The following is a 143,418-nucleotide window of genomic DNA, read 5'->3' as shown; positions in this document are numbered from 1 at the left end:
AGGCTGCAAAACCTCAGTAATTCACTGAAGGCTCCTTGCTCAGTGCCAGAAAGCCTCACTCCTTTGCCATCCACTTTGGAGAATGAATAAATTCAGGCAAATCAGGAGCAGGGCAAATCTGGAGAAATTACAAAGGGGAGGAGTTCACCTTCCTGCTATGGCTTTCAGGTCTGTCCTGGACTACTTACTCCAGTATAAAACTGAGAGCAGAAATATGATCACATGCTGAGGAGTCTAATCAATTCTGGTTTCAACACTGAGCCTATTTAAACTAGAGAATGGAATTGCTGCTCCTTGCTGTGCTCTGCCTGCACATTCTCAAGACAGAGGCACTAGGTAAGTCCTTCCCTGCTCTTTCTAACCCCACCTTAGGGTTACTCTTATTTCTGATTTGTTTCTGACTATCAGGACATGCACTGCAGGCTCTCTGATTCTTCTCTCTGGCAAATGAAGGGTGATTGATTTATTTATTTCTCTGCCTTTTATTATTTGTGTTAAAATATCAAGGACAGGCTTTTCTCATGAATGAATGAGTGCTTTGGGGCTTTCTTTTCACCTTTAGAGATTCTATCTGCCTTCCTCCTCCAAGAAAAATCAATGAGCTTTGACTTGATCTCTGTATTTTATTATGTACGTGCATTTAAAATACCAAAACTTAATTTTTTTTTAATCTTTTTAAACTCGAAAGAAATTGTTTGTTTGAAATTTCTACTGCCTTTGCTTTGCTGTGTATGATCCAAGATGAAATTCTGCTGAGGGAGAAAGAACAATATGTCTTTGCTGCATCAGCCCCATCTATTTTTGCTCCCTGGGCACTATAAGTACACTGTGCACTTAGGATGGCTCAATTAAAGAGTGATCTATAATTAGTATTGAAAAATGCAGGAGGTATTTCCCCCCCCTGCTTCTGTTCAATCAGCAGCACTGAATAGATCCCTTTTCCCATGCAAATCCCAACGCGGAGCCTCCTCGGAATTAAACCCTGCAGCTCTGACAGTGCCGGAGGGTTTGCATTGTTTGCACGAAAATGGAGCAGAGTGCAGCCAGGAGAGAGGGGACCCAGCTTCGTCGGGGGAAATGCTGCCCTGAGAGCTGTGAAGGGAGATGGTGTTAGAGCAGATCAAGGTTCAGAGCTGCCCACAAAGTCCTGCAGGGTTTCCCTGCCTTTATTTCCCTGTTCCCAACGGATTCCCCGTCCCTCAGCACTTGGCTTTCCCAGGTTCCCAGCTGACATTCCAAACCCTTCTCCCTGCAGGGGCTGCCACACCTGGGGCAGGTAAACACAAACATCAGGAGCTTTTGCTTTTCCAAAGTCTGCCCCTGACTGATCCCTGCCTATCAACGCTGTGCTGCATCTACTGCCCCATTAGGGGCCTTATTGGGCAATCCTAATCTGGAAAACCCTTGTGGCTCGATTAGATTGGTGTCAATAATTAGGGTTTACCTCTCTATCAGAAGGAAGTAACACAGGGAATACCTCAATGATAATTTGTAGGTGGTTTTTGCCCCCTCCCCCAGTTATTTGTATGTTTTCCCTTGAGTGTGGACCAAAGTGCAGCAATTAATACACAAGAACCTTGCTCTCTGCTCCTTCTTCTCCAGACTTTCCTCGGGCAGCAGCTCCACAGGATTTCATTAAGTTAGAGGCTACACATTTCAAGAAACTCCACTTTTGAGATTTGGCTGAAATTCCTTCTTGTCACATCCCTTCTTGTTATCTATTTCTCTTTTAGCAAAGAAACTTTTCCTTCCTTTCTTGCCACTTGTCAGAACCAGCCTGGCTCTGATCAGCTCATTGAGCCCAGCTCCACCTGGGCAGCTGAGAACTCACCACCCTGAAACAGCCAAACGACTGATTGCTAATCTGGAATTGCTGCTGCCAGCCTTGTCTGAGCAGCAGAGCACCTGTGGCTTAAAACCACTATTAACAGTCCTTAGGGGAGGAAGGAAGGAAGGAAGGGGCATTATCCCTGCTGTAGGAGAGGGAAACTGAGGCACGCTGGTGCAGGCACCTGCCCAGGGATGAAACCATCAGCCCCAAACCTCTGCCCAGCCCCTCATCCTCACCCAGGTGTCTTCCATTTACAGCTGCTCTGATCCTCCTCAGGTTTCTTGTCTGGTTCCTTTGAGAGCTCAGGGACCCTCTGGCGCTGTTTTGGGGGAAAAGAAATACAAAAGTGTCTGCAATTTCCAGCAGGAATGCTCCAAACCTCGTTAGAGTGAGGGATATCCATCATCCCTCCATCCATCCATCCATCCATCCCTCCATCCATCCATCCCTCCATCCATCCATCCATCCATCCATCCATCCATCCATCCCTCCATCCCTCCATCCATCCCTCCAGCAGCTCTGGGGTGGGGTTACAGCAAAGTCACTGAAAATTAATTTTCTGCAGGGGGAATGGAATGAACCCCAGCACGTTTTAACCTTTTGCTTTATCACAGAGCAGGACTCAGCCATGAGGAGACAAATCTCCCACAGTCCATGCTCTGCTGCTCCAAGAGATTGATGCCTGATAGGACATTCCTCCAATTTAGATGAGATTAGATCCCTCTAATTTTCTATATTTCTGCTCACATGCTTTTATGTCACAAACATTAAATTTACATAACCATGCGGACATTGGCGTCAGTTCTCACTCTGGGGTTTCCTCAGGGCCGTTCAGGTACAAAATACCCCTGAGAGCTCCATCAGCAGCTTAAAAAATAATAAAAGATGCTGTGACTTCTTCCCTTTCCAGTTCTAATGGTGTGGACTGCACACAGATTTATGGTTGGGCTCCAAATCCATTTTAGGGCTGGCAAAGTTGGGATGCTGGAGCACTTGGACACACTCTGGGGGGAAAAGCTGCATTTTCAGCTGATTAAAGAAAGGATAATAAACACAATGTCAGACCTGGAATGCAGAATAAAGGCAGTGAGCCACAGGAATTGTGGAATTACCCATGTGAGGGGTTTAGGGCACCTCTGGAGTCTCCATCAGGTCCAAGCTGCCCCTTCCCCAGGGATGGGGATGATCCTGCTCAGTTTTATCCATGATTTCCCCACGGATCCTCCAGGCTCTTCCTCTGGGATGCTGGAAGCAGAAAAGCCTTTGGCACTTTGAAAAAACCAGCTCAAACCTTGAGCTCTCCTAGAAAAGCTGCCAAGTCCAGAGTCTGTCCCTGGGCAGGCTCTTTTCCCTGCTTGTGGCGTTGCAGGAGAAGCTTTGTTGTGTTCCAGCATCTATCCAATGGCCTGTTATTAGATTTTTAGTCATATTTTTAGCCACAGGATCAGCCATCAAAAGCTCAGCATAAAAGGCTGCAAAAGGCCAGCACAGCTACCAAGTGATTTGCTTGAATTAAATTTTAAAAGTACTTTAAAATAAATAAATCTGAATTGCATTTTTATTACAGAAAGCAAGGCAAAACCTCTCACAGGAGGAAATCACCTTAGCCCTGGATACTCATTTTTTGTCCCAGCCCCTGCCTTTGACACAGGACATTTCTGAGGGCACATTATCTGCAGCAGGGTACCACAGGTCACAGCTGGAATCCTCCCCCTGCTCTCTGACACGGAGGAAGTCGTTTGCAGATGTTAACAGGGCAAACCCAGAATCCCTGAGCCCGTTTGGATTTTCCCTGCAGTTTGTGTCTGCTCCAAGGGCCTCACCCAGCTTGTGATTTATGTGTGCAGATGATAAACATCGGGTGTGCTGCCCTGCAAGGCTTCAGCACCACACTAAAGCTGATTTTCAGGGCTAACTCCCCATCATCTCCTGCATGAAGATGAGTGTCCCTGGGGAAAATCAAATTAAGGTTAAAAGTGAAGAGCAGTGAATGGCCAGGAACGCTTGCAGAGCCACAGAAATCTGGAGGTGAACTTTTGGAACTGGTTCTGTCTGTCCAAGGGGTGACTGGGGCTTCCTGAGGATGTGTAATGCTTCAGGAGGGATAAATACTCTCATGCCTATATGCTCAGCAATCCCATTAATTAGAAAGACAGGCTTAGATAACAATTGCTTTTGTTTTGTCTTTTGCACTAAAAATAGAAAGTTTCACAAAGCCAGCTAAAAATAAGATGAGCCCAGCACAAGCCAAACCTAAAAATAAACCCCATGCAAACCCAGCTTTTGGCATTTTTGTGGAACAGGATGGAGAGGTGAGAGCAGATTTTGGGGATGGATTTGAGGACTGAGGACAGCAGAGCATGGAGAGCCCTGGGGGCACCGGGAGAACAGGGAATGACCAGGCAGGATGGCTGGAAGGGGGACAGGAGGCTAAAGGGACAAACAGAGGACTCAGGTGAAAGAGAGAAAGGATTTGAATCAAAAATCAGCACAGGACATTCCTGGTGTCCCGGGCAAAAAGGTCACTGACACTCTCAGAGGGTCAATACTGTGAATAAAACCAGCAAAAATAACAATAGAAATTAAAAAATAATAATAACATTTCAATAATAATAATAACAATAACAACAACAACAACAACAACAATAATAATAATAATAATAATAATAATAATAATAATAATAATAATAATAATAATAATAATAATAATAATAATAATAATAAGGCAAAATAGAAGCTGAATAAACCACAGCCACCGTATCAGAAGCAGGAACTGAGGCAGTTGAGTGTTTTAGTGAGTGCACAGGTTAAATGGCATTCCCAGCACACCCAGCAGCTCCAAGTAGGGCAGCAAGCAGAGCACAGTGGGACAGAGCAGATTTGGGAGCTTTCATGGAATTCAGACAATGTGAGCGTGGTCCAAAGAGCCGAAGGGTCTTTTCCCAGCTCTCACAATAGCACCTTGGCAGGGCTGCTCCAGCCTGGCCCCCGGCCAGCAGCACCTCCTGCCTCCCTGGGCAGCAGAGGGAGGTCTCAAATGCAGCAAGATTTTATTATTTTTATTTTTATTTTTTTTTGCCTAGAGTTCCAAACGAGGCTTGATGGCTAAAACAATTGAAGACGTTTGCAATAAAACGAAAACAATACGTAATTTGTATTGTTTTTTCGGCCATCCCCGTGCCAAGAAGCAGCTTTGGCAGGAAGCAGTTGTAAATTCCAGGAGGAAGAGGCAGAGATAAGTGGGGCTGCTCACGTGCCAAGAGAGACTCCCTAAATTTAACTGTCCTAAGCTCTGTGGAGGAAGAGCCAGCCCTGTCCAGCCCTACTCTAAATTAAACCAAATAAAGTCAAGGTGACACCTGTGGGATGGTACAGAACCACTGAAATCAAGGATAAATCCGTAATAAAACGTAAGAGAAAGATATAATTGATAAGTAAGTCCAGGTGTGCATATCTCTATCTATATATTTTTAAAATATATATCTAGATCTGTATCTATTTATCTACATTTATATATCTACATATCACAGCAATGATTTCAGCACCTCAAGCACAAAAACCAACCCAAAAAACCCTCCCTAAAACACCAAAAACCCCATTTTCTGACGTGTTTTTCCAGCAATAAAATGAGCTCCAGGGAAGGGAATGTGGGAGCTGAGGTTTGATAGGAAGGGCAGAGCAGGGGGGATCTGAGGGGTCCCAGAGCCCATAAAAAAAAGGGTTCAGAGGGAGATTTTGAAGGGGAAACAGGGGGAAGGTGAAGGGCAGCCTTGTCAGAGGGGACCGAAGATGAATGAAGCCAGGACAGGAATTCCAGATGAAGAGGGAACTGTTTGGATGCTGTAAACACCAGGGAGGGAAAAGAATTGTTTAGGGTGGTTCGGTGATATTTCTAGGAGTGATGGGACGCAGATAAGGAAGTGGAAAATGTAAGCTATTAAATAGGAAACATTTCCTGCCAGCGTGGGCTAATGCACTGTGCAAAAGTCTTCCAAGGGAAGTGGCAGGAGCCTCTGGACAATTAAAAGTGGCCTGGAGAACGTGCCTGAGGGCATCATCCTGCCTGAAAGCGGGGAGGGATGCCTGGATGTGACAGGGATCTTCCCTTCTTGCGTGGCAAAGAAAGCCCCAAAGCTCAGGGGAAGAAAGAGCCATTGTGGTGCAAGGTTCCTCTCGGGAGGGAGGCTCACATCCCGCTCAGGTCACATCCAAAGGCAAATTCTCCTCCTCAAGGACACTGTGGTTCCTCCTGAGCAGCACCCACACAAAGGCTCCTGTTCCCCAGTGTTCCACTGCTGCCAATCAAAAGGAAAAAAAAGAAGCCAAAGAAACCAAAGAAACCAAAAAAACCAGCCCTGATTCACACTAAATATGAATCCACTGTTTGCTCGGGCATTCTGTAATGTTTAATCAGCTCGTGCTTTGGGGTTTAACAGCTTCAAGGACACTTTTCTGATGAAATGCTGGATTTATGTGCAGTTCTACTTCACTGATATCACCCAACCACAAGTGTGGTAAGGACTTGGCAGAAAACACAAACCTTACCTTGTTCAGAGACATTGGGAATTTGGTGGAAAGATGCAAAAATCAGGCAATAGTTATTAAACACTCCTGAGTGCTGGAACTGAGGGCTGGATTTTCCAAATTAAATTTTATTTTATTCAACTTTTTCCTCCCCATCATTTTGATGCCCAGGCTGGAAGATCTGTGGTGTGCTCAAGTGTCAGTTTGCTTAGAGGTGATTGAAACCCACAAGTTTATTTGACACAACTTCCCAAGCACCTGTTCAGGGGGTAAAAACTCGGTGATTTCTGTGTTTGAGAAGGAACAGAACCCATTTCCATCCCCCTGGCACACAGAGCCTGGCTCGGCACAATCTGGGGATAATTCCCCTCTCCCCCTTGGCTCTGTTTGAATTTGGTGGTTCCACTGCAGAGGTTTAAAATCTCCAGAGCCCTGAACCTGCTGCCCTGGCTCCCAGCTGTGCTCAGAGCGCCTGGAAAATCGGATTTTCAGTGCAGAAATGCTTTGATGTTGGAGCCATGCTCCCTCTCCACTGTGGAACCTCCTGGAACTGCCCAGCCCGGAGCTGTCCCCTTCCCCCTCTGCTTTCCACGCCAAAGATTTGGCAGCGAATCCTTCCAGGTTATTCCTGCTGGTGTTTTCACACCTGGAGGTTCCTGGGTGTGTAAATTGCCAAGAGACTCCCAGTCCCAGGCTGGGATTGTTAAAAGTTCACAGCGACCCCAGGGAGCTGCCAGAACCACACCTGGAGCCTCTGACCCGTGTGAAAACCCACGTGGAGGCAGCGTGGAGAGCAGCTCAGCTGGCATTCCGCACTAAATTCAGATTAATCATTTTAATTCATTGGTTAAAATATCGATTAAGGCACTCGGGGACATCCTGTGCTAGGAACTCTGCACTTCCCGGTGGGGATGAGGAGGAATTGGTGCCACTGTCCTGGAAAAGTAAAAAAAAGCAACAGTCAGTGCTGGAAAGTGAAGTTTTGTGTGTGTGTGTTAAAAATCTGCCAAAAGGATAAAACCTTGTCAAACTCAGCTTTTGGGTAACAACATAGAAATTCCTGCAGTTCTTGCCACACAGAAAAAGCAAAGTTTGCTTTTCTTCCCAGACTTGCTAAACTACAAAGTGAGGCAACACTGTTTGTAGTTTTCAGCAGAAATTTCGTTTTTGTGAAAGAAAAACCGAAACTGTCATTTTTTACAGGTTATATTAATTGCCACGAGGGCTCCCTCTGTGCCACAGCTGCTCAGGTTCTCCAACAATTCTCTATTTATAACTTCTAAATCCTTAATAGATGGATGCATTGTTATGCCACGATATCAAGATAAAGGTGTTAAAAGCCTTCCAGCAGGTGTGTTATAAATTACAAATTAAGGTAATTACCAGTCAAGTGACAGGACTCCTCCATAACCATCCTTAAAACTGATTAGCCATTTCTTAAAATGTCTATAATTTACTAATCACAAGCAAACAGAAGGTATGGTATTAATCATCATTATAAGAGGGTTTGAATTGTTATGGACTGAAGTTAAATAGCCAAAGAGAACTACCCCTGTCAAAGTCGATTTAAAGTTTAGAATAAATAAAGAGCCACTGAAGCAACTTGGGATAAACAAAACAATCCTGCTGCCCTAGCTTGGAAAACACATAAAGTTAAATCAGCTCTCGTCCTCTGAATTTTATATTTCTTTTGACAATGAAAAAGTAAAATTCAGGGGTTCTGCTGAAGAATTTTGCATCCATCCCTGTGGGATGGACCCAGCTGAGTTAGCCCAGAGCTCCTGCAGGTCCTGCAGGAAGTGAGATCCTTCATTTCTCAGAATTCTTCCCCAGAAAACCTTCAAAGGAGTTCCTGGAACAGGCTGAGATAAGTCCTCTTGCATAAGTGAATTTACAAGTCTGTGAGAGGCTGGCAAGTGCAGAGCTGATAAAAGGAAATTTACTTTAACACTGCATATATTCAAATGTGGAACTTTTGCCTCAAGAAGTTGAGGAAGCCAAGGTTTGAAAATCAAATTCTTCAGGACTGCAACCCATTCAGAATTCTGGTGTCCTAAAGATTCCTGCCAGCACAGGTTTGGGGTGATTTAATGGCTATGAAGTGGTTTATGAGAGATCAGGAGGAGCTCTAGAGAGGGCAGAGCTGCCAATCCATTCCCCTGCTGCTTTTGGGGGGCATCATTTGTACAGATTTTCATTCACCTGTTTTATTTATTGTTTTTTAGTGGGCCACTGGTGCTATCAGTCCCAGAAGTGTGAGCTGCCACAGTGTGAAGGTACTGCCAAGCAATTTCTTTTTCCAATCACATTGGTGATTCTTCTGCTTTGCAAAAGGGCTGCTGAGAGAAATAATGCAAAAATTCACAGCACTCAGCCTTTAATGCCTCGTGCTCACATTATTTGTGACCATTTCAGTGCCAAACAGGGTATTTTGAAGCCCTTGGTGTTTGTGGTAACTGCTCATTTTGTGTTGACCAAGGCTAATGTAGAAATGTACAAATAAATGTAAAAATGTAAACACACAAGTGTAAAAAATCAAATACGCAAGTGTAAAAATCAAATAGACAAAGGTAAAAATCAAATACATAAATGTAAAACTCACCCCAGAAGTTGGGGTGATGCCTCAGATGCCCCGTTTTGGTTGCGCGGTTCGGCTTCCTCGAGGTTTTGCTGCCTACAGGGGAAAAAAAATAACCAAAAACCATTTTCTTCATCCCTGAGCAGGTCCTGCACAATGGCATCATTCATACCAGGACTGCAAGGGGAACAGGCAGTCCCCTGTCAACATTGTCACCCGAAATGTGGTGTATGAGAAGAGCCTGCAGCCCCTGAGCTTTGAGGGGTACGCTGAGCAGGGCTCTGCCCTGTGGGACCTGCAGAACAACGGGCACACAGGCAAGTACTGCTCCCGGGTGGGTTTGGGCCTTCCCCAGCTCCTGCCAGGGAGGCACTGCTGGGATCCCACCCCTCTGCTCCAGAGGTGAAGCTCCCAGAACCTTTTTGGCACCAATATTTTCCTGGGAGGTTTGTGGCAATGAGGAATGTTTGGGTTGTGGATGCGGTTCATGAACATCTCAGCAGGAATCTCTGTGCAGGAATTTCTGTACAGGAGCTCTAAAGCAAAACCCTCCAACCCAAACAGAGTCCAGGGCTGAGGGCAGGTGGGCAGGACAACAATTTGGGCAGAATTTTGTCATTTCCTGCTGAAGCCACTTCATTCCTGGGCTGGCCCTTTCCAACTCCTGCCTCTGCTCAAAGAATCCTGCTGGAGAAAAGCCTGGTGTGGGAAAGTCATTCTCAGTGCTGGGTGTTATTAGTTCTTTAAATAATGAGCTATATTCTTCTCAGATTTAGATCTGTTTTCTCTGCACACAGAAGTTATCTGATGTTGATCAGCTACTTAGTGAATCAGTAAACCTTGAATCAATTAACAGTAATTTAGAACTGTTCCACTTCCTCCACCTTCCTTCACAATACTGAGGATGCTGCTCCAAAAAAAAATATGTTCAATTACTTCGACTTTAAAAATAAACCTGTAGTCTAATTTATTTTTTTAAAGTTACATGTAGGTGTTTGTAAAGTCTTCGATGGGTTGTTTTGACTGCCAAATCCTCAAAGCAGAAAGCAGCAAATGGCAAATATTTCCTGATTTAAAAGGGAAAGGTGGGAAGGCAGCTGGGGAGATTTTAACAGCCAGAAATTCTCACGTCGTGGCAGACCACAAGAAAAAAGAATGTTTAGACTTTTCATTAATATATGGATTAATGACTTTCCCATTAGAGGGTGATACTCCAGAATGTCCAATTACAGTCCCTTTTACATCAGAATTAATATTTATAAAGATTGCTCCTCATCTTCCCCAGCCATGCATAAGGATTAGGGGTTCAATCTGGGTTTTTAAAAGTTCTTCCTTCTGAGAGCAACCGATTCCTGTGCTAAATGAGGAGGTTATTGCTTAAATTACAGCTGCAATTAGAGGCTGCAGGTGAGATTAGACCCTCATTATGTTCTTTGATGGACACATAGCAAAGGTCACTGTCTCAACGGTCTTAAGCTAAATAAACAAAGCCCACAAAGACATCTGACTCATCCATTTACAGATTAAAAAGCAAAGGAACTAAATGACTCATGCACTCTCCAAGTTCATTTGGAATTCAGAACAGAAATGAAATCTCTGGGGCTGCAATCCAGAATTTTCCTCTGGGGCTGCAATCCAGAATTTTCCTATGCAAAGAGAAGTGCTGTGCTTAACGTGGGGGTCGCAAAAAGCAAAAAAAATTAAAGTATATCTCAAATATGTATGATTTAGGCTTAAATTGCAGCGCTACACTAAATTAAAACAGAATATCTTTAAACCCTGCCCAAAGGAAACGCTACAGTGCAGAAAACTGGAGGTTAAAATGATGGTTAAAACCCAAATAAACTGGGATCCAATTTACTCTGATAGAGGTTTTTTTTTTTAGGAAAAAAACTGAAGGAATATCGGGTCTTCTGAGAGGTATAAGAAGCTCTGACTCCAGAGGTCATAATGGTTAGAATTAATCTCAAATTAAACTCAGCCATGGTTTTATAAGAGCTCAGTTTCTGCAGAGCAGAATTTCTGGAACACTCGGTCTGAAAAGCCAAGCAAGAACTTGAAGATAAATTTGAATCTCAAGAACATCTCTGCTCTCACATTCTGTTAATGCAGGACCTGCTCTTCTTTAAAACAATTCATGCTTTTTCCCCAGTTAAAGTGGCACTAGACATGTCCCCTAAAATCGGAGGAGGAGGCCTGGAGAGGAAATACAAGGCAGTAGAATTCCATTTTCACTGGGGAGTCCTGACCGAGCAACAAATCCTGAGTCCTGGCTCAGAGCACAGCATAGATGGAGAGAAATACCCCATGGAGGTAGGTGGGACTGCGTGTGGAGCATGGGTTTCACTCCACAACTCTGAGATCCTGCTCAGAAACACTCTTGGCCAGTTCCCCATGGGAGGTCTGAGGGTGGAAATCATTGTCCTTGGCTGTTGTGTTCCAGTTTCACATCGTCCACATCAGAGAAGATGCTTCAGATATGACAGAAGCCAAGAAAACTCCAGATGGTTTGGCTGTGTTGGCCTTCTTTGTAGAGGTAGGCAGGGAAATTTTCAACTACCCCTCTCAAATCTCAACCAGCAGTTTGGCTGAGGGATTGTTTATGTCAATATTTTATGTTTATGTCAATATTACAGTAGCCCAAGATTTAACCTCCCTAACTTCTGCAGGCATTCTGCCAGCACTGAGCTCACTCTCCCCTTTTCTACATCCTGCTTGCTGTTATTTCTTCTTGTGGCCCTTTTCTGTTTTATTCACCACTGATTAAAAGCATCCACTTGTAGAGAAATACATGACATGGAATGAAAATATTTCCCTTTCAGGCTGGCAAAGAAAATAAAAACTATGAAACTCTATTGAGTGAATTAAAGAATATTGACTTCAAAGGTAAGGGATTTCACAAGCTGTGTGGGGTGAGGATAACTGTGGGCAAAACCTGCAGCCACAAGCATTACAAGGGATTTTCCCCTGTGGTTTTTCCAGGGGCATCAGCAAAGGTGGATCCTTTGCCACTGAGCTCTCTCCTCCCGCCTGAGGAACACCTTGGGAGGTACTATCGCTACCAGGGGTCCCTCACCACCCCTGACTGCTACCAGGGTGTCATCTGGACCATCTTTGAGACGCCAGTTCAGCTCAGCCTGAGCCAGGTGGGTGGCAGAGGCACAGCCTGGAGGTTCTGCGCTGTGTCCCTGGGCAGGGTGACACCTCACTCTGATTGACCCTGTTAAATCATCCCTCAGAAAATGGCAGGAAAGGGGCAGGAAGGGGAAATGACGGCGTGAGGAGAGAGCCAAGAAACCCCCCAAGCTCAGGGCTCCGTCAGCAGCACTTCCACTGCTGCCACCTGCTCCCTCCACAGCTTTTCTCCCGTTGTCAGGGCAGCAGAACACAATAATTCCAAACCCAAACCTTGGGCCCATCAGCATCTAGCAGCCCATTTTTGACCTGCAGGCAGGAATTATGAGTGCTTGGGAAAGACAGGCTGTGCAGAGATCACACAGCCTGGCCCAGAGCCAGTTCAGCTCCTCACTCACAGCACGCCCTGAGCGCTGTCACAGTGCCCCCGGCACAGCCCAGGGTCCCGCAGAGCAGCCAGGAACCTGAGCAGGGACAGAATCGCTGCTGTTCCTGCCTCATGGCAGCCAGGAACCTGAGCAGGGACAGAATCGCTGCTGTTCCTGCCTCATGGCAGCCAGGAACCTGAGCAGGGACAGAATCGCTGCTGTTCCTGCCTCATGGCAGCCAGGAACCTGAGCAGGGACAGAATCGCTGCTGTTCCTGCCTCATGGCAGCCAGGAACCTGAGCAGGGACAGAATTCCTGCTGTTCCTGCCTCATGGCAGCCAGGAACCTGAGCAGGGACAGAATCGCTGCTGCTCCTGCCTCGTGTCACCCTGACGTGGTGGCCGGGGCCGGGGCTGTGTGCGTCAGGAGCTCTGGGGGAGCCAGTCCTGGGGCTGCACAGAGCATTTGGCTCCCACTCACGGGAAGTGCCCGTGATTGCCAAGGCTGGAAGGAGCCATCACCCAGTGGCCTCTCCAGTGGCCTCTGCCACGGCCTTTCCTGTGAGGTTTAAGGCACCCATTGAACCCTCAGGTTCAAAACCAGAGCGAGGCAGCTCGGGTCGGGTTGGCAACGCAACTCCCAGAGTTGTGAAAGCAGATTTAACAAACTGTTGTGTTTTGCAGCTGTCCCAGTTCGCAGCACTGCACTTTGACGGGAAGAACTCCACTCCCATGATGGAGAATTTCCGACCAGCACAGCCCCTGAAGGGGCGCAGGGTGCTCTGGTCGGGGGCCAGCCTGGCCCTGCCCACGGCACAGCTGCTGCTGCTGGCCCTGGCTCTGACCTGCACCCTCAGCTCTCTGTCCCACTGAGCCTTTTCCACCTCACTCAACGTCCTGGGCCTTAATTTCTTGCTTTTCAGCCCTATTTTTGCTGTTCTTTGTCTCAGCCTCTCATGAATTGCGTCCCAATACAGAATAGCCTTGTTCTCCTCCAGACATTAACCAAGGGCTTCTGTGCTGCTCTGGGGAAACCCAAACCACCAGAACTCAAAGGAACTGGGAGATAAAGCAATGAAAATTCAATTTGAAAAGCCAATAGACTCAGAGCAAGCTTAGTCTGGATTATGCTGTAGTTTTAAGCCAGCACTGGAAGGAGCTGCACAGAGAACCTCTCAGAGAGGAATCTGTTCTTAAGTGCCTGTGAAGGGTTGGTTTGGAGCACGTTTACATTCAACACTGCAAATCTGGCAGTGAAATGTGGAGAAATTCCTACAACCCCACACTGTCCTACCTGAAGGTACAACACAGAGCAAAACTCAAATGCTCACACACAAGAAAAGCACCTGGCTCATCCCCTCCAGGGAAGGGCACTCACCCAACACACAAATCCCACTCCTTCCTTCAGAGTATCTCAGTTAATTTCAGATAAGGACGCTGGATTCCTTCCACCCCACCTCCTGCTGGGGCTGTCAGGTTCCTCTGTTATTTATTCATCCCTCTCTGGGATGCCATGGCCAATGTGATGTGCTGGGGAGCAGCAGGGAGGCTCATCCCCACAAGCAGAGGCACATCTGTGGAAATTCCCTCTCTTTGGAGGGCTGCTTCTGAAGCAGGAGACTCTGATCGTCCTTTGTAGTTGTTATTTGCCTAATAAAATAGGACAGCTCAAGAAATGGCTCTTTCTTACGTATAAATATAAATATAAATATATATATTTCTTTTATAAATATAATTTTTATAGTAGCATACCTGCAATATTCACATATGGTCAAGATTCATAGTTTTTTTCCAAGAAGATTGTGGTTTGAACCAATTCCTTCAGATTTACCCAATTACTTATAGAAAATATGCTGGGAAATGGGGTTTCCTTGTATTATTCTAGTTCTCCCTCTGAAGAGGGACATAACATTTCTCTTTGGCTAGTGCCATATAACATGTTACAGCTTCTTTTAGGGTTTTAGATTTTGGCCACACCAAAATAGGATTTCATATTAGCAGATTTGTATTTTTTTTTCCTTTAAGGGCAATGTTTGCAGAGATGACTTTATATATTTTCAGGAAAATCCTGGCAGCGAGAGCAACCACAGCTCACCAAAAGCAGGGAAATTATTTTCATATTAATCAATCAGTAAAGCTTTAAAAAAAAAAAACACATGGGAAAGCAAATGAACCTATTTAAGTTTAAAGGAAAGATTAATACTTTGACTGTGTTTTTATGTAACTGAAAATCTTTGGAGGAGCAAACAGAAATGAAATATTAAAGGTGAACAACAGACCTATATTTGAATTGTTCTGAGTTTTTATTTCTTTTGTCCTTCCTGAAGGGGAATGCACAAACCCTTTCAGAAGAGGAACATGACTTTCCCCCCTTCTGTTTTCTTCACAATATTTAGGGTTGGGTTTCGGGCTGGGTTTGCAGTTCTGGGGCAGGGATGTGCAGTGCCTTGGGATGTTTCCAGTGTCAGCAGAGTCGGGGGCTCTGTTTCACAGGGTGTTCTCTGCACTCAGCAGATTCCCGAGTCTGGCACCTTGCCCAGGTGTGCAGAGCTGGCGCCCAACCCCACCCAGCCCCCGGGACAGGGAACTCCTGCTTTAACAGCAGTGATGGGAACACCCTCGGGATACCTGAGAAACGCCTTTTGCACTGACCAAGGTGTGCAAGAGCCACCACCCCTCTCCTTCAGGTCATTCCCTCAATTCTCATTTAACAGGCAGCTCTCCAAGGGCTGATTGGAATAAACCCTGCAGGATCTGGCTCAGCTGTCATTTATTGCTAATAATAAATGATAAATCACAGGGCACAGCCTCAATGAAACAGATTAAAACAGAACTGCAAGGAAGAAAAAATTCTGCTGAAAAGAGGGTGAGTCTCCTCTAAGAGCTCTTCAGCACCAACCCCAGAGTGAATAAAATCTCCCTGGACAAGGATCAGTGTTTTTACTGAGTGGCTCAGTGCTGTGGCAGTAAGGGAAAGGGAAATTCTCCATCTGCTCCTGTCACAGGGATTGAGAGCAGTCTGTGCTCTGCCCGAGGCCCCTCGTGGCACCCAGGTTCTGCTCTGGGGCAGGAGGTGACAAGGACAGGAGCAGCAATAATGCAGGGGATAAACAAAAACCCCAGCAAAAGCTATTCCCAGGAAAAGACAAGAAGGCTTCGAGTGGGACAACTGATTTGCTTTGTGAGGATGGTTATGGAAAAGCAATCTGCTGTTCCACAGGTAACCTGAGGTGCTGGTTTTCAGGAATTCTGTCTCGGCTACGTTTGGCATGAAATTCTTTTATTGTGAAGACACCAGGAAATGACAGTCACTCCTGAAGGACAAATAGCCAAGGCATGATACAGGAAAGGGTGGGGGGAGGAACAGAGGCATTTGGAAGGATCCAGCAAGAACATTATTTTCCCATGTCCATTAGGGTTAGCACAGAACTGCGCTGATACATTTCACATATGTTGGAGCCAGAGCTGAGAGCTGCGGGGCTGAAAGCTGCACTCCCAGGGAAAATGAAACAACACTGGCAATTAAAATGGGGGTTGAAACAAATAAAACAAACAGGGGTTTGTACCACCCATCCACAAGCAATCCTTTCCCAGCTTTGGGCTGCACCTTGGTTTGAGAGCAGCTCCAGAGGTGTGAGAGGTGAAGGCACTGCTCCTTCCCAGTCATCAGAGGGGCAGGGGGTGACAGCAGGGGCAGGCACAAAAAAAATCCTAATACAATGTGTTTTCAGCAAAACACTTTTCTCAGGAAGCACAGAGAGACAAGGAAACCAAACCATTACTCACCAGAAATGTATTTACATTATCCACAAAGAATTCTGACGAATTTGGCAACTCCACTTACAGTCAGCTCCTCCTGTGACAAAACACCAGCTCAAAATTAACTTGTCTGGATAAAATTAGTTTTCTGTGACTGCTGGGAGAGAAGGACAAAGGTTTTTCCTTCATCCTTGCCTTCCTTGCCCAGCCAGATATGGATTCCACAGGGAAAACAGCCCTTGCCAGCACCCTCCCCATTAAAAAGATGTCACACAGCAAATCCACGTAAAAAATCCATTAAGCCACCTGTAGTAAAAAAAAAAAAAAAAGAAAAGGAAAAAAAAGAAAAAAAAGCATACAGAGAAGCCTATCAAACTTCCCAGGCTGGTTTTAAAGTTTAAGAAGTGTGGAGTTTAATAAATACCAAGTGTAACATCAACCCCCTCTGCTCCAGGGACAGGGATCCCATTGCACAGGAGCAGCACCCCAAAAATCACAGCTGGACTCGATGATCTTAAAGGTCTCTTCCAGCTTAAATGGTTCTATTATTCTATAAATGATTCCATGAAAAATCATAACTTTTGGAGATAGGAGGCTCTTTTTGATAGAGTTAAAAGTGGACTTGGTGATTTTCTTCCACAAAGCACTAAAATGAGATGGGATTTATGAACTCTGCAATGACAGAAAAACAAATTACCTGGGAACTGAGGTAGCTGTGGAAAATGCTTTGTGTGGGAGAAAATCATATGTAAATTGGATTTTTAAAGAAAGGAAATGTAGGATTTGCTGGTAAATTATGTGTACCTGTGGAAAAGGCAATGAAACCCCAGCTGGAGGCACAGCAGGCCCACAGTGACCCCAGCCAGGACTTTTTTCCTTCCTGATCTCCTCCAAACTCCTCCTGAGCAGACACAGCTCCTTCAAGACAACTGCTGAGAATGGGAACATGCAGTTTTCATTACAAGGTTTAAATGCATTTCCTAAAAATAACCTGCTGTTTGGGGCTTTCAGTATCAGAAATAAATCCATATACACCACTAAAAGCTGATTATAATTAGTCACACAAGTAAAATTATGAGTGTAATTAACTACAGCAATTAATTGAAATGCCTTTGGCACATTATTTCCCTTCTTGCAGTTGAGTGCAATTTGCATTTAAAGTTATATCATAAAGGGTATAAGATGGTAATCAATTTGGGTTATTTTATTACCTTTTACCTATTAATATCTTCTGAAGTGATTTAGACATCCAGAACTCAAATACAATTTGATGTAAAAGAAAACCCAAACAGCTGACACTGTTTTGACGACTTTTGTTTCCCCATAATCCACTCCAAGCCATCTAAACATTTCCCTGCCCTTCCTTTTTATTGCTTCACAAAAACGCATTGGTTTCCATCGAGTGGAATCACCTTTAGAAAGTCACCACCCTTCCCCTCCCCACCAGGGCTGCTCCTTGTTCCCAGCACTGAGAGATCTTGATGGATGAGTTTGCAGATTGGGGGTGGTTATGAAGAATTTATGAGAGAGAAAGAACGGCTGAGAAGTTTTACATTTTGCTGATTGTGCTGATGTCGAGATTAAACTCCAGATAAATCATAGAAAATCCCTATCAAGAGTGCAGTATCTTTGTTAGCCTCCAGTCATTGGAGTTTGTGGTACACAGAGCTCTCAGCTTTACACAAAATGCTTTTCTTACAGGCATTAAAACACAATGGCTCATGTCCTGGAGCCCAGCAGCCACTGGGAAAAATAAGAATAATCATGGCAGAGAGCAGTGACCTCCCTGAGGAAAATAAAAGGAATTTAAGTCTTAAAAGAGCAGGTTAAAGACAAAAAAGCACCTCAGCTGTGGAGGTGCTGAAGCTTCTCTGTGAAGCCGAGACCCTCTGTGACTGAGGATGCCCCACGTTCCCTTCCTGCCAAACACACCTGAGGAGAGGAGGATTCACCTCTCATCTCCATCTCCTCGGGGAATTCCAGGGCTCCAAACCCTTGGTACAGCTCAGACATTTTGGGGAGGATTCACCTCTGATTTCCATCTCCTCAGGGAATTTCAGGGCTCCCAATCCTTGGTTCAGCTCAGACATTTTGGGCACTGGGAGCTGGGACAGATCCAGGAGCATGGAGAGAGTTCAACCCACAGAAAAAGAAGAAAAATTGCCAAGGCTCCATTTCCTCCAAGGGTTTTATAACCCTTTTTTTAATATTTTTTTTTTTTGATTGGCAGGAGCCCAGTGTCTTATCAAGCACTGCAAAAGGACTCTGGTGTCACCTCACCCCCCTGGGCCGGGTTCCTGCTGTCCCTTTGTTCATATGGCAGTGCCAGGCCATAAACGGGATGTTGGGGTTTATGATCCCACAGATATGAGCGCACATGTGACGGAACCCGATGGATTTACTCTAAAAAAAAAAAAAAAAAAAAAAGGCCATTAAAGCTCTTAAAGCACAAACACTGCGATCACCCTTTAAAATCCGGTGCAATTCCCGCGGCAGCCGCGGGGCTGAGGCAGGGAAGGCCCGGTGGGACCGCGGGCAGCGCCCAGGCTGCGATTTCCAAATGCCTCAGGTAAAAAGTTCACAAATGCCTCAGGTAGAGTTTATCACACACCAAAATCCTGCCTGTGTGCTGCTGAGCAGAGCTCGGCAAGGATTCAGCCTCGGGACAGAGGCGAAAGCACAGGAGGAGTTCCCTCATGGACACAGGGATTCGGCACCCCCTCACAGAGCTCAGTTCTTTACAGAAGAAAATCAGCAAGATATAAAGATGGAATTAATTTCCTCTCCTCCCATCCTTTACTCCTTTTTTTTCCCTTTTGTTTAAAAAAGAATCCCCACCAAGGACTGCAAAATCTCAGCTGCTCATCGGAGCAAACCAGGGCTGCAGCACAGACTGGAATGCACAGCCAGGGAAAAACCAGGCACGGGAGGAAACTGCAAAAGATTATGTGGAAACAGCAATATTCTGAAAGAAAAATTTAATTAGGGTCCTACCAAAAGAAGTAAAATCCCAGACAGGGCACAGCACAACTGCAGAAATTAAAGATCATACAAGGGACCTGCCCACAACACACTGGGAGTTTGGTGTTCCAAAAGGATTTGGGGAATCCTAAGCAGTAAAATTGCTGGGGAGTTTTTGGTACAGCTTGCAAAGGATTGTCAGCATCGGCCAGCAGGGAAATTATTGTGCCAAAGGCAGCTGAGAGGGGTTGAAGGACTGGGAATGGTGCAGGTTGTTGTCCAGCTGACAGGACAGCACAGCCAGCCAAAATAAACCTGGCCCCTCTCTGCAAGCAGTCTTCCTCAAATGCCTTCCTTTGGAGTAATCTTTTATTTTAAGTAAAATACACAAATAAAAGAAAATAGTGTCCATTTTACTATTGTACACATGAATCAAAAATATCCACTATAATCATCACCAAAATAAATTATTGTCCCGGTCTGGAATGGTGGGAAACTGCAGTTTTCCTTTCATTCAAGTGGAGGACATTTTATGGAAAGATATTCCTCAGGGATAACTTACATTTTCAAGGATTTGAGTAAGTGTTATCAGACATTTATTCATATTATAGCTGTGCATATTAAATTTAGTACTGTGGGAAACAGAACAAGAGCCTGATGAAGATCTTAAATGGTCATTTTTATGCAAGAGAAATGAAGGATGACACTTCCAAAGGGGCAGAAGCACCTTAAAACAGCAGCTTTCCATGAAAATGAAATAGCAGATAGAATATATTTTGGTATTTGTGTGACTGCACCCTTGTTCTTTAGGCAGGTAACTCCATGCAGCACTTCCCCAGTAAAGCACTTTCCAGCTGCATTTTAAGACAGAGAACCCAGCTAAGAAAACCCTTCCCTGTCCCCCTTTTCCCTCTTTTATTTTTTTTTCTTTAAAGCACAAAGCAAAAGAAGTTTTGTTTAACGGGCTGCAGCAATCAGAGGGATCAGAGCTCAGGTTGCGGACGTGTCAGCTTTTCCACCACTGATCCTGTTCCCCTCAGCCATCCTGCATTTATTTTTAAAAGGTCATTAAGCAGGACACAAAAGGTGAAGTGCAACGTTACAGATTTATAACCTGGCTGGGCTCTGCCTGGAACACAGAGCTCAGGTACAGGAGGAGTCTCTTTGTGCTCTGCCACATCAAAGCCCAGCAGCCAAAGGCAGGGGAAGATACTCAGAGAGGAAATTCACATCTGTGTTCTATCCCCCTTTACCTCCCTTTAGTCATCCCTCAGTGTATTTTGTTTATTTGAACTCTGCCCTTCCTCACACTCCACTTGGCTTTTGCTGAGTGGCAGCACCTGCCACCCTCATGGAAGAAAACCTCAAATTAGAGCCAGAGGTTTGGGCCCAGTTAAATCAGTTAAACAAGAGATTTCGTGCTAAAAGCTGATCATTCTTCAGGCCACTCTTAATTCTTACTACTTAAACTGCAGTTAGAGCAGCCAGATCTCTGGATTATGTTAAAACCCAAAGTTAATGTCTTTTTTAACTGAGCCATTATCTGAACACGTACACACTGAAAACAATCACCATCCCTCTTATAATTCATTCATAATCACTTAAAGAAAAAAAAAAAAAGGAATTGGAAGGAAAGGTAAGAAGTTTAAACACCCAGTGTGACATCCTTGCTCACATCTCGTGGCCAAGCTGCTCCTCTGATTTGCTGCCAACTCTTTATCAAAAAGCTTCCACTCCAACTCTCTTTGTTACCAGTTAAATGCTGGGGCTGCCTGTGCTCAAAGAGTCTGTGGGCCCAGAGATTTATTCCCTAGCGTGTGTCTCTTAAACAGGAACATTTATATAATCAAACCTGCAGATAAAAAGGCACAGCCACATGGCAAGCAAACATTTCCAACATGTTAACTCCTGAGCAAGGTCCCAAACACGAGCTCACAGCTCCAGGGCCTTCCTGGGTGGAATTCCTGAGTGGAATCCTTCCCTGCCCTTCAAGCAGTGTTTGGGTACAACAGGAGTGGCTTTGATTTAAAGGGTTTTTATTCCATATCAGAAGGAAAGCACCACGGAATAAAAATTCACCCACCTTTCAGTTCTGCTTGCTGGGGGCTCTCAGCACAAACCTCAGCACTGAGCTGTGGTTGAAATCATCCCTGCATGAAGTGCTGAGCCCGGAGCTCCAAGTGCAGCCAGCTCAGCCCTGCTGTGGTTGAAATCATCCCTGCATGAACTGCTGAGCCCGGAGCTCCAAGTGCAGCCAGCTCAGCCCCGATCTCTGCAATTCCCCCGGGCTGGTTTCAGCTGGGGCTGTGCCCTGACAGTGCTGAGCTGAGGGACATCATCACAGCCCACATTTAATGGCTCTGCTCCTGCTAAGGGTTCCTAAATACTTGAGTCTGCATCACATTGGGGTATGATCGTCCTGCCCCATTGCTGAGCCATTCCTCCCTCCCTTGGAATCCCAGGATGGTTTGGGTTGGAAGGGACAGGAAACATCCTCATCCCACCCTTGCCATGGCAGGGACACCTTCCACCATCCCAGGCTGCTCCCAGCCCTGTCCAGCCTGGCTTTGGGCACTGCCAGGGATGCAGGGGCAGCCCCAGCTGCTCTGGATAAGCCCCTGATGTGCTGTGCCCTCCCCAGGCAGCAGGGGACAGCTGTCACCCTGTCACCGAGCCCTGGAGGAGGGACCTGCCTCACAATGTCCGGGCTGAGCTCTGTAATCACCCTGTTCCTTGCATTGTCTCCCTACTCCAAACATCACAGTACAAACACCATTTGTAAGGGGTTTGATTTGTCAGTGCTGGTGTTGGATCCTTTTTCTGGCCCTGCAGCAGCAGCAGCAGCAGCTTCCCTTTGTTTTCTCCAGCTCCCAACCAACACCCACACTCCAGCTTTCCTGCAGCTTCTCCTTGGGATACCAAGGTTTATTTATAAGACACATAAATATTTTCCCCAACAAAATGCTGCGTTAGGTGAAGGCACAATTTCATGGCATGCTAAACACACAGGAGATTTAACCTAAACTCTACTTTCTGTATCACATTTCAGCAAAATTTACACCAGATTCCCCAGAGATACAGCAATTCCTGGACAAACCTCTGTGGGATGCAAAGACTGAGCCAAACCTGTTGCCTCAAACCTTTTCATTGACTCCAATAACATATAATAACATTATAACATATAATCCACCACCTATTTGTTGGTTTGGTTCCTTTCTTCTACCTCAGTTTGACCAAAACCTCTCAAATTCATGGTGTAAAGACAATGTAATTTGCAAGGTACTTTGAGGGAATAAGAAGCTGGAGAAGAGTCAGGAAATACATGGGATTTAATAGCTCTATGCAAAATACCTTGGTAAGGGCCTCAGGAGCTCCCTGTGCTTCCCCTGTTCAGGATCAGGGAAAAGAAGAGGATTTTAACCTCACACAGAGCTGAGAAACAACACTGGGAATGTTCCCAGCTGTTTAGAGACACTGTTTCCAAAATCCAAAAGTCATCACACACCACAGCTCTCCCAGCCACTTCATTTGGACTTTGCACCCAATAAAAACCTAATGGCGAAAAAAATTTCAGCAGCAGTGAGATAAAAAATATCAGAGTACAGGGAGTGCTGCATGGCCAGCTCTCACAAACACTCTGACCAAGGCTCTGAAGCATCTGCTGCTGTTTATTTTTTTTTTGCAGGGGAGGGAAGTGCATGAACTCTGACCACCCAAAGCAGCTTGTGACCCACCTGGGGACATCTCTGTGCTCTCATCACGAGTTTTAAATGCACTGGTAAAAGTTGGGTGAGGTTCAGTCTTCAGGTGTGTCTGAAATGACTCCAAATATAAATAAAACCTGTATTTTGCCACAAGTTTTCCTCATTGGTTTTCTATGCTCACAACTCCCAGTGAAATTTAATTTCTGTCAAATCTAGAAGCATCCTTAATCTATCTTCTCCTTCGTGAATCATTTTGCTGAAGGGACCTTATCAAACATTGCTTTTCATTTTCACAAACAGGAAATCTTTTACACACGATCGAGGAAGCCAGAGGCTTGTCCCAAACAAAAGGCAAAATCTCCCCAGCTCCTGACAGGTTTTTATTTTCCTGAAACGATAAATCAGCAAGCATGGATGACTGCATTTTACTCACTTCTGGCTTCAATTTACTGGACCTGAGGGAAAAAGGGTAACAAAAGGCATAATTAATATAATTAATATCTACGTGGATGCTCTGGGCCCCAGGCCAGAGGCTGTGCCTGGAGCCCAGCACGTTCTCAGGACATGATCACTGATAAATCTGGGATATTTTGATATTTAGATACAGGGAAAAGCAGGGATAGAGCCTCCTGTGCCTGCCCAGGGGAGGACAGGGAGCAGGGCTGGAACAGCAGCTCCAGAACAGATCCATCACTTGGGCCAGGATGGAAAATGCCTTTGGGTTTGGGATTCAGGGAGGGGAAGGGACAGTGGTCACTCCTGTGGTCACTCCTGTGGACAGCAGGGCCCTGCAGGGTTGGTGCATCCATCCCTCCCCTCTCTCTGGGGGGAATAAGAGGGTTTGGCACAAGAGGGGCTGTCCCTGCTGTGTCCTTCCCCTCCCTCCCAGCACAAGCACCAAAAGCCACCCCAGGTTTGCAGAATTCTGGCTGAGCCACCCCAAAAGCAGGACAGGTGCTTCCAGCACCCCCCACACACAAAAGGAGCAGGGAAAGCCCAGCAGAGCCCATTTCCCTCTGCTCCCACCTCACAAAAGGGGCTCTGCTCACTTCTGCAACACCTGCACAGCTCTGACCTGGGAAGTCAGAGGGGTTCAGCAGCAGCACATGGCTGCAGCTTGGGCAGGGATGTGACACCTTCATCTCTTCAATGGCCCCTGCTGCACTGAAATCAATAAAAGCTTTACCACTGACAGCAGCATATATGAACATCCTCAGTAATTAGGGATTCTCATCCTTTTAAATTCCCCTTTCAATACCTCAAAGTAACAGAGGAAAATTCATGACAGGAACTTCTTTATACTGAAATTAAATCTTCAACCTTGAAAATGCCCAAGTGACCCCAGTGAGGCCGTGGGGTGACCACACCCAGTAAGAATGACCAGTGCTCTGAGTTATCACCAGGAAAGTGTCACCACCCAGTGCTGCACCAACCCTGCCAGCCCAGCCACAGATGGCTTCACTTCCAGACACACTCTGGGGATGCTGCTGCGTGCTAATCCTTGGGTAAATACCCACTGAGCATCTTCAAGGGCTGTAAAAAAAGAACAATGGTTCATTTCCAGCTCAAGAAGCCAGGTGATGCGTGCTCCTGACATCAGCTCTGTGCAGACTTTGGTCTGGTTGCCAGCTCAACCAGAGCCACTTCCTGCTTGGGGAAAAGCAGGGCTGGGAGGGCAGCAGGGCTGGGAGGGCACCAGGGCTGGCAGGGCAGCAGGGCTGGGGGTGCAGCGGGGCTGGGAGGGCAGCGGGGCTGGGGGTGCAGCAGGGCTGGGAGGGCAGCGGGGCTGGGGGTGCAGCAGGGCTGGGAGTGCAGCGGGGCTGGGAGGGCAGCAGGGCTGGGAGTGCAGCGGGGCTGGGAGGGCAGCAGGGCTGGGAGTGCAGCGGGGCTGGGAGGGCAGCAGGGCTGGCAGTGCAGCAGGGCTGGGAGGGCAGCGGGGCTGGGAGGGCAGCAGGGCTGGGAGGGCAGCGGGGCCGGGAGGGCACCAGGGCTCTCCCACCCCTGTCTGCCCAGGGACACCTCAGGCACCAGGACTGCACGTCAGGTACCTGCACATCCTGTCCAAAGACACCAGAGCAAAGCCTTCCTGTACCTGGGGGATCACTTCGCTGCTGCCATGGATTGTTTTCAAGTAATAAGTGTTATTATCATCAACAAAATATCCAACTTACCTTTGGTAAACAATGAAGAAGATGCAAAGAATTGCTGGATGCACGCCCATGCTTCAGCTTTTGGATTGACGAGGCATTTAAGCTTTATAGAAGCAGCACGGACACTTCAAAGCAGGAAAACAGTTATTAAAAATTATCTGACAAGAAGTGACACTTCATCTGCATCCACAGTATTTAATTTGTTTGAATAATATAGTTACAGATAAACAGGTTCACTCCATATACAATTACCAATACCTTTGTTTTAATACAGCTCATATTCCAGTACATCAACACTATTTTATTTACAAGGTATTTATGTACATTAACATCTTTCTAAAGTCAGTGCATTGTCAATAAGTTTTATACAATAATTTACAAAGTGAATGTAGTTAATAGTTAACTTAATAAATTTACTACTAATTCTTGAATTAATTTAATTTAAAAAATTAATTACAACCAATGTAACAAACACAGAAGATCAAATAACATTAGTAGATTGTGCTACCTGCTTAAATAAAACATTTTAAAGTAAATCAGTCGAAAATCTTTCACTTTTCATGGAGTTTGCGGAGGGAGGAGTAGACAAGTGGGCGTTGAAAAAGCTTCTAACCTAGAAATTCACTAGTCATGTTTGCTTCTCTTTAGGCTCAATGTTCAGACCACTTTCAAGATAAAAGACCATAGAGGATAAGGAGCAACACCTGACAGGTAAGACAAGACTCATTTTGGAGCAGATCTGCTGTCCCCAAAGAGGCACAACCTCCACGGCTGGCAGGGCTCTGCCTGAGCCAGACCAGCTGATAGCATTTCTCCCATGGACAAACCCCAGATCCTCCTGGAAGCGATAAACTGCTGAAGGTTTGGCATTCTTGTCAAACACCCCAAAATGAATCCAAACATTAATGGCAGAGAACCACGTGAGTAACAGTTTTGTTAGCGAAGGTACAAAAATCTAGAGAACTGGGAAGATGATGCATGACAAAATTAATAAGCTGCTTAAGCTCAGCTGAAGAACAAAAGGCCAAGAGAGTGAAAATTTTATCTTCATTCAGATATGCAAACAATTTAACACTGAAAATGTTTAAAGAAATGCCTGCTCAAAAAAAACCAACTCTCTTTTTTTCCAGTCTCTGCTAAGACTCAGTCACACTTCCCTTCATGCAAGAAGCCCCTTGAATTACAGAGCATGTTGCAAGGGCATGGAAAGCAAGTCTGGTTTAATTGCAACTATTTGCATAACCTGGTATAACAAACCAACGAACAAAAGATAATTTGAAAAGGCATTCAAATTTTGAAAACAAGAAACTGAGTTAGGAAACCAATAAAAAAACCCCCTCCATCTATGAATGCTACGACAGCTACCTGACAGCCACAGCTTCTTCCTTTGAAATACACAGTGGGTACTCACAGCCATTCACTCCAGAGCCCTTACAACAACAACAACAAAACCAAACAAACGTGGGTTTCAATTGAATCAGATGCATTTTCAAAAGTGCAAATTTCAAAAGCAACACCAGTCATGAAACATAAGCTCAAGCATCTCTCCTTCCAAAAGCTGGGAACGTTCTGTGCAATGTGCACATTTTAAGACACCGTGAGTGTAATCACAACTACTCTCTCCAACCTGAAGCTTCTTCTTGAGGCAGCTCAAAAAAGTTTGAGCCAGCACTCTTCAGGCAGAAAAGCCATTCCTGAAACATGTTGATCTGCACAGCCAACACGTGGAGAAAACACAAGTATAATAAACCATTCAAGTGTAGAAATTAATCTCTTCTTAAATGATGATTTGGTTGTGCTCCCAACATACAGAAAGAAAGCAACTGACACACATTAGTGGTGGCAAAACTGGAAACTTCTCTTCCCTATGGCAATAATTGGTTTCCATTTGTGCACTTTTCCTTCTCTTGCCTTCCCTGTTTTGCCAATAAAATGCAATAAAACTGCAGGAAAAAGGAGGTAGCAATATCATGTTGTCCAAAGACAACACTAGAAATTGTTTTTCCCCGTTACCTTAAACCTAACCAGAGCCTCGGGGGTGTTAGAACAGTTGGTAAACTCTACACTACTCTGTTTAGCTCTTATTTGGATGTTTAATTTAGCTCTTATTTGGTCCTAGTTGGCTTTTCTCAAACCATTGGATTTAAAGGCCAGTGGCAGTCTCAGATGTCCAACATCAGAAACGTTTCGAGCATGTAGTGAGAAAACAGAACAAAACAATACTACTGGATATTAACTGCTTAACCAGGGGCTCTTTTTGTGCTTTCAGCTCACAGGGGACGATGACAACCACGAGCTGCTCTCTGGCTCAGCCAGGGCCTCCGCGGGGGCACACGCCAGGGTTCCTCCCCCAGCCCAGGAGCTCAGGCTCACTGCAGCACACAGTACTTCTTGTAGTCGGACTCGAAGTCCTCGTCCATGCTGCTCGTGTCTGCCATCTTCTTGCCATCGATCTTGGGCAGGAACTGGGCATAGTCCACCCCCTGCTGCTCGTAGAACAGAATGTAGGCAGAGTCCGTGTCGATCTCGTCCGGGTGCAACTCCTGACACAGGGAAAACACCCACAGAAACCCCATGGCATAACTGCTGCACTTCAAACACACTCTGCTGCCCCTAAAAGGGTATTTTTAACTGGGTGCAACAGGAGGAATCCCGTGTGCTGTCTGCCCTCTTTGTTATCTCGCTCCATGAATTACTTGGGAACTCTGACAGTTTTATAGTGATGAATGCAAATACTTAGAAGTGTCAGAGCTGAGTTATTCACCCATTGAATACAAACTGCTGCCATCATGGAAATGTATTCCTGGCTTTCCATTCTTAGTCATTTTTACATCTTTGTACAAAACAAGCATCTTCCCTTAACTGTGGGAGCAGCTGATGAACAGATGTTACCTTGGAAAAAACCTCACCTACAATTTCAGCTAATAATTTTAATATTTATCTGGTGCAGCTTTGGAGATGCTCCTGATTTCAAACAGCAGCTCTCCACAAATGCTTGAGTTAGGGGAAGGTGTCCTTGCCCATGGCAGAGGAGTGGAATGGGATGAACTTTAAGGTTCCTTCCAATCCAAACCATTCTGTGATTCTAAAATTTCTTGAGCTAGAATTTCCGATTCTAAATTTATTCAGCTCTGGTTAATGAAGGCAAAAATAATTAGAAATAATTAGAATAACGATGTGAAATAATGAGGAAAAGAAGTGCTTTACCTTGCAGCTGCTGTCATTGTAGCAGTACCACTTGTTGTTCGGGTTTTTGGCATAAGTGACGTAATGACCCCCTCCCATAATTCCTGAATGGCACTGAGGAAAACGAAGAAGAAAAGAAATCCTGGATCAAACATCCAATAAACGATTCCCAATATCTGTTGTTCATTATCTGTGAGTGAGCCATCATGACATCAGCTGGAGCTGACTAACTTTACACACACAAGCAGAACCAATTAGCAGGCACATCATTCCTCCCCAGTTTCACAGCGACTTTACGGCGCTGACTTTTGTCCTCCTTCCCTACAGATCCCTGTGCTGGCACAAACCCAACAAAGCCATTTGCTTAGAGCAGTGTGCCCAGGAGAAGCAGCCACCTACTGAGATTGCATATAGGTTGTAGATGGGGTTGACCCAGACGTCGTCTCTGTCTCTTTGGTCGTCGGCGGTGTCGTCCTCGCTGTGGTTCTCGCCCTGCCCGTTGCTGAGCGAGCTCTGCTCCCACAGGTACCCGTTGGCCAGAGCCCCCTCGCCGTCCTGCCCGGGGTACAGCTCGCTCTGGCTGCCCCCCAGAGCCTGTCCTTTGGTCAGGGCATCCCCCTGCTCGTGCTCAGCACCGTTCTCCCTGCTTGCAGCCAGGTTTTCCTTGCTGCTGGACAGTTTGTTTTTCCCCAGCTGGGGCAGCCGCAGGCGCCCTTTGCCTCTCCCCAAAGTCCTTGGGCTGCTGTTGGGGCTGCTGTTTTTACTTGAGGGGCAGCTGGTTCCACTTTTCCTCCCCAAGGATGGAGATGCTAGGACAGAAAGCACAGAGATTACTGAGATGAGTACAAACACAGTTCAGATTTCTTTTTAAAGTGATTTTTTTTTTGAATAACCAAACATTAAACCCCACTGTTTCACTGCAGCTCATGAGTAATATATAGAAATAAAACCCCATCTTTGTGCATACCTGAAAACTGAAATTAAATTCTTTTATGCAGAAGCACATGCCTCACTAATTCCAGCCCACTTACATAAGTACCAATATCTGTTGTCACTGAGCAACTTCTTACATTTTCTTTCATTTTTTATGCTAAAGCTTCACTATGGAACATTTCCAAGTGTAGTGCTTTGGCAAAAAAAAAACCCCAAACATTAACAATTTGTACATAACATTTTTCCCCTCCAAACACCAGCACAGAGCGGAATTTTCCCCAATCACACCCTACCTTTGACATTATTGAGGACAGAAGTGTTTAGGGAGGATGGACTCCTGTTCAGTGTGTCCCCTTCTCCTGCTGTGCCTGTGCTCTGCACATCTGCTTTCCTGCTGTCCCCTTGGCCAGGCCGTGCTTCAGGAAGGCTCTCGACCTGCAGGGTGAGCTGCTTCCTTTGGAAATGACTGGGATCCCTTTGTACCAAAAAGGCACTTGGGTCAAAGTTTTCTCTGGGAAATTTAACAATTTTCTGGGATTTTATCCAGCGGCCGTTAACAAACTGAAATCTTTTCAGGTGAATGATCTAAGGGGAAACGTGTAGAGAAAATTATTAAAGGGGGGCAATGACATCCCAGTGAGTAATTTTATTGTTCAAAGACAGTTTTTCCCAAAACATACACATTTTATTCCAAGCTAGTAAAAATCATGCTCTGCGTGACAATTTGGATTTTGGGATCGAGCTGGTAAAATATGAAACTAATATTTTCATGTGGAAATGATGGCAAAGGTGGCTTCAATTCGGTGATCAGCACTGTCTGTTTTGAATAAGCTACCAAATGTGAAAAATAAGAACTGCAGGTGTCCCACAACCAGAGAGGAGATCTTGTCACCATCTGAGCATGAGCTGTCAGAGCAGCACAAACCACCACCATTTCCTGCAAGGCAGCAGCTAAAAACATTCTAAAGTATTTGAGGTTTGCTTTATTTGCCTGCAAACTCAGTCAGTGCCCCACCTGAGAACAAAGCAAATCATCTTATTCAGAGCAAGGCGACTTGGTAGATTTGGCAGCAACGTGCTTTGGGTTTGCAGCTGAGGAGGAAAACGACACAAGATCCTACCAAAATAGGGGGAAGTCTCCAGAGATCCAGTTTTTTGGTGGCCAGACAGTGGGTCTTGCACTTGGAGCAGTAGTACATCTCATCCTCCCCCAGCTCCTCCTCGCTGGTGAAGGCTCTCAGGCAGCTGTCCAGGTTGATGGGCTCTGCCTGGGCTCGGCGGCTTTGCTCAACACTTTCATGTTCTTCCACGATCTGAAGGGAGAGAAAACTGTCTCTGACTTGGAAATGGAACACACACTGCTCAGAGGAGGGCTCTCCTCACAGCAGCGCAAATAACTTCGCTGGGTTGTTCAGAATTAAAGATAAAAACGAGATGTGGTTAAGTTTTAGCAGGGATTTCATTTCAGCTATGAAGAGGCAGATAAAAATAATTCACTGTTCTTATACTTGGGCTCTGCTTATAAATTATCCATAAAGCACAACTTTATAGATAAAACTCACAAATTGGAACAGTTATTCCAGATTCACCCAGCTACAGGCTCACCTTCAGATGTGTTTCGTTGGCTTAGTGAGGAAATAGGTTTACTTACTTATGCATAACTGTTTATAGTTACAGAAAATTTATCAAATTAAGATAGTTTGTAATGTATTATGTAATATATTATTATATATCTTGACTAGCTTAAAAGCAATTCACAACAGACAGTAAATGCACTGCTGTGGTTCTTTAGAAGCTTCCCTTCCACACCATTAGACCCCATAAGAGGTCTCACATCAGGACATCGATTTCTCCAGAATACTCTGCCCCACGATTGCTGCCTTTGGTTGAACAGGAAGGGACAAAAGCAGCATCCCATAGCCCAGAAGGCTGCAGGGGTGATGTTTCAGAGGTGCTACCAAAGAACAAAGGCTCCTGCTGGCATTTACCCGTTCCTGTGAGGTCTGGTAGCGCAGGTGCAGCGCGGTGGGGTCCCAGTCCACAGCAATGTAGGCATTGCCCACACAGGCCCTGTCCTCTGAGCACTCAATCCTACAGCCACGGCAGAACCTGGAGCACAAATTGGCTGTGGTCAGTGCAGGCTCCAATCACTTCTGCATTTGTTCAGTTCTGCTCCTGTTTTGGCTCCTCTGCACCCTCCAAGCTCCAGGCCTCGCCTTCAGTGTGAGACATTTTCATGCAGCAATGCTCAGGGTTATTTGTGTTTTTAATGCAAAACCTCACCAGAGTGAGAAGGGGAAGCAGCTGGGTGAGCTCCACCATCTGCCTGCACATGATTCACTGGAAGGTGTCCCTGCCCATGGAAGGGTTGGAAGGGGATGATCTTTAAGGTCCCTTCCACTCCATTATGATCCAGCACTGACCAAACCCAGCTACAACCACAAAAAAACTCCACTGCTCTACCTCCACAAGTTATTTTCACTATGATAACTAATTCTAAGAGCTATAAAACACTTTTAAAAAAAATTAGTTTGTGGCCTCAATACCTTCCAGCAGGGGTCTGGCATTTTCATCAGCAAATCTTTGTTTATGGGAAATTCCAAGCATCCTTCCAGGGTGTGTTTCCCATTGCCCATTTTAGATCTCACCCTTCAAAAGGCAAGGAACTCACAGGGGTAGATGAATTACATCTAAAAATTTGGGTTTGTGTGAATTCCCCCAGACGATGCAAGTCTGTGGACATCCAAGGCTGCACACAGACACAGAATATTGTAAGGGGTTAACAGGTGGTGGAAAATCTCATTTCTGTCTCCTAATTTAAAGTTTCTGTGGCAGCAGAACTTTCAGCTCTGCAAGTCATAAAAGCTGTGCTGCAGAGCAAGTCTGCCTGGAGAGAGTTCTGGTGAAATTACATTCCAGATTCTTATTGCTTGATATTACCTCTGAAGTCTGACATGTACCACAGACCCATTACCATAAATTACCTTTCTGCTGGAGTGATTCCCTGCTGTAAATGGAAAAAAGGACAATTTACCTGTACCATGGACACCAAGCACAAGAATTTCCATCCTTCTGAACTACCCTGAGGGTGAAGGGGTACTGATAGCCCATGCTGTCATCACTGCAACAGAGGAGAGCACAACATCAAACTGCAGCACTCTCACTGCAATTACCTCCCTTCACTGGCCTTGTTATGATTACTTAAAGAAAACCCTCAAAATGATGATTTTGGTTACAATTTACTATTAAAAGCTGCCTTTCCATGGCTTAAATTCATCAGATATAAATAATTATCAGTCACTGGATAAGAATGCAGCCAACATTTAAGTGCAGCTCCATTTAACTGTACTAAAAAGAATTTAATTTTAATTACTGCCATTATTGTGAGAAAGCAAATGAACACAATTTTCAATCTTGCAAGCAAATGTAAGAGGCACTGTAGTGTAACTCAGAGGCAAGGCTGGGGTGCCCAACTCACCAGTCCTGTGCATGGTTACTGGCCTCCTGAGGAGGGAGGGGGCTGGCCAGCCTGGAAACCTGGATCCACACAGCATCATAGAGGTCCCTTTTCCGTGTGTGAACTGTGCAGGGAACAATCAAGGGCATCCCAAAGAGACTGGGCCTGTTCTTCTGAGATGAGAGAAAATACAGCTCTGTCCTCATCTGTGGGAGCAAAGGGAGGAGTCAGATGTGAAGGTGCATAAACTCACAGTGCAATAATCACCTGGATTGCTGGCCTTGTGACTTATTTCAGACCTTGGCAATTAAAATTAATCAATAATTGTATTTAAATGACCCTAATTCCAATATTAAATACTGCAAATTTTGATCACCAACTTGAAAAACGTTTCTATTTTATGACACGATGGCGAGGTTATCTGACCACATCACACACAAACGTGTACAATTATCACGTGGACATTAAAGAAAATCTGCTTTTTTCCAAATGTCTTGCCAAGTGTGCAAGGCCACTGACCATTTTCCTGTGCACTGCAATGATGTAGCCTGTGCAGGGGCTGTCACACAGCGAGGGCACGTGGCCGTTGAGGGTCCAGCCGGGCGGGCTGCGCTCGGTCCCACATGGCACCACGGTGTTTGGCATCCCGTTGGGAATGAGGCTTGGCTTGGGGATGTCCCCGTTCATCAGGATGGGGGGGGCTCCGTTGGCTGATGGCCCAGTGGAGGTCTCTGCAGGCAGACAGATCAATTATCAATTAATTATCAATGATCCCAGCAGCCACAGCTGAGCAGGGTTTTTATCCCTTCCCTCCGTGTGGACGCCAAGCACAACCCGCACGTTCCTCTCTGTAATCCTCACTTGATGAGGAACTTCAGCGCTGAGCTTCTCCCCGGTGTGCAGCCCAAATGAGCAGGACAAGCAGGGTTTGGTCTCACCTGTCTGCACAGGGCTGGATGCTGAGGTGGGGGAGCCTGGGATGGGGATCTCAAACGCGCACAGGAAGCCGCTGACGGACAGACGGACCTTCTGGTTGTCCTGGGGGAAGTTCTTCAGGAGAGAGGGAAAGCTGCTCAGGCACTTGGACACCTTCATCTGGGACCAAAATGTGTTCTGTTCTTCTGCAAGCTGCGTTTATCAGCTCCTCCCTCCCTCCCTCCCTCCACCTTTCCAGGAGAATAAAGGAGCCCAAGCCCTCTGCAGGAGTTACCAGTGCTCTCTAATCACACCCAGAGCACCTCATTTCAAGCATTTTTAATCCACAACAAAAAAATCCCCCTGGAAATACCCCCACACACTGTCAGCCAGCCATTACTTATGGTCCTGATGTCTTGACAGTGTTTAAACTCATCACAGCACCTTGAGATTTATCACCTCAAGATCATTTTTTCCCCTAAAAATATCATCAGCAATCAATTTTAATCTATTTACAGTAAGCCAAATTACTGTTTAAGAATGAAATAAAAGTTCATCTAGAGACATAACTAAGCTGATTTTTTACCATACTTTTAGTTAAATTATTTCACAGCTCTTGTAAGTAAAGTTTAAACGTTAAAAAAAAACAACAAAGAAGCCACAAAAGCACCCAAAGCATGTTGCAGCAATAATGAATCTTTTTTTCTTTTTACCTTTATGTTGGAGCTGTGCACCTCTGCAAGCAGAATCTGCTCTGGTTTGAGGCCACAGAGTTCACTCAGCTGCTTTTTCAAGCCTGTGTACTTCTCATCCATGTTCAATCTCAGCCCATATCGAACAGGAGTGGTACCATCTAATTTAATTACTTTAAAGGGGAAAAGAAACACCCTGGTCAGCAGCCCAGGCAGGTTTTAATGACAATAATACATTACAGCTCCCCACTTATTGGAAAATATTCTTTCCCAACTTGAACAGATGATTTATTTCATTTTCCCAGTCAATTTTTAAGGTCTGCAGGCAATGTCAGAAACATCTCTTGCTGCATAGGCAGTAAAAAATGGTTTCAAAATTTGTTTCACTTTTTAATCATCTTTCCTTTTGCCCCTTTTCCAACAATCCACAGCTTCTTCAGAGCTCACTTCATGACCCATATTATGTTTTCCCCCCCAGACCCTGTTTTTCCTCTGGGCAGATTTAGGACAACCTCCACAAGAGAGGGAAGTTCTCAAAATTTCCATTCTAAAAAGATTTTATATTAAATCCTTCAATCAAGACTAAAAATGGGCCTTCCTTTTCTGTTTCTAAAGGTTTTATCTTGGTTTAACTGGGCTCCAATGGAAATTCTTGCACTCTTATATCAAAATTACTCTATTATTCTAAATAAGTGGTAACACAAACAAAATTTGATGTTTTATAGCTGTTCCACTTATAGAGATTTTATTTGAGGAATGGCACATTTACACCACTCACCTGTAATTTCTAGGTGCATGTAGCTGTCCATTGGCAAAGGCAAGGATAAAAAATTAAAAGGGTCAAACCTAACACTTATATGCCCACAAGTTTTACATTTCACTTGTGACTTCAGCTGCCCATGAAATAAATCTACAACAATGGATCTGTTTCTTCTCAGATGGTTTTCCCAGGCCTGAAATGAAGCACAAAAAAATAAAATACCAAGTTAGAAACTGGACACTATTTCATTGGTCTCCAAAGTTTCATTGGCCTATGGGAGTCAAAGTATTTCCACAAAAGTTATTTCCTAATTTCTAATAAATAGGAGCTATTTAGTCACAGTAAAGTTCTCAACACAATAATGAAGGTATGAGACAATTTAAAATTTCTGAGGGGATCATCAGGCATCTTGAAATATTTTGATACTCCCTAATTTTGAGTTGTTCAAAACTGTTGTATCATCTTCATAATTTTATTACAACAATTAAAACTAATTTTCAGCTCAAAGTTGAAATTATCTCTGTATATCACAGCTCTGACAAGATCCAAAAGGTGCTAGTCCCAAAGGCAGCCTCATCAATGATTTCCCAGCTTAGTACTGTGAGGAAAACAAAAAACACACAAAAACCCCAAAGGCAGAGATTGAAGCCCCACCTCTGCTGCCACCTCCCAGTCTGGCCGCCCATCACTGTCCTTCAGCTCCACATATGGCTTATCATGAACTCTGTTCAAGTCCTCATGGAGCCCATCCAGGAGAAAAGCCAGAAGCTCCTGGGAGTCTTGCTGTTGAAAGCCATTAAATCTTGGAGCATATTTTGCTATTGTCCACTATAAAAAAAAAAAAAACACAGCAGAAATTTAATATCATGTAAAAAATGTAAAAATAAATCAAAATATTAGATTGTAGATGAGATATGTCAATGAACACAAATTCAATTGCCAAGAGCTGAAGGGAGCCCATTTGCTTTCAGAACAAAAGCTCATTTACAGGTAAATGCATCACATTTTGTACCTAAAAAGGGCTATAAAAGCCACTTCTCATGGCACAACTTGTGTCATACCACATAACTCCTTTACAACCACAAATTCCACCAGGTCTGATGAACACTGGCTCCTTCTAGGGACAACTCTGAGTGTCCAAACTGCTGCAATACAGGTAACACCAGGAAAAAGGGCATTGGATTTCTGCTTTTCCATGAAATCCTTGTTTTCCACCCCAGAAAAACTCACCCTCAGCTTTAAGGGGGCTATGTTCTTCTGGGTGCCACTCCACAGCTCCTGCACCAAATCCCCATAGCACTTGGCCATGTGTCCTTTCATTCCTATGGGATTTGTCCTGGAAATCACAAAGGAATTAATACCAGACTCAAGTGTACCCACAGCTCAAGGCTGGAGCTGAAGGAGGAAGCAGAAAAGCTTCCTGCTCCCAGCAACGAGAGGTTGTGTTCCCATGCCTCTACACTAGTATCTGCTGCAGAGCTGCTAACACTGAATTTAAATCGTTCCTTCCCACTGAATTGCAGCTTGCAGAGGCAGCCAGCCCTGAATAAATGTCCCAGCAGCCCAAGTGCCACTGCTCTCCCCCAGGATTACCTGTTCAGCTCGTAGAGATGCCTCCCTGAGATGAAGTACCGGGTCAGGGGCTGCGTGTTGCTGACACACTGGATGCTGGAGTTCATGAAGCACGTGTTCCCCAGGTTGCTCAGGCCTGTAGCACCCTTCTCAGTAGGAACTGAGCAAAAAAACCATCATTGGAGCAGTTGTGCAGATGAGAAGATTCAGAATGTTGTAGCAGCATCTTGTCCCAGTAAGCAGTTTAATGGAACCTGCTCCCGGTTATGACACTCCTTGGATGCAGCAGATGTTTAAAATATCTGCTCTCTCTCAACTCTGCCTCACAGAAATTGAGGATTTTGTTGATCTGATCCATCACAGACAGCAGTGCAACCCATACAGAATATTTACAGGTAATTATGGTACTGAAAAATCTGGGTTTGTTTGTTAAAATCTTCATTATTCCTTGCTTTAACAAAATCCAAGGGAATAAACAAAAAATCCCACCCTCCCACATTTCCAGCACTTAAGTTCATACAAAGGCCAAGCAAAGCAGCATAAAAGACTTCACCCAATGTTAACAGGACTTGTGTTTCAAAGGATTGTTTCACATTTCAACTGGTTTTTGGGATTTTTCTTCTCATCATAATCCAGTGACTCTGTGAGAGACTCACCTTTGTGTCTGTCTATTTTGCTGCTGTTTGCTATAAAAGACATCTCTTCTGGCCAGCTCATGTCTTTGTTTCGAACTAGAAAAGGACATGAAAAGGGGCTTTTAAAAATTGCTACTTACTCCAGAGAGCTTACACAGCTGAAGAGGTTTAATTAAAATTTTCTAATATTTGGGATTAGAAATGTGCTTACTTCTAGCTATTATTTTTGCTAGTTTTCATTTCAATGTTTCTAATCATTATTGGAACTCATTCTAACACTGGCATCCCTCCAACCACACCAGTAGCATCTTCAGGAAGCAGCCTTGGGATTGCTTTTGCTCTAGAATAGCAAATTTTTCAGTGCTTATTCTAACTCTCAATAAAGATCCACCAGCTCTGAACAAATCAGTTCATGAGCCACCATTATTATTTTGTGTTGTTGCAAACCAACAAAGTATTTCAAAACAGTGACAAAATACATGCAAACTTCCCTGAATTAGCTTTGCCACCACCTCCCCACAGGTTCCCTCTACAAACCTCTATTTTTAGAAGAATAGTCAATTATCCTTTTCATACCTTCTATTACTAAATGCTGCTCATCTTGGATTTTAAGGTATTCCAGTCTGTGATCTTCATCGTCCAGCAAAGTGAGATAGTTCTGCAGGAGAAGAAAACACATCATAGAATTAGAGTTGTGCATGAACTGAGGATCCTCTGCAGGAACTGAGGATCCTCTGCAGGAACTGAGGATCCTCTGCATGGACTGAAAGGATCCTGTACACTCTGAGGATCCTCTGCATGGACTGAAAGGATCATCTACATGAACTGAGGATCCTCTACAGGCACTGAAAGGATCCTCCACATCTACTGAAAGGATCCTCTGCATGAACTGAGGATCCTCTGCATGGACTGAGGATCATCTGCATGAACTGAAAGGATCCTGTACACTCTGAGGATCCTCTGCATGTACTAAAAGGATCATCTACATGAACTGAGGATCCTCTGCATGTACTAAAAGGATCATCTACATGAACTGAAAGGATCCTCTATATGTACTGAAAGGATCCTCTGCATGAACTGAAAGGATCCTCTACAGGTACTGAAAGGATCCTGAAAGTGTAGAGGATCCTTCACATCTACTGAAAGGATCCTCCACATCTCCTGAAAGGATCCCCTACACTCTCAGGATCCTCTACATCTCCTGAAAGGATCCCCTACACTCTCAGGATCCTCCACATCTCCTGAAAGGATCCTCTACACTCTCAGGATCCTCCACATCTCCTGAAAGGATCCTCTACACTCTCAGGATCCTCCACATCTCCTGAAAGGATCCCCTACACTCTCAGGATCCTCCACATCTCCTGAAAGGATCCTCTACACTCTCAGGATCCTCCACATCTCCTGAAAGGATCCTCTACACTCTCAGGATCCTCCACATCTCCTGAAAGGATCCTCTACACTCTCAGGATCCTCCACATCTCCTGAAAGGATCCTCTACACTCTCAGGATCCTCTCACCTCCAATGGGAATTAAAGCACAAAACCCTCTGAAAAACAAACAGCAAGAGCCTTTAACTGTAAAGGACCTTTCTGGCCGCTTTCATTTCTCTGTGCATGTGCAGTTGGTAGATTCTGGAGAGGAATAAGAACACACAGAACAGAAGCCAAGCCCCAGGGCAGGCAGAGGAGCAGGGTTACCTCGCTGTTGTAGAGCCAGAGGCGCATGTCCTCCTCCTTGATGCGCAGCCTCTGGGACAGGTACTCGTGGATCTCCTTGATGGTCTGCATGCGGCTGAAGCAGCCAGTGTAAGCCAGAACCCTCTTCAGAGGGGCGTTGGGGGAAGGGACATTGCCTGCATTCACAGGGGACAGCAGGAAAGGAGACTGCATTTACCCACAGCTCAGATCTACAACTGTACACTGAATATACTCTGCAAAAAGTGTTATAGGCTCGTAGTGTTTAGCAGTTGGGTGTAAAAGTGGTTGTTACTGACCCTTTGGGACAACAGATTTGCTGTCACAAAACAGGTAAAATACCTCCCTTCTTAGCAAAACCTATTAGAAAATTGCTTCTCTGAGACTCTCATAGGAAATAAAAAAATTTGACAGAGTTTTACAAGTTTTCACAATTCTTTTTGTCTCTTAAAGACACAGTATGAGAGGCAAAAGGAATTTTCAAAATAAAGGACTTGAAAATTTCATTAGGATTTCCTTTTTGAGAGAATGTTATAAGTAAAATATAAGGTACAAAAACCAGTTGGGACTATTTTTGGGAGTAGCATGACTTTGCTCCAGCTCTTCTGTGGGCATGAATGCTGATCTGGACACATCAAATCAGCCTGGCAGCTCAAAACAGAAGTACTCATAATAACTAAATTTCTTAAAAACAAAATTCCTCAAAACATTCTGTGAAGACACCTGGGATTTCCACCAAAATTTCTCAACAAGCTCACACGTGCAACAACAAATTAATTGGTCGAGATTGTTGCTCTTTCTAATGGGAGCTCATCTTTAAATTAAAGATTTGCACGAGAGATGAGACCAACTTTAAAGAGGGGGGTTTCTTTTGAGCTTTTTTGTTTAAAATTCAGAAGTTCCCCACTGCTTGCAAACATGAAAAGCTTTTTATTATCCAGCCCAACCCAAACTGGGCAACTGCAATACTTAAGTAGCCTGAGGAGTGACACAATTCTATTTTCAGTGTTAAAAGATTACAATAAAATAAATAGTACAACACGAAAAGGTGCAGTATTACATTATCACATGCAATTTGACAAGAGAGTAAATGATACCTTATAAATCAGCAAAGCATCAATCTGGCTTCAGTGTATCAAGCAAAGTACTCAGGTTTTTTTAAAAGAAAACAACATTTTCTGAGATTAGGGATCAGAGGATTAGTTGTAAGATTACAGCAAGAAAGCACTTGAGAACTCCACAAGATTAATAACAGATTGGACAATCAAATTAGTGCAGTGCAAAGTAATTCCAAATCAAGATCAAATTTGGCACATGAGAAGATTCTGTTCATTGGAATTTGGGGTTTTAGGATGTCCAAACAAAGCAGTTTCCATTGGATTAGGTCAGGGAGGAAAGCTGAGTTTGGGCAGAGCAGTTTGTGCAGCACAGCTCGATGGCACAGGCAGGGCTGAGACCCTCCCAAAGCAGTGGAAAACTGAGCCCCAGGGTTCTCCCCACACCCTGGCTCTGCCAAGGCTGAAGGATTGGGTTGACTTCTCAGCAGTCTCATTCTTGGACGTGCTACTGTGGGTGCAAATGTGTGTCCAAATGTGAGTGCAGGGGTTCCTTTCAGCCTCTTGAGTGAGGCAAACTGGGAACTGGAGACAATTCCTGCAACACCTCAGCTGAAATGCGAAGCCACAACCTAAAGATTACTCTTGTACCATCTTTTGGTGAGCATTACCACCACAATTATGACAAATAGATTTTAGCTGGGTGTTTATACTTTGTATTTAATTGTCCTCTTGAACTACATCAAATAATAGTCTTCATATTCCATTCATTTCATCGCTCTCTAAAGAGCATTAAATAATTTTGGGCATCAAAGCTCAGCTGCCCAAGTAACTCAGAAGCATTTGGCTGAGCATTAATTTAATTTATTGTGCCACTGCACGATCAGAGAGGCACAGAGGCACCTATTCCATGGCTACAGCAATCGCTCCCAAAATGGGAGTGCCCAGCTCTGGTTCTCCTGATCAGTTCAGCTTCTGCAGTGCTCATTTCTCACCCTCAACTCACCCTCAACTCACCCATAATGTTGATGCCATAAACATGGCAATCAACAGATTTCCCTGCAAGTGCTCCCTGCTGCCCTTTCCTTGAGGAGAGAGCAGGGAAAGCTCTGCAAATGCTCCTGGAAACTTTTCCCTTGAGGAGATGGCAGGGGAAAGCCCTGCAAGTGTTCCCTGGAGCCTTTTCCCTCGAGGGGAGCCCTGGATGCTCCCTGCTGCCTTTTCCCTTGAGGAGAGGGCAGGGGAGAGCCCTGCAAGTGCTCCCTGCACCTTTTCCCTTGAGGAGAGGGCAGGGGAAAGCCCTACAAGTGCTCCCTGCACCTTTTCCCTCAAGGGGAGCCCTGCAAGTGCTCTCTGCACCTTTTCCCTCAAGGGGAGCCCTGCAAGTGCTCCCTGCACCTTTTCCCTCGAGGGCAGCCCTGGATGCTCCCAAGCGCCGACTGTGCCGCAGGGCGATCGAGCTGGAGCACAAGCACAGCACAGGAAGCTCCCCCAGCCTGGGCTGGCCTAGAAACTGCACAGGGGATGGTGGTTCTTGCTGCATTCTTAAGTTACCTCTGGGCAAATGCTGAGGGAACATTCTGAGGCTCATCATACCCATATTGACCCAGACGTTGGACTGCTGGGTGCGCGTGGCCGGCTGCTGCCGCAGGAACAGCAGGTACCGAGGGAACAGCTCCAGCTCTGGCACGTTGGTCTTGCTGTTCTTGATCACCTGCAGAACATGTGAGGAACATTGCAGAGACTCACCTTGCAAGCGTGGAGGGAATAGCAATAGGAACAGGAGTGATTGGTTCATTAAAAAGTGGTTAAATTATTAAAAAGCCAAACTCTTTAATGAGGAGACAAAAAATCCAAACTACTCGTGGGGTTTTAGGCAAATATCCCCAGGAATGACAATTTCCTGATTCCTAAGCACTTTTTGGAGCTTATTAGCTGCAGGTTGTCAAAAGCAAACACCTTATTTAGTGCAGCATCACTCTCTGCACCACACCACGGAAAGAATATTTTTATAATTCCTGCAATACATGTGAATCCACAATGAACCTCATTAATTCCACTCAGTGTATAATACTTGCACATAAAAGTTTCACAGCTGTTCAAAGAACTGACAAATGCAGGATAAGACATTTGGTCTGAACTTTGTGAAGCACAGGATTGACTTAGAGCCTTCATATTGTACAAACAGGCTGCAACCTCCTTTTGTTGCATTTTGCTGCCTTGACAGGAAAAGCTGAAATTACCCCAAAACATATTTTGCAGCTTTTCAGCCACCATTTCTACAAAGATTTTGCCACTTAGATCTGTCCAAATATACAACCAGAAATGGAAGGAATGTTCAGTCTTTTTGTGACCATGTGAAGCAGAAGAAAACGGCTCAAGCTGTGAGAAGGAACGTACCACACTCAAGTGCCACAGTATTCAACTTCAGCTACAACAAAAACAGTGATGATGACATTTTCTGAGGGGAAAAAAAGCACATTACTTTGTGTATAAAGTGATGTGGCCTTTTCTGGATCATGAAAGGTGTTTGTTTCCATGGAGAATGTGTGGGAGGAGGTAAGAAGCCAGTGATTTTTCCCTGTAAAATAATTGTCTGCACTAGAGCCAACAGACCAAATTGTCGAAAATATAGAGATAATCCTCTCCCATCTGTGACACTGAATGTTTGTGACATCAGCCACCAAGAACCTATTGCTACCAGCACAAAAACCCCCTCATATCCTTTTTTAAAGTGCATCTCCTACAAGGGACTACCTGGCACAGGACAAACCAAGCACTCTGTGGAATAAATACGCTCAAGAGAAATTGAAGAAAAAGTTCCCAACATTCCCAGGTGCTGCTGAGCAGCCATTCTGACAGAGGAGAGTCCTGGCCTCACCCATTGCCAGCTGCTTTTGAGCTCTTCCCCAAACCCTGCACGTTGTGTTTGTGATGCTGAACCTGAAGGAGCAATTGTTGCCTTCCCCCCACTTGATGAAATTGTTAGACAGAACAGGTTTTCAGAGCTGCAGCTGTCCCACTTTTCATTTTATACCTTTTTAACTCTATCTCAGCCTTGAAGATGGGAGTTTGGATGCCAAGCCTTTTAAACTGACCTCAGGCTTAGTTCTGTGTGCTTTAGCAAGCCCTGCTGCCAGAGCCCTGGCACTGGGATTGTGCTGCAATCTCCTGCTAAACAGCCACAACTTTCCACCCAGGGCCAGCCTGGAGGCTGCTTTGCCCAGTTTGCTCTTCCAGACACAGGATGAAGTGGGAGATGGTTGTAGGAGGTTACCTCTGGACAAACCTGCTTGTTAAAAAGTGTCCAAAATCACAACTCACCGGCCTGGGCAAGGACAGGTTTGCTCCATACCAGTGGTAAAGTGCTCTCCAAACTGGCTCTGGCACCATGACATAGTCCTTTCCTTCCACCAGCTGTGGAGATCTCTTCAGCCTTCCACCCTCCATGGTTAATGATGCAGCCTTTAAAAAAAAAGGGCTTTTGTCACATCTCAAGGGGAGAAATGAGTACATGGCCACAGTGATTTTAGTTCATGAACACTGAACACTCTTTAATTATTAAAAGGCTTCTAAGTAACAATTAGCAGCTGCTTTTCACACTGAGAGATGGTGGTTAAACGTAACAGTAATTAACGTTCAAGTCTCATTATTTACTGGTTCTCTAAAAGCTTGTGCAGTATAAAATTCATGTGTTTTGCTCTTGTGTCACCTACTCCAACAACTCTGAATAGAAAAATCCCAGCTCTGCTCAGCACTGATGCTGCTGCTCTGTTTCATGTTCTGTTTGCACCCATACTGCACAAACTATCAGCTTTGTTTTACTATCTTGTTGTGCAGCAGCAGTGAATTCATATTTAGATGGAAATGCTGAAGTGTTTGATTATCAAAGTATTTTACATTTAATGCTGCAAGCTGTCTTTTCATAAATACCTTCCCAATTGTAAGAATATTTTGAACGTTTCTTTTCTCACAAAACACAAGAGGAGCTGTAGAAGCAGAACACAATTTTTCCCACTTAGAGTAAGAAACCTCAATTTTGCTGTGTGACAGAGCAGCACTGATCCAGAATTAAGCTGAAAAAACCAACATAGAAAAGCTGTGATAAAAGAGAGCTAAACTGTGCTTTTCCTCTCCTGCCATGCCTTGGGTGCCTTTACCTTGACTGGCTCCTGGGTCACCAGAGGCTGGTTATCAATAGCTCCTGGTTTCTGGGGGTTCAGCTGGAGCAGAGCATTCCCATTGGACCCCAGAAAACACTGGTTGTTATTGTCTGAAGTGTTGTGCTGCCTTGCAAAGCTCACCTCAGAGCCTGGGCTGCCAGGGTACAGAGTATCTGAGCACAAAGCAGGAGAAGAAACAGTAATAATTAGAAATAATTCACTTCCTGATCCCATAAACCACAAAGGAATGAGTTACACTCTCGTATCCTTGTTTTAAAAAATATCAAGTTTGCTGCCCTTCCTCCTGCAGCAAGACATGCAACTCTTCCACCTCCAGAGGGACAAAGCTGGTGTATCTCAGAAAGGGATTTATGGTTTTATATTGTATTTTATATATTTTACATCATGATTACACAAACACAGCTCTTTGCATGAGCAAATGTGAGTATTTTGTTATCTGGATGTTTGAATGTCAAACTCCTGAAAAACTCACATACAGAACTGAAGATAAACCCAATAATGCCTTGATTTATTTTTCCTTGAAAAGGCAAATGATTCTTATAGAAGCTGCTTTGGTCATGCAGAACTAAATGGAAATTTCAATTAAAATAAAAATAAAATTACAGAACCTCTGTCTCTCTACCCTTTGTTTCCCCCAACCCCTATACCCAAAATCATCACAGTAATTTACCTAATTTCAATTGAAGTTAAGATTTTAAAATATCAGATGCAACCTTACAAGAAAAAAAATCTCCAATTCTCACAAGAACTCCTTGGATATCAGGACTAAAATCTCTTCCTTCACAAAGATGGCTCTTAGGATCTGCACAAACTCATTCAAATTTCAATCACATGCCCTGTAAAAGTACAACTGTGCTTTTCCTCATGGATTTTTGCTGTTTCTTCCCTTTTTACTATCATTGCATGGCAGAGTATAGGATCAACCAGCTTAAAACAACTTAATGTGAAAGTGGGGGGAAAAATCCACTGAGAAAATAAACCATAGGACAAAAAAATACCTTGAAAATAATTCTGGAAATGAATCCCAACATAACAGATGAACTGCTGTCAAACAAGACTTTGTGTTTCGCCACCACAGACTACAAAATCCTAAAAAAAAATCCTAAAAAATTTTTTTTAAAAATCCTAAAAAAATCCTAAACCCCCTGCAATGCAAGCTGTGCTCTGTCTCTGGCTGGAGGGGTCCATGCAGTGTGCAGTTTTCCCAAAAGCTGTTCTACATTAAACCTCCAAGGAAATAAGATGCTTACTGCTGCTGGTGGACTCTGAGGCTTCTGAGGCAGTGGAAATATTATCTGAAAACTTTTCTTCTGGAGCACTGAAGTCATTAAGACCTCCCATTTTGTCTTCTCCCTGTTCTGGGGTATTGGCTGCAGCAGCTACCAGGGGATTCTTACCTCCACTCAAGACAGATGAAGGCTCTATCACAACTGGGTTTGCATCCTGGAGGTGGGAAGAAACACAAAAGTTAATTCTGAGCCAAGGTCAAAGGTGTGTCAGTCAAACCAGCCACCTAAAATTCTCACTTCTGTGACTGCTCTTGCACATCACAAGATTTGCTGATGGAAAATGCTTTCTACGTGTGCTAATAAAAAACCAGCAGAAATTCATTCCCAAAATTTTTAAAACAATCAAATAAACCATCCTGCACAGAGTCAGAATTCCAAAGTTATTTTCCCTACCTAGATACATAAAAACATACCTGGTTTTAAACAGCTGTAATTACAGACTGTAAATATTTAAGACTTGAAGTTCATGTGGTTACATGAGAACAGCAAGCACAACAAAAACCACTTTTTTTTCCCCCTCAAACCTGCAGCATTTTCACAGAAATTCTGGTGGGTTTTGATTTTTGCTTGAGAAGTGCAGTGAGGAATGGCCTTGTGTCATTATGCAAAGGATTAGGGAGAAAATCCTGTGCACCTCTGAGCACTCACACCAGGCCAAGGATCAAATTACCTGGCATTTCTGGCATCTCAGCCCTCATTTGGCCAATTCATTGTGCACAAAGAATGATGGTCTTTACAAGGGAAGTTAATGCACACATTGCAGTGTTCTGAGTACTTTCAGCTATTTGTTTTTATAAAACAAATCAAGTACTTATATGATTACTTATGAGAGTATAAAAACTCTTTTGAGAGGTTTATTTCACTTGTTTAGCCTGCAAATAATATTTATCTCCAATTACGTTTTATTAAATATTCTGTATTTTGTACATTTCAATGGTGCTTTAGCTTAAATATTTTAATTAAAGGGTATTAAAGAGCACCCTGTATCTAAAAAGTTTTAGTAGGACTCCTTTGATTGGGTATTAGGCTATTTTTTGTTCAGAAAATTCAGAGTGTATTTGTGGCCCAAGCCAAGTCAAAGCCAAAGTGGGCAGCTTCATTATCAAATGGATCAGAAAATGTGAAATAAATGCTCCTGTGAGCATGGTTTTTATTCAAAAATAATCTTAAGATGCAGGAATGATGAAAGAGATGAGAATTTAATGAAATTACAGTGCAAAGCTTCCCACATAACAATGATTCAGCAGAACAATTATTTTCCACCAAGAGAAGGAGATGCTCAATTCTGAGCATTATTGGTTCAGCAGTCATTTCCTCCACACTGGTTTTTTTCCATCAGCACATTCAGAAAGACAAGAAATCACTTCTTCAGTATAGATTATTGTTATTATTATTATTTTACTTACATATTTGACATATTCTTTCCACTGGTGCCACCAGGGCATAGCAATGAGAAACCAGTTGTGCCCTGGCTGGAGGCCATACCTGCTTTCTCTTTCCAACCAGCCTCTGCACAGAGAGAATGGGAATGTTTAGCACAAACAGGGAATTTCCAGATCTTTTGAAAATACTCCAAGGTGGATCTGCAAGGCATTTAAGCTCCTGAGCCAAGCACACACCTAATAATCTGTCCTTCCTCCTCTGGGGTGGCAGGTCGCAGTCCCAGAACGATGTGACACACCTGGGAAAAGAAGGAAATTCTTATTAACAGGCAAATAAAAGCAAATAAACAACTCAGATGAGACTTTTCATCATTTTATAACGGAGCAGGATTATTTAAGATGGAATAAATCACTAACAAAACCAACTTTGGAGCTGTGAGATGCCCTCCTTGTTCCCACTGTTAAGAGAAAGGCACCAAGAATGTCAAATGCCCCAAGACAAATGCTGAGGTGAAGAGAAAACCAGTTCCCATTATTTCAGGCTGTGCCAGATGCCAGGACTGCAGTGGATCAGATACACAAACCAGGATGGGTGTGCTGGGGACAGGGAGGGAGGAACTGGGAGAGTGCAAGTGGTTGGAAGAGGGTGAACTCAAAGTTAAAAAGGAATTGAAAAGGAAGAAAGTGGGAATGAGTGGTTCTAGATGGGATTGAAAGGGAAACAAGCACTGGAGAGGCTGAGGGAGAACTTCAGAGCAGAGCAACCAACCCAAACCCCAGCCAGAAGCACTCTGCAAAGTGCAGGCCATGCTCTGGGTGGCTGGGGCTACTTTTCTTTCTCTTTTCTTAATTCAGCTTTGAAGTGCACTCGAAGGAAAGGCCCCATCTCCTGGGCAGCTGCCTGGGATTCATTCCCAGTACAAACCAGTGTCAGATGGCTCCTGTTTCACCCCTGTCCAGTAGAGCTGGACAGGAGGAGAGGAGGGAAGGGCTCCTCAGGAGGCTGCCAGGGAGCAGGGGCAGCTCCCAGATGGTTTTGCTGCTCCCCCCATGATTTACAGCCTTCTCCTCATGTCTCTTTTGAGGCTATCAATTTGTATCTCAGCTGGAGATTTCTAATCACTGCTAAGATGTCTTATTTAAATTTATATTACAGTGAGAGAGACCATTTCACATTCTGAATGAAACAAAGGCCATTAGCCAGGGGGTAGCAACAGATTTTCCAGCACACACAACACAGCTGGGCCTGGTGTTTCTTTGTAAATTTGTGTAGCTAAAATGAGATTCTTCAGATAAACCAAGCCCTCTGCAAACAAACCCATTTGTTGACAAGCTTTCCACTCAGAATATTTGGCTTTTCTGTCTGCAGATGAGGCACATGACACCTCAAATAAATGCCCAGATAAATCAATGGCAGACTCTGCCCTGTGCTTTACGTGATAAAGTTATCAAAAAAAAAAAAAAAAAATTGAAATTAACATCTAAAATGAAAACACAGCAGCTATGCCAGGAGAAAAAACCATTGTAAATGAGACTTCCAGTGAGCAATGTGCAACATTGGTGATGTGTAATCAGCATTAGGACAGATTTATTACATCTTCATTCATTCTTTATCAAGATTGCAGGGATATTTGTTAGTTCATCAATATTTAGTTATGAGGGGATATTTGATGCCAGACAGGCCAAAAATAAAGACAGCCCTTCTGGGGAAGGTTGCAACTTCAGCAAACTTGATGTAATTAGAGATAAAATGAATTTGAAGAACTTTCTGGTGTTATTCTTTCCAGCTGTGGTGTAGCTGGTGGCCTCAGGATACCCTCACTCAGTCACCCTGAAGCTCTTGGGAAAGTATCATTCAAAATGCAATTTATAAAGTAGTCACAGGCCAATTAGGATTATTATTATTATTATTTAAACTGCAAGTATCAACCTCAAAGGAAAACAGGTAAGGAACAAACTGCAGTGGATGAAAATACTCTTTAGGGTTATTTTTTGCACAAAGTGAGCCAGAGCTAAAATATGGCTTTCAAGGATTTAGAGAAATCCAATTCAGGCTCAATTAAAACCCAATTCAGCACACACTTAATCCTGAGCTTCTGCAAGTGAACAGTGATAGGATATCCCAGCTTTCCAGGACTGCTTCATTAAGGAAGCAATGAGAGGTACCTTAGAGGGCCTTAACAGAAAATGGAAAGGGAAACTGGTTGTAAAATGAAAAAGGAAAGTATTAGAGATTTTTTTCTCATTCCCTGGGTTACTTTCTTGGCAAAGATTTGCCACAAAAATCATTTCAAACACAGCCTTTGTCTAATGGAAAACATAATTGCTGATGCACTCGAAATTTCATTTTCTGAGCAGTGCACCAGGTTCTCTTGAACAGATGAGGCTTTGGGCATTCCATGCACTGCAGGAACAACAACCAAAGAGAGAATCAAAGAGAGAATCATCTGCCAAGGCAGCCCAGAGCTGCAGAGCCACATCCCCTCCTGTGCACACAAATGCTGATGCTGCACTTCATGGCCACGCAGAAAGCTCAGCAGTTAATTACTGTAAATTACAACCTTAGATTTCCCCTAAACACACCTGAAAAAGCAGATTTAAAAATTCGTTGGCAAGAGCACTCTTCACACTCCATATCTGGTAGTCCTCCAGAGTGAGGTGTCCGAGCTGGAAGGGAGGAGAAAGAAAGGGAAGGAAAAACCATCAAAACATGAACCTGGTTCTGGTAAAATGCTCATTACCTGCTTCATACAAGGCAGGACAAAACCAGGGAATTGATAAAAATTGGCTGTACCACTATTTAAATAAAATTTGATCCAGCAAAAGAAAAAAAATTCCAGTTCTATGATAAGACAGGCAGCCTAGAGAGCTGAGCAGTTCAGAGAGCAGAGGTGAGCAGTGACCAGGGTGGAACCTCTCCATCATTCCCATCCCTGCACCCCTCACACCCCCACAGCCTCCTCTGAGGGGAGGAAAAACCAGTTTGGGTCAGCAGGCCCCTGTGACCTCACCTAACAACACAAATCCCTTGAGTTCCTCGCCCCTGCCAAGTGTAACACTGACCATGTCAGGGGGGTCCCTGAGCCAGTGAGGATCAGGCTGAGTTTGTTACCTGGCACTAGAATTCAGAGCCAATGTTACAGCACTGCCAGCCACTCTGCCTCTCCTCCCAGACCATTTTCTGCAGAGTTAACCCAGGTCAAAGCTAACACATGAAAAGAGGTTAAATAATTTATGTAATTACTGCACCATCAGCTCTTTCCAGCACTACACTGATGATGCCACTAAAAAAATCCTCTGAAGACTGAAGTCTTCTTTTTTAACTCTTTGTGGATTCAGGACTGCTGTACACTTGATCATCAACTGCCCTTTTTTTTCAAGAAGCCAAACAATAAAAACCTCAAAGGATGAAACAGAGAGAAGCCACAACTTCCACTGCTTTGGCAATTAAAGAATTACAATCAAGTATTTGCCACCACTTTGTTGGAGTACAAGCAGGCAAGACAACTATTCACACACATAATTAAGCATTTCTAGACATTCTTTATAGTTTTTCATAAATTATTTCTCATTCCCAGACACTCTTCCCAATTAGTGAAGCAAAGGATGAAATAATGGAAGCAACTTCAACAATATTTTTTGTGGATATCTCCAAATCTCCTATTTCCAGAGAGCAAGGAGGAGAATTACAGATAATTACAGATTTACACCCAGCTACATTTAAAGCACAATATAAACTACCAGGACTTTCTGCTGTGTCATGACAGATGCTTCCATAGGAGGATAATGTGTCTTGACACAGCATAAAATATAAGATAAACTTCTGCACTCTCTCTCTCAAGATCAATTTTAACAGGAAACAAAGAACAGTTTCCCCAGAACAGAAGTCAAGCATCAGATTTAAAACTGGTGTTAGTTATGCACAGCAGAGCTTTGCAAACAGTGCAGGCTTCCAATTAATTTCACCTGGTTATGCATTTTGGGTTTAGCTTCACATATTAAAATAGCTTATAAAATTCAAACACATCCTTTTTTCACAGAACAAGCTGGTAAATTTTAATGGAAAACTGACATTCCTTGGAAAAGATTCTTTTATTGACACATCTCTGCTCTAAAGAAAGCACTTCCTTATAAATAAACTGAAGATACTGGAGTATAAAAATGACAAGGGAAGAAGAGCAAATTCCTACCTTTGTGTTATCATGCACATGTAAAATATCTTCCACAATTTCAGACAAACCCATGTCCAACTCCTTCAACAAAAGGATTAGAAATCAGAGTTAAAGTCTCCCAGCAGGATGTGCTCAGAATAAAAATAAAACTGTAAGAAATGCTGGAAACTCTCAGTAATTCAAACCAAGGGCTCCCAGATAAAAAATCTGTGCTTTTGTTCCTTTCTTTATATGAAAGAACACACATTATAGACAGACCACTGAGCTTTGGGCAGGTCAGAACACACATTTAACCAAACCTTGGGATCTGGGCAGGTCAGAACACACATTTAACCAAACCCTGGGATTTGAACAGGTCAGAACACACATTTAACCAAACCCTGGGATCTGGGCAGCTCAGAACACACATTTAACCAAACCCTGGGATTTGGAGAGGTCAGAACACACATTTAACCAAACCCTGGGATTTGAACAGGTCAGAACACACATTTAACCAAACCTTGGGATCTGGGCAGCTCAGAACACACATTTAACCAAACCCTGGGATCTGGGCAGCTCAGAACACACATTTAACCAAACCCTGGGATCTGGGCAGCTCAGAACACACATTTAACCAAACCCTGGGATCTGGGCAGCTCAGAACACACATTCTAACCCAATCTCGTGCTTGGGGCAGGTGACAGCTCTGCAAGGCAAGGGACAGCCACCTGTCCCCCTCCCCAGCTGAGGGGAGCCTGTACCTCAGTGACCCCCACCCAAACAAGATGCACACTGCTCCTTTGGCAGGATGGCTCAGGAAACAGAAGGAAACCAACCCCCAGACAGCACTCACAGGGATTTTGTCTGTCCTGTTGTCTTTCCAGACCTCTAAAAGTGCCACCACCATGTCCTTGAGCTCGGTGCGGGACAAGACCCCATCGCGGTCCACGTCAAACACCTTGAAGCAAACTGGGAGAAAAGGGAATGGCTTTGCTGTCAGAACCATTGCACAATTGATTTATTTGTGTCAGAACCATTGCACAATCCTTTTTTCTTTATTCCTTGCAGCCCCTGAGGCTGCAGAGCAGCTGATGCAGGGCTGACAGCTCTGAAGGGGGGATGCACGTGTGGAGGTGAGGAAATGGAGCAGCTGTTTCACAAACTCAAACCCACATCCCTGCAATGCTCTGCTTGCTGTGTTTGCTGATGGGACCTGGCAGGGAACACATGTGCATCCAGAAATTTCCAAGGAATTACAGCTTGGAAGTAGCAACAGTGTGGTTTTGGAGAAGTAGGGAACAAAAAGTGTTTCAAAACACAGGAACCTTGCAGGGAGCCAGCTGGGAAATGGGCAGTGAAAAGCCACAACATGCTATTTACCACAAGACAATCAAATAGGACATTTGTTTTCTATTATAGATAATGAGTAGCTAAGTGTCTGCACTTTCTATATTGAGATACATACTTGTGCCTCAAAATGCAGAGCACTGAAAAAATAACTTCTGAAATGTAGTTTTCCCCACTTAGATAATTTACATGGAACCACTGTAAAATACATGGAATTAGGTTTAATCATCCTTTATAAAAGGAAAGCTTGATATTTAAAATTCCTCTGTTGTTTGAAACTTTTAAAGTCACTTTTCACAGACTTGTTCAGTGGGAAAAGAATCTCAAAAGATGAAAACAACTAAACCTCATTGTTCAAACTGAAAAACTGCTCCCAAATTAACAGTTAAATTTTGCATACTTACACTTCTGTCTCTCTGCCAAGGGTCCCCTGCAACATGCTGAGAGCCCACAGGAAATTTCTTTAAAATCTATGTGATTGTCTCGGTTTTCATCAAAAGCATTAAACAAACCTGCAAACCACAAAAGCATCTCCTGTTACAGCACCTGAGAGAGGCACCCTGCACCTCCACCAGGGGTTCATGGGCAGGGAGAGGTACAAACACTTGTCATTTACTCTCATTAAGTGTAATAAAGGCAATTAAGCACTACTAAAGGCATTTAAAGGTGAATTAGATGTCTCAGGGATGGCTGATCCAGCCGGGGTGGGGAGGGAATGAAGAATTCTGAGCAGGTGCCTGCTCCTCACACCCTCCTTGTAATGAGTGATGGAGAGTGGAGCTGAACCTGTATGGGCAGCCCTTCCCACGTGCCTGGCAGAAATTCCTGTGGAAAGCACTGAGCTGCACTGCAAACTTGGTCCTGCATTAAGAGCTGTAGCTACCAGCCTTCAAAGCATTTAAGAGTTCAAATCATTCAGCATTATTTATCCCATAACTTGTATTTTTTTTTTAGCAACAATGACTCCACAGAAGGCAAAGAATGAGCAGAAACCGTTCAAGTTTGCTCACAGCAGCTGTGTAAGTTTAAATCACTAAGGAGATAAAAGACACTCAGAAACAAAAGGATGTGGGGATACATCCCTACAGAATTGGACATAAATTCTGATTTTTTACCATTGCAGACTTCATTTACCATTTTACCATTGCATTTCCCCTTTGTTACTTACTGCTGCCACTTCTCAGTAAAGCCAACTTTTTTGGTAATAATAAAATTGTCACTCCAGGACTGCAGAGCAGAAGTGGAGTGCAAGTGGAATGTCCCTGAATGTCCCCATGTCATGCAGCAAATGGCAATGGGACAGCTCCAGTTATTACCAGACTGGCTTCGACTGCACAGACCAGTCTGGTTGTCAGTAGAAATAACAACCTGCAAATCTCCTGAATTATATCTTCCTTAATTTGCACTGTTAGGGAGGAATGTTTCATTGGCTGCATGATACAGCAGCTGACTTGCAAGCTGAGGTGTCATTTAATAGCTGAAACTCCCATTTGTCAGTTTAAAAAGGCTCAGTTTTCTCTCATTCAGGCCCAGCAGTTTATTTTGCCTTTACAGAATCTTAAGAAATAATTTTAAGCAACTAAAGGGCAACTTCAACATAAAATCTGACACATTTCCCGCCAACTGATAACAATGCAACACCTCCTTCAGCATCCCAGACTTCCCACCAAACAGAGACTTTCCCTCTTTTCCCATTTTTCAGTGAAGTTATTCTGTCCTTGAGCTGCAAGGGCATTTCAGAACAGACACTCCCAAAGCCACCACAGCTGGGAGCAGCCTGCTCTCCCTCCATACCTTCACTCAGGGATTGATGGATTGGGGGGGACACCAAGGGGGCAAAAGTCTCCAAATCAAAGCGTCCTGTCCGTGACTGAGCCTTGAGCAGCCAGTAGCGCTTCTCCAGGTCGATGATGTCAGATTCCTCCACTGCAGAACCAAATAAATACAAATAAATCATCAAAATAAATAGAAATAAATCAAGAAATCACCTTCCTTGGCCACAGAACCTTCTCACCCGTTCACCATCAAGGAATTCACCATCAATAACATCAGCACACGTGTGTAGAAACACAGAAATTAACTTTTCCCATATTTCACCTGTTTCTCTTTGGTGATTTGAACAGGCAGTTTGTATGTGCAGTGGCTTATTTTCCCAGGGTATTCAGTCTTAAAATCCTCAAAAAAGATGTGAAGTAGCATTTAAAAAAAAAATAAAGCCCAGATCTTTTATGGAAAAGAATTATGTAGTACTTGGCTGCCCCTTAAAAAACTGCTATTTGAAATTTTAAACTTTTTTATACAGTAATAAGGCTAAATTTTAATGTGGCATTTAAATGTTGTATCTCAGCATTATTTTTTTCCAAATATAAAATAGTTTGCTTCACTTTATTATTTATACTATAGAATTATTTCTAATTATTTAATTTACAGTAAACACTGGGGAGTGGTCACACAAACCTACAATGCAGAGGAACTTAAAAGGCAATTTAAAAAGGGGAAAAAACCCCAAACCCAAGAAATAAAACAAGGTGCAAGGATGGATAAAAATAGCCAGAGGAAGAACTTGTGTTTTCCTTCAAGCCATTCTATACAAACGCTCTCTTTATGCTTTAGCCTTGAAATGAAATAAATATACAGATATAAAACAAGATTAAATTTCTGCCCAACAATACTTTTAACCTTTTTACATATGCAAGTGTGTCACAACAGTGCTTTAGGTCAGTGCCAATTAATTGGTTCTCAAATAGATCTGGAATGACAAAGCTGTCTATATTAAGAAGCACTACGTGTGATCTCATTCCCAGAAGGTTCTGAGCCCTTAAATCCATGCCAGTTTTCTAATAGGTTTAACTTGAGCTATTTGGCCTGGTTTAGTCCACAGAAACAATAATAATCCTGTAAGGCTTAAGAACTGAGGGGCTCCACCTAAAAAGTTGTGTCAAATTGAAATTTTATTGATTTCTTTGCCCGTTTCTGTCATTAGTGGCAGTAATTTACTTAAAATAGTAACTTAGGTAACCTGCAGTGAGTATGAAGTGGTTGGAACTGCCCAGCAGGAGCATCATGTGATGCACCAAAACTTACACAACCCTCACCCTCAGCAGCACAAAGAGTGGAGAAATCTGAATAAAATCTCTGGAGTTGGAGGAGTGGAAGGGTTTGCATTTCCCTCTAAGGTGCTTTTGGACATCAGTGACAAATGTCCCTTTCCTGAGCGCCTTCAGAGCAGTGACACAGGTGACAGCCCCAGCCCTGCCTCCCCAGCTCCTCAGGGCATCGCTGCAGCTCCTGGGCATGCACACAGGGAGAGGAGAGCTGACCCAGCAGAAAAACTCCTTTCCTTTCTCCTCTCCCTCCTTCCCAGATGGACCAAGCCCCGATCTTCTACCATCCCCTGGCTCTTGGCTGGGCTGGAATCCCAGAGTTATTTGGGTTGGAAGGGACCTTTAAAGGTCACCCCCACCTCCTCCAGGGACACCTTGCACTGGATCAGGTTGCTCCATCCAACGTCCCTGGGGTTTCCAGGGATGAGGAATCCACCAAGGCATCACAAAAGCTTCCTCCCTCACAGCTACTCTGAGTTCAAACCCATTTTCCCATGTCCTGCCACCTACTGAAAGTCTGTCCCAGTACATGAGGAAGCAGCAATCCAGATTTATGAAGGAATATTCTTCAGGAATTATTTCTTTAAATATCAGAGATGTGAGGAGAATCCCAGGGCTCTTCCCCTTCCCAAACAATGGGAGAGGGGAGCTTGTGCTGCCACTTACAGGAATTCCACTTCCACCTTACTGCTCTCATTAGCAAACACAAAAGATTATTTATGTTCTCTTGTGCATGACCATGTAAATCACTTTGCTTCCTTTTAATCCACCTCTGTAAGTAGGAAGAATAACAAATCTGTGAGCTGCACTTCATTCTTCAAGTGATGCAACACTGAGAATATTCAAAAGCCAGCAGGAAGCTCCAATTGTCCTCACTGAAGAGTAAATCTGCAGAAACCTCTCTCTGGCAGGTGCAATATTTATCTTTAGTAATTAAGAACTGCAAGAATGTTATATTTTGCCAGAGAACCTCTCTCAAATACCTCCAGTAGAAGTTAGTTGTATTCTGATTTTTTTTTTTTGCTTGTACTTCACAGATGTTTCTACAGTGGTGACTCCATTGTTTTATTATTTCAGCTCAGAAAAGAAAGGTTATCAGAAAGCATCTTGTCTTTGTGTTCACAAGAATTGACACCATGGTCACTTAAAGATAGAGAATTTTCAAATAATCACCTTGAAGAGAACAGCTGATCAGTGTTAGCACAAGTGTTACATTTTTATTCTAGCCCAAATGCACGGACTTTCTGCACAAGCACTTTAGAAAGTAAAACCATGCAGTAAAGAACATTCTCAGCACTGATTAGCCTTCCACAAATCAGGTTAACCATGAGTAAAAATGTGACAGAAGAATATTTCTCATTCAGAGCTGTAACAAACTGCAGCCCAGTGCAGCATTCAGTGGATAAAGGGAGCAGCAATTCTTGGACTGCAGCACAGGGAGGTTCAGCTGCAGCTGAGCAGCAGCTGTTGCATAATTTGATTTCTCCAGACTAACTTTTCACATAATCTTGTGACTCAGTCTCAGGATATGCAGTGCACCATCTATTCCTCCATGAGTGCAAACTAAAAGAAATCTCTGGCAGTTTATGATGATTCAGATAATCAGATTTGTTACTGAAGTTCAGTGAAGCCTGGGAAGGGCACACCACACTCAGTACCCAAACATATCAGTGTGCAGGACAGAACCCCCCATTCCACTGAGGTTCTGTACAGATAAGAGACTTTATCTTTCCAAAATACATCCTTTTTTCCCCTAATGCCTGTTCATCTCACATCAAACTGTAAACTGGGCTTTCATTCAGATTACTCAAAAACATGTATTTTATATACACAATATAGGCCAAAACCTCAGGATGCACAGGCTTTCTAGGCCAAGTAATTATTCATTTTGGCAATTAAATACATGATAGGATTATTTGAGGCCACATGGACATGATACACCTGAGAAATGGAAGTAGTTTACCACCACATGCTGATTTATGTCTCCCTCATCACTTGCCCATTAGAAATGTGAAAAGCTTTCAGAACTCTAAAACTATGAATACTTTTTTTTGTTCAATTCTCTAAGAATTAGACCAACATAATCAGAGGCATAATAAGTAAACAACTGAAGCACAGTCCTCTTCTTCTAAAGGAAGAACAAATAAACATTTTCAATCAAAATCTCATCTAAAACTGTAAAACTACTAAAAATGAGTGAATTTAGAACGTTGATCAACAGGCAGGTGCATGGCAGTGATAAAAACTAAAGCCCCATGTTACATTTTAATGCCATTCCCACAAAATGCTCCTCTAAAATATTCCACAGATACCAAGCCATGAATAACCTTCTACCTTAGAAAACAAATTTAAAAGCACGTTTTCATTTCAGCCACTGCTTATTACAATTCTTTATAGGACCAGAATTCCCCAAGCATTGCAGTACATGAGAGAAGTTCAAGATTTACCCACCTATGGGTACAATCCTGTCTGGCTCACAGCAGCAGAAACATACCATATTCCCAACATTTTACCAGGCCTTGGGCTGCTCCCTGCTCACCAGCATGTGCTCCAGGAGGGAGCCCAAAGGGACACCAAACAGCTTCTCACTGCAAACTCTCCTTTGTGCCTTTCAAATTAACCCCCAGAACACTCTGGGACTGAGAGCTGCTTTGCAAGACACAAAATAGCCTGGAACTAAGAGGATAACAAGTGGCAAAATACAGATTAAGTGACACCAAGGCTTTTACTTATTGGCCTGGGCTGCTGTCAGACTTTCATCTTTGTGCTCTGGCTGATTAAAAACAAACACACAGGGAAGGGGATGTTAAAGCCTCAGCCAGGGGGATCCCTGTGTGTGCCAGGCACGGGCAGCCAGTGCTCACCCAGCAGAATAAGGGGGAGCAGTGCCTCAGGAGAGAGGAGGTGAGAAGGAGGTGAACTGTAATGAGAAGGAGAAGGATGGAGGCACCACCGAGTACAGAAGTGCCAGGGACAGATCCAGGGAGGGCGAAGATATGGAGGGGGGCTTCAGGTGAGCAAACGCTGCAGTGCTGAGGAACAGAGAGACCACAGGTGAGGGAGGCAGGTGGAAAAGGCTTTGTGCCATCCCTGCTCAGAGGGGATCCTCAGCACAGCCCTGAAGATCTGCACATAGGAGAAAACAATGAACATGAAACAATCCAGTGCTAAAAAGACACTAACAGCAAGAAGCCCCAGTTCCCTGAGATGGGATTTTGAGCAGGAGAGCTTGAGGATGTAAAACCCTCAGCCAGGGGGGATCCCTGTGTGTGCCAGGCACGGGCAGCCAGTGCTCACCCAGCAGAATAAGGGGGAGCAGTGCCTCAGGGTGGGAGCAAGGAGGGCTCAGGAGCTCCCCTCTCCCAGCACAGAACGGAACCAGCCCTGCAAAGCAAATTCCACAGGGCCAAAATCTCCAGGCCGGCCTTCTAGTGCCTTCCACAGAGGGCAGCTCTGGAGGGGGTGCCCACTGCAGAAGATGGGTTTAACACCATGGAGGGATGGTTTAACACCATGGAGGGATGGTTTAGCACCATGGAGGGATGGTTTAGCACCATGGAGGGATGGTTTAACAGCAAAGGGAGGCATCCCCTGAGTGCACTTTGCTTTCAGCCTCCCAGCCCATCCTCCCCCAGAGCTGACAATCCCAGCTTGGATTTTGTGCTCTTTCCAAAAGTGCCTCTCCCATTTCAGCCACCCTGCCTTCCTTACCCAGGCCCCCTCTCTTTTACTGTATTAAATAGTGATAAATGCATAGTCTAAAATAGAATTATTTGTACTGATTGCAGTCATAACTGCCCCTGGGTGGGTGAGAGCTCTCAGAAAGAAAAGGTGAATTTTTCTGACAACACAGGAGTCTCCTCCATTCAAAGGGGAGAACTCAGTGAAACAAGAACTGGGTGACAAAAAGGTACAAATTAAACATTCTGCCAGTACAAAACCAGCAGCCTGATGAACAGAATTATTTTCCCCATGGAAAAGGGCTGAAAACCTGAGTGTCTAAGCCCATTGCATGACACTGAGTCACACCAAAATGACACATAAAAAAGGCAACCAGCACCTATGTTGCAGCAGAAAAAACATTTCCAGCTAAATGAAGGAAATCAGTGAGGTGTCCCCTGAGTCAGTGTGACAGAAATGAGGGATTTACAGGCTCCATCACAGTGCTGTTCAATGTAATGGCTTCAAAAAAATATATATATTAAATGAATTTAAATGTATATGATCATACTACAGAACTAAGAAAATCCAAACGACTGCTACTTGGTCACTCCTCGGGTGTAAGACAAATCCATACCCCTGAAACTGCTTTTTTAGGAACAAAGGCCACTTATTTTGGCAGCTTTCAAATAAAATTATTCATATTTCTGATTTAAGTGAAATGGAAAAAAAATTGATTAAAAGCAGCAAGTGTGTGCAACTTCCTGTAACTTTAAAATTTCATTTCTAATTATGTGTTGAGAAATGTAATTAAAGTCATCTGCACACCAAAACAAATGCTATTTACAAATGAAAAATTAGTATTCCTTTGTTTCCCTGATAGCCTGGCTCATTAAGCAAATTTAAATGGAGTCACTGATGCCTTGCATGAAACGGGGCAGTTCCTAAATCAAAGGGAATAACTTCCCCTGCTTTTATCACTGCCATTTCTTGTGGCTCTGACACATTGTCCCAGAAGCTGGATGGGAAGCAGAGTGTGAGGTGAGGCTGGGGAGGGGGCTGGGGCTTGTGCCAGGAGATGCAGCAGGACTGAGGAATTCCTGATTGCACAAATTACTTTGCATTTTACAGCAGAACAAAGAGGAAACCTTTCCCTCTTTCTCTGGGTTCTGGTGTTTGCCTCAGTTTACCAAACATCACCTCACTTCCTGGTCCTTCCAAAGGCAACCATTCCCCCAGGAAAAACACCAGAACGAGCCTTCAACAGCTCTCAGTGTTTGACACGTTCAGCTGTGTTAAAAATACTTCTCGACTGAATTTCTTACTCTTTGGAGTGACCTGATTAGGCTGAAATTACTTCCAAGTGCTCAAGCACTTACATTTTCCTTAGTTTTGCATCTGTTGGATGAGATTCCTACACTGTTGTAAATCACAAGGGAATTCAGTAAAATTTAATTTTATCTAACTGTCCCATGGACTTTCCAATTCTGTGGACAACAACCACATCACCTCCATTTATTTCTGGAATTCACTGAGAAGCTCAATCCCAGCTCTGACATGATGGTATCAGTGACAGGGATATCAAAACCAGAACTGAGAACAACCATAAGTAGTAAATAAAATCTATTAAAACAGTAGCTGTTACATTTAAATTATTTTTTAAATTCCAAGCCTCAGTTTCAGTATGAATAAACTTTCTGTGAAAAGCCCAGTAAAAACTGTTCTGAAAAGTTTCAATTTCAAAGCATAAAAAAGAGCAGATCTCAGTTTGACACAGGTCAAGATCTTTCCCAGAGCTGAGCTCCAGAACACTCTGAGGGCTGAGGTTTTTTTCACATTCCTCTTTCTCTACCTTTCTGTGAGACCTCAGAATATTCAGTGGTTTTCTGTAACCTCAATGTGTCCTCTCAGCCTTCCACGTAATGCAAATAAATTACCTGTTCATAAACTCCTGACTTCATTTATGCATTTTCATTTCAGATGGCCAGAAAAGAGTTTGAATACCCATATTTAAAACCAAGAGGATGAAATAAAAAGGGTGTGTTGCTTTATTCAAGTAACTCACCCATGAGAGGATTAAATGCCACCCTGACACCTGTGAGGAAAACCCAGGAGAGCACATAAAACACAACCAGAGTGCTGAGATCCCTGACAGCTCCAGAGCCCCCTCCCTCCTCCCCAGGGACCCTCAGGGGTGGAATGCATGCTTGCATTACCCTGCTCCATCAAGTGTCATTTAGCAGCCTTTTGGTTGTGGATTTAATTTCAAAACCAGCTGTTCCTTCTTTTACATTAGCATAGACATAAGGAAGCACTTCTTCTCTGGAGACAATTCCTGAGGATGCTTCTCTTTAGTTAATTCTACCACATGCCAGGAATATGATTTATTTTACTGGAGAAGCAAATTAAGAGGTAACACTTATTTTTGAAACAAATATTATTTTCTCAACTCTCTCAGTAGTTTTACAACCCACTATATAAAGACCAAAAATAAACCCAGTATTACCAGCCAAACACTTGAGAAATTTTTTTTTTTTTTAGCTTGCTTGGTAGCAAACTTCTAGAGAAGTGTTGGAGCCTCAGCATTATTATCTCTTAAAAATAACAAGCCAGTGTCCTTGTACACAACATTTTACATCCCAGCAGAGAAGAGATGAGCTCAGAGAAGGAATTTCTCTCCCTGAGCCCAGCGTGGCAGAGCAGGGGGATTCAATGAGCAACGACTCCGCCTGTGAACTCTGGCAGGGCTTTTTTTAGGATGTGCAGGACAAGAAGAGCCTTTACTCACAGTGTGTGACTCCAGCCAGGGTCTGGTAGAAGGTTGGGGTGTCACTGTCATCAGTGAGGGTCACGTAGACCCCTCCTGAGAGCAGCCACCGCGAGAAGGTGAAAGCGTCTTTGTTGTGCAGCAGCCAAACCCTGAACTTCTCATAGTTCACCTTCTCACCCTGCAAGAACAACCAGAAAATGGGAGCTGTTTTTCTCAATTCCAGTAAACAGGAACCATCCAGCTGTATGAACAAAAAAACTGGGACAATCTCCTAGAAAAATAAGTGCTAATGTAATTTTTCTGCTTGGAGCCAAGCCTGTTTTTCCCTTTCCTTTTGAAACAGCAATGGGAGGGAAATTAACTTTAAGTTCTCTCTGCATTTCAGCCACCTACTCAATGTGGCCTTTGGAAACTCATTTACTCTGAACCTCAGGTGAAAGGGATGAAAAGGAAAATGGTTACTTGCAATGCAAAAGAGCAGAGGTTATTTTGATGAATTTAAATGTATTATTAGAGGTACCAGCTCTGCTGCACCAAAAAACAGGTGCTATAAAATCATAAACATTCTGTTCTATCTGTGCAGGTACACAAACAACACAGAAAAATCAGATTTGGGAATAACTGATGCTGTGATTAATTACTGCAGGAACATGTGGACTCTTTTGCCTCTCCAGTGTGGACCAAAATCCACACTGGAGCATAAAGGTGAACATGACATTCCCAGGATCTCCTCACTCCCTGGTCAGGAACACATAAAAACTACACATTCACACAATTCCAGTGCTGTTTAAAAACCATTTATTTGGATCCTTGCCAAGCTGTGGCCATGAAACCATAGGGATCAGCAGACTAATTTCTACAGGACCTACAAAACTACCTCAAATAAAAGCAAACCCATTATCAGTAGACAAACTCATTATGTGGAGATTGTCATCTCCAGGGGAAATAAACAGGGGTCTGCAAAGTGGAAGAGGTTTCAAGTCATTGATTATTTAAACTCCCCTCATATCACAGACCATTAAACTTCACTGAATTACATCTCTACAGAATCCAACAATTTGCATTTGGCCACGGACTATCTGCAACTGCCAAGTGCAGAAAATTGAAAATTCACTATATTCCCTTTGCCAGGCTGCTCCAATGGCTCATCACCAGCACTGCTGAAACATTTGCTCCTATTCCCATTGCAGGGGGTTGTTTCAGCTCCAGATACTCACTCTTTTTATGCCTCTTTTTCTAGACTAAAGAGTTTTATATTTTCATCCAACAAATCACAGACTGGTTTGGGTTTTGGAAGGGACATGAAAGCCCATCCAGTGCCACCCCTGCCATGGGCAGGGACACCTCCCACTGTCCCAGGGTGCTCCCAGCCCTGTCCAGCCTGGCCTTGGGCACCCTGTGCCAGGCCCTCACCACCCTCACTTTGATTTCTTATTCTTCCATTTCTCCAACAGTTTGGATCAAGAGAAAAGAACATTTCCTCACTCTCTGTTCCACCCTTTCCCTCTTGTTTTTGCACTGCTCTTTGTAAAGGCAGCGAGAGCTGGGTCATTAAAACTCCAATTTTCCCTGCAAGGACAATGAAGAGGAACAGAAAAACTTTGGACAGAAGGAAGAAAGCATTTGAAGCAAGCAATGATGACAGCTGGATTATGATGGAACCTGAGCAATGCAGTTATCACTGAATTTTCCCCCTGTATTTCAGAAATAAAAGGAAAACTCAGATATATTCTAAAGCTTCTATTTCTAGCTGAGTACATGCAATAATCCTGATGAACAGAAGTGCCTATAAACATCATCCTTGAAATCAAAGGCATCCTCCAGAAGGCAGGCAGGAAGGCCCACAGCAGGAACATTAAACTTTCTCACTCTCCAGCAATGCCCATGGATGATTAAGAGCCCAGTAAATCCTGCTGAGTGGGTTATTACACTATTTTCATTTTAAAACAAAAATCAATATGCAGCATTTTCTTGAACAGGAAAATGCTCTGAAGCCCAGATTAATACTCATCTTCCTGCAAGGCTCCATAAAGTATTTCTGGATTTCTTGGACAGCGTGCAATTAACTTGTAGGGTGCAATTCATCACAGCACACTGATGGGAAATCAGAAATAGGAAATGGCACTGAGGGTCAGTCCAGAAGCTGCAGGGCAGTGGATTCAGGATTTCTGCTGCAGCCAGGACTCAGGGATGCAATCACTGCCTCCAGAGCCAACAGGACACCAGGGCCAGAGCAGAGTCTGGCCCAGGCACTGCCCACAACCAGAGCCATCTCCAGCACAGAACAAGAAAATCTGAACTAATTAAGTAACCTGATAGCCACAATTAAAGCTTCCAGTCAATCTGGTCAATCCTTGTGCCAGAGGAATGCACAACAATGTCCCCATTTTGCTGGTCTCAGTCATCTGATAACAAACCAAGCAAAAAGCCCTGAAAATTCATCAGGATCCCCGGAGTCAAAGAATCACCCATGAATATAAGAGAGCACCAATGCCCTGCTTTAGAGGAGGGCTTCAGCAAGCTCCATAAAGATTGCATCTCTCAAACAACTTAAAGCATAATTAAATGTTGTAGCTCCTGGCAGGAAAATGATACAAAAGCAATAATATAAAATTCCTATCTTGAAGCAACCATGGCTGTCAGGCATTTTTAAATCCAGATTTTCTTTCTTCTCAGCTCTGTGTTCTAGATTTCTTCCCTGATTGCAATAAAATGTTCACACTAATGACTAAGTTCCCACCAGCAATATTAGTATTTAAATTCACCTGATGACATGATTCCCATTGGGAAATGATCTCTTTCCAAAGAGCACAGTGAATACAGGAGCACGCAGAATTTATACACCAAACACTGTTCCCATCAATATAAATTCCATGGAATGCCACAACACAAAACCCATGAGCTTTTACCCCAATTAAACAAGGCCAATTTGTTCCCATAGTAAGAAAAAGAAGCTACTTAAGGTAATCTTGACTTTTTTGTAACTGCAACAGGAGGAAAGGTGCATGACACACCTCAGAGAAGCATTTCTTGAGTGACTCTGGGACCTTCCCATCAACCACATGCAGCATCTTCTCCATCTCTTCACGGACCACATAACTCCCAGACTCATTAGAGAAGAGGCTGAAAATATCTGGGGAAATAGAAATATGTGTAAACATCCATGGCAGGGGCATTTTTCAAATGCAAGGTCTGTAACTGGCTGAGAATGTCAAAGGCTGTGCAACAGCTAAAGGACTAAAAACGTGGGTTGATCCAAGGTCAGTACAGTCCACAAGGTTAAGGTTAAGACTTTCCTTTTCTTTTACCATTGTAATAAAAAAGAAAATGAGCATTATCAAGTCAGATAAACAGAGAAGACAAAACAACAGAAGTCAGTAGGAAGATGCTTTCTATTTTTTTGAAAAATATCAATGCCATCCTCCTTCCTCTGCCCACATACAGAGACCATCAAGCTTTCTGCAGGATCCCAACACTGACATTCACGATGACTTGGCAAATATTTCATTTTGATGAATACAGAAAACAAAAGTGCACCTTATTTCCAAAAATACAGCTAAAAATGCTTCCAAAAATCCCATCTTCACTGTACAATGGTCACATTTTACACTCACAATCCACTGTCTCATTGTTACTAAGTTACATCACTTACATTTTGTTTTCTCCTCCTCTTTGCCTCTTGTGAGTAGAACTAATCCAACTATCAAGTTATTGAAGTGCAGCCCTTTGGATATTCCCCCAAATGAACAGTAGATAACCTACAAGCATAAAATAGAGAAGTTAACCAGAACCAACAGAGATGTCAGAAGTAAAACCAGCAGCTTACACTGAGGCTCCACCTTATGTGGTTTTTAGGCTAATCACCTCACAATCAGCTAAAGAACTTCAATTATTAATTGTGTTACCCTTTTGTAGCTCTTCTGGTACTGAACAGCCTTTATTTAGTGAAACACAGGTATAAGTTATCAACAGCAGAATAAAAATTCCACATTAGAACCTCCAGTGAAGACGCTTCTCACTTGCTTTTATGGTGGTGTTTCCCCAAATTTCTTCATCAGGGCTGCAATCTGCCCCAGGCTGGCTCTGATCATCTCAAAAGCACCAAGGGGAGGCAGCAGGAATCCCCAGAGCCCTGGGAGTCACTGCTGCACCACCGGGTGCTTTCCACCAGAGTCAGAGCTGAGCCAGGACTGGGAGTGCCCAAACAAAACCAGTTCTGGGCCTGGCAAGGCCAGACCTGGCCAAGCCCCAGAGGCTGTGCTGGCAGGAAGGTGACACCTGGCACAGAGTGGCTACACCAGAATTCCTGCTGCTCCTGCAGACACCTCAGCAGTGCTGGGCCACCTGCAGAAACCCCCTCCTTGTCTGTCTGTCCGTCCATCCATCCCTCTGGACTGCTAAAATGTGTCTGCAGGCAGGGCAATGCCAGCGCATGCACAGCAGGATCTCCCCCTCCACAGAACACCCTGAGCCTCCCTGCCAGCCCCTGAGACACAGCATCACCCAAACACCTGCATTTCCACAGGGGCTCCGATCAGCCTCTCCTGGTACTCAACTTTAATCCATTTACAAATGCTGAATTATTAAAACTGAATTTGTGCTTTATTTGGACACAACAATTGCAGAGGCTTCAAGGCAGAGATTTGAATTCCACACTTTTTCTCTCTAATCCTTCTGTCTTCTCCAAATGCCTTCACTGCCCATGTGAGCAATTTACCTTCGTATTCCACTGGAATAATTGGGTTTTTTTTAAATATGCAGATAAAATATCCACTCACTTCTGCTAAACTTTGTACATCTCAGCTGTGATACCAGATGAGCACCAAATATTGCATTTATACATTGTTTCAACACAACCCAAGGATTGCTGATGAGACAAACAGAGGAAAGGAATTCTATGGATCATGTCCAGTGTCTCAGTATTTAATATATGGAATTGCAGCTGGCATTGCTTGGAGTTCAGCTGCTCAACCATTCCTTGGAAGAGTTTATAAACATTTATAAAATAGTGTTCTAGTCCTGTAACACATCATTTCTTCACATTTTTTCATGTTGGTGAGGCATTTGGAAAACTCCTAATAACATGCACCATCAAAATGTGATGCAATTTTGTGTCTTCCAAAATGACTTAATGCTGTTGCAGCTTCACTTAAAACAGCCCCACCCAGGCAGAATGACAGCAATCTGCATTTCAGAATGTAAAATTCACCATCACTGTAAGGCACAGAGTACATTTTAAAATGAAATTGAAGCTTGACATGTTCTGTTCCATGGACAGCTGAGGAGCATACACAGCATTTAAAAACCAAAGCTGTGCTCCTGTTTCCCACCACCTGAGCAGCTTTCCTGCAGTTCAACACCACAGACACAGCTCTAAATTTCCTTTTATTCATATCTTCAACCCCATTCTCCCAAAACTTTACTGTCCTGAACACTTAAAAGATGTTTTGTGTGCAGGACAATCACCCAGATTGTTGGATTAAAGTTCCAGGAGTTTCAGTTCTCTGCTTCGTGTCCAGTTCAAAACTCCTGTGGTTTTAATTTAACAAATTGCTGAAGGCCTCTCTCTCCTCAGATATGAAAACCCATTATTTGCAGCATGCAGAGCACACAGCCCAGCTCCAAGGCTCCCAATGATCTGCTTTAGTGACTGAGAGGCTGAAAACTCAGGGTTTTTAGCTGCCTAATGACTTTGCCTGCCTCTCCCCATCCTGAAGCCAGGAATTACAAAGCATCCCTTGACTCAAATCCCAATTTTGGCCCAATTTACAGTTTTCAAGATCACAGATTTGATACTGCACTGCCTGAGTATGAATGCTACAAGTACATCATAATTTGTACATTTTGAGATGAGTTCTGATGAGAAGCCATCAAAAACCAATTAGGAGTCCTCCATTAATTTTATTTCACCACCTGGAAACCAAGAACTGTTCTATAACCATCATGAGTGTTAAAAGAGAGAATCATCACCAAAATTGTGTCTTTAAGGACAGATTTTTTTAAAAATAAAATAAAAACCAGGCAGCAGACATCTGAAACCCCAGAATCTCTATTTGTGACCAAATCAGCAATTGAATCCTTAATACTGACATGAAAGGGATATAAAGGTATAAGTTAGCACAGAACATGAAATTCTCAATATTTTATACTATTTCAAACCAATTGTACATTGTGAAAGATCCATTTTTTGGTTTATCTTAGGGGTTACCAACTCTCAAACTCAAAAATTGATGCTGAAGACAGCCTTGAAGCTCTGGGCAAGTCAGACTCCTCCTTTTCCACTGCAAATTCTCCTGCTGAGCCTTAAACACCCACATATAAAGCAAACAGAAGTAAAGTAGTATCGTGCTCTTTGCCAAAATTTAGGAAAAAAGGGGAAAAAAAGAATGGAGGAAAGATGAAGCTGAGGAAAAGGAACTCTGCCAGAGTGTAAAACCTTCAGCAATGCAACACTTCAGCACTCACATTCTCTAAATAAAACTGGGGGACTTGCACCATCCTCTGAGGTCAACAGCTCTGAGGGTGCCAAAAATAGAGGCTGTGATTAGGAATGACACGGAGCAAGAGATCATCTGAAAGGTCTGCCTAATCTTTGTCTCTCTAGCAAGAATATTTTGATATCTCTCTCAAGAAAGGGGCAATTCTATAAAAGAAAATAACTTTTTAAACATGCACATGTGTAGGATGGTATTACTATTTTTTTTTTTAGATAGATATATGCTTATATCCATGTTGCAAATTTTGATTCTGGCTATTTTTCAGCTCATTCATACATCTGTTATGAACAAATTTATTTTTGAGAGCTTGTAAAGAAAACAAAGCAACAGCCAATGGAATCTCAAAGGAACCAACAGCAACTGGAGTAAATAAAATCTGTTATTATGGTCTTGTCACAAATTCCCAGTCTTTAATTGCCCAAATTTACATCTGGATATTTAGATTTACTTCAAAGTCACCTACCAGGTATTAGCAGGGTTGGGAGCACATCCCTGACCCTAACCCAGGATCCAAGGCTGGAACACCATTTCCAGGCAGGGGAGGTGCATTGGGATGTTACAGAAAAAATGGGAAACCATTCCATCAACCCATAAACATTTGTGTGTGCACAGCAGATGCAATTCCATCAACCCACAAACATTTGTGTGTGCACAGCAGATGCAGCTGCCCAGTGCCCACTGCCTTTGGCTCCCCAGGAAAGCAGCAACTCACAGCTCACCTCAGCAACTTTGGGAGGGACCCCATCCCCCAGAACTTCCCTGATGAAGCACTGCTGGGTCATATAATAGGAGAGGCCACAAGTTCTCTTGAAAGCATCTTTGAGCCTCTTCAGTTCTATGTCTGTAACTGAGAACAGAGGAAAGAAAAAACAAATTGGTCAATAAAGATGTTACAGAAAGATAACAGCTCAAGGAATCTCAAAATCCTCCACTCCTTGCGTTTACCTTGACAATAAAAAGACACCAAGAAATTAAATGCATGATTTCCCCTAAAGAGTGGGAAAATGAGATCTAATCATCTAATCTTGCTTGAAAAGAGAGAAGGGAAGCAGACCTGTGGTTACCATCAATGGCAACAACTGCTCACTGCTAAGTTTTCTGACTACAATAGTGGATTGTAATTTGTTCTAAATTCAGCACCATTCTTGTCACACAAAGGAAAATGAGGCAGCTTTATGATCAATTTTGCATTGCATGCAAGCCAGGGAAATTATCTGCAACCAACAGTGGTGAATATTATTAAGAGCAGCATCTTTCAAGCAGTTTCATCTATTAACCAGTCTGCCTTTCTGTATTAAAACAAATAAAATACTTTATCACCACAAGCTCATGAGACAGCACGGTGAGGTGTGATTTAATAGGAATAAAATGTTGGACTACATGTAATTCTTCCCCCAAGATCCCCTTGCACAGCCAAAATCTGCTTGCCAGCTACACCTGTTCAAACTTGTTCACAACTGCAAAGGTGGAAAATGTGATGACATCCCACTCACCCTGGCCAGGCAGATTTTACAAGCACAAAGCAACTTTCTAAGAAAGTCTTTGAGAAGGGAAGGATCTCGTGGAACAAAACGAGGCCTCTGTCCAAAGGCAGGCTGCAGGGAATGGCACAGGAGTGCTGCAGAAAAGGCAATTTCCCAAGCAGCAGCCCAGGGAAATGATGCTGCACACGGGAGCTGTGGCACTGTATTTATAGCAAGGCATTTTCCTTACCCTGCTATCACGAGCCAGACACAAACAACACTGCCATGGCCAAAGGCTTGTGGAGCTTTTTGTCAGCCAAAATACAACAGAGCACTTGAGGGCTTCATCCAGCACTCAGTCAAACTTCTACTTTTCAGTTAATTCATTCATCAAAAGCAAAAATCAATCCTTAAAAGTAAATCACATTAAAACATTCCTCCCTAATTTTAATCCAAGTCAACACTGAAACAGATGTTAGCTCCACTTAACAATTGTGTAAAAACAGAAATTGGGTTATATTTCCTCTCAAATTATATTACAGATTCTGGATGCTTCTAACCATAAAGAAAAAAAAAATCAAAGTATCTGAGAGATAAAGCTCAAGTGTGACCCACAGAGCACCAGAGCTATCAATTAGCACAGTGGTGATTATCATTAGCACATCTCTCCTTTGACTAAAACCAGCCTGCTGTAATTACATGGCAGAGCAATGCTGGTCTCATTCTGTCACCTGGCTTTTAAGGTGTTTAAATTCCATTATTTCACATTCACACATCCCAAAGCAGGAGGAGATGGAGGGAGGTGCTTCACCTCCTTTCACCTTTGAGCACAACCAGGCCCAACTCACATTTAATGAGTGTTGGGATTGCTCAGGGATCATGGAAAGGGGAAACTCCTGGCTCTGTAATTTGGGCAAAGCAAAGCAAACAACCTGGATCCTAGACTAGATCCAACAATAGTTCTGGGATGGAATTATTCTCATTTTTTGCATGGAAAGGGGAAGCTCCTGGTTTTGTAATTTGGGCAAAGCAAAGCCAACAACATGGATCCTAGACTAAATCCAACAGGAGCTCTGGAATGGAATTATTCTCTTTTTTTGCAGGTTTTATATGCCTGCTCATACACACATATCTTCAACAAAAATAAACTCTGTCCTCTGGTTTCTTCTCTCTCTCTTAATTCTTTAATGTCCCCACCATTTCATCCAATCTGGTTTGGGGTTATTTGGCAGAAGTTTCTATACAAACATTTGCTAAGTTGATGCTTGGAGCACCCTGACTGCCCAGTGTGCACTCCAGGCAGTGCTCAGGAGTAGGAAAATGCCATATAAATGTATCTCCCATAATCCATGGGGTGACTGGAGTGCCAGCCAAGGTGAGGAGAAGCTTGGGAACAAGACTTGCCCAGCAATTCTCCCAAGACCTCCAAAAAGAGCTGCACCACCAGTGTATTTAACAGGGATGATAAGCTGATCCTGTCAGTCCATGGTACATTTCAAAAGCAAATTATTATTGCCAGAGCCCACTCAGTATTATTGTTTGCACACAGAAACTACAAAAAAGGTCATGGAATAACAGGCAAGGTAATTACTTCCATTCCTTCCCCAGGAGCCATTCAAATGACTGATGCTGCCCATTTAAAATCATCTGCAAAGCTTTGTAAAGATAAGTTCATTATACATTTAGATCCATGCACATGAAAGTACAACTGAAATGAGCAGAGTATAAATCAAAGATATTATCAATGTTTACTATGAGTCTGGAAGGCAAAATATTTGAATTCAAAACCCCAACACCAAAGCACCAATTATTCAACAGAGATAGAGCACGATGGCATTTTGAGAGGAAATAAAACTAAGTCTTCAATTATTAAAGGAACATTTCTAGAAGCAATACATCTATTACTATAATAACTATAATAATTTTAGAAATTAGAACACTCCCATCCCCAGAAGCTGCCTTTTTCCTCTCAGTTCCACGAGCCCAACACACAGGAAGCAGCACAGAACACAGAGGGGTTTTTCATGCTGCCTTTAGACACCAGCCTGTCTCCTGCACTGTTTCCTCCACTGACTGAACTCCTTTCATTAGCAATATTCACTTTTTCCAAAGGCACAGATTCCCCAAACACTTCCAGGAGCCAGTTGTCTACAAACACCTCTGAGAGGAGCATTCCCAGGCTGCTGTCATTAGAACAGGAGACAGCCACCACACTATGGCTGCACCCCTGTTGGATTCACAGCCTGACAGGGGAAAACACATCCTGACAACTTCCCAGGAGCAGCCTGAGGTAGTGAGCACGGCAAAAAGCATCTTCACATCCCACCTGCCACTACCAGGTGCCACGACCTCAGTGTTACTGCAGGGAAAGTGACTCAAATGGAACAGCTCATCTCATTCCGTGCACCTCCAGAGCACACAGGTGACCTTTGGACTGTGAGGCCGATTCAAGGTGACAAAAGCAAGATTCAGTGCTTGGATACTGTGTGATAATCTTAAAAATCCACCTGCCCATTTCCCAAAACCAGGTAACAAAAGCAAGTTTCAGTATTTAGATACTGTGTGATAATCTTAAAAATCCACTTGCCCATCTCCCAAAACCAGGTAACAAAAGCAAGTTTCAGTATTTAGATACTGTGTGATAATCCTTAAAATCCAGCTGCCCACTTGCAAACACCACCAGGTAACAAAAGCAAGTTTCAGTATTTAGATACTGAGTGATAATCCTTAAAAATCCACCTGCCCACTTCCCAAAACCAGGTAACAAAAGCAAGTTTCAGTGCTTGGATACTGTGTGATAATCCTTAAAATCCAGCTGCCCACTTGCAAACACAACCAGGTAACAAAAGCAAGTTTCAGTACTTAGATACTGTGTGATAATCCTTAAAGTCCACCTGCCCACTTGCAAACATCACCAGGTAACAAAAGCAAGTTTCAGTACTTGGATACTGTGTGATAATCTTAAAAATCCACTTGCCCATCTCCCAAAACCAGGTAACAAAAGCAAGTTTCAGTGCTTGGATACTGTGTGATAATCCTTAAAATCCAGCTGCCCACTTGCAAACACCACAGTGAAAGCAAGCCCCAGGCTGTCAGGGTGCCCGTGGTAACTCTGCTAACACAAAGCTCCTGGGCCACCTCACCTGGAGGCTTTCCAGCAGAGCTGCAGACACTTGAGCAGGAGCTGAGTGCTGCATCCAGCTCTCCAGGGAATATTGCAGCTCCAGTTTGTTTAATAAAGTTTAAATGAAACCACGCAACCTCAGCTAAAAATGTCACCCTGCTCACGGTAATTGTAACAAACCTCCAGCTCACCAGCTGCTGAGGGTATTTTTAGTTTCCCAGTGTTACTTAAACTTCAGGCTGTTTATGTGGATGTACAATTCCACATTTTTTGTTTTAATTCCCATCTATCCAGGTAATGAAATGTGCAGTGCCTTCCAAACCTGGCCCCTGCTGGGAACCACCTTGTCCTGCTCTGCTTTCACATATTTGTTACTAAGTCATCCTGGACTTTTCCTTTTGGACTAAAACTGTACCTGAAGCTCAGATTATGCAAGTCCAGCTCTAGACTTAAACCTTGTTTTGCTCCCCCAGTAAAACTGCTCAGACTAAGCTGGAGGAAATCAACCCTTCCAGTGGAGCTTTGCAAGTTCTGCTGCCACATTCTCCCTTCATTTTACAACCTCTGTTCACTTCTGAATTTTTCTTTTTTTTTCTTTCCACATCCTGTAGCTCTAATCCCACCCCCACCTTCTGGGAAGGTTCTAAAATACCCTGTGAGCAATGTGCGGTTTGGGGTACGGCATCACCTCTGTCCCCTCCAAAAATCACACTGAAAGGACAAAGAAACCAAAAATGGGCAGCAAGTACCTGGCTCAGCAAAAGCCGCTCTGCTGTTACCAGGCTGCTAGTGAAAATTATTAAGAGTCATCATAAAAACATAACTGCATGGCTAAATACAAGTAATATTGATATTTTTGCTTTTTCACGTCCTGTTTTGGAAAAAGAGAGAGGAGAAAATGGTTACATCAAAGCCAATTCCTCACTACTCAAAGTACCTACACTGCATATTTTGTGATACTTCCTCAGAGGCCTCTGAATCTGAGCTAAGGTTTGCAAAAATTACCTCAATAAAGTGTTTTATTCAAATACTGTAAGAAGGAACTTCCTTAATTACACGTATTTTTATGATGTAACTATTGAACAAAAGGAATATAAAAACTTCCACACTCCATAGTCTCTGCTTAAAGGTTAAAAGGAATGGTTGGCCAGGCCTAGTGGAGTTTTTACAGCTTAGAACAAAAATATTATACACCTTACCTGTGACACATGCATCAAGAGCAAGCACAACAAATGTATTTAAAATTCCTATTTAATATTTATTTGCAAAGTCGGGCCAGCCACAAAACCACCTTCCCTTACAACATGTTTCCCCCCATCCTTCAAAATGAAAGCCCACTGATGGAAAATGCTGAGAAACAGAGGCTGAGAGCCAAAGCACAGCTTTCCACAGCAGCCCCTTGTCTGTGCAGCAAAGGTGACAAATAAAACATTTGAACTCTCAGTTCTGCCGGAGCCATGCGGACACTGAACCTGTCCATGTCTTGTCTCAGCTCTGAAATGGATTTAAATTCCAGCCTGCATCACACAGATGGGTGATAAACGAGCTAAGATATTGTGTAAAAGCACTACAAGCTACTGCTAAAATGCTGATTTAATCAGTGAAAAGGGCAGAACTCCAAGTGTTTAACTGAGGGGAAAGTGGAATTAATCTGTCCTGGCTACTATAAACTGACCAATTAACATCAGGTAGAACTAATTGGACACAGAAACAGCTCCAGAATCACAAGAGCTCCCTGCAAACCATCAGTGCCATTAGGAACCACAGCAAAAAGCTGATCTTTGTCCCAAGAGCCTGAAATACTTCACTTGACTACAGGAAAATAAAGGATTTCTTCTGGTTCACAGGTTCCCAGCACAAAACCCAAACCAGCCCAGCCGAGGGAGAAAACCACGATGCATTGACAGTGCTGAAAGCCAAAACAGGAAACAAAACATTGCATAAGCAGGAAGAGAAAACACAGGATAGGAAGGTCAGGCCAGGTGAAGGGTCAAGAACCTTTGCAGCTCATCTGACTGAAGCACCGGTGATTCCTCCCAGAAATGGAAGCATCAAAATGCCCCAAATACCCTTCAAACACATCCCAAAATCTGAATTTCCAATGTCACTACTGGGTGAAAAGCAGCTTGCTAAGTCAGTGCCTTAAAAAACAAAATCCCACCAGCCCTGCACATCACAAGTACACAAAGCAAGCAATCATTTGCAACCATCAGCATAACATTGCATTTATTCTTCACTAAAAATAACCAAACCTGAATGCTAATAAAACTGACAACTTGCTCATCCTTCAGAAAGCAAGAAAAAAAAATCACCTGTCTCAAGTTCTTCCTCACTTCCAGCTCAGGTTTTTTCATAATTCCAATATTTTGATTTTTAAGTGACAATTTTTGAGGTTCCATATCAAACTCACAGGGCATATAATTCTCTAACCAGACAATTATCTTCCCTGTAATCACTCGCTCAATATTTCCCTTAGGAATCTTCATCCTAGTTATACATGGAAATTTTATTACTTTTTTCATTAGTCTTTATTGTGACTTAATGGCTGTGGTTATGAAGTTGTCAAGAACCAAAGCAATTACTAAAAAGCTTCAAAGAGGTAAAATGTGCAAGTGAAAGTAAAGTGTGTTTGGGAACAGCCCCAAATTGGAGGACCCAACTGCAAAATACAATTGAGATAAATGAACCAGCTCTAACTAAAAAGTCAACCTCCACACCCACACACTCTTGCTAAAAAGGAATCCATTTGGGAATATTTTGGGAGAAAACATAGACTAAAAATTCCTGCCTTCCCTAATGGAAAAATGAGCCCACTCCTAAGGAACCTTTCATGAGTGGAATATCGGAAATGGAAGCACTCAGTTCTCACAGGGCACCTCCACAAAGGCTTCACACATTTACCAGCAACAGCAATTTAAGGATAACAACACCATGGTTTGGGCATTTTAAAAAAATGGAATTATTCAATCCAGCTGTATTTTTTCCTCCCACCTATGCTTTGTTTCTGGTAGCAGTGGCTCACCCTGTGGATAAAGCTTTCCCTGCTTCCATCAGACCTTCTCCAATGCATATCAAAGGTTTAACATCTCCTGTGCAGGCACTGCAAGGAGATTTAGTCATTACAATAGCATTTGCCAATTTTCTGTACATGCACACTTAGCATTTATGTGATGCTTTTAATCTTCAAAGAGCTTCCTCCTCACAGTTCCCATTCCCAAAAGAATGCCAGCATTCCCAGCCTCTTTTATCCTTCTCTATCTTCATCAGGGCATGGTGCTGTTTGGATTAACTCTTCCAGTAAGCCCAGTGTGGAGAGCAACTGGTACAGAACAGCCAGTGAAGAAATAAAAATAAAAAATAAAAATAAAAATAATAATGATAACAATGATAATAATAATAACAACGATAATAATAACGATGATGATGATGATGATGATGATGATGATGATGATGATGATAATAATAATAATAATAATAATAATAATAATAATAATAATAATAATAATAATAATAATAATAATAATCCCACTATCTGAGCATGGAAATCTTATTGGCCATATTTTAATTTAAGGAGCTCCCTGGTCCATCCATATGAGCCATGGGATAAACCTGAAAGAACCTGAAAATTCACAAAACCTTGCAGATCAGCAACATCTATTTTAGCATTTTTACAACTGTAAATTGAAGCACAATCAATTGTAATATTACATATTAGGGACAAATAGGGATTCCTGTTACCAAGTAAAGAATTGGTGAACTCATTCTCCAGGAGCAATTCCCAGCCCTGGATCGTCCCAGGATGTCACCTTTCCCACCCACAGGAAAAGGGGCCAAGTTTTAAATGGTTTTAAACGGTTTTAACAGAGCACACATCATCTCAGAGCACTGAGAACCCTGAGCTACCCTCCAAGAGATAACAGGGCCTAAACACCAGTCAGGAGTCTGGAATGGCCACCTTCCCCTGAGCTCCCAGGATTTGCTCTCCCTCGGCTCTGCTGTACCTTCAGAGCTGTGGTTTGTCCATCATTTCCCAGGTGAATGTTTTAGAATTACTGTTTAGTCCTGTTTAGATTAGAAATTTAACTCTGCTTTTCTGAGCTGTCCCTTCATCAGTTTTCCTGGCAAACACACTGAAGGTTTGTGTTGTTATAGGTGAGCAGAGCAGCTCCTGTCACAATTCAAAAAAGCTGCCTCTGCTTTATTACCACCATGAAAATCATCGAGACGTTTATGCTTGTTAAGATTCACAAAATTACAATATAAAACTCATTTCCAAGAAATAAACACCTTGCTCAAATGAAAAGCAAGTGCCAACTATGTAAATGCAAACACCACATAAGGACCGTGCTACAAAATAAATTGGAATAGAACAAATATTTCATACCCTGTCTCCCAACAGTACCGAAGATACTAAACACAGCTGTAATATGAATTGTTCTTTAAATAAAAAAATATAGTCTAAGCCTGAAAGTTAAACAGCAGCTACAACTTCTACACAGGAAGGCAGAGCTTCCCATCACCTTCAGCGGGGATGAGAGGCAAGGAAGGAGCTCTAACTTGGGATTGCTGGCAAAGTTTGGATCAAATATTCACTCCAGGGTTGGCCTCTGGCAGCTAAAAGAGCCAACTCCAGTAAAGCACAGCACTTACATACTGTGACACGAATAATAAGAGATTCAGAAAATATTTATACATTGCTACATCTTAATTTCTGAAGTCAGAGGAAAAATATGACTCACTTGAAAGTCAAGTGCTCTGGCACAAACCCTCCACACGTGTGTATTCATATGGCCAAGAAAAGGCTCTCTGCTTCCAGCCTTCCTATTCCCAGCTCCTGGGGACACAACTGTCTAAAATATCACCTCAAACTCAGCTGTAAAGGGAATATTCAGTGTCAGGTCCCAAATTTCTGTCTCCTGTGGCACTGTTACAAACACATAATGACGAGCCTGATATCCAACCTGTGAAAGGCTGAAAAATACCAGCACAATCACAAACACAGCCACTGGGCTAGGGAGGGAAGAAATGAAATAAAAACCACCACGTGCTTAGTTCTGGGACCCCATTGCATGGTTGGTAGAACACCAAGAACTGAATCAGAGCTTTATTTTTTAACAGACAATAGCAAACAATTAGCATTACTGTTTCCCAACTCCATCCCCACTGCTGCATCTCCTGTTAAGAGAAGCCTCAATTAACATCCCAGGATTCATATTTAGGATTACCCTGGCAGGTGCCATGCTAGTTTTACATTAGAAAATTCCTCAGTGCATGTGAAAAATGCGTATTTTATCATTGGCTTTTCGCAAATATTCAAATGAATATTATAAGTGTTGTGTTAGAAAATGATGCTGTATTAATTCTCTTAAGTAGTGTGTTAAATATAGTTTTAGGTTATAAAAAAATGTTAAAATAGAAACTGTGTTATGTAGGATATTTTCTTTTAATGAAAGGACTCGCAGTGAGACAGCAGCCACAGGACACCTGAATCTTACAGAGAAAAAGAATTTATTGCTTTTTCTTCTTATCAGAAGAAATGAACTTCTTCCCACCTCGAAGGCACTGTTGGGATTCAGAGGAAGCTGCTGATGACCAGACAGAATTCCTGTGTTTGAATGGAGTTTATGCATCATGGATGAGGTGCATGAATATGCAACAGGCTGTTGTTTTTAAGGGTTAATCCTCTGTTAACGTGGATCCTTTTTCAGGTTTGTGCTGTCCAGAAAAAGGTACCCAGACTGTCTATAACTCTTTGTCTCTATTGTCTCATATTGTCCTAATTCAAATTGTCCAAATTATTATTGCTCTCATTGTATCACTATTTGTATAACCATTTTATTACTATTAAAGTTTTAACATTTTAAAAAGCAGTGCTTGGTGTTTTTCACAGCATTCCTGTACATTCCTCCTAAGGCTCTCCATGGCAAGGACGAAACAGCACGTTCAGAGCACCCTGGAACAGCTGCGTGGCAGCAGCTCTAGGGGCTCTGAGCAGCCTGGATGGCTGGGAGGGCTCCAGTTCCAGAGATTGCTGTGACCCACTGCCCCCCAGGAACAGAAAAGGTGTCACAGTGGCTCCCACCAAAGAGCCCCAGTGCCCTGAAGAGAGGCAGCAGCTGGGATCTCTGCCTGAATCCCTGAGAGACTCACAAGATATCCTCAAGGACATTACAGGCTCTATTAGCAGCAGTACATTTGCATAATAAATTATGAACATTTTATGATTCTATATTTATCAAATATTTTCTATTCTGCTTTTTAACCTCTATCCCTGTAACACTGTGGCCTCTGCAGATATTTATCCTGTGCTCTGCACTGGAATTGGTGCATGTTGTGGTTTCTTCCTGCTCTGCCCTATCAATGTTGCAATCTATTCACTATTTGAAAAATAACATTACTTTTCACAGCACATTTCCACCACAGCTCTCTAACCAAGGTGATCAGAAGACAACGCTGAATTGCAGGCAACAAAAAAACTGGGGAATTGGTTAATGGCAAAAAGAGCAATTCTAATTCTTTAGGCAAAGACAAATCATGTTGGTAGCTGCAGGATTGGAAAACAGGGACCAAAAAGTTCTGCCATTACTGTTCCACTGATAATAACCCTCCCTAAACCCTGGCACAGCACAGACCAGGCTGCCCTGACTGCACCAAGTGCTGCTCATTCATCCCAGAGCACGCCTCTTTCAGCTGTGCAAATCCACTTTTTCAATTTTTAAACTGAAATCTGGGATTTAACTGTACCACATCACAAGGGAAAACGTGCTAGAAATCTTGACAAGACTAGGAAATTTCCAGAGTAAGATTTTGCTTCTGGATAACACCTAACAGCTAGAAACAGGGATTGAAAAGAAGTGCTTCTTCAGCCCAAAATACATTCATGATGCCACATTCAAGTTCATTTTTAGAACAAATTCAATCTGCAAAACTCAAGTTCTCCTAATTACTATCCCAATACTTTCAGTTCTTTTTCCCCACATCCACAGACTTATTCAATCTGGTACTTCCTGTTCTGTTTAGGGCTCTCTGTGTTTCTTCCACTTTTTTATTTCATTCAAGGTCTCGGAATTTTAAAAGAACAAATTTTGCAAACTAATGGAGTAAAATTTATCATCTGAAACAATTCCAGCATCTGAAGGGAGCTTACAAGGAAGCTGGAGAAGGAAGGACTCTTCATCAGGAACTGTGGTGGTAGCAATGAACTCCAACTGGAAGAGGGCAAGCTCAAATCAGACAGAAATTCCTGTTAAAATATTTCAGCTCAGGAATCTGTCACAAACCCTGAGCACTGCCATTGTCACCAGATTTGAGATAAGGAACATCCATTCAAACACAAAAGAAACATAAGCATCCATTCTATATTAAACACTTAACATGAAATTAAACTGAGTGGATGACAACTGAAAGACCAGCTGACAAAAAGAGAGACACCATGTGAATAAAATCACTGGTTTTGAGGAAACATTCCAAAGGGCTTGTAGTAGGTTTTATTTTCAAAGGATGAAGCCTACATTTTTATACAGAATATAATTCTCTCCTATTTTGGCCCAATGACATTGCCTCTCATAGCTTGTGGGCCCAATTCAGACTCTAAACTAAGTGAAACAGCTTCAAAGGATTTGGACATTTTTAAAAATATCACCCAACTAAACGGCAGAGATTCCTTTTGCCTTTGTAGCTGCTGCTGAAGCTGGCTCAGAGCAGCTGGCCCTGCCTGGCCCTGTGGCTGCAGCTCTGAGCAGGGGAAGTCAGAGCCCTTGTAAGGTCCAGGCTGTCTCAGGCACCACTGAAAACCACTGCAAAGTCACAAGCACAGAGTCTGACACAGCCAGGCCTCCTTTCTGCCCAGCCCAGCCTGCCCAGTGCTCCCCCACCAGGGAGGGCTGGTCCTGCTGCTTCTCCAGGAGCATCCCTGGCCCAGGATCTCAGCTTGGCACAGAACTCCTGGTGCTGGGCACGGGAGCCCGGGCACTTCACCAACAGCACCACCAACGCCTTGCTTTGCCCCAGACACACCCAGGGGAAGCACAGGTCACCTCAAAAGCACCTTCTGTGGGATGGGAGAGGCCTGTCCTGGGCTGGGACAGGTGAAAAGGAGATTGAAACACCCTGGAGATCAGGGCTGTGTCTGCACCTGCCAGGTGGCCCCAGCTGTGACAGGTGACAACACTGCCACAGTGACTCACTAGGAACCATTGCACCAGTGCCACACTCCAGAACATCTGTATGGCAAATCAACCCTGGGCACTGCAAACTGCCTGGTTAGCCCTTCTCCAAACCCTTCTCAGCCAGCTCCTCTGATTCAACACCAAATAAAGACCCTGTTGCAAATGTTACCTTGTTTTTATAAGGAAAATGGTTCTGTTCAACTTTTAGATTATTAAACCAAGAGCCTCACATCTCCAGGACTTAGGCACATGCCAGTAATACACTAAAATAACTAAGGAACTTCCTTTAATTCTAATGAATCAATTAATAGATACATAGAAAAATTCTGATTGATTATAACTCACATCAGTTTTTAAGCAGATTTGGTGAACTACTACAAAACCCCCATGCAGACACATTTATTGTCAAACCAAGACCTGAACTCAGTTTACAGCTATTAAAAATCAGAAATGCAGAAGAGATTTGACATCAGGTTAATAAAGCAGCATTTCAAAGTGATGCACTTTCCAAACAAGCCCCACCTGCAGGGACCATGGCAGCCCTGCTCAGCTGTAAACACAACCCCATAAAAACCCCCATTTCTCCGAGGTGTTCAAATCCATTATATAAAAAAAGAAATGAAAACCACTATTAGACAGCTCAGCTGCAAACACTAAAGCTACACAGCCTATGAGATATGGAGTCATCACTAACAAAGGTGAGGTGTCCCTGAAGGAATCACAAAAGAAAATGTGCATTAGGATTTTGTCACTCTTTTTAGGCAAGCAGGGAATTTTATTCCAGTAAGTGCTAGCAATAATCCAGCATTCAAAGTTTGGTGAATTAGGCCCTTTCAAACTCTTAGGCAGAATCTACCTAAATGGATTTTTCTTCTACATTCATCTTTGCCCAAAGGCTTCATTGTCTCATTATGTAAATGACCTTTTCATATGAAAATTAAATGTTAAAGATGCTTTTTGTAGTTCTTCAATACTGCAAATATCACATGGACATTCACAATAATTCAGACTAAGTACAACTTATAGAAAAGGCACCTGCTTCAAGGAATGGAACAAATTAAGAAATAACTTGGTTTTAAATGACTAAGAATTGAAAGTCTTAATTAGAATTAACCCACAGAACTTTCTTTTCTATACAGAAACTCAAACTAGGAAACCATCAGGCAAAGAGGAGCCCTGAAGGAGGCCCTAAAAACCCCAGCTGGGCGGGTCTGCTTTACACCAGGCTTGGAAATAACCAAAGGCAGTGGGCAGAAACAGCTCTGCTGGCTGAAAATGCCACACTCGTCCTACCCTTCCTCCATCAGCTTTCTGCATGCTCACAGTATTTACAACTTCTTCTTGGACCAGAACAGAGCAGGATTATTTTAATAATAATTAATAACTAAGTCATGGAGATGTCACGAGAGCTCTGCACTCATTAGACCTCCCATAGAGCAAATGATTTATAGCAATTCACAACCTAACCAAGGATCCACCCCATTTTCAGAAGACAGTGACACTTTTTGAATGACAGATATTAGTAACATCAGGGTTTTTAAATACAGAAAACCCTACCCAGTCCCACCTCAAAGCAGGAGTTGTACAATAATCCTAATTTAGAGAATTCAATAGACACTTCATGCCTCACCTCATCACATTACTTGCTAATGCTGTGTTCTTTTTCATTCTCAGCCTTGTCAGCCCTTCTGAGGCCCATTTTTTGAATCTGATTTCATTTTCTTGAGTACTAAAGAACTGAATGCCTTGCTCATTTTATGAAAGGAGACAGTGGGCTGAGTTCCCTTGAGCAGAGCAAAGGGGTGAGGGTTTTCATGCCTGCCACAGAGCCAGCAGCCAGAAAGCCTGAAACTGTTACAAGTCAAGTAAACAGGATTCAAAGTAGTCCCCTCTTATTTTTTTTTCTTTCACATTTCATTAGAGATGCTTCATCTCACACTGAACAACTTCCTCGTTTCTATTTTTGTCCTTTTGGTTTTTTTTTTTCCTCTGTAGGACACTGTCAGGTAGATTTAGGACTTCATCAAAACAAGACTTCACAAAATTCAAGCTGAACAGAAATATTTTATAGAATCTATCAGGTTGGAAAGTATCTCAGGAGGTCACTTGGTTCACCCTTGTGCTTGAAACTGGGTCAAGGCTGAACTCAAACCAGCTTCCAGAGGGTTTTGTCCAGGCAGAGCTTGGAAATCTCTAAGGATGAAAGTTCAACAACTTTCTTGGGGCATGTGTATTTAAAAAACCCCTGATGTGACAGGAGGAAAAACCAGAAACTGATTAGAAACTATAAACCAACGAATGTCATTGATTAAAATCCAAGAAATAAAGCTCAGGTTTATGACCTGGGAGATACACAGGCATATAACCTATAATCCAAATAAATGTTTTGAGGACTCAGTTTCAGTCTACATCAAGATAAGAAAATGTATTACATACAGAATAGCCTGATAGAGGTCTTTTCACTTATATCAAGATATTTAACACTCAAAATGAGGATTTGTCCAGCTTATCCAGTGACCTCCAGCCCCATGGCTGGAATGATATCTATTTAAACTCCCCTGGCAGCTTTCCTGCCTGCTTTGATTGGAGTCTCCAGTAACTCGCTGACAGGACAGAACTGCAGCTAATGTTGGGAGCCTGCTCCTATTTAGGGACATGATTCACCTGAGAAGTGAGAAACCAGAGGATTCCCAACATTTACTGAATCATAATTCAACTTTTTGAGGGTTTTTTTCTTAAAGATGATCACATTTTTTCTTGTTTATGAAACACCTATGTTCTTAAATCCTCTTTTCTCAGACTTGCATCACTCCCTGCACTCTCAACACTTGTGCAATCACCAAGTTTCTGCCGTGCTTGGGAACCATCTAAGAATTACTAAAAACCTCCTAAAAGGATGCAATCAGCTCCCACAGAACCACAGCACTTGCAGCAGCCTAAGCAGGAGGCAATATTTGCCCCTAATTTGTAAGTTTTCTACTGGTATTTCATAAAGAGCCTCTAAAGACCACAAGAGGTACCTCAGGAAAGGAAATTTACCGTTAGCTGACTTCAGTTCACTCCACCACGGTTCCTCATTGCCAATAGGAAATAACTGGGGGAGTCCTAAGCAAGAGGCTGAAACCCCCTGAGTTCACTTCCCTAAACTTGGAACCTGAGGGAAAGGAGAAAGTGGTGGCTGCAATTCAGCACAGATTAAAACCCAAGCCTCTCCCAACACCTCAGCTACAGGGAGAGGGGTTTGGGGGTGCTGTGGGTGAGAGGCTGGACGTGCCCTGTGCCGACCCCACAGCGTGGGCAGCAGAAATGGGGGATTCTGCCCTCTCTGGTGGGATCCCACCTGCACAGCTGCCCCCAGCCCTGAGGGGCAATCCAGAAGGAGCTGGAGCTGCTGGAGCCACTCCAGATGATCAAAGGGATGGAGCAGCTCTGCTGGGAGGAAAGGGTGAGGGAATTGGCATGGTTCAGCCTGGAGAAGAGAAGATTTGGGGTGACCTAATTGCAGCCCCCCGGTTCCTGAAGGAGATGACAGGAAACACAGGGAGAGACTTTTCACAAGGGCCTGGAGTGCCAGGACAAGGGGAATGGCTTCCCACTGACAGAGAGGGGGTGACATTGGATATTTGGAAGGAATTCCTCCCCGTGAGGGTGGTGAGGCCCTGGCACAGGCTGCTCAGAGCAGTGCCCAAGGCCAGGCTGGAGCAACCTGGTCTCATGGAAGGTGTCCATGGCAGGGGGGTGGAACAAGATGATCTCTGAGGGGATGATCTCACCCCAAACCAGTCCGTGATTCTAAGGAGCATCTTCTCACCAGCTCATGGAAGTTTCAGTAGAATTCCCCCAGTCACTCCTGCCTTTGAAATACGTGTCCAGCAGAGCCTGCTGAGGTGCCCTCCCAAAACAAGCACCACAACTGAATGCCAGAGTTGTGAAATAATTACTGCTCTGTGAATTTGAGCAGCCACTTGCAGCTCTGCAGCTCTATAAACAGGAAGTGTGAAGCTCTGCATTCATACCTGCTTTCATCATATGACAGAGCCCTGAAGCCATCAAATACTGGCTGACATAACAAGCCTCACTGTAGAATCTAGACTGTCTCCACAGTGGATTCTATTCATTCTGATAGCTAAAAAAAAAAAAGGCTGAGAGACTTCTAGGCATTTTCAGCACATGCCTCTGAAACTCAAGGCTTGGAAAAGCACAGGTTTGTACCCTTAGAAAATAACATATCCCAAAGAACCTTCACCTCCCTATCGTGGTCAAGCTCTGGTTTTCAGCTATGAGAGAAAACAAAGCAGAATACTCTCCTTCATGGAATACAGAAAGAAGAGAACAAATGACTAAAATGGTTCCCTGACTGTTTTTCCTAAAAGATGGCTGGGATTTAAAAAGTTAATTTTAGAATCTGGAGTAATAAAAAGCAGTTTTCCATGGGCTGAAGGGCCATGGATTTGTCACCAGGCTGAGATCGACAGCCTCAACTAGATGATGATATATTTGCACAAGTTTTCCATCATCCTCTTGTCAGATTTATGACATCTGTATGCTTGAGGATGTTAATGATCAGACACCAGATATATTTGTCTTGATTTAAATAAAACAAATGTAGCTATTTTTCAAATTCAATCAAGACACAAAAGGTCATTAGCAAGATTTATCCTCTGCCCATCACACATTAGTCATTACTGCACACACTCAGCAAGCTCCTTGTGGGTTACAGGGGGTTTTTGTTTCTTTGGTGTTCTCCAGTTGGTGCCATCTCAGAGACACACAGCCAGGAAAGAAAACTGCCCCAAAAACCACCATGCCATGAACTCTCCAGAGGCAAAACCTGTGCAACTGATACACCTGCAAGTTTTGCCTTGCTGTTAGCTGGCATTTTAACTGCATGCACATTTTCCAACACCAGCACTGTTTCTGTGCTTTCATTTTGCTCTTTTTCTCAGAGATCACTGAGCACAGGACCAAACACAATTAAATGGATTTATCAGCAGTCACTCATTTCTCCAAATTCTATGCTCACTGACCATGCTGATGTGGTGCATTCATGAAACAAAAATTTTACCTTACTTTGAGCAGAAGGAAAACTCTGCCTTCCTCTCTGGCCCAAATCTGACAGATCCATGATTATGCACCAACGTTTCTTTTAAGTGGTTCCCTGACTCAATATTTAGCATAGATAATTTAGCTGGAAATGGCCTGAATTATACCTGCTCTAAGTAGCATTCACAGAAACTTTGACTACAGATTCTACAGTTTCATAATTCACAAGTACCTACATAAATTTATGCTCAGACTACGATTATCCTCTCAAAGTTACTGAAGCAGAACACATTAACAGCCACTGGAAAACACAATCCATAGGGATCTGAAATAAACTGACCACCAATACCACACAGGAATCTCTTTCCTAGAATTCTTGTTAAAATATTCCATATACAACACAGGACAGTGCAGGAGCTAATACAATAGATAAAAGGTTCTTTTTTTAAATTAAGTTTTATTGGCCCAAAGACAGCTCTTTGAGGAATTGGGTATCAAGACTGGCAGAGGAAAACTAAGGCCAGAGCACCCAGCCAGCCTGATGGACTCAGTGCTAGGAGAGGAGTGGGAAATCAGGAACAAACATTGGAAAATCCACTAAAACAAGAGCTGGCTGACTTGCAGCACTGCCCTTAGCAGAAAATTGCTGTTGGAGCTTAAGGCTAAGAAAAAGGCAACAAGCTCAAGAGCCACAGTACCAGTTCATGCCACCACAAATTCAGTTTGATAAAATAACTGGCAATTTTATGCTCAGTTTGGAACAAGGCACTTCTGACTTCACCTCTAATGACCTGCCCAAGGATTTCATCTCCTCACAAAGGATCCATCCTCGGAAGGAGGTCTGAGGGGTCAGGAATAGCTCTCCTCACTTCTCATCTCATACCTTTTCCACAGCAACACCACTTTGTGCCTCTGGCTACTATAAATAAGATGACCACAATTGGCAAAATTCATAAAAAGAGATGTCTAAAATAGCATCCTGCTTTCCACTGCAGGCAGATCTCAGGGAGGCTGGTGACACTCCTGTGACCTGCACTGGTGGACACAGGACCCATCCACGGGGCCACGTCACCACAGCAGGGTCAGCTGCCTGTGCCAAGGAAAAAGAGGAAAATAAAGCAGCAGGACTGTCTCCTGTTCAAGGGTGGAAAAGGCCATCAGCACCAGGCCGCTCTGGCACTTTCATCTCCTTGAACAGAAGTTACATTTTAGCTACAGTTATTTATATTGTGAGCCTTTAACCACAACTCCCCTCACCTTCACAACCTTTGGTTACTACCAAAATGGAATTGCAATAAGTGAAACTGCTTAAAAGTCAGCTTTATTTTCTGAAGCTGACAGAAGCAGCATTTTTTCCCAGATATTCTGAACAACTGAAATTCAAATTGGTGACTCAAAAATACAATCATAGCATTCTGAATGATTAGCACAAGTACAGGTAACCAGTACTGATTGCTCATAAAGAATTCCCAGCAGAAAAATCTGTACAAATACCACCTAATACAAAACTTTCTTACCATTTAAGAACCAGGAAACAGTGTTAGATCTAACTGGAGATAAATATATTTGATTTTCTTTTTTTAACATTTACGTTCATCCATTATCTCTGCTTGTGTCCACAGAAACGCCACAAGTACCAGCAAGGTTCTGTGGAAGTAGGAATGGTCTAACAAATAATGTTTTGATAACTGGCCTGATTTATACATACAGTGATTCACTGGTTAAGTAAACAACATAGTTATTTAGCAAAACATCAATTTATAACAGAGTGCCTAAAACAACCTTCCTGGTCTCCTACAGAAAAACAGTATTGAAGGTCTCATATAGAGAAGAAAAACATCCAAAAAATAACAAAGAAAAGTATTATATTCACTGCACAGAAATCATTTCTTATTACAAAGAAATCAATCTTACTACTTATGAAGCATCCAGATCAAGTGCCTTGATTTTGAAGCAATGTAAGAGTTTAAATCTAACTTTAAAATTCAAAACACTTGTTTTTTCTTATTTAGGAACTCTGCAATATATATTGTGACCAAATGACTGTATTCTCCACCAAACAGCTTATTTCAAACGCTCCCTGGTATATTTAACTTCACACCTCTACCAAGCTGCATTTATAACTCCAGCTCTTCTAAAAATACGTGCACCAGAGCTTTCAAAGACTTCCCATACTTTCACTAGCAGTGAAAATCCTTCAGGGCTGTTATGTTTAAAATCTGTAACAAGTGACTTTGAATCATACGTTTGTTTCTCCTGCTTGACACTACGTTGCTCCATTTCCTATCTGACATGGCATCCCTCAGAGGCTCCACCAGAAAAAAAAAAAAAAAGAAAATATTTAACAAAAACCCCATTTCACGTCAATTTGTTTCTTTTTCAGTTAACACCCAGCGGTTCCTCCCAGTTCTCCCTTATCACTCCTGCCATGCCTCTCACATACAAGCCGGAATAAAAAGGGCAGCCATAGACTGGCTCGAGCTTATGAATTTTATCAGGGCTTTAAATATCAAACAGGTGAAGCTGCTTTACCTGCGCTGCATCACGTGAAGGCACAATAGGGCAAGAATTACCAACACCTGTCCTCCCTGCACAGCATTTACAGCTGACAATTCCTGTCCCTCTTTGTCCTTGGACTTGGCTATCAGTTCCAGAGCCAGGGAGCTCCCAGGGTGTAGCTTGCCGTCGCCTTGGAGCCCTGCAGCTGCGAGCGTTCACCATTCGGCTTGTTTATGTTTTCCCTTCGCTAGTTGCTCTTTAAATCCTCCGGGAGGACCCTAAACCGGGCTAAAACAGCGACACCGAGCCCGAGCCACGCACGCCACATCCATCTTGCCATGCGGAGCCGCAGCTGCGTGATCCCCGAGCACGGGGAGGTAAACACGAGGAGCGGGAGGGCCGGCGGAGCCGGGTGACAGCCCCGTCACACCGCGATGCCAGCGCTGCCCGCCTTATGCCGGCCGGCCACAGGCGGAGGCCGGGCCGAGGGGCGGCGGGGAGGGGACGGCACCGGCGGCGGGCACCGGGCCCTGCCGGGGCCGCCTTAAAGAAGGGGAGAGAGATAAATAAATAAATAGATGAGATAAATAAATAAACGACGGGGCGGAGGGGCGAAGGCAGAGGGGAAGGAGCCCCCGAACGGCGCAAGTGCCTCCGCGCGGGGTCCGTCATGGAGGTGCCGCCTCACCGCCCGCTGGCGGGGGGCAGCGCGGGGCCCCCGCACCCCTCCCCGCCAACCTCCACCCACCCTCCCGTCCCCGCCGCCGCCTCCCTCACCCCTCCGCAGGGCCTCGTCGTAGCCGAGGAAGCCGATGCGGGACTCCTTGGCGCCCATGGTGCCGCTCAGTCCATGGCCGCGGCGGCGCCCGCCGGAGCCGCTACCGACGGGGGAGGGGGGCGGGGCCGCCCGGGGGGGGCGGGGGGAGGAGGAGGCGGCGGCCGCGCGCCCGCCCCGCCGCCGCCGCCGCAGCCTCCATCGCGGGTCACGTGGGGCGCGCGCGCCGCGTCACGTGGGGCGCGGGGAGGCCGGGGCCGGGCTGTGATTGGCCAAGGCCGAGCCCCCCGCTCCCGCCCGCCCGGCGGCGCCGCCGCGCGCCCCCTCAGGGGCAGCTGAGGGGGAGCCGCAGCAGCACCGGCGGCGGCGGTCGGGGGCTCTGCAGCGCTGCGGCCGTGCCGGTGCCTCCTCGGCTCCGGGTTGGCTCCGCGGCCGCAGAGGAAGGAGGTGTGACGAGGAACGACCGGGCTCTGCCCCGGCACAGGCGCTTCGGAAGGTGTCGCTTGCGAAAGCTGTCAGCGCTTCCCGTAGCGTGCAGCGGCGAGTGGAGAAAGGCTGCGGTGCGATGGGGCCCCCGGCGGAACAGCCCCAGGCTCGCTCCTGTGGGAGGGTGAGAGTCGCAGCACCCTCAAAGTGCACAGGGAACAGCCCCCTCAATCTCCTCGATCCTCACAGGGGATCAGCCCCTCAGCCCCCCAAAAACTCACAGGGATCATCCCCTCAATGCCCTCAAACCGCACAGGGAACAGCCCCCTCAATCCCCTCGATCCTCACAGGGGATCAGCCCCCTCAAACCTCACGGGGAACAGCCCCTCAATCCCCTCGATCCTCACAGGGGATCAGCCCCCTCAAACCTCACGGGGAACAGCCCCTCAATCCCCTCAGATCCTCACAGGGGATCAGCCCCTCAGGCCCCCAAAACCTCACAGGGATCATCCCCTCAATGCCCTCAAATTACACGGGGAATCAGCTTCTCAACCCCCCAAAAAATCGTAGGGGATCAGCCTCTCAAACCTTACGGGATCAGCCCCTCAAAACTCTCAGGGAGAGCTGCCCCTCAGCCCCCTCAAACCTCTCAGGGCACGGTGGTTCTCCTCAAAAAGTCCTTTAAGTCACAGGGCTGCAGGCATGGGGTGACAGTAGGAGGTTCCTGTTCCATTAAAATGTCTTTTCACTGTCTGAAACAGAAACACGGGCTGAATTGTAAAAGGATCAAAACCACCCCTGCCCTTTGCTGTTCTCCAGCATGTTTGCTTTTAGTATTCAGCCCAGGACTGACACAGAATGGGAGGATTTCCCAAATGGCTTTGTTACAACATTAAGCCTGGTAACCTACCCTGGGTCACTCCCGAGCAGAAAATAAGGAGTTTGAAAGAAAACACTGATTTCTAAGGGCAGCTTGTTCCAAGGATTGTTCCTGCCCTGAAACAAAGCCTGTGAAAACACCAGTTGCGAGTCATTCCCTAAGTTACTGTTTCCGCACGGAATGATCTCGCCACATCGGAGCTGCAGAAAGGTCAAGCCGGAGTTGCTTTCTCGCTGATGTAAGTTCATGCGTAGGTATTTTTATAGCAAACATTCCAAACAAATTTCATATCTGATATGCAAAGCCAGGAATGCTGCTTACAGAGACACGGGCTCCAAGGCCAAATTTCTCCTCATGTAATCCAAGTGCAAACAACTACAAATGAAATAAGCTCCTTAAAGCCTCCTTGTATCTTTTCTGAATTTTTTTCTATCTTAGATTTGTGGCATATCAAAAAAAAACCATATCATTTTCAAGCATAAAATCTGCCTCAAAGGGACCTTTTACCTCTCTTATGAGGATGAGGGGGAGAACTTAAGCGATTTTTAAAAATATAAATTAAATTGGTGGAAATGTACTTCACTCATTAGCCACTGATTATGTATTTATCATTTAAAGGGTAAATGTAAAGGTAGCAGAGGAATAAGAGGATATAAGCTGCCTTGATGTATATATAACCTCTTATTCCTACCCTACCTTTACATATCTCTTCTCAACATAGTTCCTCACCAAGCAGCTTTCAGTTTAGATACAAAATGCACTCTTTACAACATTTGAGAATGAATTCAACAAACATGGCAACGTGTCAATCAAAAGCCTAAGTTGGCAATACCAGAAACAGCTGGAGAAATCTGTTTTATCTTGTGATTAAGAGAAAGATTCCATGGCATCCCTAGAACCGTGCTCTCTTTGTGATGGATCCCTTTCTTAAAGCATTAACTCTCAGCTGAGGAGATGGGGTTTAATTCCTGACTTTTCTGTCGTGTTCCTGTGTGACCTTAGGTCCAGTAATAATATTTTAATGTTTTGGTTTCTCCTCTGAATTACAAAGATAATGACCGAGTCCCATTTTGCCTGGAAGGAGCAGCACTGGGACCCAGCCAGCCCCGAGCTGGCAGAGCAGTTAGAGAAGGCAATTAGAGCAGGAGGCAGCTTCAGTGCTGGGGTAAGGCAGCTCCACACCAATTCCTGCTGGTTTTCAGGCCAATTTCTCCATGACTCTTTATCCTCAGGCTCTTACTAGAGAGCAACAGCCAACCCCTGAGCACCAAGGCTCACCAGAGCCCTGCCTCAACACTGCCAGCACCCAGCAGTGAGGGACCCTGCCAGGACAACTCTGACCCGATGCCTCTGCAGCACCACAGTTTGCAAAATTATTCCATTTTTATCTGTGATGTCAAGACAGAACCTCTAATTACAGTTCACACAAACCCCGCTCTCAGCAGCAGAGATTATCAGGCAGTATGGGGGGTTTAATGACAGCTAAATTATGAAAAAAATGAATGACTGAAATTATAATTACAAATCAGATTCTGCCACCAGGTTATAGTCACAAACAGCTGACTGGGTACTTGGTACAAGTGAGGAAGCAGAACCCTCTATGTGGAGTTCCTTCCACTGTGGGAAGGAAAGGGGATGGAGTGATGGTTCTTAATAATGGCTAACACTTCCTATTGAGCAAAAAACCCAGACCTCTTTCCAAAGAAAAGCTATGACCCTTTAGGAAAAAGCCAACTACAGCAGCATCCCTCATGTGCCAGAGGTACAGACAGTGTCCAAGAACCAGCAGAATTTTGTTTGAAGAGCACTTCAAAATCATTTACTGGATCCATTGTACACACGGTGGCCTGCACCAAATTTAATCACAGAGATACTCTGGATTGGAAAGCCAGGCTGGAGGCTCCCGATGGCAGTGTCTTTGTTCAGATTAAATTAAGCATGTTCTCAAAGGCACTGAAGCAAGAACCCAGAGACAAGGCTGTGTGTGCTAACCCTGGATTAGATCTGGCAGTAAGTTTTTGCTGAAGCCTTATTGGGGAGCACAAGATTAGATGTTGCTGCTATTTAAATGCTGTGTCAAAGGTAAATCAAATTAAGATACAGTGAATTTAGACTTGCATTAGATGAATTGAGCTCCTCTCTTGTCACAGAGAAGTGCTACGTATGCAAATTGAACTGGGCACGTGTCCTTTGGATTGCTGGAATTTATTTAATTATTCGCTAATCAAAAACTAATTCACAAGCACTTAGCAAATATCTTTAAGTGTCTCTGCATCACTGTCAAGGATCTGAGGCAAAGCAGGTATTTAGTGCTGCACAGGAGCAGCAGGAGCCTGGCAGCACAGCAGCTGTCGGGCTCTGCCAGGCTGCTGCAGTCCAAGGCTACAGGAACAGGGGAAAATCCACAGCAGGACCTGCAAGGAGAAGGGGTTTGGAGCTGCACTGGGAAGGCCTGGACTCCAAAGGGATGAGCCAAACAGCAGAGGAACTGCTGCAGTGACTCAAAAACACTTCTGAGAACAGCGCTGTGAGGCCTTAGGATTTCCTGATTCATGTTCACTAAAACAGAAGCCAAAAATGCAACTAAATCTGTGCCTCTTGCCCCAATACCTGTCTCCCCACCCTGGGATATTGTTATTTTTTTAAGGACTGCTCTTGGCACTGGACAAACACAGGACAACTTTTACCCCTTCCTGCTTCAGACAGCCCTGACAGGAGCGTGGCAGAGCACATCCCAAATATTTGACAAGAGTAGAAAGTGGGAGAGAGAGATCAAGATGCAATAAGAAGATTCAATCAGGTCTGCAGTGGTCAGAGCTAAATGGCTTCATATCTAATTACAGTGAACTGGTGAATGAGAAAAATACCCCAAATCATTATCTGCCAGTCTGATTCTGATGTTATCAGAGAGAGAGGAAGTACAAAAGGCTTCCTCAGAGAACAACAGAACAATATTCAAATTTAAACTTCTATCACATCCCACATTTTCTAGGAAACAAGTGGCTTAGAGTGGTAGCAGAGGGTGACAGATTTATATGAACTCAGGGGGAAATAAAGGAGCAGATTCTTACCAGGTCTCTCCTATTGTTGTCAGGTAGGCTGTACTCCCACACTATTGCCAGTATGAACTTTGTAGTGGAATACTGCAGGGGAAAATGAAAAATGTAATTTTAAAAAAGTATTTAAAAATGAAATTAAAGTCATCCCCCTTGTTGAAGGGACATGCTAATGAAGGCAGTGCTCACCAGGGGTGCAGTGTGGTGTAGCCAGGGGACTCTCAGAGTGAAATGATTGGGATTTTTTCCCTTATTTCCAGTTTGAGGGCACTTCTCTTTTCACACCTGCCCTAGAGATCCCCTCTTCCCTGTACTCCCATGACTTTTTGAAGCAGCTGCCCATCTCCACGCCCTGACCCAGCTGTCCCTGTCCCAGCAGCCAGGCCCTTGCCCTGGCACCATCCCCTGCTGGTTCCCGGCAGCAGCAGACGCCTCATCCCCTCCTTTTTCCTGGTGAGCTCCAAGCGGGGCGGGGACACGGGAATAACAGCGTCCCTCTGTCCCAGAGGGCTGAGCTCTGGTGACAGCTCAGCGTGGGGGTGACAGCCACTGCTGCACAGGCAGGAGTGACAGCCCTGCTCTGCACGCCCACGCGTGCCAAACGCCAGACCTGTACATCAGGTTGTGGCAGATACAGGAACAGGGTTTGGATGGCACTGCCCAGGCTCTGGAAAATGCAGCAAAGGAAGTGGGAGCATCCCTCAGACCTCATCTGACCCATGGGCTACCTCTGTTTAATTCTGCCACCCCTTTATGAGAGAATTAATGAATGTTTCTGCTTAGCCCTGGATGTTTGTGTGCAGGGAGCCTGTGACAGGTTTAAAGCTGCTCAGAAGCGCTGCTCACATTCCTGCTCAATCCATAATTTCACTCCTGTTATTAATAGTAGGATCTCCACAACCCAGGGAAGTGAGGCACGTCACGCACGTTCACAGCTATTTTAGGGTTTGTGGGTAAGTGGTCCCCCACTTTTCCTGCAGTTGCCTTTGAAAGACAGAGAAGAAAACACCATAAGGCACCCTCCACTCTTGATATTCTCCTAAGCAAGGCTTCCCTGTGCGTGGAAGGATGGCACGATCACACTTGAGGCCCACAAAGAACAGTGACAAACTCTTCCTTCCTGGCAGACTTTGCTGCTGCTCCTCCAACCCAGGAGTAACAAGGTGCCACAGCTAATGGCAGTCAGGAGTTAAGTGTAATGCCTTGGATATTTATAAAAATATCACGTCCTTCCCGCTCTTCTATCAACCTGTTTGATTATGCCTTATACAGGGAAAGTGTGACAGAATTAATCAGCCTGCTGGAGTGCACACTAAGGGAACAGATGAGCTTTGGCAAGATTGTTGTTAGCACTGAAAAACTGTGACAAGAAAGAGGCAGACTGCAATCCAGACACGTGTCATTCAGAAAATGAGACATGCTATGATTTATCAACGTACCAACAATTGATAGGAATAGGGATCTCCCATTTCAAAGTGTTGTCTCTGTGTAGATTAAGAGTAGTATCTGTCATCAGGAAACAATGGGAGAAGAAATGTGTTTGGTAAAAGCAATTCTGTGCTCCCTCGTAGACAGAAACCACTGTGGTGTTGGAATGGAGGTAAAGGATTCTCTGCAGTTCCATCCAGGGCACTAAAAACCACCAGCGCTGTGACAAGAGGAAGTGCAAATAATTAATACCAGAAGATCAAATGAAAGGAGTGGCTTTGCAAGCAGTGACTAATGCTGCCTCTGCTCTGGGAAGGCCCAGATTGCCTCGTGGAAAGAGGAGTTTGTGTGGCCCCCCGAGCTCGGCACACAGCGGGCAGGGATGCACCACGGGGCACCTCTCCCCTGCAAAGAAAGGGCTGCTTTCTTCTCAAAGGCTCAAAGGCTGCTGCTCACAGCGTCCCCAGCACTGCAGCAGTTTGATTCTTGTGTACAGAGAAAGCAACACCAAAGCATCAAACACGGACCAACTTGGGGAACATTTTGCCAGCAGCTGATACAGTGGGAAGCACATCTCAAAACAGCAGGGCAGCAGAGCAAAACAAAAGCCACAGAGCCAGAACTGTTGTGTCATTTGGCACATCCTGGCACTTGCCTTAATTCTGCTTCAGAACTTGCAAGGGAAGGCCAAAGCTTCTTATTTGCTAATTAAGGTTTCACACGATTCAAACACTGAACAAAGGACATCCCCAAACAGAGGAACCTGCCAGCCTTCATGCCCCTGCCAACAGGCTGATGTCTCAGTTCAGTGCTCTCCCAACACAGAGTGAAAGAGCTCTGGACAATGGCACATCCAAATGTGCACACACACACACATTTTTATGCTGGCATGTGCACATTACCTCTGATCAGGTTCTAAAAGTTCCACCTCCCTGTTTTTGTTAAGGACTCCAGACACCCTACAGACAGGGGTGAAACAGGCATTAAAACAGCAGACCTCTATTTTATGGTGTCAAATGGCTAATAATAGTAATTAAGGATCTTAAAGTCCTTTATCAAGAGGCATTATCTAAAATGGCATCATGCCTGTAATCAGAGCCAATGAAAAACTGTTTGATCCAGCCAAGAAGGCAACTAAAACAGTCTGAGGAGTTGCCATCTGCTCCAGCCACGCCAGCCCTGAATCCAGCAGAGAGCCACTGCAGGACACTGCCAAGCAGGTTGTTTTCCTGTCATTTCAGCCGAACACTCGTGCCTGTCCATGTGTTCCAGAGGATTCCCAAACCCACACATGGCAGATCACTGCTGCATATGCAGCTCTGACAACATTTTGCTTTGCCACTCCTGTGGATTGATTGTGCACGTGCAGCAAGGTAAAGCATTAGGGGTTAATCAGAATTTTGCCAATCATATTAAGGATTTGCATGTATATTTATTTTATAAAAAGTATGGTTAATTGATCCATAAAAGCCTTTGGTACTCACTCAGCCTCTGGGTAATAGTCCAGCTACTCCCAGAAGAGCTTCTGACCCAGCAATTGTAATAAAATTTGGGCCTGGAGTATGGAGTAGACTCTTGAGCAGATTCTTAGCAATAGAAGACAAGTTCAGGGTAGATGAAGGTTGCCAGATTGTTACAGTTTGCAAAAGAAAATTGGTATATTCAAGGAAGGAGCAATTTGAAGTTTTTAGAAAGCCCTTGGACACCACAATGATGGGCAACAGTTTCTTCACTCATTTTGCTTTCTCTTATCACTTCCCAGCTGTTTCTTCCACTTTCAGGTAGTTTCAATTTATCCTTCTATTTTTACCCACACTAGAGTTCACTAACAGCCTTTGAGTTGAGATCCTTCTGGCTTTAGTGATGAGGTGCCAGCTGTGCATCCCTGCAAGCTGGTGCATGTATGACCTTGAAAATTTCTGGGAAGCCAGTCAGGAGGTGCTTCCAAACAGTTTCCTGTGTCCCAGAGAGCATCTCTCTGTTTTCAGCTTTAGATATAAATCACATTATAACATCCAGAGCATTGTGCAGACATTACCCAGCCAATGCCAGCCCAATCCCCTCCCAGCCCGTACCCTGTTATTGCCTAAGTAACAGCTCCTCCATTCCCCTGAAGCCAGCCCAGGGAGCTCTTTCTGCTTCCTTCTCTGCAGGAATATTAAACCAGAATGAGAATGAAGAGAGCTGTTAATTTTATGTCACGGCGAGGAAACTGAAGGTCTTCAGATCACACTTTCTCCTCAGTCTTTTAATTGCAAAATTATACTTCAAGATTTGACACAAGTTTCTCACCTCCCTGTTTTCAAGCTACTAGCAAGCAAAACCAGACAAAAATACTTCTTTTTTCCTATTCTGCAGAGCCTGTTAATTTCAGATAGGTGAAATATTGCTAATTAGCAGCATATTCTAACAGAATTTGTGATTTTACAGAGAGCTATGTCAAACTAAACCAGATTAAGGGTCAGAATGTGCCAATCTTTTCATTGTTGTCACTTTGTGATTTATGTTCCCCCTCAACATGTGCCCTCCCAGGTTCTTGGAGCCCTTGGCTAGCACTGCTCAGCTGCTCCACAGTTATTCCTCACACCAGATCCAGCAACGAGACATTCACAGCACGCTCTTCTCACATTTTCTCTAAACATTAGGTACGACAGCAGAAATAGAAATTGGAGATTTAGAAGCAAGAGACACGGGAATCTGGGTGGAAACAGATGACTAACAGAATTTTTGCTAAATAAAAACATGAAAAGGGGTAAAAAAAAGATTCCTGAGCAGACATAATACCTTTCTTTTTCTGGATAAGCACTAATCTAGGCCCTGGAACACTCCCACTTCTAGATATGATGCTTAGTAACATGTTTCTAATTTCAAATTAGATTTTAATGGAAATAATGGGAATACTCCTTAAATAAGTTAGACTTCCTGTGGTCTCCTCCAGGCCCCACACTTTTTACCTTTGCCAGTTTGAGACTAACTCCACAATGCTTGACCAGCAGTGTTCCATGACCCCTCCCTGTCATCCCTACAGCCATCCATAGTGTCTTTCCTTTTGATTAAACTTCACCTTCCAAGATGGAAATTCATGGATAACACCCTGCACAATGGGATCTGAGCATCTAGAGACCCCATGGGGAGTTACACAAGCAATAAATTGTCAAACCCCATTTTCTGGGCAGATTAATATTCTCTAAGTTACTCCTGCCATAAGCTATAAACAGCAGAATACGCACTTCTTTGCATTCCAGCATGTTGTGGGAGATCATAAAGGCACTCAATATATTATTTAAGCCATTTAAGCAAGATAGCACAACTGCTGTAATTAGCAACAGTTCTCCAAATCCCCATATGCCAGACAAAGGCTCACGTTCAGCATTTCCAGGCTGGTAGGAGGGAATCAGAACATCACAGAAATAAAATCCATGCTCTGCTTTTTTTTCCTCCTGCCAATCTCAGCAGAGCCTGTTTCACTACAGCTACTCCCCTGCACCACATACAAGAGACCCAAAGTATAACACAAAGAAGACTGCCCTTTTTTGGGTTTATTTTAAGAATAGCAGGCTACTCAAAGCTTTTAGAAAGAGAAATGAAGCCACTTCTCCTGACAGCTGCATTCTGCAGGCTGGAGGGGAACTTCCTTGCTTTTTCCTTTGAATAAAGCCAAAATACAACGAAAACCAAAATTTGACTTCCTCTAGAAATCCATGATCTGAAGTCAGTGTTAATGGGAGTTCAGCAGCACTCCAAGCAGCAGCCACCCTTGGTACATGCAGGGTCAGGCACAGGGCAGTGGGGTGGGAGGCACAGGAATCAGAGGAGAGGCAGGGTGAGCACGTAAAGGGCAGCAGTGGCAGCACAGAGACAAGACCTGAATGCTGCCACGAGCCTGAACTTCACCGCCCCGTGGAACCCCAGGACACAAAACCCAAAAACAAACAAAGAACATTGCTGGGATGGACACCAAAATCCTCCAAAGGAGCAGGGAAAGGAGACACAGAACTGAGAGCTCTGCCACCGAGGGGGCTGTGAAACTGGGGGTGCCATGGCTCAGAGAGGGGAGACTCTGTCCCCTGCCCCATTCCCCAGGCAGCACCAGCTGGGAAATGTGTACCAGGCTCATCATTTTGCAGGCCTCTCTGAGTCACTGGGGAGAGGAAATGACCAAGGCTGGTATCACCTAGAGAGTTCATATTTCATCATCCAAAAGATTAACAAAAGAAGTCAAGTTATTTTCAGTACAAAGAGATACCTAACTTGTTACAGATTTGATTTTATAAATAGCACCTAAGGGATGGACTCATTAACATCTCATTAATAATGCCTATTTTAATTTGCATAAACCCCTAAAAACTTACAAAGCACAATAAAAACAAAAGCCTCTAACTATCCTGTTTCTCAAAGGCTGCATGTTAAAGAAGTGTGGAGGAAGCTGATAATGCTCTTTCAGTTCCTGAGGACTTCAAGCAGCTATAAAAGTTATAGGACATTGGCAAACACCAACAATCAGCTCACAAACAGCTGGCTGAGAAGTTGAAGGCAAACATCTAGAGAACTAAAATAGTGCAGGAATACCTGAAAATACAACTATTGAGAAGGAGCACCAGCACCAGAGGTTGGTCACTTGTCCCTTTGGGCACTCTGGAGGGTTTGGCTGCCTGTGTCTCCCAGTCTGGAAACACTTGGAACACTCCTGATTTTGCCAGAAGTGGATAAAAGAGATGCAGATGTGTTTCTGCTTTCCCCACACCACTGGTCACCAATCACACTTGTGTTTAGACCACATTAATTGCAAACAAGTGGTTAAATGAGCAACTTCCTAGAGGTACCAGAAAGGAACTGCTCTGGCAGTTCAGGTGCCTCTAATGATGCCACACAGAAACAATAACTGGCCCAAATTCTCTTTCAGATCCCTTCCCCTGACACAAGATTTGGTAACTAGAACCAGGGAGAAGATCATCTTCATCACCCTTCAGCACCAGGAAAGGAATTTCCAGATGGAATTAGCAAAGCCTCCACCCCTACAGTCCGAGCAGTGGCTGAGTATCTTTAATCATTCCATCAAATGGAGCATTCACCAGCCTCCTGGTAAGAACAGGTTGCTGGAAAGCATCCCTCATTACATTACAATTCCTATTTAGCATTGCACTGCAGTACAGCTGGCAACAGTGTTTGGGGTTGATGTTTAACTAAACCACATGTACAGGCAGCTGGGTTAAGTACAATGCAGAATACCTGTACATTTATCTGTGTTTATCATCTCTCCTTCCTGTGACCTATCAGCACATAAATACCATATCAAATGCCTGCATATATTACATACACCAGATTCATCACATTACACGTGGCAATCATGGTAAATCTGCCCAAAGCAGCAAATAACAACCAGCAGCAGACACACAACATCTTCACAACTGCTTCCTTTTTGGCTCCATGCCCGCTCTGCACTGCAAGAGCTGCTGCACCAGAGGAGTTGGGTAATGTTTGCACTTGCACAGCTCCTGGAGATGAAGGCACTCAAATAGAGAAATTAATATTCACAGGAGGGCTGTCAGGGGATGAGTTTTCCCTAAGGTGCACTGTTTCAGTACAGTGTGTTTGACTGGCACTTGGGCTCCTTTCCTTCATGGGGAGAAACAGGAGAGGCATAATCTGTTTGTACTCTGATTTTCCCCATCCAATTAGAACATCCTTTCAAAGCATTCCTGTTGTAGGTAGGCAGGATAATGTGAGAGATTTCCAGAGATGTGGTCTGGTTTATGCCACCTTCCAGCAGGAGAGACTTCCCAGGAGAAAGCAGCGTTGTCTCCCTGAGGAGGGGGAAGGACACAGCCACAGGCTCCTCTCATGCCTGATCTCACAGCAGTGAAGCAGGGTGATGGACAAATTCTAAATACAGCAAGATCCTCAGATGAAGGCTGGCCAGGGAAATCCATCTGTGCCTCTCACTTGCACCTCCCTGGCTTTGGCTGAGCTCCGAGTGCAGCCAACACTGAAAGGCAGAACAAAGCCTTGGCTTTGCAAGGGGAACTCAAGGCCCTCTCAGTCCTCTGCAAAGTGTACACATGATAAGCCAGGAGAGCCATTCCATGCTGCAGTCACATGCCATGTGGAAGCTGTAATCTCACAAGGACACAGATATGGCCATGCAAATATGGGTTATGCCTGTGCTAACATCCAGCTCATGTCCCTGGAGCTCCTAAAGGGCTTTAATCTGGCTGCTAATGCAGGTGAAAGCTTGTGCTGGAGAAGCTTCATTTCTCCTGGCTCTGATCAGCCAGGAGCCCTTTGGCACCTTGACTGGAGAGGTGAGGACATCAGCTGGCTACTCCTTGGTTCCAGTCTTTGCAGGTGAGGAGGAGAGGAGCTGCCTGGCACAGCAGGGACAGGTGACATGACTGCAGGCAGCAGGCACAGCGAGAGGGTGGTTGGGAACGGGCATTGAGAAACCAGCTGCATTTTCAACATCCCCTTCAACCAAACCACTTCTAACAGAGCCCTCACAACAACCCGAGGCAGCACAACTACACTCACAGCCATCACCTCTGCTTCCCTCTGCAGAGCTTATCTGGTGTAAAGCAACACCTAACACTAAAACCCTAACGAGGCTTAAACAATTGTAATGTACCTCAGATGGGCCAAGCAAACCTCACTGCAAAGTTAGCAAGAAATTCCCTTTGCATCTGCCCAGCACCTGCCTGTGAAAGGCTCCTGCATCCAGAGCTGACAGCAAAATTCAGACAAGGGGGAGGAAGAAAGCAGACACAGGAGGCAAAATGCCACAGACATCTTAAGGGGGAGGGCTTGTCTTCATGGATTTTTGTCATTATTGAATCCAGCCATGGGTAAAAGCCAAACTTCCCTAAGACAGCCTGAGAACAAGAACCTGCCTTTGTTTCAAAACCCACCCATAGGTGCCTTTCCAAGGTGATAGCTGCTGTGGGCATTGGGCTCAGCAGGAGCTCAGCACCACCATCTGCACGAGGAATTCCTGAGCAAGATCATCCCAACTTCTGCCAGGAGCAGCACCAGGCCAGAGGGACCTCAGAGAGAGAGAGAGAGACAGAGGCCTTTGTGCAGCCTGGGGATGACTGAGGGTGCCAGAAGCGACCTGGCACAGGAGCACAGCTGAGTCACAGCTGCAGCAATTGCACCAATTGTCCCAGGGACACAACAATTGCACTTGTCTGACTGGTCAGGCCATGGCAGCAGTGCAGGGCAGTTCTCTTTGTGAAAGCCTTTTGCCTGGAAGTAAACTTCAAAACAAAATCCATTTAACCCCAAGCCTTTCCAGGCTTCTCCCTGGCAAGGGCAGTTTACTGAGAGATGTGATGCAGGGGAAAGAGATCCCACTGCTGTTGGCTTTCACCATCACCTGTGAAGGAGATGATAACTCTGAATTCCCATTACACTGGGATGGAATTGAGGTGCCAGCTCCAGCCAGGTCCCTAAGAACACCCAAGGTGCAGCCCAAGGTCCCTGTTCCCCATCAGAATAAAAGTTCATTTTTGTGCAAAGGGTCTGTCAGTGGTTACACTCCCAAGCCAGACCTGGGGAGCAGGAGGAGGAGGATGAAGTTTGTACTCACATGCACAATCCACATCCTGCCTTCTGCTTTTTGGGGGGAATTTGTCTCCCTCTTCTCAAGATGGACACAAAGCAACTGCACAATCTGTAAAAGCACATCAAGAACAAGCAAATGGATGAGAAAATGGGAAATTTAATCCCCGAAAGGTGTTTCTGCTATACTGATTTAAGGGGATGACCATGCCCTGCAGCATCTGTGGCTTGATCTGTGTCAAAGGAGAAGCCTGTTACTGAGAAATCTGTTTACCAGCAGTACTTTCCCTGCTGCTCTGGGTGGCTGAGTGATGTTTACAGTCTTTAGAGCTGTTTGCTCATCCCATGCTCCCAGTCAAGCTTTACGGATCCAATCTTTACTGATCCATAGCTTTATCTGATTCTATAGGAATTAAACTTTGAAACAGGCCACAAGATCAGGTACAGCCTGGGTTTGCCAGCAGTGATCTCTGTGCCTGAGCATCACCTGTACAAGGGAAGGAAAGTACATCAAGTTCCCTGAGAGCACAGACTCCAAAGGGTTAACTCAGAGCCAACCATAAACATCTCCTGAGCAAAGGCTGGGTGCACCAGGAAGTTCAAAGGTCCACAAGAAACACAGACTTCAGGGAGTTCATTAAAAAATAATTAGAATCAAATACACATGAAAAAAAAAAAGAAAAAGTGTCAACTAAGAAACTGTTTTGAGGAAACCAGAAAACAGGGACTAACAAGGACTACTTTGTTGGGTCACTAGGACATTTGCCTGTTCAGAAGGGAGCTGTGGTCATTTGATAGCTGGAAGTGATAAGACCACAAAAAAGTGTGAGGCCACAGGTAACAGCTCTCTCCTCCAGCTAGAGAGAAAGGGGAAGCCAGCCAGCTTTTGCTTTTAGTTCCTGGGGAAACAAAACCATTTCTTTCTTTCTAAGGCTCCAAGCAGATATTCCACCCAGGAGGGAATGAAAACTGCGGTAAAGAAAAACCCAAACCCGCATTCCTGCTGGTAGCAGAGACACCCGAGATTAAAGGAGAGGCACTAAAGGAGCAGCTGGCAGCCCAGGGAGGCAGGTGGTGACAGATGCTCCTGAAACTTGGGAGGGCTGCAGAGAGGAAACCCAGCTCCATTCCAGCACAGCCCTTCCTGCAGGCCTGGGACACCACCTCAGCTAAGGACAAACCCCACTGCGCCTTCAAATGAGCATTAAAAAGCAAAAAATCCTCCAAACACCTTCCCAGTCCTTTTGCTCCCTAAAAAGCCACCAGCAAACCCCACAGCTCCACATCTTCCCATGCAAGGAGGGAATGAAGGCCAGGCCAGGAGCTGGGTGCAGGATCAGCCCCAGGAGCTGTGGGGACTCCGGGGACACTGAGGAGCATCCAGCGAGGCCGGGCCGGGAGAGGCCAGCGGGAGCAGCGACAAACCCCGCCGTTATGTAACGGGTGACAAACGCCTTTTGTTATGCAAGACAAGTGGGAGAAAAATCAGCATTTTCGGCTCCCTGCTCGAGCACAAACAACAGGCTCCGGCTCCGGGGGGCACCGGCACCGAGCAGCAGAAAGAGATGCCTTGGAAACGCCTCCTGATTCACATGAGTCAACAGAAAAATACAGAATCAATATTCAATTTTAAGGGATTGAGGTTGTCAGCACGGTCATTTGATAATTTTGGGGGTTTTGTTAAGGAGAGAGGCCAGTGGGCAGCCATCCACCAGCCTTGCTCATCAGTCATCTAAAATGAGGGATCTGCATCCCCTTTACTCAGCATTAGGGATTCTAGGCTTTTTTAATTAAAAATTTAAATTGGTGTTAATATAATTTCGTAATAAAATTAATAAACCAAAAAGCCACACACATCTGAATTAAAAAAATTAAACTCTGGTCCCAGCTCTTTTTTTACACTCGGTGAAAATCCCAGCTCCAATTCTCAGCTCCGAGCTAGAACAGAGAATCCTCTGCCCTCTCCTGGCTCCTGTACGTGGCTGAAAGCCGCAGAAATCAGCCTCGCGTCTCGCTCTGGGAAAGGAATCGGGCTCCTGGGCTCTCGGAGACCCTGCCAGCGTCTGGTCAAACAAAATCTAAAATCCAAGCGTGACCTCTGGCATCAGGAGATTCTTCATCCCCAGGGACTGCCCGGGGGATGCGCAGCTCCCCGTCCCACCCTGCTGGGCGCAGCGTCCCAGCGCCACCCCCGCTGCTCCCTCCCGGTGCCACACGGCGACAGTGACATCCAGCGGCAGCGCGCACCCATCCGCACCCCCCGCCGAAGCGCAGGCACCGAGCAGCGCCCGCAGAGCCCGGGAAATGCCAATGCCCTGGGCCGGGAAACGTCTGGGCTTGGAACGCGCGGGCAGAGCGGGCAGGGCGGCACCCAGGGAGCAGGGACAGCTCGGACAGCAGGGACAGCACGGGTGGCACTGGCACGGCCAGCACGGCGTGGAGCCCCCGGTGCACTGCAGCGACAAACGCAGCACAGGGACGGGAGCAGGCAGCCCTCAGCTCATTGCTGCTCCCGCCCCACGGGGCCCAGGTTAAATTAAGCAAGAGCTGCTGCCCAAGCGTGAGTCAGCCCGCGGTGCTCGGTCACGTTAACACCTCTGAACGTGCGTTTATGTTCCTTCTTTTTTGTTTAAGCAATCCTGCTGTCCTTCAGAACAACCGAGTTGGTTCCAGAACTCACAGGAAAGATCGAAGCAGCTTTAAAGCAGTTGTCCCTTCAGGAACAGCCAGGTAAAAGACACTGTCACCTCCAACACCTGCCAGGTCACCGCCCAGCAGGGACAGGTGAGGCTCTCACACAGCCACTGTCACACTGCCACCAAGCAGGGTGAACATTCTCCTGCTCACACAGAGCCTTTACACCTGGAATTTTCACAGAAGGATGAGCAGGGGCAGGTGGGCTCAGTGCTGGGGGAGCTGGGCAGGTTGAGCTCCTGTCCCAGACTCGGGAGCAGCAGCTGGAGGAGCTGCTCCAGCCAGGGAGGGAGGGAGGAATGAGCCACGGCTTTGTTGTCAGCTGCTGGGAATTAGGGCGTCCCTACCTTGCAATCTGGATGCTCCAGCATAGTTGTGGTTTGCTCTAGGCCCACCCCAGCCCAGCCACACGTTTGTCTTCCCCAGCAAAAATGCAGCCCGACCTGTAGCAGGGGTGTTTGTGCCTCCCAGTCCCTGCACTGGTTACTCCAGCACCTGCACAGCCCAAAAGTGGAATGAGACAGGGACGGGAGAGGCAGCTGCTGGCAGCACCGGCTCTGCCACAAACAGGTGCCCGGGAAGGAGGCTCTGTCCCACATAAAGCCATTTTCTAGCTGCTAAAACACTGCCACATGTCCTGTGGGAGTTCTCAGGCACTCAGAACCAGCTCATTTCTCGTCTCTTTTCTCCCCAGTGTCTCTCTCTTTACCTCTGAAATGTCCAATCCGGTCTGTAACAGCTCAGAGGGAGCTATTAAATATAAAGAGGTAAACTAAAAGTCAAAACTCAAGAGCTGCCAGACAACGTGATCCAGGAGGCTGAGCAGGAGTCCCTCACTCGGTGCCCCGCCGGCTCCGGGCCATCCTCCCCCGCCTGGCTGCTCCCGCAGGGCTGGGCAAACACCGGCCAGGCAATTCCTGCCGAGAGAGAGGCACCAGAGACACCGAGCCGTGGAACGGCCCAGATCAGTGCGATTGAAATGCCAGGAGCATCCCCTGGGGCTGGGACCGCTCGGTGCCCAGAGCCTGGGCCCGGGCCCGCAGGGCAGCCCCGGTTCTGCTGCTCCCGGTACTCCCGGTGCCAAGGCAGCTGCGGGATGCAGAAGCCACCCAGCCAAACCCCCAGGGGACAGACTGGGGCTCACAGGATCAGCTCTGCCTTCCAGTCACTTTAAGGGGTTTTTCAGGTTCCCAAACACCATCAGAGAGGGCAATGGAAATGAATGAGTACAGCATCCTCACCTGAGCAAGAGCAGGGAATCCAGACTGTCTCCATGGTTTCCCAGAACCACAAAGTCCTGCAATTCTTGTAGTGTCATAGCAACAAGCTCCAGCCCAATGAAAATCCTGCTCTTTTAGACCATAGGATCTTATTTACGATGATCCTGGAGATCCCTTACACTTGTGCATTGACACCAGGATTGGATGAAGGCTCTGCAAGTACCAGACCTACCTTCAGCCCATCATTCCTTTTGTACAAACCCCAGTCACAGAAGAGCAGCTTCTGGAGGAAGCAGCAGCTGCTCCTTTCCTTGCTGGGGCAGAAATTCCTCTTCCAGGGACTTGGCAGGGCTGGATCACCACTGGGCTTGATGATCCCAAAGGTTTTTTCCAACCTGAATGGTTCTGGGATTCTGGATGACTCTGGCTGGGCTTTGGGGTCAGCCACATTTGATTCATAGGTCAATCCAGGCTTTAAGGAAACACCAGAAATATCCATGATTTGTCCCAGCAATCTTTCAGTCTGACCAACAAAACTCCCAAAGATCCTTCACTCCCACATGCTGGAATGGGAGAGCTGGGTGGGGGCTCAGTTACTGCCTTCACCTCTGAACCCAAGAAAAACCCTCCTAGGTTCCTTTGGGAGACCATTCTCAGAATCAGGACAACAAATTTCCTTTTTAAACGTGGATCCCATCCCCAGACCTGGCCAGGGGCCCGGGATTCCTGTCTGTGCTGGCCCTGCCCTTGAGGGGCTGTGGGAGGCTGTTGTGTCTCACCCTCCCAGGCAGCAGAGCAGACACTTGTGTGGTGCAGAGCTGGATCTTGAGGAATTTTCCCTGGATAACAGAATAATGCCCCCAGCTAAAGGTGAACCCAATGCAGGAATGCCTGTGGCTGCCTTAGGAAACGCTGTCTGCCCTCAAAGTGTCACACTGGTTTAAGAGGGAACTCGGCAAGGCTGCTCAGGACTTGGATTATCCCACACTTTTTCCAGTAGGACTTGAGGTGACTTAGAAGTGACAGGAAAGCTCTCAAGGAAAACTGAGCTCTGCCTAACCTAACCCTAACCTCAGTTTCCTGACCAGGTGGCAAAGAGGAAAGGTTTCACCTTCAGGGGTTCCTGCTCCAAGTAGGATCAGAAAACGTTTGGAATAAACTACAGGATGCAATGTTACAGGGATTGCCTTTCCTGCTGCTGGGTTTTAGAAGATGGCAGAGGCAGCTGGACTTGCTCTCCCCCAGAATCAGCAGAACAGCCTCATTCATACCTCAGTTTTCCCTTCACCTGGGCAGAAGTTTCAGGGTTGCTGCTGTTAATTCTTCCTTTACCCCAGCAAACAGAATTACTTTGGAGTCTGCTGTTGTTGGCTTTTTCTTGGCAGCCTGGATCCAGCACTCCCCAGTGTCATTTCCCTGGGGAAGAATTGAGAAAGCTGCAGGAGCACACCCAGACACCCAGGGATATCCATTTCCATCCTGGAATTCAGGCTACAGGAGCAGAGCTGGCACCGCCTCAGCCCCAGGGACTCTGGGGTCACCCTCGTGAGCCTGGGCCTGACCTGGGCTCTCAGAGCCAGGGGGGAGTTCCAGGGCATTTTGCCTTTAAAAATGGAAATCTCAGCCCTGTGAGACCAGGGGAGGCCTCTGCAGAGCTGGGCAGCTGCAGGTCACACAAAAACCTGATGGTTTAAAAATAAAAACCCCCAGAAATGCTGACTTTTCACCCCCTCTGTGCTCAGGCAGCCACATGAGATGCTCTGGTGCTGCCAGTGCACACTTGCAGGAGAGAATTTGTGTTCCCATGGCTACTTTAGGGGGAAAAAACCCAAGAATAGGGAAGGATCTGGGCAGGATCCACATCCTGCAAGTACCCCAGGCTCCCCCTGTCCACATTGCACAGGTACTAACACAAGCCCCATCCATGAGGATTTACCCCAAAGGCAGAGATTCCACCTTCTCCGGCAAGGACAGGCACTGAGGGAGGGAGCTGTAACCAATTCACTGCAGGCACTCCAGGCTGCGGGAACACTCCATTTATTAGGTCAATATTTCATCTGAGCAATACAGTTACAGAATATCACAATGCTGGTTACAAACATAGGATGGCTCCGTGGGCACAGAGGATGGCAGGAGAGGTGGGGGGGAACCTTCATCCTGACACGACAGGGAGGGGCTGCAGGGTCTGGTAATGAGCAAGATACTTTTATATAAATGAACGTGGCACTACAGGTGGAGATTCTGGTTTAGAGGTGGGTTTGTGTAATTAGTTCAATTTATACAGTTATACAGTTCAAGCAACATCTTTTTCTCTTTTTTTTTTTTAATGCTATTAAATTAAAATCCCCTGTAGTTCAATAAAGTATAAAAATAGTACTGAACCTGGTAATATTCAATAAAATGTAGAATTCATTCACATCATTAAGTAGTAAAGAAATTGTAAAGTTGTAGTTACCATGGCAACATTGCTTCCCAGAAAGGAATATACAGAAAAGAAAAGTTACACATATGGTACCTGCGACGAGTATTTAGCGATCCAACACTGAACTTGTGCACCACAAACCAAGTTTCTAAATATCTCTATATATTTATATAGTATATATCTTTTTCATCTTAAAATTTACTTTTGAAAAGAAAAAAAAAAATGTGCACTTCAACAGACTCACTAAGGCCACTCATGCTATAGATACCGAGGATTGCAAGGAGTAGTGGAATACGAGACCCTAGAGCACACACTTCACACACCCAGGGACACCTGTGTCACTGCCCAAAACATTCCTGAGATTTAGGGACAAAAGCATTCCCCCAGTGCTGCCAATTCTCTGTAGGTACTGGAGTTTATTTCTAAAGGAAATTTTCCCCACTTCTCCCCAAAGCCCTCCCAGGGCCCAGTGGCTCAAGGGCCCCAGGCCAGGAGCGTCAAACACCCCCCACAATGCAGAGGCAGCTTTGAACTGACACTGGCCAGGAATTATCTGATAAGGGAACAAGGACTTGCAGATAAAATCAGGTTCTGCACAGGCAGCAGAAGGAAGGATCTGCTGAAAGGTTGGTACCAGCAGCCCTGCCCTGCCCGAGTCCAGCCCATCCACATCACCCGAGGGAGCTTGGCCAACAGCTCCCCCCCTTTGAGGCACGGCCAGTTTTCCCTCCTGTGCTCTCCCTCACCCAGGACTGAAAAGGGAACCAACTTCAATGTGCATTTTGTACCATGAGAAGCAGCAATGGCACCTCGAGCAAACTCCCCCCTCACTGACCCAAACAACCTCACACAAAGTCAAACCTTGAGGGTTTAACTTCATCAATAGTGAAAATAATTTACCTTAAGGTAACACCCGTGCTCACCACTCACCAGGGACTCTGGGGTGATTCCTTTACTCACCTTCAAGGAGAAGATGCATTTCACAGGACTCCCACTCCCAGCTCTGCCCTTTCACTGCCAGCAGCACACAGCCCCTGCGTGGGCACGCTGTGTGTCTGGAAATGCCAACCACTCCTTCCTGGATGGATCTTCCACCTGCCAGGCCCCCACCCTGATACTGACCCAGCTGGGATGGAAAACCTGCCCTGGGCTATGGCAGGAGGGGAGAGAGGAGCCACGGGGTGCAGGAAAACCCTCCGGGGAACAGAGGGCACTGCAGGCCCTGCCAGGGCAGAGTGGGGCTCACGCTGCAAGATCCACCCCAAGGAGTCCTTTACCTGCCTCTGGCGCCATCCCAGCAGCTTCCCACTCCTCAACAGCACCAAACCAACTGTGAGAGCAGAGAGAGCAGCAGAACCAGCAGCAGCACAGCATCCCAGACAGGCTCCAGGTGCCAACACAGAACCCTCCAACAGCTCCATTGGGAGACACAGAACCAAACCCCCACGGGGTCACTCCTGTGCTGTCCCAGCCACAAATGCAGGTCCTGAGCAGGGGAACAGAGCTGTCCCCACCAGGCAGCTGCAGCATCATCCTGCCAAGCCCTGTGCCCCAGCAGTGTCAGCAATCAGCCACAGCCACCCTGCTGCAGAGGGGACCTGCCCTGGAGCTGCAGGGCAGCTCAGCCCCAGGCAGGACTCCCTGCAGGCACAGGAGGAGCCCCTGGAGCCCTCAGGCATCACCACAACAGCCCCTGGGCGAGTGCTCTGCCAAAGGGGCTCCCAGGGAGCTTTAGGAGCTTCCTTCCCCTCCTGCCAGCACTGGGGAAGGACACAAAACAGCCACCAGAGCTGGGACCGGGGCCACCAACAAACCAAGCGCAGGCACGGGCAGCACAGCTCCTGCCCAGGCTGCCCACACCAGGAGCTGCCCTGACCTGAAGGCAAAGCACAAACAGGGACACAAGCAGGGCTGGAAGAGGAGCAGTGCCTCAGGCAGGCCAGTGCCAGGTGTCAGTCTAACAATGCTCCCCACCCCAAAAACACCTTGGGGCTCCTAAGCCAAAAGCTGGAGACCCCAAGACTGGGAACACAGAGTGGGTAAAGGAGCTCCAGCCTAGGTCAGTGTAAACCCCTGGACCCAGCTGGGAGCCCCAGCACTTCTGCAGTACAGAATCACTCAGGTTCTTTAGGACAGCTTTAAGCCACGTTCCTGCCCACGTCCTGACAGTGTTACACACTTTGTTTAACTTTAAATACCTTTTAAAAGGATTTAAGAACTCATAAGAACTTTATAACTTGTCAGTGCCGTGGGCATTCAGGGTGAAGGTTTTGCCTTGTATAGCTGAATTTGTCTGTAGCTCCTACACAGTCATAAACAAAAACTGCTATAAATAAATCACATTTTAAATCCACACATAACTAAGTTGGATTTTCACTGAGCAGCTGTTGCAGACACACTGCAGTTAAGTCCTAATACCACAGGGGGTTTTATGCAAATACTTCTTTTCACCTCAGTGAAGATATTCTAAGTATGCAATCATTAATCTGCATTCACTAATTATGTCATTGCATTTTAAAGTTGATATTACCCAGCCTTTCCCCCCAAAAACAAAACACTTGAAGGCACCAGAATATGAACTATTGGCCTGTAAAATTTCACTTCTTAGAAGAGCCATTAAGCTCCAAGTCATGTCCAAAACCTCTATTTCTTTCTTCCCTGAAGATCATCCAGCAGCTTTCCCTGCCACAAACCCCATAAACCAAGAGAAAACCAGACCCCAAGAACATCCAGCCCCAGGCCCTTGGGAAGAGCCGGCCGAGCCCCGGCAGCGACTGGCCAAGGTACAAACCCTGAAAAGAGGGGGAGAGGAACCCCCAAAGTGACAGAACCCACAGAACCCCAGATCCAGGGCACAGCTGAGGTAACAGCAGCGAGTCAGTTCTAGTTTGTGTCACACAGACTTGCAAATCTTACCCAACAGCAGGAAATAAAACAAAGCCCAAAGCAACACCCGAACCCACAGAAGCACACAGCCCCAACAGAAGAATTAAGACAAGTGAGAGAGGCATTCTCAGAGGGTCTGTCCAGCTGAGCTCTGCTTCGTAAATTAACGTAAGGAATCGGTTTCTGGTTGTACTCTTGTTTAATGTAGAAATGAAGCATCACAAAAAAAAAGACCTGTTGTGCTTTTTGGCATTTTTCACTGACCCTTGCGACCTGTACAGTAAGTTGTGTTCTCCAGAAACAGAAAATGGAACTGGACTGGAATACAAAACTCTTCACTGGTATCAACACGGTATGGCCTCTGTTAGCAGAGAAAGAGCCCACGGGAGAGGGAAGGAGGAGTGGCTGCAGCAGAGTGGAGCGGGTGGAGCTGTGGCACTGCCAGGAATCTCTGCAGAAGCTCACTGGGTACAGACAAACCATCAATTCACTTCCTAGCTCTGGATCTATCACATGGATATCATTTGCACTGATCAGACACCTAAATGAGAGAGTTCTACTGTCAAAGTGAATGCAGGGGCAGAAATATTAAATTAAAGCCACTGGTCCAAAACCGGTTTCTAGCAGGCTGGTCCACCGTGGTGTCCTGGTCCTGCTCAGGGGAGCACTGGTGGTGGCACCGAGGACACTGTGCTTGCTGGTCTGTGGGATCTGTACTGGTCCAGTTCAGGGCATCCACAACAGCACAGGTGGCACTCAATGAGCAGATGGTGCTCTCCAGAGTGGGTCTTTGCCACTTCTCTTGGTAAGGCAGCAGCCAAGGCCAGCACATCCTCCCTTTGCTGGCTATTTACCATAAAACTTTGCTACAATGATACAGCAGCAAGACCTTTCTCCTACAGCTCCTCAGAGTACAGCTTTTGTTCTCTCTGTGAATCGGCAGAAAGCTCTCGATGAAACCTTCCATCCGTAATAAGAATGCAACTCTTTTGAACTCAAACAGTTTTATTTAATGTTTTCTTGCAGACTTTCTGCAAAGTAGCTTCTTTTGAAAGAAGAGAGAAAGAAGGGGGTTTTTTGGGAATACCAAGTTAAAAATGTGAGCCGAACTAAACATGCCATACACATGCTGAGAGGAATTTAACACACATTCATCCGTATGGGCACTCTTCAGTAGACTGGACCAGTGTTTCAACGCAAATTCCAGCCCCCAGAGAACTACATGGTTTAGGTTTCACAGTATGACTTTTCCCCCTGTAACCTGGGGGAAAAAACCTTAACTGGTTAATTGACCAAGTTCTTAGCTGCTCTGTCCCTCGAGGTTCTGAGACATCAGAAAAGACTGGACCACTTCTTCCGTGGACTGGGGGCTGGTGCTGACGTCCTCCAGCGCATCCGTGACCGAGAACTGCCGGTCCCGCAACCGGTTCCAGTTGGCCAAAATGTTGTGGTACTCAAACACCTTCTCATAATTGCCAATGGAATTGTACAGTTTAATGAGACCTCTGTAATCGTATTCAAGTCCACTGTATCCTTCACCAAAAAGCTTCTTTCCTAGAGAAACCCAAGAGAAAAACTGAGTTGAGAGGCAAGATCTCCACGGGCTGCAGCTGAGTTAGCAGGTTATTTTTACCAAGAAAATCTGCCTATACTCTCTACTCATGTTCTAGCCACAGAATGTTGTCTAGAGATTAACAACCAAGTTATTTTCTAAAAACTTGAACTTAGGTTTCCTGTAGTCACTTACCAATTGCTATGGATCTCAGATAAAGCTTTTCAGCATTTTCATACTGGTTCATGTCATAGTTGTAGAGGGAGGCGAGATGGCCCACGGAGAGGGCAACTTCATAATCCTCCTGCCCTAGGAGCTGCTCCTTGATCTGGATGGCCTTGATGTGCATTTCCTCTGCTTCCTGCCAGGGCCAGAGTCACACAGGTCAGTCAGACACCACTCACCACCCCACAGAAAGAGGGGAAAGTTAGTTTAAATCAACTGAACTATGTAGCAGCTCAAACAGCAGCATCTTGTAACAGGCAAAAACATAAACCAAGTTCTCCAAATTCTTTAGTGAAGTGAACAGCAGATCACAGCACCAAGCTCCCTGTCACCCTCTGAGGTTATCACCCATCTCCATGGGTTGTTTTTGCACAAAGCTTTTGGGGTGAATGATAAAGCACAAGTTTTCTAAGCACAGAACTACCAACTGAACTTGGGAATTGTGGACACTGAAACCCATCATTTGCAGTAACAGATTTCAACTGTCTTTCAGCCTGAAACCTTGGTCTTTTCAGATTTCAGGTCAGGAGTAAAGTCTTACCTTGAACTTCCTCATGGACTGATACAGTCTGCCCAGGTTGCCGTAGTGTTTGGCTGTTTGCACGTTGAACTCCCCAAAGGCTTTTTTAGCCAACTGGAGCGAGGAGAGGTGCAGGTCATGAGCCTCCTGGAGCAGCCTCTGCTCTGTCTCCTTGTTGTGACAGTCTATGGCAATCTCCTCCAGGATAAGTGCTGGGGGCAGGAGACAGGAACTGTTACTGTGCCCACACCCAGCTCAGAGCCAGGGACCCACCTGGGGGGACACAGCCCACCGGGCTCTGTGTCTGTCACCAACTGCTGTCACACTGCTGTGTCAAGCTCCCAACACATTTTTATATTCTGCAACTTCATCCCCCCACTCCAACTCATCTGGCTGAATTCTGGGTTTTTCTTTTGTATTTTACGGGTGTGCTGTAAACACCAAGGACTACAAACACCTCCATTGAAACAGACAACTCAAGCTGCATTGCCTGGGAGGGACCAGGATGAGCACAACCAAATGGTTCAAACAACAAAGGGAACTACCTTTAACTCTCTTTGAAGAGGCCAAGAGGAGATGGTCTTCTGGGAGAATGTGAGTGATAATGCCAATAGCACGTTCAGCATGGAATCTGGGAGAGGTGAAATAAAAAAATCAGGCTCTGTTTATGCATGCCAGCAGTTGACCAATGAAAAATTAGAAATATTAATGCAATGAACATTTTTCTTCATTTACAGCACTAACTGTGCTGCTGTGTGCTGTACTCACAGTGCATTGTCAAATTTCCCAGAGCTGTACTGGTGAACATAAGAGGAATAAGCCAAGTCTTCATGAGCTGTAGCTACGTGGATGTTTTTACCTCCAAATACCGACTGCCGGATATCGAGCGCAGTCTGCAAGGGTTCCAAAACCACAACTTCATAAGTTAACACAGAAAGAAACCCCCAAATTCATCCCTATGATGAATCTACTGACTCTGAAATTCTCTACATATTTGAGACACTAGTTATATAAAAGACAGGAGTCAGAGGAAGACAAAGCAAAACCCCACAGCTGGCAGTGTTCAGGGTTTTTAAAACATCACAACTGCAGAAATCAACTACTCTCTATCTTCATGAATTAACTACAACATCTGAGAGATGAAAACCACCAAGAGAAACAAGCCCTGCTGCCTACCTGATAGATGGCAACAGATTGGCAGATATTGTCTACGTTGAGCAAGTAAAATCCGTAGTCTAGTAGCGTGTCAGAGTATTTGGGGTGCTTGGCTCCAAAATGCTCCCTGCACAAACACACTGCCATCACAAACTGAGGCCAGCTGAGGACAATTTTAGAAGGGTTTTTTCTGGAATGCCCTTACCTGGCAAGGTACACGGCGTGCTTTATGAGCTGCTCTGCCTTCTTGAACTCCCGTTTCACCACGCAGGCCTGGGCAGGGGAAGGGAGCACGTGAGCAGCTGAGCACTCACAGCTCAGCTCCCCAGACACTGCCACACTTACTCTTGGCTTCAATTCCAAAATATCATTGTGGTTACTAAAGGACTTTTTGGCTATTTAGGAAAAGGAGCACAGCATTAATAAACTTCCCATTTTATCCTGCCTGGCTGAAGGGATTGTGCTGTACCTAGTCCAGACCAAAGAGGGACCAGAGCCCTTCCAGGGAAGTTCACAGGTTAACATTGTCACAATGGTCACCCGTGCAGCTCTAACTCCATTTCAGAGAGACACAAACAGAAACAAACTCCCCCACCCATCCTGAGACAAATACAACAACCCTTAGGGCCCCTGAGGAGAATTCTGGAGGTAACAACCTCTCCTCAGCCATCCTTGGCACTAATTCAGTACCCAAAGCAAAGGGGAGATTTCAGATTCACCTTTGACGCTTGTCGTAGCACATCCACCACCACTTTTACAGGCAGCCCAACTGTGATCTCCTTCATGGCTTCTATGCACCACTTATAGGCCTGTGGGACAGAGAGGCAGCAACACAATGGAAGCTGGAGCTTGACAACATTGGAACATTAAAATATTACCTCTGAAAAGCTGATCATTTTCATTCCAAAATGTAAAATATGCAGCTGGAGTGCTTATGTGTAATGAATTGTCCAGTTATGTCTCAAAAGACAGACTTAAAAACCACTTTTAAGGTTAATAGTGAATATGTAAGTATTTTATATTAATCTAAGGTTTATATTGCTATGACTTTTACAGACAGAAGAAGGTATTATATAATCTTTAAGAAATCCTCACAATTCCCATTGTGCAGGACAACACCCTGTCAGTGGACTTAGGGATTAAAGGAAAACCAGTTTATGGACTAGTTACACTTCACACAGAGTTTAACAAACCAGGTTCTGCTATTAATTTTCAACTATTAAAATAAGCTTTTATAATATTTCATTTACAGGTGACCAACACGTATAGGCAAGGCAACACCTGTATGTTCATGCTGGTCCAAGTGCTGCGAAGAGCTCATAGCCTAACACAGAACATTTATCCACAGAAACAAGAGTGGATAAATGAATTATCACTCAGGCAGTGCCACCCAGGTGCCGAGGAGAGCAGAACCAGGGCTAGTGAGGCACAGCAGGAGGAGCCAGGGAGCCCCCAGGGCCTCACCTCATCGTAGTGGCTCTTGGCGAAGAGCAGCGCGCAGAGCTCGCCGTAGAGCGCCGCCTTGTTGGCCTGCTGCCCGTGCTTGGCCAGCTTGTCCATGTAGGACTGCGCCAGCTTGAAGGTCTCCTCTCCCAGGTGGTACTTGCAGTTCCCGTTGCGGACGTGCAGCAACCTTGGGGGAGCAGAGAGAGCTGCTGAGGGAGCGGCAGAAGCTCTGCCTGCAGCAGCACCAGGGACCTCTCAGTGACACTCGCAGGGCTGCAGCTCTGCCAGCCCAGCACAGCTGGGCACAGGGCAGGAGTTTCTCCTGCTGGAGATGCCCAAGGATTTTACCCATTGATACAGAATGCATTGAACCGCTCTGGTGTGGGGCCTTTGTGTGTTATTTTCCATGAAATTCGTTCTTCCCAATAGTGATGAGATTCCATTCCCAAAGCCCTGCCCTACGCAGCCTGAGATCCCTTGCACCTCTTTCCCAAAGGGTGGAGCCCCAAGCAGCCACAGTAAGTACGACACAGCTCATTTTCCTGCATCCCTGCACTTTCCCCCCAAACCCTGAGTAGCTCCAAGTGGGCATTTTTGTGCTTTGGGGCTTGGGGGAGGTTTTCATGTAAGATTAAGGCACATCCATTCCACATGAGAACCAGCTCCACCAGGAGAGACCATTTCATTGATCACAACAACTCAAACATCCCCTGCCCTTCCCTCTCCTATCCTGCTGCCTTCCCATCTGAAGGATGGACACCCAAACACAGCCAGTACCACCCAGCACTGCTGAAACCTCCTCCTGTTTCTCCAGAGAGGTAACAGTTCCAGCTTGTGGCACTTGTTACAAATAAAAGCAAAGAATTTGTGCATGAGTGCAGGCTGATGCTCGCTGGCTTGAAGGAGGTGCATTTGGAATGGGTGTGTGTTGATATTCCAAGCCCCAAGGGCAGAGCTGGATTCCCAGCCAGGGCAGCTGCTCCTGCTCCATGGCAAACACCTGCCAGTGAGCAGACATGGAATTGTGGTGAATTAACCTCCACTGTCCCTGCTGGAAATGTGTCATTAGACAGTGAGTAACAGAGACTGAACACAGCAGGCAAGGTTTGGGAAATCAGGACAACACAGCACAGGCAGAACTGCACAGAGGGAAGGGAAGCACAAAGTGAAGCTGCATTGCAAAGAGGCTCAAACTCTGACTGTGCAGGAGCTGCATTTTAGTCCTGATATCAAACATTGGGATAAAACTTCCAATCAATTGTTAAAGGGGAAGGAGCAAACAAGGAAATTGTTGCTCAATTTCTTTTCTAAACCTGTTTCCACTTGCTCCAAATAGAGATTTAAGCTACTGCAGCCATTCCCCCAGTGATACAGCTCAGCTCATCCTAAGAGCTGCCTGTCCAACACTGCCCCTCCATTTCCCACCCAAATGCATCACCAAACTCCAACAGTAACAAGAAAAGAAATAAAATCTCCATTTTCCTAAGCAGGGCCTGGCAGGCTTAGGGCACAGGGGCACAGGGCAGATGTGGATTTGCTGCACAAAGAGAACATCAAAAGAAAAGCCCTTCAAAACCCTGCAAAAGCTACACAAATTCCAGCTCTCCAGTGGGAACCAGCACCGTGGCTCAACAACAAGACAGCAAAAAGCAACACCCACATTTTTCCTTAAATAAAGCCTCAGAACCAAACACGATGTACAAGTGCATTGTGTGCCTGGTCACAGGAACATTCCAGCAACAAGAGACAGGAATTATAAAGAAACGAGAGAAGAATTAAGTAAACAGTTTTCCTAAAGAGAAAAAAACCATTTTGCCAACACCATTCAGTTGGGAGCTGCTCTGCAACATCAAAACCACGGAGCCCAAATCCCATGTAATGGAATAAGCCAGTGGGGATAGCACTGCAATTTAGATAAGCTCCTGGGAGAGATGATATCATCCAGTGTCTGGATGCTTCAGTGACAGTGTCTAGAAACAAAGAAATCTCCCCAAAACCCAAGCTAAACCTAAGCCAATCCTCTAGGATAAGCAGAGTTTATGTGATCCAGTTCTGAGTAACAAAAAATCCTTTATTAATCCAAAGGAATCTTAGGAGATAAAGCCAAGAGGAAGAGAAAAGGCCTCAGGACGTTTATGCTAATGGCTCTGAACCTCCTTTGATGTCTGCAATAACAGCTTTTGGGGAATAACCTCCCCCAACAAACTCAGAGCCAACACAGCAGCTTAGCAAGTCTAAAACCAGCAGAAGAAAACAATCCAGGAATCAGCCAAATGTGCAACAAAGAAGTGGGAGAGCCACGTATTTGTGTTATGCACTTGGACCTCTTGGTGTAACACGGAATAATGAGAGAGGGCAAACCAAAAGGAGCACCACACTCCCAGAAAAGCAGGGTACAAGCTCAGAGAAACCTCACACCTTCCCAGCTTCTCCACAGAATTTACCACTGCCAGGACAAGGAAGCACCAAGTTGTGCTTAAATAACACAAAACTTCACACGTTTTTAATCTGTGTTCTATTAATACTGCAGTGTACTAATTCAACTCCCAGAGGTTTGACTTGCCAAAGAAAGTGTCATACTTTCAAAAGCTGGACTTCAATTTTGTTTCCTTAAAACTCCCCCCAGCTGCAGGGCAAGCTCAGTGTGAGAGCCTCCCTCAGTGGGATCAGGTGGTTACAGCACCATTTACTCTTCTCAAGCTGAAAGGCAGCAAAATGAGTCCAATGAGTGCTCTCTGCCACACAAAGGTGTTTGGATTTTACAGACTGAGCCCTTCCCAAAGCATTTGAGTTCTTTCAGGTTGGTACAACTCCAAACCAGCCCTGCTGAGGGTTTGGAGATGCCAGAACATTTCCCAGTGCCCCGAGGGGTGGTGTCCCAGCAGAGTTCCCCAGGGAACAATGGAAGTCTCCAACAACAGAGCCAACACCCCGGGTCAGGAGGGCTCATCCCAACCCAGGCTGCTCTCTCCCTGCACAGAATGAAAACTCCTTTCCACACCACTGTCCAGCAGAGACAGTTCCCTCTTCCCCCCCTCCCTTTCTTTCCCTTCTTTTCATTTCTATTTGCAGAAGGTGACAGTTATTTTTAAGCAACTTCTCCAGCTTGCCAAAGAGCCTGATGTAACAAGAAAACTTTTTTTAGATTAATTAGAAGGCAAAGGACCAAGCAGTAGCTGTGGCTCTGTGTCCATCACTCCCCAGTTTTAGGAAGCTGGATTTGTGTGCCCAGGCTCCTGGCACCATTTCTGGAATGCCAGCCAGCAGAACCAGGCAGAGCAGCGTTGCCATGGCCCTGGGGCTGGCACAGGACAGCAGCAGCTCTTGGCAAAGCCTCTTCACCCTTCATGTTTGCCCAACCATAAACGAGATGCTGGGCTTTTTTTGGAGCAGCTTTCCAAACAAGTTTTGCTCTAGATTCAGATAAATATACAGCACATGCTTTGTTCTTTGTTAGAGCAGCTAAAAAAATAAAAATCCTACTTGAACTCTGCCCAGCAGCCCACAGGTGCCCATGGGCACATCTGGAATGGGCAGAAACAGCCTGGTCATGGTGAGAGCAACAAAAGCCAGCCCATCACACCTCAACACACAGGGGAAGAGAACAGAGGCTCTGTCAATGAAATGTGAACCCCTGCAGGCCCTGCAGCTTCAAAATTCTAACAGCAAAAAAAAACAAACCCTCAGCTGTGGCCAGAGGTGCCCACAGGAATTGGACACCCAGATCTTGTCCCAGGCCCAGAGCTCAGCACTCAGCATGGAGCAAGAGAACTTGCTGGATCTGGAATCAGGAAAGGGAAGTTTTGCCTTTATTTCTGCTCAATTGTATCTATGCTGTTTGCATTTGGATTTGGCAAATTCTCTTTGTAGTTAATAGAACTTCAGCAAAGTCCAACACAGAACATTCCTTCACGTGCAAAAATCCTTGGGAAACAAGAACTGCTGGAGCACTGTTATTATCCAGCAGTGTTACCCATGAGAGATTACACAGGATAGCAAAACATTGGGGTTTTTAATCCATTGTGCTGTGCTGCCAACTCAGAAGCTGGAAATCCAGGGATTAGTGTAAAACAAGCACCTCCTGATCTTCAGCTGTAGCCAGGAAAGTGTTCTGGGGCAGCAGGACACTAAAGGAGCATCTGGAGCTGGATGGCTCCAAGGTTTCCCAGGAACTCAAGGTGAGCTCACCTCACACAACACTCCACAGCACGGAACCAGTGAAGGATTTCATCGTGGAGGGTGCACAGCTGAAGGCAGGAAAGGAAAACCTTCTCAGCATCACTGTACCAGCCTGCATCTGACAGGAAACCCCCTGCAAAAATCAGCAACAAAGAGCAGCGTGAAGAGCAAAACAGGTTTTCAAGAGAACAAGGGTTTGCTCAGGTCTTACAAGATGATCACTTATTTCATGGACCTGCTCCAACAGACAGAAATGACAGAAATCCTGTCAAGGTCAAACCCTCCTGACCTGGAAAGAATGAAATGTAAGAGGAGAATTCTCCTACAGCTGAAGGAAATAATACTTTGGTTTAGGATGGCTTTTTGGTATTACAGAGTTTTCCTACATTTCTGTCAAAAAACCCCACAACTTACCTGCAGTAAAATCATGCAAATTCCTCATCACATCTGCAAACTAATTTTAAACCTAAACAGTTTGAACTAAAAAGTCTATACATTCTTAGATATTAAAATCCAATATATTTATTTTAAGACCCCAAGTAGCTTTCTAAAAATTCCATTCCAAAACACACAGCTCTTCAAAAGGCTTATCTTTAACAGGAAAAAAGGAATGTTACATTAACTGAAACTTGCAAGAGAGAAAGCAAAGAGCCCGTGAGCAGCAGTTACCTAAAACAAAGCCAATCTGGATTGCTTTTTCTTTCACAGCAGCATCTGACTCTGCAATGTAGGAGCACCGTCTGCTGAAGGAATAGGCCAGGACAGAAGCAACCTTGACTCCATGGTCCATCAGAGCCTGGAAACAGTGATGGAGCAGATGTCTGCAACAAACAGAAGCAGAGATTGGTTGCACACAAGGCCTGAAAGCTCTCAGGTGGCTCTCATGCATTCCAAGGACAGAAATCAAGGCCAAGCCCCCCTCAAACCCAAAGCAGATGAGTGCAGGCCCCCCTGTGAGGCTGCAGCTGATGGTGATCCACAGCAAGTTGTGTACAGGGACCCTCGGTGGGAGCCAGACACCAGCACCAAAACTGCAGAGAGTTTCCAGCTCAGAGGCAGCGGGGAGGAGGCTCCAAACGCCGTCCCTCCCCCAGCACTCCCGCCCAAGCAGCAGCGATGGCTCCAGGAACATCACACAGCCAGGGGCGGGACCAGGGCCTGAAGCCTCAAAGCTCGTCCCGGTTACACGGAACCGGATCTAAAACAGTCAAGTTCTGTAACTGCACAAATTGGAATATTTAATGACAGGGGAACTCTCCAAACTGGGGCAATCCTATCAGCTTCCCTTGGATTTGCTAAAGCAGCAGGAAGTGGGTGCTGTGACTGCTGCTCCCAGGGACTCTGGGCACGACCTCTGGTGTTGAGCAACTGGGGGGGTTTGCATAGTTTGCTTTTTCTTGTTTGTGCCTTTTTTCAACATCTCTTCCTAGGTGGAGAGATTGAGAGTTGAAATGAGAATCATTGAGCTATTGAGATACTCACCTTTTATCTAAAGCTCGTAGCACCTTTGCAAAAACTTCTAGTTCACAAAATTCACTACCCAGCTGGCACAAGCGGCCCTGTTGGTAAAGCTGAAAAGAAAAACCAGGAAAATTTATCTTCATATGCAAGATTGAGTTCTTCTGGGAAACCCAGCTTACTAGCAGAGATAACTTATGATGAAATCTAGACTTGATAGCATTGAAATTCAGCAGGCTAGAAAGTAAGGTCCTGTATCAGAAGATTTCACCTCATGAGCACAATTTCACAATTTCAGTGTTAAAACTGAGCTATGAGAGGTCCATAGATTGTTTCAAGTTTTTTTTTTTTTAATCTATGGATGTATTTCCAGGTGTTTGTGCCCTGCAACACCCCAAAACACTGCCACACGTGAGCTAGAAATCCAAGACAAATACAGCTGACCGTTTTGATACCAAATGCTTTCAGAACATGTTGAAAGGACACACAGGCTAGGATGCAGCAATGCAAATATGTCAGATAAAAATAAACCCAAACCCACAAGTTCTGCAAGGGGTCACTCACCAATGCCAGCACTACAGAGGCGCCAGCCCCTCCCCATTGACACCTGAGCTGCCTCAGGGGACTCCCCCAGCAGTAAAAGGGAAAACTGGAGCCCGTTCATGCATTTATTAAAAGCACTGCCTTGTCTAATGCCCACAGTGATTTGTGCCTGCAGATAAGTGAATTTATCAGCTGAGTTGCTCACAACAAACCACAGACTGTTGTCCATGCAGTGCTTGGTTAAGTTCTGCCACATCAGGCTATAAAGGCCGAGGATTTACACAGGTACAAAGGGACTGTGCAAATAAATGTCACAGCCATCCATTGTGAACTATTCATCCCCATTATCTGAAAGGCCCTGGCCCACAGATGAGCACAGGAGGGCACATGGCCTAAGGAAGCAGCACTCCACACCTGCCACAGGCACCAGCAGTGCTTTAATGAAAATATTCATATTCCTCCCAGCTTTAATAATGCCCTCAAATGCTTCCAGTGATCAGCATCTGGTGCCTGGTTCACCTTTTTCTCCACAAACACTGGGAGCTGATGAATTAATATTCCAAACACAGCACGTGAGAACATCTCCAGCCAGAAATTTAGTTCCAGTCAACTCTTATAAAAGCACACAACACTGGCTCTAGAGCACAGCAAATCTGTTATTTTAACAACACAACCTACAAAAAAACTTCAAAAATACTTTGACCTAATAACGTCAATTGCCAGAAATGAATGTTTTCCTCTTGGTTATCTATTTTGCTGAGGGAACATAAAAAAAAAGAGGAAGTCTTTTAAAAACCAGAGCAAGTTAGCATGCAAAGTTACTGCTCAGATAAAGCAGCGTGTCCCTGCACTTCAAAGGGATCCCAGCTCCTGCTGGATTCTCTCTGGCACTGAGGGAACAGCCAGGCTGCTGTAGTTAAAAGCCACAGCCATGGTTAAATGTTCTCATTCCTTCAGCACAGCTGTCTCATAGCAAATGCTCTATAAAAGCTAAAATGTGCATTCTGCAGTAAAAACCCCCCAAAAGCAGCTGTTTAAATTGTCTGGTATTCCATGCTCAAAGTGAAGGTGGGCATGCCATCAATAATTGATGGGATGGTTTCTGGAGGAAGCTTAGACCCATCCCCAAAGCACTGCAGCAGGATTTAAGGCAGCCAAAACCAGCATCAGGTTTCACAGTACTGAGTACAGAATCACCACCCCCTCCTATCACCTTGCAGTACCCACCCAGAATCCCAGAGATTCCTGGTTTATCAAAAATTAACCACAGTAAGACTCTGAAAAATTTATACATTTCTGAGGTTACATAAACACTTCTTGTAAGGAGAGAATCCCCCTTCCAGGAGATCCTGAGGCTGCCAAGGAGTAAAAGGCCTGGTGGGGTGGCAGGGAGGGGGAAGGTCCCACAGGAGCCTCAGTTTTGGAACATCAACAATTTCAGGCACACGTCAAGTTTGGCTCGGGCCCCACAGTCCAAGCTGCAATTTTTCACTGCTCTAACTTGAAATACAACATCTTTGGGACTTTCCCTGTCCCTGTAACCCCTTCCCTCGACATACTGGCAAACAGTTGGAGGAATTAACTCAGCTGGAAGCCTCTTGGAACTGTTGTGGCTGTTAGGGCAATATTTTCAAACGAAATTTGACATGGAAATAGTGAGTATATGTCAAACTGTGAAGTAATTCCAGGAGATCCAGTAACACTCATTGAGAAGCAGTTGGGAGGACTGAAGAAATGATTCTCTTGTTAAAGCTCCAGAGACAGAATTCCTGACCACAGCCTTGCTACATAACATGAAAACAAAACAAAAGTGATTCAAGAAAAACATGCCCTGACATGAGCACAGAGCTTTGGACTCCTAAAGAACTATTCTGCTCTGAACAGAGAAATGTCTTCCAGACACCAGCTTAACCTATTTGGAACCCACCAGGATTTATCCTTCTTGAACTACGGAAAAATGACTCAAAGCCTGCAAGGTGACTCCCAACTCCATCAGCTCACACCTGAGCTCTGGCACTGAGGAGAGGCAGAAATTTAATATACAGGTGGATTATTACACTGCCCAACCCAGCTGTTGTGCACAGCTGTGAGAAACTCCCCACAGCCCCTCTTAGGAGCCAAGGCTGGATGTTGGATTGCATGTCCAGTGGGTGTGTGACAAAAGCTGCACATTGTGGTGTCCCCAGCTGAACACATTAATGACATTAACTTGTAACTTTATTCTTACATCATCTTTCTAGTAAAGTTCTTGTCTTTCTCCCTCTGGGAAGACTAAGCTAAAAAAAACAAACAACCAAACTTTCTCTAAACATAATAAAAATATTTTTAAATAAATTTTTTAAAGCAGATGGGGGTTAATTCCAGCCAGCTGTACAAGGATCCTCCAGAAAAGGAACTGAAGAAGATGCAACTTGAAAAATATGCTCCTGATGCTCCAATTTGGCAGAGGATTGATAAACATGGATGTTTCAGGAAGAATTACAGAGGAAATCCAAGAAGCTCCAAGAAGGATGTTTTGTAATGCATAATAATGTCATGGAGTACCAGGCCAGACTGGGGAAGCACAGAGAGCTTGACAGACAGCAGAATTTGGGAAAAATATGGGCTGAAACCACCATCTTCCTTCCCCACCCAACAAGGAAGGAAAAGATTTTCCTGAGTCAACAGTTCACTGAACCCATCTGTGGACAAAGGCTCATTACCAAAATAATCAGTTCAAAATTTAGATACACATTCCATGCTTTTAAACCAATTTCAAAATCATCTACAAACCCTCTGGACAAGCTTCTCCTGGATGTTGTTCAAGGCATTAAAAGAAAAAAGAAAATTCCAGCTCTCCTTGGAAAGCACAATGCCAATTCCCAGGCTGATCTGTACAAACCCCAATCAAATAAATAACCAAGAAAAAACCAATGTCACTGAACTAGTATGAATTCAGAGACATTTCTAGAGCTCAGTGCTTGCACACCCCAACATTCCCACTGCCCTGCTCTCTGGGCCAGAGCAGCAGAGCTGCTGTTGCACAAGGGAGACAAAGGCTGAGCCTCACACTCGTGTGATTCTCCTCAGGAACTGGGAAATCCCAGCCTGCCCAGAGCTCAATCAGCCCAGAGGAAATGAAGTGGAAATGGGAATTATTGTTCAGCAGGAGCTCAACACCTCTGTTCATGATGTGACCTCATTATCTCAGTTATGAGGAGTTCTGGTGGCTCAGACTCACCAAGGTTACTGAAAAGGTAAGAAGATACCAGGATGAGGAAACGTGCCCCATAGCTGGAGGTTAACAAAAAGCAGCCTGAGTGGTACAAGTTCGAATGCAAGAAGTTTCAAACCAGTAAAGACATAAGGAAGCACAGTTCAGTTCACACCTAAATTTAGACTGCAGAAATAAGGCATGTGTTAATAATAATAACTGGCAAAAACTCATGAGGTAGTGATTCTCCTTCAGTGAGAGGCTTTAACTGAAGAGGTGCCGGAGGGATCTGACTGAAGGCCAGCAGTGCAGCCCTGCTGCACCCCCTGCTCCTGCCAGGTGACAGAGAGTCTGTAGAAACCATCACAGCTTCCCACACACACACTGATCTCCTACCCCCAACCACAGCAGCACCAGGGCAGTTCAGGCCCTGTGAGCTCACCCTGGGGGCAGAGCAGAAGCCTCAGAGGCTCTGGGATGCTCTGCCTCCCTCACTCTGTGCTGTGACCTTGCCTGTACTTCCCCAACAGAGAAGCTCAGAACTGAAGCAGCAGCACAGCCACTCTTCATTTCAGGGGGGTTCATCCTTCTCCCTCTCATCAAAGCCCTGGAGACCAAAGTTTGCTATGTTCTAATGGACAGAAATGGTGCTTGCCACGATTCTCCATCAGGGAACTCAACCTCTGCTGCAATGCAGGGAACCAACGTTCTGCTGCTTGCTGGCAACAGTCAGCAAATTCCTGCTTGTTCATTGTCTTCGGTTCAAAGAACACCTAAACGTGACAGAAACCAAATTAATGCCATCTCCAGCTGCTCCTGTGGTTAATGATCTCACCAGAAAATGTTCCAAGAACAAATTATTTTCAAGAAAAATCAATTGGAAGGAAAGAGAAACACACAATCCAGAAAAGCCATTCCAAAAGGAAAATGAGCATGGGATGAAACTCCTTGTTAAGCAATCCAAGCCCAAGATGAGGCTGGCACTGGGCAACTCCAACAAAGACCTGGGACAGAGAACACTAAAGCAGCAAAGCCCCTTGAGAACCAAAGCCACGAGATCACGATGCAAAATAAAGAGCATAAAGCAGAGGCACAAGGGGGAAAATGAAATCTGTACAAGACACTGCCAGAGAGTTCAAAACCTGACTTCTGCCAACAACCTTGATTCTTTATAGGAACACCCTCTCAAAACATTATCCTCACCCCAAGAAACCACAGAATATAATAAGTCAACTTTTTCAGAGATTTCAATGTGGGTTTTTTTGGTTGATTGGGTTCTTTTGTTTGGGGTTTTTTGGACTTGCAGTTTACTCCAGCTGTCACTACTTTTTAATACACAACTTTGGTATTTTGTTCAAATGCTGAGTCTGAGTTATGTGAGATCCAGCATATTTCTTTCCTTGGCTTCTAAAACCTACACACCCTCTCACTCATCCTCCCCCCCCAAAAAAATTAAGCAAGAGAATCTAACTAGTTCAACTAGCAAAAAACCCAACCAGGATACACACAGACCTGGCAAACAACCAAAGGAAACAATGTATGATATGTGTGCACATTTTTATTTTCCCCCCCCAGAGGCAGGTGTTACTTGTAACAATACTGGTTATTAAGCACCTCAAAATACAGTGTCATTAATAAAACTTTTAAATATTTTGTAGCTCAAATGTAGGCTTGGAATTTTCCAGGATATCCTCACAAGCATCCTGTTCTGCCTCTTAATTTTCTAATGGTTGCAAGGAAAAGTCAAACAGTGCTTGAAAAAAAGAGATCTCTAGGGATAACCTGCTGAAGCAGAGCAGGTTTGTTGTTCTACCACAATCATGATTATTTGATAGTGCCTTGTTTTGAGCTCCAGTCACTGTTTGAGAATGCTCCAGAAAGATAAACATGCTCAGTATGAGGAGCCTGCCTGTTCTGTCACCTTGCAGCAGAAGCCACCCCTTACCAAAGGCACAAGAACATCCTGCAGCTGCCCCAGCCCCATTCCCCACTCGGGTCTGTAAGGAATGCCCCAGGAGTCAGCAATTCCAGAAGATGGAGAGGTGAAACAAAGTGGATTTGCTAAGGAGGGGGAAATAAAGGCAGGGAGCTCTGACAACAGAGCCAAGCCCTGGACTGGAGGGTGCCCTGGGGAACAGCACCAAGACACTGCTGGCGTTTTCCCCTTTTCAATATCAGCACACTGACTGTCCATGCTGGGGGACCTCACCCCCAACTTCTGCATCAACCTGGACATGCTGGTAAACCTAGGCAAGCCTGGCAAATGTTAAGCATTAATAGCAATGAATATGATGGAAACATTTTTGTATAGCCACAGACAATTAACATCCACAGATCAAAACAAAATCTGACTGGTACCACCTTTTATTTTTTTGCAAAAATCAGCGGCAGTTTCTCAAGTACCACAAACCATGACTAATACCCAGATAAAAAACTATTACTTACAAGTTATATGAAATATTGGAAACATTTTTTATTCCTTTTACTCATCACAGAATGCAAGTAACACAGGATACTAACAGCCAATTGACACCCTCCAACACAGCAGCAACAAACACCATGTAGTCAAAGAAATATTCACAAGTTTTCTAGTCTGTCTCACTCCAGAGACTGTTAATAGCTTTGGGAATTCTGCTTTAAAGAACTCAGTGACCAGGACATATGGGACATGGCTCACCATGATGAACTGGGATTCAACACCCACCTGATATCCCAAATAACTACCCAGAGCCAAACCAGCAGCACACACACTGGGAGAGGGATGCTGTCCCCAGCCTGACCTCCTTCAGCCACCCCAAATGACACTTCTGACGCTGTGGTGTCCAAACACAGAGCCAAGAACCAGTCACCGATTGTTCTGTGGGTGCACAGAGACTCACAGGAGGGTTTGGGAGGAGCAGGTGCAGCCTGCCCAGGGCAGGGATCCCATTCTCTAGAGCAGGGCACTGCAGGCCCCAGCCCAGCTCCTTGCCCTCCACAGCAAAGGTGACACTGAGGACAGGGAAGCCCAGCCCACTCTCACAGCCACAGAACACTCACTGCAGGCATGGCCCAGTTTGGTTTATTGTGTGTGAGGACACCCCATGGATGAGGGCTGGTAAGAGGAATATCAGTGCTCCTTACACAGGACAAGAACTCCTGTTGTGAAGCACAGAAATTACAGGAAAAGCAAGGGGAAAAGCTTCAAATTGTCAGAGAACAGGTTTAGGATTAGAAAAAGGTGTCTGAGGTGGGTGAGGCCCTGGCACAGGTGCCCAGAGCAGCTGTGGCTGCCCCTGGATCCCTGGCAGTGCCCAAGGCCAGGCTGGACAGGGCTGGGAGCACCTGGGACAGCGGGAGGTGTCCCTGCCATGGCAGGGGTGGAGTGAGATGGGCAGAAAGGTCCCCTCCAACCCAAACCAGTCTGGGATTCCAGGCATTTGCTGTCATGAACATCTGTCCCTCTAACACAAACACCATTCTGGGGACAGGCACTTATCACCTCTATCATCATCTGCTCAGCAAGATGACAGAGCCAGGTACCCCAGCAGAAGAAACAGGCTAGAGTCTCCTCAGAAATCAGGTGTGCTGCTGGATCCTCTTCAGCATGGAAGAACTCCACGTGAACCTGATCCAAAGCAACCGCTGAAGAGTGCTAATAAAAGCATAAAAAGTCAGTGATCTATTAAGCTCACCTACAGATAAGTTTTTAAACAGCTGGGAATTACACACCCTTGCACAGTTCTATCATCAGAAGGAGGTTTTGTTTCATGCTTCTAAAAACAACAGAGCACCATCCTCTCACCTGGATGAACATGAGAACAGGCAATGCCAAAGAAGTTTATTTGTCATTAACAGCTGAAAGTCACCCCCCAGATATTCTTCCACAATGTGATTTTCATATCTCCAGCCTTTAGCTGATGTGTCAATCACATCATTACCTGTGAGCATGCTCATATGTCAGAAAAATGGGTTTCCATCCTTCTTAGCACCTAAGGCAGACATGAAATAACCAGGACACAGAAAATGTCCATGTCTCTTTCAATGCTTGAGAGCAATTTCCCTGTCTCCAGTAAATACTACTGTTCTCCATGTATGTGATGGGTCATTACCTCTGGTTCATAAAGATTAGACTAAAGATTTACTTCATTTAAGAATTCCTAAATTTTTAGAAGTTTGCTGGCAGAGGAAAGGAGGGTTATTCCTCATCTTAGGTTTTTACAGACATTGTTTCTCCCCTGATGAATGCTCATTTCCAGCTGTTCCTGCACATGAATGAAATGCCTGTTTAGTGGACAATAAGAAATTAATGGACCATCTCAGTGCACCTTTTACATCAAATCCGTATATTCCAGGGGCAGCTGAACGAGGAACAGCCCTTTCACCAAGGAATAATTTAATGCTAATAAAACTACAGCATTAAACAACTGTCAGTTCTTTCCATCTGGTTCCTACCAGCTCATTTATACTCGACCACAGCAAACTGCTCCCTCAACCACTGACATCATCACGTCCAATTCATTATTACAAAAAAAAAAGGAGAAAAGGAAAAAACATATTCCAGCACAGGCAGCTTGGCTCCATCCTGCCCGCACCGCTCCCCAATGGCGAGAGGCACCTTCCCCACACGACCCCCCAGGCCAGGCCCCGTCTCCGCGTCCTCCTCAGGGGCTCCCAGCCCCTCACCGCGGCCTCGGGGCGGCTCCCGGGGGCAGCCACAAGGCCCCAGCGCGGCCGGAGCCCGGAGCCGCCGCTCCTCCAGCCGCAGCTCGGGCGGCCCCACAGCCCCTGAGCCCCCGGCCCGTCCTTCGGGCCGTGCCCGGCCCCGGCAAGACCCCTCAGCCGCACGCCCCCGGCCAGGCCAGGCCGGGCCCAGGCCGCCCCCCGGGCCGCTTCTCCTTCCACGTCCCACAGGCCCAGCCGGGCCCGGCCCCGCTCGGCCGCCGCCGTACCTTATAGTACACGTCGAACTGGATGTTCTCGGGCAGCGAGCGGATGTCGCGGCGCCGCGCCCGCCCGTAGCTGTCCACGACGGCCGAGATGGCCGTGTTGTAGAGCGTCTCGGGCACCCACTCCAGCTCCACCGCCGCCATCTTGGCTGTGCGGAGCCGCCTTCCCCCCCTCCCTCCCTCCCTCCGCCCCGCCGCCTCCCGCCCGCTCCACCTCACGGGGCTCCCGCCGCCTGCCCGCTCCGCCTCGCGCCCCGCGGCCCTGCCCGCTCCGCCTCGCGGAGCTCCCGCAGCCCTGCCCGCCTCGCAGCTCTGCCCGCTCCGCCTCGCGGAGCTCCCGCAGCCCTGCCCGCCTCGCAGCTCTGCCCGCTCCGCCTCGCGGAGCTCCCGCAGCCCTGCCCGCCTCGCAGCTCTGCCCGCTCCGCCTCGCGGAGCTCCCGTAGCTCCCGCAGCCCTGCCCGCTCCGCCTCACGCCCTGCGGCTCTGGTCCCCCTGCCCGCTCGCTCGCTCTCCATCTCTCCCCAGGGCTCTCAGCTCCCTGCCTGCTCCCCCTCGCACCCCACAGCCCTACCCAGACAACAGCGGCGGTTCCAGGGCATCGTAAAGGAGGCATGAGGGAACAGACTTGGGGGGAAGCAGGGTAGTGCTGTGGGGTGGGGTTTTATGGAGGGTCTGGAGCAGCTCCCTGATGAGGAGAAGCTGCGGCAGCTGGGCCTGGTTAGTCTGGAGAAGACACAGAGGGGATCCCGTTAAGGCGTGATGAAGCTCTCAGAGCTGTCAGAGGATGGTGCCAGACTCTCTCCGGTGATGCCCAGCGCCAGGACGAGGAGCAGTGGCCATGAGCTAAAACACAAGTTCCACCCCTACGCGAGGATGAACTTTGCATGAGGGAGGTAAAGCCCTGGGATCAAATGGAATCTCCCTCTCTGGAGACATCCCAAACCCACCCGGACACACTCCTGCTGCCGGCGGCCCTGCCTTGGACTGGATGGGCTGTAAAACTCCTTCCAAACCTTTGGATTCTGTGAATCCCTGCGGGCAGCCGTGGAGAGTGAAGTGGGGCTTTATCTTTTGGGGCTGAGCAGCAAAAATCAAATATCACCCTCACACTCTGAGCCCCACCCAGCCCAAACTTCTCACGGAGCGTAAATATCATTTAGAGCTCACCTGTGCTAACACTCAGCTAATATTGGGCTTTCCATGACCTCCAGGTGTGTTGGCAGCTCATGTGAGCATTATTTGGGCACCTGGAGTTTGCTGTTACAGGACATAATAATCATAACTACGAAAGAAATGTCATTATTGTAATATTTCATATAATATATGAAATTTCTGTCACTTGTGTTTTCTTAGCTAACATAGGACTGCTACTATCTTTTTAATTTTAAAAAGTTATAGGAGGCAGAGCTCCTGCTGTTTTGCTTTGGGCACGTTATTTTTAAAACCCAAGTTGTTGCTATTCCTCCCGTTTTTGTGAGAGGGCATTATTCTTTGTCCTTTACTTGCACAAAGAAGTGTTATGGGGTGGGAAGAAAGGAATGTGGCACAAACACACCATGGAAGATTGTTTTGTCCTTTTTTTTGTTTTGTTTTGTTTTTTTTTTTTCCTTTTAGTGGCTTCAGGTTTTTCTTTTCTGAATTGATGAGGATTTATTTATTTCACCTGAGGGAATCCTGTTGGCAATTAGCCCCACCCCGGGGGTCGAGGCTATTTAGCTCAGTTATTTTCAGGGGCTGGGTTTGGGAAGGTTGGAGGTCTGTTAAAGGCAGGAAAGAGCTGTTTGGTTTTTAATGCTTGAAGGAAAAAGTATTGATAATGTATCAAAAAAATATATTTTTTTCAGTTTATGATGCTCTTTATTTTATGTTGAATTAAAGTATCTAGTAAGTTTTCTTAAAAAAAGCAGTGATGGTAAGTGTACTTCTCAAGCACTGTGGTAGTGGGCTTCATTTTCTCGATAAATTACTGTGTTTTGAAAAATGAGCTAGGCTGCACCTTCTGCTGCCTGGCAATTTTTTTGTAGACAAACCTAGAGTCTGCCTATTCAGAAAAAGAAATAAATGTGTCTATGAAGGAAGAACGTTATATAATAAAACCTCTCTGGAGTGTGTTGTATATTCAGTCTGTAACTTATTTTGGTGGACCCTGAAAATTAATCTTCATGGCAAAAGCAATTTAATCTCTACATGGGGATAGAATTTGAATATACAAGTACTTGTTTTTTAGTAACACTGTATGATTTCATATATTTGTATCTTGAACAATTTAATGCTCTTCTATCATAAACAGTTTTTTGTTGTTAAAGGTGTTACAAAGAGTTGGTGGAGTCCTCAGTCACTGTGTTGCCATAGTAGGTAAGCATCAAAATAACATATTTAGCAGAAAAGCTGACTTACAGCAGACTGTTTCATTGAATAACTGGTTCCTACTTGGTTGTAATGTTTGTTTAATTCCTTTTTTTTTTCCCTTAAACCATATTGGGAGCTTAGTAACAAAACAACTCCGTTCAATAACGTGTTTCTCACATCCGTAAATTATTTTAATGCAATCGCTCATTAATCATTGCAGATGTTGGAAAACCCTCCCAGTGCTTGCTGGCAGAACTTCTGATGGATACTCTTATCTTTGTTGGTATCTTTCTCTTTCCTTTTGTCTTTTTTTTTTTACATGGAGAAATAGGAAAATTAAAAAGGGCTTTTCCACAGCCTGCCAGTGCCTGGGAGCAGAGAGGGGATGGATGTTGTTTGGGGAAAAGCCCTCAGTCGGTCTGGCTGCTGCAATCTGAGCTTTTTGAAGCTGCAGCTGGGTGCCTGAGCCCCTCACATGCACAGAGCCTGGAGTGTGGGACATCTGGGTGTCACTGCAGGGGAAGGGGGTGCAGCCAAGGATCACGAGGGGTGAATGTAGAAAGATAATCTAATGGTGGTTATTGTAAAAAAAAGAAAAAAAACAAACTGCCCTCAGAGATCAAACAGCCTCTGGGGCTGTCAGAGCTCCCTGTGTGGAAGGAGCTCGTATGGAAGAGATTTTACATCTGCAGACATGGCTGTGTGAGTTCAGGGGAGAGGGAGGGGAGCCTGGTGATGTTCTGCCCCCCCCCCCCCCCCCAAGAAGCTCAAAACTCTTAAAAGTCCCAAATCCCAACCAGATATTGGTATTGAGTTACTATTTCTGGACACCAGTGAGTTGCTGAAGCTCCCCTCTGCTGGAAGAGGCTATTCCCATGAAGGGCTGAGAGTGGGGATTGCTCAGCCTGGCAAAGAGAAGCTCCAGTGTGACCCAGCTTCAGCCTTCCAGCACCTGGAGGTGCCTGAGAGGGAGAGGAACCCTTTCCACAGGGCGCAGGGAATGGCTTCACACTGACAGCGTGGATTCAGACTCGATTTTAGGAAGAAATTCCTTCTTGGGAGGGTGACACAGGCTGCCCAGAGCAGCTGTGGCTGCCCCTGGATCCCTGGAAGTGCCCAAGACCCAGTTGGAAGGGACTGGAGCAGCCTGGGACAGTGGAAGGTGTCCCTGCCCATGGCAGGGTGAGAATGAGAGGAGCTTTAAGGTCCTTTCCAACCCAAACCATTCCACGATTCCTTCCCAGATCTGGATGGGTCACTAACAAATCAATCTGGTCTGAAAATTACTGTAGAAAGTAGCAGTGTTGTCTTTATCTCACAATTTTTGACTCTGTAACTGAGCTTCAAACTGAAAATAGGAGTTTGGGGTGTTTTTTTTTTTTTTTCCTGTTGTACCCATAGATTTCTGTTTCAGCCAAATTGGGAGCTGTGTGTTCATTAAAGCCCATGCAGGAAGCAACAGAACTGTCTGTCCTACTGCTGCTGTTGTCACTGCTGTGACCTCAGGCCAGGTCAAGTCACCTGCAGCTTCACCTGACTCCTTTGTAGCTGAAACCAATGAGGAAGAGCTCTCATCAGGAGCATCTCTGGTGGGTGCATTTGGGAGGTGATTTCTGTCAGGGAAGTGGTGCTTTGTGTTTGGAGCCCTCTCACTGACCCAGGGGGGAACTGAGAGGGGAGGCCTGCAGGTGCTCTGCCTTTAATGCCTGTCTCAAATGATTTAGTAAATAAAGAAGTACTATGTGTTTTTCTTTTCCAGGAATATGGTTCTGGAAAGCCTGGATGGAAAATATGGAATCTATTTAATGTGCTGCCAGTGAAAAAATGCTGTTTGTAGGCTTTCCTCAAAGGTAAGATACTTGTCAGAGAGCAAAAAGCTGTTTGTAAAATTCATGTGGTAACAAAGAGGAAGTTCAGTATGGATGGAGTTGAAAATTTGAGCTAACTCATCAATGGGAAATTAAGATCTGGATCCTTATCTGGCACAGTTTAGGGTTTTCAGATTGGACCAGCAGTTCTTGTTTTGTCATGGGTTAAATGTGAGCTTGTTTATGTGGACAGCTTTATTTTTTAAATTACTATAGCTGGGTATAGTTAGTGGAAAAAGAGGTTCCAAGAAAACAATAAAAACCTGCTGAATTTCCTCACAATATGCTTATTTTGAAGTGGGAAGGAAGTGAGCTGCCATGGATAACATATGAACCTCCTATATCTCCTTGATGTGGATATTAAAGGAACCTTGAAAATAGTTTATGGGGAACTTGTTGGAGGCTTCTAATTTTAAATTCTTAACAGGAAATCATTAAACGTAGAGGAGCCAACAGAACAGACTGTTGCTCTAAAACAAGAGCTAAATGCAGAGCATCCACATGAACTTGTCAGATCTTTTTAAATTTTTTTTCCTTTCCTTTCATGTTTACTGCAACACAGATAAATACATTTTCATTTCTGTTTTTCATATACATCACTTGAGGGTCCCATTCTGAACGAGATGTGAAACCAGTGCCCTTACTGTCAGACCTCAAGGCAAATGGAGAAATTCACATTTTCCATTAGACCAGGGGTGTTAACTCCTTGTGGGGTCAGGTCCCACCTTCCCTCACTGACTGGGAAAAACCTTTAAAAACGTGGATGTTGTTCACTTTTAGTTTCCTCTTTTACATGAGATTTTCATGCCTTATCTGAGCCCCTTGCTGAGATGGTTGGCACATTTCACATGGGCTATGCAAGAGGTGTAACAACCTTTGGGCACTGTCACCTGGGCTGATGGAGCTTAATTAGGTGCTTAATTAGGGGCTGGGGGAAGGAGAAACATTCTGAGGTGTCTGGAAGCAGTAAGATATGAAGGTGAGTCCCCAAATGCAGAGATGATTTTCAGGTGCAAAAGGCTTTAAGAAGGTGGTTTTGCCAAAGCCAGGTGGGCACTGCTGCTTTCTGCTGGCCTACAATTAATAACTTTGTACCTCAATAATGGGATTTTCTGTAGCTGCCATTGAGCTGATGTGAATTTTCATGTGTTGATAATAACATATATTTAATGTGTCAGACAAAATGAGTCATGGCTTTTGCAAAATACAGCTTAGAGTTTCTTTAAAGCTGCTGGGGAAGAGAGGGCAGGATGCTGCTGACCCAACAGCACACTGGGATGGAGAATTAGGAGGAATTTAAATGTACCTGGCTTGTTTCTTTTGACTGTCTGATGCAGCTGAGGGGATGGAATTCTGCTGTAAAAAAATGTAACTAATTTAGTTTAAGCCTATTTGAGATTTTTTTAAGGCCCGGTTAAAAGAAAAATTGAACTTTTCATCACAAAAGGAATCATTGCCTTTAATTGTGAGAAATTGTTTAAGTCGGTTGAACCAAAGCATTCTGAGGTGGGTTTGTTTCAGGCAAAATGAGGACAAGCTATCATTACAGGAAAGTAAATATCTGATTGTGTTTGGGTTAGAAACATTTTATGTGAAATGAATTTAACTCTTACATAAAAAAAGCTTTTAACTGTGAGTGGTTTAACCTGACATCTGCAACAGAAATACAGAGCTGGGGAACCATGGGCAGTTTCTGCTTAGCATTTGCTTCCCTTAAGAATAAACCAAGAAAAGCATTCCCCATTTTACAAAAGCATCAGGGGTGTATAAAAATTGCTGAATTGCCCTGCAGTTATTGCCTGCTCCTTGGCTTGTGGGGCTTGGGAATGGCAGTGGCACTTTCTGTCAAGCTTCATTGTTATTCAAAGTTTTTCTCTGTGCATCAAACTTGATCTTTATTAGAAATTTTTCTCCCTACATCTTCAAGTTTTATATGTTCCTGTTTCTGTGAGGGTCTGGTTTAGTTGAAGGGGGTTTTTGTGAGCTGAAGGACTTCAGAAGAAAATGAGGAAATATGGTTTGAGTTGCTGCAGGATCTGCTGGTTGTGTGCCCTGTAAATCTTGAAGCACTTTGCTTTTCCAACAGCAGTTTGGGAGTGCAGTTGTTGCAGGCAAAACCATCTTTAATGTATTGTAATTTGATTGAATTTGTGAGTGTGGGTAGGATTTATATGGCTTTTGTCTCGATTGTAGGAGTATTGACAGAAATGAGGTGCTTTTTCACTTGGGAAGGCAAAAGCAATACTTGGATATAAAAAGGCAGAAATACCTGAAGGTTTGAAAAGGAATTTTTTTCTGTAATAATTGGGGTTTTTTTCCCTTTGTTTCCTTCTTTTTCCCAGACTACCTACAGTAAGTTTCTGTAAAGAGTAGGGGTAGGAGCCAATCTGTGTGGTTCTGTTCCTGGAGTAGCTTGGGATTTTCCACTCAAAATTATTCAGGGAAGCATTGCCTTTATTGAATGAGGCTATTCCTCACATGACAACGTATCTGGCTACATTTATCCAGCTATGAAATAGGGATATTGCACTTTTTTTGGAAGTAATGGGCTTTAGTTGTCTCTGTGACAATGTTATTTTATCTTTTTTTTTTTGGTTGACAGTTTTAAGTCAGTTTGTTTGTTTTCTGGTTACTTTGTAATTAAAAATGCCCTGCAATGTGTGTGGCAATGCAGGCCTGACAATTGATGTGTCATGTCCATGGTTTTTATGTTAATTAAGAGGGGAATAGTGGCACATTGTGATGTTTGGGATTGCATAAAGCTCCAATTGGTCTTTGTCTCCTTTACACACTGCTGAAATGCCCAATATACTTATATAAAATACTGTTATGAAACTTCATGGTCAGATTTTTAAAGCAATTCTATATTGGGGTTGATGATCTGGTGATTGATCTGAGGGTATAAACACCTGTAAAGTAGGAAGGGATCCTTACCTAATTGGATTAGCGTGGATTAATTCATTAATGCTTGTAACAGGTTTGCAAATCCCTCAGCTCTCCAGGAACCCAAAGCTTTGTTGATATCCTTTTTATTTTTTAAATACTGCTGACTTTAATGTGGTTGGTGGAAGGAAATCCAAAGGGCTTGCAGTCCTTAAGCCAAACAATTATCTCCAGGCAAGTATTTTTGCAAAATTCCGTGGTGGCTTTCGCTGTAGTGAGAAGGGGCTCTGGGAGCTGGCAGTAAAACAATGTCTGGAATTTCAGCTATAAAAACAAAATGCACAAACCCCTCCAGCGTGAAGGAAACGTCTTAAATGGTCACGAGCATAAAACGGTGCTGGGATGTGTAATTCCAGAGGGGTCGTGGGTGGGAATCGAGTGGGAAAACAGGGACCAAAGCAAGGAACAGGGAAAGATGGGGGTCTGAGTAACAGTGGGGTTCCTGAGCAGGGAGAGATGGGGGCTGAGTAACAGCCAGGGGGTTTCTGAGCAGGGAGAGATGGGGGCTGAGTAACAGTGGGGTTCCTGAGCAGGGAGGGACAGGAGAGCTGAGTAACAGCCAGGGGGTTTCTGGAGCAAGGGGAACAATATTCTGCTTCCCGTTCTGCATCCTTCTTGCGGGGCTGAGCTCTGTGTGAAGCGTTTTTGGAGCTCGTGTGGTGGAAGGGGCCCGGGGGACACTCATGGCTCTCTACACCTTCCTCGTGAGGCCGAGAGCAGGGGCAGACCCCGATCTCTCCGCAGAGCAGCGACAGCACCGGGGGACGGGCCTGAAGTTGTGTCGGGGGAGGTTCAGGCGGGAGGTCAGCACCGCCCGGGTTCCGCAGGGAACGGGCACGGCCCCGAGGCTGCCGGAGCTCCCGGAGCGTTGGGACAGCGCTGCCAGGGATGCGCAGGGGGGATTGTTGTGGTGTCAGCGCAGGGACAGCAGCAGGACCCGAGGGTCGCGCTGGCTCCCGTCCCATCCCGTTCTGTCCCGCCCGGGCTCTGTCGCGGTTTCGCGACCTCCGCCGCCGCTGCGCTCCCACCCGCCGGCCGCAGGGGGCGCCGCGGAGCCCGGGCCGCGCCCGCCGCCCCTTCCGCCGCGGCGGGGCCGGCAGGGGGCGCTGGGCGGGCCGGGCCGGGCCCGTTCCCGTTCCGGCGGGCGCAGCGAGCGGGAGCGGCCCGGGGCCGCCGCGGACATGCCCGAGCGCCGCCGTCTCCAGCAATAGTCGTCGGCGGGCGGGCAGCGGCGGGAGCGCCGCGCGGAGCCGCCCCCCCTTCTCCCCATGGAGGGGCCGTACGCGCTCGGGGTGAGCGTGTTCTCCGACCAGGGCGGCAGGAAATACATGGAGGACGTGACCCACATCGTGGTGGAGCCCGAGCCGCCGCCGGCCGGGGCGCACAAAGGCGGAGCGGCTCCCGCAGGCCCCGGCGCCGCCGAGCCCCCGGCCGAGAGCGGGCGGCGGCGGGGGGGGACCCCGCGGGCGGCCGAGGACGGGGCGCAGCCTCCGGGCACCGGCCCCGGGCGGCGGCCGCGCCGCTCCGTCGCCTTCTTCGCCGTGTGCGACGGGCACGGCGGGCGGGAGGCGGCCCAGTTCGCCCGGGAGAACCTGTGGGGCTTCATCAAGAAGCAGAAGGGATTCTGCTCGGCCGAGCCGGCCGAGGTGTGCGCGGCCCTGCGCAAGGGTTTCATCGCCTGCCACCGCGCCATGTGGAAAAAGCTGCGTAAGTGCCAGCGGAGCCTCCGCTGCCCCCGGCCGCCCCCGCCGCGCCGCTTCCCCGCCGCCTTTTCCTCCCCCTCTCCCGCACTATTGTGAGTGCCTCCCTCCCTCCCTCCCTCCCTCCCTGCTGCCGGGAATCGCGGCAGAGCGCGGGAGCGCATCCCGGCCGCCCAGCCGAGGAACTGGGGAGAACGGGAAACACTGGAGGGCACGCTGGGAGAGCAGAGATGTAAACACGGGCCGAGGATGCGCTGCTGTGTTACGTAGCTGGGGATGGTGCGATGGTAGGGCTGCAGTTTGTTTTCGGGGTGTTAGGCGTCAATTTCCAAATTCGATTCATTGGGAAGGGCTTCATCTTGTTGCCTTGGGTAATCGCACTGAACTCCCCCTTAGATTTCCCTTGCGTCATGAAAAGAGGGGAAAAAAAGTAATTTTGACAAACTGAAATAGGCTGGGAACGGTGTTTTTTCCCCTAACGGTGCTTCCGACTGTTTTTGTGAGTCCTGGTGGAAGGATTGAAATTGTGTCTGGTTTATAACTCGTTCATGTGCCAGCATGGAGGAATACTCAGTGTCCCTGACAAATAGAAAACACACTTAGTATCCTGAGGATGGTTTTGATAGATATAACTATATATATATCATCATTACATATTTATGTATGTATTAGTTGATTAATTGCAGTAGCGTGGAAGCTGTAAATAAGTCGGTGTTAAGGAGAGGAGCATGCCCAGACAAGTGACAGTCACCATTCCTATACTCATCCTTCTCCCCGAGGTCTTCTGAGGCTGCAGTTGGAGTTTCTGAAAGGCTTTTTTCTCCTTTCTGAGGTGAAGGCTCTGACTCAGAGTGTGGTTGTTTATATAGAATGTGTGTGTATTGTTTGTGCATTTAGGCATGCAAAAGCCTCAGAGAAAAAGCAAGAGCAGAGTTCAGCGTGTGAAGGGAGGTGTGGAACACGGTAAAGCTGGATCCAGAATAGTGACAGTGACAGCTGGGCTTGGGAGGGAAACCTGAAAAGCAAGAATTGCACTCAGAGCACCCTGGGCTTTCAGTGAGTGAATCAGGAGGGGTGTGGGGTAATTATAGTTTCAAAACGGTTTCATTTTCCTTTTTCTTGAATAGCAAAATAGAGAAGTTGTGCAAAAGTCAGATACTTGAGGAGATATTGGGGGAAGCAACAGTAAGTTTGAGGGTACAGAGGGAAGGGTGTGAGTTTTAGAAGCACCAGAACTTGACCACATCCTTGGCAATGGGGTGTGCAGCCTCCTGGGCTGCAGGGCTGGGTGATAAGGAGCAAAATGTGTGAACAGGGGGACGTGGCACGGGGTGGGGGAAGATAAGGAGCTCAGTTTTCTGGCTGTCGAGTCCCTGGTGTGTTATTTGCCACTGGAACTCGGTGAGCAGCAAGGCAGGGAGGAGAGGAGTGCAGGGAGCTCTGTTTAGTGATGGGTGTGGAGCAAACAGCGCCGGGCTTGTGGAAGCAATTTGAATTGTTGTGAGCAACAGCGCAGGTCTGGCTGGGAGCCTTTGGTGGCACTCGGAGGTGGGCTGTTTGCTGAACTCCAGAGCTTGTTTGCTCCTCCTGGTTCCTGCTGCACGTGCTGAACAGCCCGAGCTCTGTGGGACAAGCCCATCATTATCTCTGCTTTATTGCTTCATCCTGCCATGGCGTCCCAGTGGGAATCCTACTGACAGGCAATAATTCTCCACATTACCACGTGTAAAGCAGCTTTTTATCTGTGTGTTGGTGACACTGTGGACACGAGATGGGGACTGGCTGTGTTGGTATCTTGAAGTGTGTGGGAGAATGGTTTGGAGTTTTGGGGTGGAGGATGGAGTCTGCATTGCTTCCAGTTGGCTGATGGAAGGGAACTTGTACTCAGCTGCTCTCTTGCTTGTTGGAAATTCTGTGGGTGTCCCCTGATAGACACAAACCACGCTGATCATGACAGTACCAGAGAAACTAAATCGGAAAAATGCCCATTTGTCACTGGTGATTGTTTTTGGTGTTAATTCTGTAGTAATAAAATTCTCTGAATGCCAAAGTTCTTCTGGAGTAAGAGTTCATTTTGGAAGGTACTGAATGAGTTGAGTTTGAGTTCAAAGTTACAGAGCTGAGTGTGAAGGGCAGTGGTTTTCAAGTAGACAGGGGGAAATCTTTTACAGAGATGTGCTGTTGGTGATCCTGATCCCTGGAGGAGTTGGGTCCATGGATTTGGTTTTAATACTTGAGCTCAGAAGAAAACCCAGCAGTTCTGATACTATTCTGGTTCCTGGTGAGACACAATCTCTGGAGAGAACTAGGAGCAAGGCATGAACTGCAGTCTGCATGACAGGCAGATAATTCCTGGTTTTATTGGGCCTAAAATCTGAGGCTGCTGCATCATTCTTTCTCCCACAAGTGGGTGATTTCCTTCTCTCTGCTCCCCATCCCCATAAAGACTGATTTGACTCTCTAATACATTTTATTGCTGTTCAGGGGTTGTTACACTGACAGAAACTCATTAGTTGCAGCTTGTTTTCTGTTAAGTGCATGGTTGAAGTCCTCATTACCACTTGGCTCCCTCCCTTGTTTGCTTTCCTTTTGGAACGTGTTAGATTGAATATCCTCAGTTAAAACTGCCAGACAGAGTACTTGCAATGAGCTGATTGAATGTTTGTGTTCTTGAAATAAAGCTGCTCCTAGGGAGAAAGTGCATTTTAGTATTCAGAGCACAAAGCTAGAACTGTTGGAACTTAAACATTTAAGTTGTGCTGGATGTCTTGGTAGCTCAAAATGCAACTTTTATCCTCATACTGCCTGTGAATTCTGCTTCTCCAAATTCTCCTTTCCATCAGCTCTCTTCCATGTCTTCTGCCCTGAGGCACCTGAGCATCATTCAGTGCCACTAGAACCGAAGTTCCTCATTTTGTTTAAAGCTTTAGAAGGTTAAAATATCAGTTTTCACAGAGGATAAGGTGTAACTGTGTTTTCCTTTTCTCTCCTCGTGCGTTTATTTGCCGTGTGTGTGTTGTGCCACAGGCAGGAACAGAGAATGCAGTGCTTTGGCAGCCTGGGCTGGGTATTTCCTGCAAACAGCTTGTGTCACAGTGGAGTTTTCGTGTGGTGCTGTGTGAGCCTGACTTGTGAAGGGCAGGAGATAGAATGTGACAGGGAGATGAGGCTCCCTTTGGAGTTTGTCTGAGTGCGTGCAGCCAAGGAGAATCATGAGGCTGCTGCTGGCACTTGGAACCAGCTGATAACTGGGAGCTGAGCCTGCTTTTGTGGGTGCTGGGCTGGGAGGAGGACGGTGTGGCTCCATGGGGGTGTTGGCTCAGTCAGCTTGTGCACTTTTGGGGAAAAATCAACTTTTCTGTGTACACACAAAAATAGGAAAGGCATGAAAGAGAAATTGGGATAGGATGTAACTGGAGAGAGTAGTGT

General features: G+C 45.2%; 4 protein-coding genes across 5 annotated transcripts in view; 2 read left to right on the top strand and 2 right to left on the bottom strand.

Annotated features, from left to right (window-relative positions):
- Window positions 1-206: 206 nt before the first annotated feature.
- CA4 (carbonic anhydrase 4) lies at window positions 207-14,719 on the top strand. Its single transcript, XM_066563419.1, has 8 exons — window positions 207-336; window positions 8,581-8,631; window positions 9,080-9,250; window positions 11,086-11,246; window positions 11,377-11,469; window positions 11,756-11,819; window positions 11,916-12,079; window positions 13,120-14,719. The coding sequence occupies exons 1-8, from the start codon at window positions 279-281 to the stop codon at window positions 13,306-13,308; spliced, it is 951 nt and encodes a 316-aa protein (XP_066419516.1). The 5' UTR covers window positions 207-278; the 3' UTR covers window positions 13,309-14,719.
- Window positions 14,720-25,178: 10,459 nt separating this feature from the next.
- USP32 (ubiquitin specific peptidase 32) lies at window positions 25,179-89,446 on the bottom strand. Of its 2 annotated transcripts, none has more exons than XM_066563359.1 (34): window positions 89,367-89,446; window positions 69,012-69,139; window positions 65,448-65,553; window positions 64,810-64,928; window positions 61,814-61,973; window positions 54,056-54,187; window positions 52,666-52,773; window positions 51,768-51,883; window positions 50,954-51,016; window positions 49,347-49,430; window positions 47,001-47,062; window positions 46,788-46,890; window positions 45,343-45,535; window positions 44,069-44,244; window positions 43,233-43,373; window positions 41,505-41,622; window positions 38,857-39,011; window positions 37,736-37,817; window positions 37,181-37,255; window positions 36,546-36,684; window positions 36,183-36,288; window positions 35,607-35,780; window positions 34,971-35,145; window positions 34,214-34,365; window positions 33,524-33,635; window positions 33,105-33,316; window positions 32,607-32,791; window positions 32,163-32,249; window positions 31,117-31,237; window positions 30,250-30,441; window positions 29,422-29,713; window positions 28,595-29,004; window positions 28,217-28,309; window positions 25,179-27,552 (listed from the first exon to the last, which is right to left on the bottom strand). In XM_066563359.1, exons 1-34 carry the CDS (start codon window positions 89,422-89,424, stop codon window positions 27,379-27,381), a joined length of 4,803 nt encoding a protein of 1,600 aa, XP_066419456.1. In that variant the 5' UTR covers window positions 89,425-89,446; the 3' UTR covers window positions 25,179-27,378. The 2 variants fall into 2 exon arrangements, with proteins under 2 accessions (XP_066419456.1, XP_066419457.1); XM_066563360.1 differs by having other exon boundaries at window positions 45,490-45,535.
- Window positions 89,447-108,643: 19,197 nt separating this feature from the next.
- On the bottom strand, window positions 108,644-131,287 carry APPBP2 (amyloid beta precursor protein binding protein 2). Its single transcript, XM_066563300.1, has 13 exons — window positions 131,133-131,287; window positions 122,490-122,578; window positions 121,677-121,828; window positions 121,017-121,140; window positions 116,847-117,015; window positions 116,102-116,191; window positions 115,588-115,655; window positions 115,404-115,509; window positions 114,996-115,120; window positions 114,773-114,858; window positions 114,249-114,439; window positions 113,678-113,843; window positions 108,644-113,484 (listed from the first exon to the last, which is right to left on the bottom strand). The coding sequence occupies exons 1-13, from the start codon at window positions 131,271-131,273 to the stop codon at window positions 113,231-113,233; spliced, it is 1,761 nt and encodes a 586-aa protein (XP_066419397.1). The 5' UTR covers window positions 131,274-131,287; the 3' UTR covers window positions 108,644-113,230.
- An 8,138-nt stretch (window positions 131,288-139,425) lies between these two features.
- The window catches only part of PPM1D (protein phosphatase, Mg2+/Mn2+ dependent 1D), a 19,680-nt gene continuing 15,687 nt past the window's right edge, over window positions 139,426-143,418 (top strand). Inside the window, exon 1 of the mRNA XM_066563332.1 lies at window positions 139,426-139,996. Coding sequence (XP_066419429.1) covers window positions 139,558-139,996 — 439 coding nt within the window. The 5' untranslated portion in view covers window positions 139,426-139,557. The remainder of the gene's footprint in view (window positions 139,997-143,418) is intronic.

Source organism: Molothrus aeneus, chromosome 20 (assembly GCF_037042795.1).
Source record: "Molothrus aeneus isolate 106 chromosome 20, BPBGC_Maene_1.0, whole genome shotgun sequence".
In the NCBI taxonomy this organism is placed as follows: domain Eukaryota; kingdom Metazoa; phylum Chordata; class Aves; order Passeriformes; family Icteridae; genus Molothrus; species Molothrus aeneus.
The sequence above is the reverse complement of the archived record's forward strand: the minus strand, read 5'-3'. Positions and strand labels throughout refer to the sequence as shown.

Coding starts and splice junctions, on each gene's coding strand:
- APPBP2 (XM_066563300.1), bottom strand. CDS start 131,273: ATGGCGGCGGTGGAGCTGGAGTGGGTGCCCGAGACGCTCTACAACACG. Junction 117,016..121,016: donor GCTGTGGAGTGTTGTGTGAG/GTGAGCTCACCT, acceptor TGCTCCCCCAAG/GTTGCTGCACGTCCGCAACG. Junction 114,859..114,995: donor GGGAAATTTGACAATGCACT/GTGAGTACAGCA, acceptor CACCTCTCCCAG/ATTCCATGCTGAACGTGCTA.
- USP32 (XM_066563359.1), bottom strand. CDS start 89,424: ATGGGCGCCAAGGAGTCCCGCATCGGCTTCCTCGGCTACGACGAGGCC. Junction 52,774..54,055: donor CCATCAATCCCTGAGTGAAG/GTATGGAGGGAG, acceptor TGTGGTTTGCAG/GTTTGTTTAATGCTTTTGAT. Junction 33,636..34,213: donor TGCACAGCTCCAACATAAAG/GTAAAAAGAAAA, acceptor TCTCTCCTGAAG/AACTTCCCCCAGGACAACCA.
- CA4 (XM_066563419.1), top strand. CDS start 279: ATGGAATTGCTGCTCCTTGCTGTGCTCTGCCTGCACATTCTCAAGACA. Junction 11,820..11,915: donor AAAGAATATTGACTTCAAAG/GTAAGGGATTTC, acceptor TGGTTTTTCCAG/GGGCATCAGCAAAGGTGGAT. Junction 12,080..13,119: donor TTCAGCTCAGCCTGAGCCAG/GTGGGTGGCAGA, acceptor TGTGTTTTGCAG/CTGTCCCAGTTCGCAGCACT.